Below are 144,179 nucleotides of genomic sequence, written 5' to 3' on the forward strand. Positions count from 1 at the left end.
TGGCATCTTGCCACCAGTGCAGCCAATCGAGAGAAGAGTCAACATATGGCTTTGCAATTTTGAGGTATAGATGAGTGGGATGCAGGCAGACCCAGAACATTGTTTTGTTTGTGACTGGAGTCATCATGCACACAGTGCTGTGTCATTGTGTCTGCCTCTGCTGCTGCCAGTCTGCTGATGCATCTTGAGGCCTTATGAATACTTGTTGTACACACTGGGTAAGGTGTCATTCCTGTCCTCAATAGTTTCATCTTGGCATAGCAAGTCAAGATGGAGCTATGTAGACAGGCAAATCTCTCATTTCAACTAGATCTGTGCTTGACCACTCCCAGGTGAGCACACTTCATCTGTGAGTTGACAAACAGGGGGTTTTGTACAAGTGAAAACTGTGCTGGTGTTTGGAGTTACAGAAACAGGGCCTGCTAGGTTTTGCTGTCAGGTCACTCTCTCTACTCCCCAATACTTGACAAATGTTCTCTTCCCAGGTGAGTAAACTTCATTTGTGAGTTCACTTACAGATGTATTTGGACAAGTGAACACTGGGCTGATAGTTGAAGTTAGACAAACAGAGCCTATAGGCCTTCACAGTCAGTCCCTGTACTTCCCAACACTTGATAAGTGGTATCCTCCGAGGTGAGTTAAAACCTTTTGGGAGTTGACAAAAAGGGGTATATGGGCAGGTGAACACTGGGTTGGTAGTTGAAGTTACAGGCACAAGGCCTCCTGGCCTTAACAGTCAGGTCACTCCCTCTACTACACACTCTATACAAATGGTATCCTCCCCAGTGAGTACACTTCAATTGAGAGTTAACAAACAAGGGTAATTGTGCAAGTGAACCCTGGGCTGGCATTTGGAGTTACAGACACACGGTCTCCTGGCATTTGCAGTCAGGTCACTCCCTCTACTTCAAACACTTGACAAATAGTATCCTTCCATGTGAGTAAACCTCAATTGGGAGTTCACAAACAGTAGAATTTAGCAAGAGAATACTGGGCTGGTGGTTGAAGTAACAGAAATAGGGCCTGCTGGGAGTTGCAGTCATGTCACTCTCTTTACTACACACACTGTACAAATGGATTCCTTTCAGATGCAAGTGAGTACACTTCAATTGAGGGTTAACAAACAGGGGTAATTGTACAAGTGAATCCTTAGCTGGTTTTTGGAGTTACAGATATAAGGTCTCCAGGGATTTGCAGTCAGGTCACTCCCTCTACTTCACACACTTGACAAATAGTATCCTCCCAGGTAAGTAAACTTCATTTGTGAGTTGACAAACAGGGATAATTGGACAAGTAAACACTGTACTAGTGGTTGGAGTAACAGAAACGGGCCTGCAGTGAGTTGCAGTGATGTCATTCACTCTACTACACCTACTACACAAATGATATCCTCCCATGTGAGTACACTTCAATTGAGAGTTAACAAACAAGGATAATTATGCAAGTGAACCCTGGCCTGGTGTTTGGAGTTGGAGACACAAGGCCTCCTGGGAGTTGTAGACAGGTCAATCTCTCTACTAAACACACTATTTAAATCTTGGTATTACATGTCTATAAGACCACAAAATAAAAGGAAATGAAATGATGGACGGGGTGTTGAAACTTTTCAAACACTCACTCCAAGTCACAGATCTGGGTTTAATCTATTGTTATTTTGCTCGCCATGTCACCCAGTTTCGACCCAGCCCCATGGAAACAGTCCTCCCTGAACTGCCAAGCTAGGTCCTCCCTGGACCAGAAACAAGCATCCTGGGGCCAGTTTTGGAGTATCACCCCTCATCAGCAAGGCTAGCTTCAATCCAGAAGCACAGGAGCAAGTGACCCACGTTTGACCATACCATTGCCACTTAGGGTGTACATCACAACATCACAAAATAAAATGATGGGTGAAGTGCTGAAACATGTGAGGCCTAAGTGGCTAGGGTATACAGCCCTTTGTGTGGGGACACAACATAGTTTATTCATGTGTGTGTCAGCTCCTCTCTCACATCCTGCCCAGGATCATCCATCAGGCTGTGGATGGCCCACCAGTCACACCAGAGCTCCCTTTGTGTGTGGCTGTCTAGAGGGAATGCACAAAGCCCAGCTGTTACCCAGCTCAGATATTCAGAGACAGGCAGCAAGCACCAAAAGGCAAAAGTAAGTAAATATCAAGTTTCTAATTTCGGAATTAGAATTTAAAATCTGACGTTTCCATAACCTGTAACTTTAAATTGTGATTCCAGAGACACCAACGACGGGGGCTTTAGAAATTGGGTTTCTGGTTGGCTATCCTGAACAAGGCTAGGTATATATTGCCAGTAAGGTTATGAAAAAGCACATGACTACCATATGTCATCATCAAACCATAATTACTGTGCATGTAATGCAGACTTCTCTAGAGGCAACCGCATAAAATCTACATGTAATCATAACAACATATGGCCCAGCGCATCTGAACTCCTACTAGCAGGATTACAGTAGATTTGTGGACCTCATTGAAAAAAAGTGTATTTATGACTAAGGTATAGGCCACAGGAGCACATGTTCACTTACTTGACATGATAAGATAATTCTCCACAACAATCCCTGACCGGCATTGTTAACCAGACTGTCCGGTTGTAGGAACTGTAGCGCAACTCCACTACAAGCCAGAGAGTCATGGTATATCCTGGGTTGGGGGAAGAACTTGTCAGCTACTGGGGAGGACATCCACTCCCAGACCTCTGTAGCTCCACACACACAAGATTCAGCTGCCTGCAAGAGCACAGTGCAGTTGCAATTCCCAAACAGGTCCTGGGGGATACAGTACCACTTTCCTGGTGAATTATGGGCACCCTTGATGGAGCTCATGACAAGGATGGGACCCTCACTTCTACTGTCTCCTTTCCTGCCGTCAACTTGGGAGGTGGGCATGTTGGTATCCTAGCAACGTGGGCAGCAGAAAGGCAGCAAGCAGGGATGGGTGCTCTGCAACCTGCCTGACCTCTGCCGTAAATAGTTCCCAGGGCACCAGTCCACTACCTGGGTATGAAGCACTCCTGTGAGGAACTGAGAAGTGTGGTGGCTGCACGAGGTACCCCCCAGGTCAGGGTGCAAACAATGTAGGCACATGCACACTTCCCTATGAATCCCAGGTACTCCCCTGGTGAGAGTGCTGTTCTGTATACACAAAGTGTGACGTTGGTGCAGAAGGAAGTACTGGGAACAGACTAGCCCTCCCAGAATAGGCTCTACCAGCAGAAGTAGTGGAAAGAAGTGGCCACAAGGTCTTCAATGACCCTGAGACCTCGATAGAACAGAAGGCAAGAAACATACCCTTTGGAAAGCACTGTTAGGGTACAAACGCAAGTAGGCAGGAAGCAGGGCAGTACATCAGGCAAGTTGAAAGTTGAGAGTCCCTTCTGCAGCCCAGGAATCAGTAGGTAGCTGACCAGCACAACAAAGAAGGTAGTCCAAATGACAGTTTCTCCTGGCAGCATAGCAGTCTTCCTGGCAATGTGCAGAGTATGGAGACAGCAGTGTCTGGTTACAAGTCCCACCCAGTGTCTAAAACATGGGGTCAGAGACCCAGTACGTATACTCAAAAATGTCTTTGATGAAGGAGTGATTTTGAAGGAACCATTAGAAGTGCACAACAATCCCTTTCAGCCCAGCACTGACTCCAGTAATCAACAGGGGGTAAATCAGCCTTTTGTGTGAGGGCAGGCCACAACCTATTGACATGTAAGTATTAACCACTCTCCCAGCCCAGGGAGACTAGAAGGAATGCAGATGTATTCCCTGTCACACCTAGCCCTCCTTGTGTTGTGGCTGTCTAGAGAGAATGTACAAAGTGTAGCTGTCAACTAGGCTAGATGTGTAATGGAGACAGGCTGCAAAGCACAAGAGGTATAAGCACAGAGAAATGCCTACTTTCAGAAAAGTGGCATATCTAAAATAGTAATATGAAATCCAACTTCACCAATAAGTAGAATTTCTCATTAACATTCTAAACATACCAAACATGAAAAAAACCTACTCCTTTCTGATCAGGAATAACCACTTAAAAGGGTATAAGGGAATTCCCAATTTTAACCTATGAGAGGAGCAGGTCTTACAGTAATGAAAGATGACTTTGGGAGTGTTTCATTACCAGGACATGTAAAAATGAAAAGTACATGTTTTGCCTTTTGCTTATATGACACCCTGCCAAATGGGCTACCAAGGGCCTACCTTAAGGGTGATATATGTAATGACAGGGGAGTTTAAGGCTTGGCAAGTAGTTTTAAATGCCAAGTCGAAGTGGAAGTAAACTGCACACACAGGCACTGCAGTAGCAGGCCTGAAACAGGATTGAAAGACTACTTCTGTGGGAGGCACAATCAGGGCTGCAGGCCCACTAGTAGCATTCAATTTACAGACCCGTGGGATATGGGGTACTACTTTACAAGGGACTTACAAGTAAATTAATTATGCCAAACAGGTGTAAACTAATTGTATCATCTTTAGAAGAAGAGAGAGCATGTACACTTTAGCACTAAATAGCATTGGTAAAGTGCCCAGAGTCCTAAAGCCATCAAGAAGAAGGTCAGAAAATAGGAGGAGAAAAGCAAAATGTTTGGGGTAATCCTGCATAAAAGGGCAGGTCCAACAGAGTCCTATCCCTTCATAATTAGAAATTGCATTTATAAAATGTAATAGGGTAATCCCAAAGTAATCCTATGGGAGAATTAGGCCTTACAGTAACGAACAACCAATATAAGAGTTTTTTAATACTAGGACATGTAAAACTTAAAAGTACAAGTCTTACTTTTTGAATACACTGTCCAAGCCTGCCTTAGGGGTGACTTATATCTACTAAAAAGGAAAGTTTGGGCCTGGCAAGATGCTTAACTGGATAGGTCAACATGGCAGTTTAAAACTGCACACACAGGCTCCGCAGTGCCAGACCTGAGACATGTTGAAGGGCTACTTAAGTGGGTGGCACAATCAGTGCTACAGACCCACTAGTAGTATTTAATTCACAGACCCTGGCAACAGGCAGTCTAGTTTACTAGGGATTTATATGCAAATTAAATATACCAATTGTGTATATGCCTCTGTTATCATCTTTTAAGCAGAGAGCACATGCATTTTAGCACTGGCTAGCAGTCACAAGGCACCCAGAATCCTAAAGTCAGCAAAAATTAGGTAAGCAAAACAGGAGTCTGAAGGCAAAAAGTGAGGTGAAACCATTCCAAGGATGCCAGGTCTAACATTTGTCCCACCCATCTGAAGCGGGGAGAGCTACCCAACCTCTTGGGAGTTATCTTCCTTAAAGCAAAAGAACCTGGAGAGACTATCATCATTGGTGTGGTCTGTTCCAGGCCAGTGGTTTACCATGAAGTCCATTCCCTGTAAGGATATGGATCACATAAACAGTGGGATTCTTGTCTCTCATCAGCATTAACCACCTGAGGTGTCCGTGGTCTGTCTTAACCCAGAAGTGAAAACCAAACAGGTACGGTCTTATCTCCTTCAGTGGCCAGACCACTGCTCCATCTCTCTTCCATGGGAAGTAGTTCATGGACACTAGTCTCCTACTGATGAGGATTACAGGCGGCTGATCCAGGCCCTCTTCATTTAGCTGTGAGAGCATGGCCTCTACATCATGCTCTGAGGCATCCTGTTTGTACAATACTTCTTGTGAGAGGTCAAGGTCCTCGAGCATGGGTGTTGCCCACATGGCATCCTCTATGGTGTCAAAAGCTGTGTGGGACACCTCTGTCCAGATCACCTGATGTGGCTGCTTCCTGGAAGCCAGCTCTGTCAAGGGGGAATCAATGGTGTTGTATCCCTTAACAAAACTCCTCTAGTAACCAATGAGGCAAAAGAAGACTCTCCCTTCTGTCTGGGCTTTAGGGGACTGGGCTGGACCGAGGGATGTTTGTGGGCTCCAAACTCACTAGCATCTTGGAGACCTCCTACTTAATGCTGACCCTCACCTTGTCAGACAACGTATAAACTTTGTTTTTCACAGGTGGGCTGTCCCCAGTATCAATATCATGGTTACACTATGTAGTAAGTCCTGGGGTATGTGAGAACAAACAGGCAAACTGCCCCACCACCTGACAGCAGTCTCTCTGTTGATCTAGGGTCAGAGTAGGGGAGAAGCTGACATCCTCCACTGACCCATCCTGCTCCTTGGAAGACAGGAGGTCACCCCATCATCAGTAACCAGAAGAAGGGTGAACTCAGACCCCTCAAAGTGGGTCTTGAAGTGATTGTCATGAAGGACCCTTAAAGGGTTCCAGGGAGTCTTGAGCTCTACCAAGTACACTTCACTCTTGCACTCTTTCACCTCAGAAGGCCCAGATATGAAGTCTTGCAGGGCCCTGGGCTCCACAGTCTCCATCACCAATATTTTTGTGCCAGTCTGAAACTCCACCAGGATGGCATTTTGGTCATACCAGCATTTCATATCCACCTGAATGGCTTCCACATTCTCCTGATCAAACTCCCCGAACAGCGTTTTCTGGTTGTGAAGAACCAACATGTACCACATCCTAAGTGGCTCTCTCTGGAGCTTGCTCCCAGCCCACCTTCACCAAACTGAGAGGCCCTCTCACAGGATGCTCATACAGAAGCTCAAAGGTGCTAAAGTACCTCCCTGTACACAAAGAAAATATGTGTCAGGAGGAAATCTCAAATGTGCCTCGTGGGTTCTGATGGGAACATAGTCATGCCCCCTATGGTCCTGTTGAACATTTCAACAAGCCCATTGGTTTGTGGATGGTACAAAGTGGAGAACTTGTAGGTTACCTCACACCCCTTCCACATGGCTTCATGTACCCTGACATGAAGTTGGTACCCTTGTCAGATACGTCCTCTTGCAGAAACCCATGTGGGTAAAGACCCCATCTGTACCCTGGCCACTGTGGGTGTAGTCAAATTCCTAAGAGGTATGGCCTCTGGGTACCAGGTGGCATGGTGCACCAAGCCAAGAACGAATCTGTTGCTCATGGCAGTCTTGGGGTCCAGGTGCCCAATGATGTTGATGGCTACCCTTTCAAAGGGGGTGCCACTGACAGGAAAATGTTGCAGGGGGCCTCGCACTTCCCCCCTGACTTGCTACTCACCTGGTTAGGTAGTACAGGACCTACAGGACACATTTGAACATTTCTTCATTTGAGGCCAGTAAAAGTGGGTGACAAGCCTGTCAAATGTCTTGTCCTGCCCCAAATGACCTGCCAGGAGTACATCAAGAGCTAGCCCCAGTAGAAAGGCACTGTAGCACTGAATGACTACCAACACATGGGTTGCACCAGCCCCAGGAGCTTTAGGCATAACATATAGGAGACCGTTTTCTTTCCTAGTAGATCAGGTGTTTGCCAGAGGCATCATCAGATGCCTGGGTATCAGCTTGCTGCCAAAGACCCACAAGAATAGGGCATTCTCTCTGCACCTTGCAGGACTCCTCCATGGTGGGACCTCCTTCCTTGTGCCAGTTGGTTAGCTCAGCAGGCTCCGCAGTTTTGCTACATCCTCCCTTGTAGGTTCTGTGGCATCCCCCTAATAGTCAGCGTCCTCCCGGACCACAGGAGTTTTAGGAGCAGGTTTCCCATGCCCCTTGACACTCCTCTTCTTGGCAGCTAGCTGGGCCATTTTGCCAGGCTCCAGGTCCCCTTTACTACCCTCTTGGGCTACCATGGACCATGTGTTCAGGAACATCTACTCAGGCAACACTAACATCTCCAAGTAGCACCTGAGCTCCACCTCCTTCCATGTGGTACGCTCAAGGTCATTGCCAATCAGACAATCTTCAGGCATGGACGGACTCACTGCTACCCTTAAAGAACCTGAGACCACCCCCCAATTCAAAGAGAACCAGAGCCACTCAGTAGTGCCTCTTACATTTGTTAACTGCAAAAATTTAGAGGAACACATTAGGAACAACCTGCTCTGAGGATGCCAGATTACACCTGATAGTTGTCATGCTGTCTTCAGTGTCTCTCAGAGACTCAGAGACCCCACCCTTTGACCATTAATGGTGACCCACTGCCTGCGTTTCCTAGTATTACTAACCATCATTTCTCCATCACCCAGGGTCACTATGGTAACCTTCAATCTGTCCCCCATACTATCTTGGACAATCTCCTCCCTAATACTATACTAATACTATACTAATACTATACTAGCTTACCCCAGTGACTGCCCACCAGCAGGGGGCTGTGCCCACTTGGAACACTTGGCATCTCCCTTGAAGTGCCCTTCTTGTTAGCACATAAATAACTTTGAGGTGCACTTAGGGGTGCCTTACCTGCAGACCTACTGTCAGGAAATAATCTATTTTTCTTAAAAGTAGGGAGATTGGAGTTTTGGCCCAAATAACTTTATAGGACCCATTAGAGAACCCCTAACTTTTGTTTACACCCTCCTCCTTCTTCCAGTTAGGATTGTGCCCAACCTTGTTGTGTTCCTCTCAGACACCTTCCTGTGGACCCTAGTGCTGACTGAGTGGTCTGCCTCCTTAGCAAGTTCCCAGGGGTCAGAGAGCTTACTGTCAATCAAATGTCGGCACAGATCTGGCAAACAAAGACTGAACATGTACTCTTTAGCAATCAAGTTATACAGCTCCCAATAAACTTTGACTTCACCGCCCTCCACCCAACCACCCAGTGCCTTGCAAAAAGAATCAATACAATCAATCCAGGTCTGTTGGGAAAGCTTCTATATTTTGACTGTCCCTAAACTTCTGCCCATACCTTTTTAGAGTCAAACAATATTTTCTGATCAGGGCTTCTTTCACGGGGGACACATCATCCTGTCACCTAATTTATAGCCAGCAGTGTGTCCCTACCTGCACTAGGGATATGCCTCAATAGACTAGCCCCCTAAGCCCTTCAGGCATCTTGTTCATCTGAAGGGCAATATCATAAGTTTCAAACTATCTCTCTATGTTATCTCCTACTACAAAGTCAGGCATCAGACCCCCGGGAATGTGGACCTTCATGTCTCCAGAGGGTAATGGCGTAATGCTGCCATCATTACTGATGGACTCAGCCTGCCTGGCCTTAAAGTCCAGCTCCTTCTGACTCAGTTCATGAGCCAGCATTAGTTTCCTTTTCTCTATAGGCAATTTCTTCTGCTCTGTTTCCATCTAAATTTATTTTGCTCTGTTTTCAATGGCCTGCCTTTTTTCCTCTAGAATGTTCTCCTTCTCCAGTTTCAACTTAGCCAGCTCCAACCTGAGCGGCTTCCTTTCCCGGTTGTTCTCCAGCTTCACTGGGGACAGGCCCCTGGAAGACACACTGCTCCCCACCCTGGAGTGATATCCAATCCTGGGAGTATGGTGTCCCCCTCCTCAACAGGGTGCAGTCTAAGACCCTCCTGTGAGCCTTAGTCCAATTTCTTCTCATCATCCAATTATTCCTCTTTATCTGCTGGGCCTCTGTCCAGGCTCTTAAGACTTTGTGGAGCTGTGTTTTTAATGCTACTCTTAGCAGGCCTCTGATTGTCCTGACAACACTCCTTGTGCTGGGCCACAGTGTAGTTCTCCAGGTTGACCAGCTCAAACTCCATCTTTACAAGTAGAGGTAAATGACTTTGGAAAAGACAAAAATGCCAATCAAGGAGAATTGACTTGAATTGGACTTAACTGTGTAAGAGTATTGCACACTAAGTCACTGCATGGCACTGCACAAATGCAAGTTTTATCTTCGCCACTGATTACCAATGATAGAAATTGCGTTTCTGGTTGGCAGAGGTATGCACCCTGTCTAAGCAGGAACCACAATACTCACTAGGGTAAGTCACAAAACACACCCTAAAATAACCTGTGCTAACCTCCTGGTACCTTGGTACAGAGCAGCCAGGCTGAAATTAAGTGGCAAAGTGTTAAATATTTGTGCAACACTTCAAACAGTAAAACAGTAAAGACATCAACACAGAAAGATATCACACCTGTTCAGAAACATAGAGCTTATTTTAATGAACAAAACAAGATGAAAATGACAAAAATCCTCCAAGTAGAACTTGAGACATGAATTTTTAAAGAACAAACTGAAATGTAGTGCTTAAAAGAATAAAGCACCAACTGGGGCTATCTGGTTACACTAGACTGGGTCAATCTGAAAGTTCAGGACAACCAAATTGGAGCATGGGTCAGATACAGGGACCAGCCTTGGCCTGCTGCAAAATGACCTTGTTTGCATCAACATTAAGGGAGGTACGTGGAACAGAGTAGGCTAATCTTCAGGGTCAACCTTTAGGATGTAGGCAATATGTTGGTTCTGAGGCACACAAAGTCAGATATGCATCAGAAATGAACAGTCAGTGATGCAATGTCCTTGATCCCTGCAGCAGCAGCGATGTGTCAGCTTCGATAGAGATGTGTTGATTCCAAGCAGTGCAATGTCATTTATGGATTGATTTTGACTAGTGGAGCATCTTATACCCACATCCAAGGGCCTAGCTCTAGATTGTCACCACGTGGCAGGGGAAGACTCACAGTTGGCAGAGTTCCGTGCTGTAGCAGGTGAGTTGAAAGTATTTTTTTGACCCAGAGCCAGCAAGTCCATGGAGTCAATTTGTTTCTGGGTTGGAGAGATGCAGGTCCATTACTTCCCACTCACAGGCAAGGAAGGCAGCATGGAGCAGGTCAGTACATCAGAGCAGGAGTCCAGCAGAGTAACACTATAGCAGAGAGATGGCCTGTTCAGTAGCACAGCAGTCCTTCCTCCTTCTGCCTGCGGCCTAGTACTTATATTCAATTGTGTCTTTGAAGTGGGGGAGACTTCAAAGTGGGGGAGACTTCAAAAAGATGCTTTTGAAGTACATGCACAAAGCCTCTGCCCTTTCAGCCCTGGCTCCAGACTCAGTACAGGGGAGTATGCTGCCCTTTGTGTGGGGACAGGACAGCCTATTCAGGTGTGCCAGCTTCTCCCTCATCTTGCCCAGATTGACCAGGGCCTATGTTAGGGGTGACATATGTAATAAAAAAGAAGGTTTGGGCCTGGCAATAGGGTTAATTTGCCAGGTGAGCATGGCAGTTAAAAACTGCACACACAGGCTCTGCAATTGCAGGCCTGAAACATGTTAAAGGGGGTACTTAAGTGGGTGGCACTATCAGTGCTGCAGGCCTCCTAATAGTATTTTACGGCCCTGGGCACAGGTAGTGCACTTCACTAGGGATTTATAAGTAAATTAAATATGCCAGTTGTGGATAAGCCAATGGTACCATGTTTTAAGCAGGGGGCACGTGCACCATAGCACTGGTTATCAGTGGTAAAGTGCCTAGAGTCCTAAAGCTAGCAACAACTAGGTCAGTAAAACAGAAGGTCTGAAGGCGAAACATTAGTGGAAACCATACCAAAGCCGCCAGGTCTAACATGGATGTATATTTGTTGTTGAACAGAGGATTATATTATTATAAAGTGCAATATGATTACAATTTGACTGGTCCTGCTAGCCCACTACTCTAGGATGTTGTGTGAAAATACTCGTGATTATTGAGCTAGTTACACACTTATTGTCAAAACAAAATTCGTATTCATGAATCTCCCACTAATTACTATATTTTATGCATTACATTTCTATTTTTGGTTAGGATGGAACTCATTTAAGTTTCCAAATTCTAAATTGATTGTCATTAAACTATTAGTATGGCATAGTGTTTTCAAGTGTCTTTTAACTTGACTGCGTTTTGTGTAGGTTTGACACCACAAAACTTTGTAGGGGTTCCTTAATGTGTTTTCTTATATGTTTTTCTCAGCTCTGAAGACGCCTCCCTGTTCAAGGGACAAGATACGTTGGTTATGTCTATGTTTTGTTCGTACTTGACAAGATAACAATAACGAACAATTTTTGAATCTCAGTAGCAGTTGCCCATGGAATTTTGATTAAAGAGTTGGAATCTTACACAAAATGTATTTGTTTTTTTACTTTTATTTCAGAAATGTTGGACTTTATATTGATACGTACGAGGTACTTCTCCCATATTTTCTGATAAACATCATCCATCCATGTTTAGAGACACAGCCCCCAGGGACGAGCCAGGACAACAAATCAATAACTACTTGTACCATAACAAAACGGGGTGGTGTTGATCACAGGGATCTGGGCTGCGTTTAAGGAAGTCACACATGGGCGCTTCATAGATGTCACAGCTGAACACATAGTACTCCGCACATTAGAAGTGCAACAAATAGAGCAAGAGATTACGGATTTGGAGGATGATCGAATCCAACATCCCTCATATCAAATCACTCGCACACTTAAAATAGCCAGGGGCCACTTACGGATGCACTATACTAGTAAGGCTGAATTCGCCCTGCTCTTGTTTCCGCAATGATCATACGTAGCAGGTGACAGAGTCGGCACCCTGTTGGGCAGATCCCAGAGGGGCAAAAGGGAGAAGGAGTACATAGAAAAGCTAGTAAATGACTCCATGTCTACATTGTTTGAGGTTGGGAAGTAGGTGGAGGATTTTTGCAACTTCTATGCAAATCTCTACAAAAGGCTTACATCACTATCAGATGAAAGGAAAGGCCTTCCTGGACAATATACTGATCCCACAACTAGCAAAGACACAAACGGAGTCCGTAGAGCACCAGATTCTTCAAAAAGTGGTCAGACCAGCCATCAAAACTCTCAAACTGAATATACCCCTGGCTCTGATGGCCTTCTGGCCCAGTTTCACAAAATATACTCCTCCCTACCGAATATCACATCCCTGTTCAACTTCTGTGCCATGGAGGGGATGGTGTCCCCAACCATAGGCGATGCGGTGGTCATATATTCATAAATCTACTTCAACCTAATAACGATATTAAGTGCTTCATCTCCCATTGTCCTATAGACTTGTTAAACATTGATGCCAAATTATATAAGAACATTCTGACCACTTAATGAAGTGCTTCGCAGCCTGGTATACCCAGACCAGAATAGGTTCACCCTGGGACAGCAATATCATGATAATATCTGGGAGGCAATACATCTATTTTAAAAAGGCATTCTTAAAAAAATCCCTGTGGTGCACCTGTCGCTGGAAGCAGAGAAGGTCTTTGACAGGGTCGACCAGCACTACTTTGCCTCACACTCCGGCCAGTGGCCAGTTCTTGGCTCTCACAGGTGACAGGACAAGGATGTGCCTTGCCACCACTTTTATTCATGCTTTTGATAGAACACTTGGTATGCAGGATCTGACAGACAGCAACAGTGACACGAAATGAATTTAGACTTAGACAATTTAAAATCTCTTCCTACTCCGATGATGTTCTCCTGGCATTGGGCACCCCTATTATCCAGGCTGTAGCAACACTGCTCTAAGCCTATGTCAGCGCTTCTGCTTATAAAGTTAACTGTGACAAATTGGAAATTCTCAACCTCACAGTAACAACAGAAAGACGCCAATAGACTGTTGACTTACTTCCTGTACAGATGGGCCAATTCTTCTAGCAGATATTTTGGAGTCAGACTCACGCAGACTGTTACAGAGCTCTTTAACCCCAACTACCCCCATCCCACCCCAGCCATTATGAAGAACCTCAATACATGAGAAAATCTTACACCTTCTTAGCTAGACAGAATTAATGCCATAAAGTTGAACATTACCCAGTGCATTCTTTATTTATTTCAAGCCATCCCCATATGGCTAGACTAACCCTACCTTTATAATAGTCAACAGCAATTGATGGATTTTATATGGAAAAGGAAGACCCGAGACTCTTAAGGAAAGTAATGACTCAGCCGAGGGAAGCAGGGGAGTACTTTCTGTCACTAGCATTCACCACTATCACACAGCAGCACAACTGAGGGTGGTTGTAGAATGATCCACGTTGGCCTCAACGAAAAACTGATGACTGAACATGATGACGTTACTGGACTCTGTTCCCTCCATGACTTTTGTGCACAAAATTCAGATGGGTGTGGCAGATGATGTGGGGTGGCACTGCACGTGCACCACAGTGCTAGTATTAAAAACCCAGGATCAGATTTATCATAGTGTTTTGCTGTCCGTGTGTCATGCAAGCTTACACAAGGATAATGCAACATTAAAGTCAGGTTTACCAAGCAACCCAAGGCCACCCTGCATGGCAAGTTGCTGCCTTGTCTTACTCTGCTCCATGTACGCATTCCATCCGTAGAGCATGGGTGTTCGCATGCACCCACTTATGAATTTTGGTGCATTCCCAGATTCACTGTTAGTGATTAACCTAGGAATGCATCAAAACGCTACATCTTCCCCAGGGCGGTGTAACAAGGAGAAATACATTTATTTCTCCTCATTCATTCCTCTTTCTACATGTGCTGCACACACATAGAAAGTAGAAAAAGCCTCAGAGGATTGATTTTGTGTCGGAAGGTGCCCCTTCTTGCACAAAAATAATTTGCACCCTTGCACCATAGTGCCTCTCAGGGCACAGTCAAGCAAAAAGGGTCTGGCGGACTGCTGTAACACTGGACAATGACTGGTCACTATGAGCATGAAAGCAAAGTGCAGCTTGCTCCTCCTATGAGGAGCCATTAGGCTGTGCTCAACTTTTGTTTCACTCATTCTTGTCGCTTCTGAATCGAGATGGCTGTCTGGGTTAGAGCACACTTTGGAAAAATCACTTTCCATATCAAGTAGTGAACTGCAAAAAATGAACTAGAGATTAGTGTCATAGAATCACCCAGCGAGTTCAAACACTTTTAGAGCAGAAACGCTTCACTCTTGTAGTATTCTTATTTTCACTTTCTCAAAGGTTTTAAGAGCCCTCCTCATTCTCCGCACTCACTAGTGTCAGGGGTTGACTTGTAGAATTAATAGAGCAAAAGAAAGGAGCAGTGCCTCCTGCTTGTACTTTCACTTCCATAAAGAAGAAGTAGATGTACTGGTGTCAATCAGCTTCGTCTTCATCCACTAATTGCTACGGTTATTAGCTCATATATAGTATACATCCTGTCAATATTATGACATTGCAGCATCTTTCAGTAGTTCAAGGTATGACTTTCCAAACGTTTCCATTGCAGACCTAAGCCTAATTTTGTTTTTGCCTTGCAGTGCTGTCTTGCATCAAAAGTTTTTAAATATAGCTCTTAGTTCACAACTAATGAACAGACTTGTGTGAGACCAGGATTCCAGCTTAAATTCTTATTGATTCATTCAAAATTGTAAACATTGAAGAAAGCAAAAAGTTATTAATTAGCCATTAGGAATTAGCACCAATCAAAATAGTCAAAACATTATTCTGCATGAGGATTAACATAAGGTCTTTCTCTGAAGTAAACCCACTGAAAGAACAAAGAATAAATCAGATAGACAGACTGATATAGAGTCTGTTGCAAAAGACGGCGAATAAAGAACTGGCTCATCTCCAAAACAGAATAATTGTTATGGTGTTTTAGAAGACAGAAGCCACAAGCTTGTTATGGCATGTTATGAAATATTTGCAATGTTTCCAAATTGTGAACAAGTCATTATTCTGGTAATACTTCCAGAAACATCTTTTTCCTAATGCATTCTGTTGGACAGGCTAGGCTTACCTAATTAAGGAAACAAACTGACATTTTATGTAACATAAAAATACAGTGACTTATTCAACTAATGAATTACATTTCTGAAGCATTGGAAGGAAACCTTAAGAAGCTACAAAATAAACCAACATCCTGGACACTGCTTCCTCGACAGAGCATAAATATTACATTTACAGACACCACAGAATGAGGCTTCTTTTCAATGATTTGCTTGAACTGGAAAAACACACCAGCACAAAGCAAAGAGAGAGAAAGTGAGACACAGAGAGAGAGAGAAACAGAGGGAGAGAGAGAGAGAGAGAGAAGCTGCTTGCTCTCATAAAGCAAACGTGCACCCTTATTCTGCAAACATGAATAGCTGTCAATGCAGGCTAACTAAGGCCTAGTCATGGTAACTAAGCCATGTCTAAATTAGACAATACTTCTACTTAATAGAACCTCACCTACAATACCTATGGGGTGTGGTGTGCTGGCTGGATACAAGAGGAATAAGGATGGCGACAGATGGCAAATATGTGCAGGCTGCACCAAGGAGTCAAAGGCCTAAAAAATTAGGCATGCGCAGGCTGCACCCAGTGGGGCTGAGTCTGTAGACAGCTGTAGGGAGTTGTAACATTTAACATCAGTATTGTTATTCCTTACTGTCATTTCTTATAATGGATTTTACGTTTCTGTATTTGTGTTTGTTTACTTTTAGTTTCGCTCGTGCCCTGTCTGTGTCAGCAAAACATTCTGAGTTCGAGGAGTCGAGCTCTTGGCAGTTGCCGACTGACTTTCGACTTGGATGCCTGTTTTGCTCATGCTGTCGTGGGTTCTTCTAAAACAATAAATTCTTCTGAAATCTCATCGTCGTATCGGACTGTTCCTCTTTATTCCCACACCCATATACACTCCTCTTTGTTCACGCAAAAGTGTACTCCAATAGGACCAGCACATTGGGTGGGCATTTAACTGAAAACACCTTCATTTTTTACTATTCTAGGGATCCTTCTCTGCGGTCAAGAGACAGAAAATGTACTGGATTGCATAGTTTATGCTGACTGTTTAATCAAATGGTGCTGCAATGAAAAGATGAACATGACAGGAAACTGATGAAGAGGTTTTTATTCACATTGCCTTTTGATTATGATACTAAGATACCATCACTCCTTACAATTGTTTAAAGTTATTCCATAGGATAGAAGCAGGACAGAACAAGTCCAGAACTCTTGAAATGGCACAGAAACGATTCATAGTATCCTCTCAAGGTAACTGTAGCCCAAAGTCTATGGGGGTCATTATGACCTCGGCAGTCAGTGATAAGGTGGCGGTAGTACCGCCAACAGGCTTGCAGTACATACCGCCACATTATGACATTGGTGGGTTGGCTGCAGCCAACCTGCCAATTTACCATACCGACCAACATGGCGGTAGCAGCCGCCGGGTGGATATAGGAATTTCTAGCCTGGCGGCCGCTATTGTACTGCCGGTGGCATCATGACTCTGCCTACCACGATGACGAACCCCACGAAAACCATGGCGGTAGGCCCTACCAGTGACAGGGAATTACTTCCCTGTCACTGGCAGGAGGCTCACCCCCCCCACAGTCCCCAGATGCCCCCCACCCCCTCCCATCTACGCCCCCTTCCAATCACCCACCCCCTTCACGCACACTTGCAGACACGCACCACGCATGCACATATTCAATCACACAGGCATGCACGCATTCATTCACGCATGCATCCATACATTCTCGCACACATCGGTACACACATTCACACTGACACGCAGACACGCATTCACATTTCCATTCATTCACGCATTCTCACACATGCATACACCCATGCAAACAACACTACACACACATTTGCATTGACACATACACTCACACATTCATGCACACACCCCCACACACAACACCCCTCACCCTGTCCCCTGTCGAAAACCCAACTTACCTGCATCCAGGGGTCTTCCGACAGGGGACACGATGGGGCGCTGCTACCGCCAGCAGCGCCCACCGGCAGAACACCACCAGGCCATATTATTTTTCATAATACGGCTGGCAGTGGTCTACTGGTGTGGCGCTGCTGGTGGTAGCAGCGCTGCCTTAACACCATCCGCCAGCATGGCCACAGCCGGATTTGCACGCTTATTGAGGCGGCAATCCGGCTGTGTACATAATTTTGGGGACAGATGTTAGCAGCATCGATGGTCTTTTAGCAGCCGTCGCCACGGCGTAAGGTGGCATTTGCGGCCAATGTCTTAATGAGGGCCTAAATGATTTTTTTTTTCCAGGACAGGGGTGAATGCTTCAGTGATAAAGATTGCTGTGATGTTTGTGTTCTGCAATAAGCCATATTTATCCACTTTGGCTCTACTTAGTTCCAAATGTTCTGGGCCAGGATTGCGACAGTTGACATCCAGCAGACGCTTCTCACTCTCCAATCAGAAGCTCTATACTCAGGTTTGCACCCACCCAGCAGAAGAAACATACTTAAACCTCTGCCTCATCTTTTCACATTTTGGGGGTCATTACGAGTGTGGTGGTCTATAGACCACCACACTCACAGTGGCGATCTGGACCTCCGCCAATGCGACGGTCCGACTGCCACATTACAACCCTGGCAGTCGAACCGCCAGCTCTGCCAGGAACTTGGATCATGGTGGTCTGGAGGTCACAGAGATCCTAATCTGTGAGGGCAGTGCTGCAAGCAGAGCTGCCCTGGGGATTACAACCCTGTTCTCCGCTATAGTTTTCATTTTGGTAACGCTGCCATGAAAAGGCTGGTGGAAAACAGGTGCATAGGGCCACAGGGGGGGGCATGCACTTGGCATGGGCAGTGCGGGGCCCCCTTGTCCAGCACCTCTGCAATGTTCACTGTCTGCTTTGCACCCTGCAGGCTACAGAATTCCTGCCGGCTCGATTACGGGTGGGAGACAATGCTGTAGCCTTTTTCCCGCTAGGCCAGCAGGTGGAAACTTAGGTTTTCGCCCACCAAACTAGCGGGAAACCCATAATAACTCCGGTGGAGAGGTTGCCGTATAATGACCCCTTTTGTATTTAAGCCTGCACATGCGTTTCTTCTGCCTCTGCCTGTCTCTCAGCTCCAGAGTCTGGGCCTTTCAAGTTGACGCCAATGACAAGCCATGCTATAGAAACGTAATAGTGAAAAATGATTTTCATGATTATCTTGATTTCCTTTCTTTAGAGTATTGAACAAGACCTGACAGTTTGTGTCTTCCATCAGGCAGTTCATTGGAAGGAAGGAAGAGTGAGTGTGCTGTTTTGTTACTGGAGGCTGGTTATGTAACATTGTTGCACACACTGCAGAGTTTCTTGTACATCTAGCAGTTTTCAAGCAACAATAAATGTGTTGAGATAACTGATGATGAATGTACCTGTTGGCAAAAGATGGGAGTTTTATTTAGTGCTGCAAAGAGCATGTATCATGCAGATCACAGAACAGTATTTTATGTGCATAGCTCAGAAGGTTACTGTTCTTGTCACAGAAATCCTTTTGTTACTGTGCAGTTTATAAGTTACAATCATAATCTAACACAGTGAGCTATGAACCGCCAGCATAGAGCTGCATGGACTGCCATGGTTTAAGTAAGAAGTTATGTTTTCCCTATGTTTCATTACCCTAATTTTGCTAAAAAGGGTTTGTTTCAGTAAAATAAATTCTTACTAGTAAAGCCAGTTCTAACCACTGTGTCCCATTCTGAATTCTGATTTTGTTCTTCTCCAGACCAAATGCCTACCAAAATAAATTACGTGAATCCTACACTTAGTAGCCCACTTTGTGACATGTAACACTCTCTTTACACCTATTTACACATGTATGATTCAATGTCTCCATATGTATGTGTGATGTACGGTGCTCCGACACCCTAAAGTGGTACAAATGAGAGAGGCTATGGAGAGATGACAGGCACTGTTGGATGATGATGATGAGGAAATCATTGAAAAGCTCTAACAAAGATTGTTGTATCCTGGTTGTTATGCTTTAAAAGTCAATACAATTTAATATATATTGAAAGGTGATGTATAATGCACCATTGTTGCCATTATTTCAAAAATTTGCTTTGGGGGGAACCCCCACCCAAACCTCTTTATAGTGGCCAGACTTCATCGCTGTGTTCACTCATTATGCACCCTGTGTGGGCTGGTGTGCCAGGGCTGCTTAGGGTTCCCACACTGGCATAAAAAAACATCATATTTTGTTGGTAAACATGTCACAATTCGCAAACATATGTCTGACTGAAAGTAATTTTAGCCTTCTTTCATTTGGCTAAACATGCAGAAATTGACAAAAGAATTGTAACAATGATTGAGTCATTGCCAAAAAATGGAAGAAATACAGATGCCAATAAAGCAAAACATCGGTCAATGTGCAGTGTGCTGCCCATATTTGACTAATTTGCAATTTCCTGAAGAGCTGTATATCAAGATGAATGTAGGATGTGGCTTTGATGAATGCAGCTTTGTATATTTTGTTGTGAATCTATGTTCTGGGGGATTCCAAAAGAGCCAGGTAAAGGCACAGTAATGTGGGGCTTTGAGATATGTTTTGTGTAATACACCTGTGACATCTTTTGAAAAACTGTACATTGAAAGTGGTGTGTGTGACGCTCAAAATGGCATCCAAGTGTGGACATACATTTCCTTACCTTCTAATCTTCTGTTCCCTCCCTAGCCCTTAGCATATACATCACAAATATAACTGATTCTTAATTGAAATCATATTGTCATCAGAGAAGATCTCATTGGTCAGAGTATTTTAGCCCCAAAATGGCAGTAGTGTAAAAAAAAAAGCTCTACTTGTTTTTCAATTAATATTGCAAATTTAATAAAAACATCATTACTAAAGGTGATTTCTTTGTGGTCTCTGTTGGACTTGGCCCTTTCTGCTGGATCATCCACAAATATTTAGCCTTCACTCCTCCTATTTTTGTTGAATTTGTTTTTGTTGGCCTCAGGACTCTGTGCACTCTACTACTGCTAGCTAGTGCTAAAGTGAATGTGCTCTCCCCTCTAAAAATAGTAACATTGGCTTAAATCCAATTGGCATATTTAATTTACTCATAAGTCCCTAGTAAAGTGGTACTACAAGTACCTTGGGCCTGTAAATTGAATACTAGTAGTGGGCCTGAAGCACTGATTGTGTCACTCACTTACGTAGCACTTTAAATTTGTCTCAGGCCAGCCATTGCAGCCTGCTTGCGCAGTTTTAAACTACCATGTCAGCTGGCCCAAACCTTCCTTTTTAATACATATGTTACCCCTAGGTTAGGTCCTGGACAGCCCAGAGGGCAGGGTGCAATGTTTTTAAAAGGCAGGACATGCAATTTCAGTTTTGCATGTCTAAGTATTGAAAAACTTTCAAATTTGTGTTTACCTCTTCAATAGGGTAACATTGGAGTTACCATATTAAATTTCTAAATAGGACCAGGTGATCTCTTTGTGTTTAAAATCAGATACTAAATTGTAATTTAGAAAATGCCACTTTTAGACAGTTAGTGTTTTCCTGCTTTAACAATTTGGTGACTGCAGCCTGTCTCTGAGTCATATGACTGGGTGTGGGTGACAGTTGGGCTTTGCGTATTCCTCCTAGACAGCCACACACAATAAGAAGCTTAGGTGCACCTGGCTGGGCCATCACTGGCAGGACTGGAGGGAGGAGCTGGCCACAGCCCCACTTACACTTTAATATGTTGTTCCCTGTCTCCACACAAAGGGGTTGTCCCTGGTTTCAGCTGTCCTTTATGGGAAGTGTTTGATATAGAGTATGTACTCCGAGTAGGCCTCAGCACATTAATCACTGAGTCTAGGCTACCTTATATCACATAGAGTTGTGCAAAGGACAAGGTGGAGAAGTGTGGCTCAATGGTTAGAGCGTCAGACCCTGATGCAGAGGTGTGGCCTGGGACCAGGGTTCAATTCCCACCTCGAGGGGTCTTGGGCTCAATTTCCTCAGACCTGATAACTCTTGCGGTGCCAATCTAATCATGGGGTCCCACTCTGGGCAATAGCTTTCTTAATCTCCACAATGGCCCCAACAGCGCTAGGGATGCCTGCCTTCACCTTGGGGGTGCCCAGCAGTGGGCACTTCACAGGGAAAGCCAGGAAGGGTTCCCCAGTGGTATGTGTAAAAGTGCCAAGATGCCCTCAGGGTAAAAGAGTGCTATACAAGTACAAAGTTTACAAAGGAGAAAAAAGCTAAACATATTCACAAAATTATTGTGTCTAGTTTTGGTCACTTGTCTCAGAATTAAAGATAACAAAAGCAAAATTAAATGCTCAGAAGGAGGACCATGGTTTAATTGCTACCTTAGGTATTGTGGAGTTGGGGAACATGATGGTCAGCTAGATAGCTGGCTCGAGTTCTTGCAATCGGAAGAACTAAACTGAAACTAAGCTATTTCAGGTTGCAGAAAACAAGGGGGGTGGCTTAAGAACAACTGCTGAATTCCCTCACTAATCACTGTTGTGGAACCTCACTTCCACTGGGACAATGTTGTGTTCCACCTCCAGGGCAGTAGGAATGGAATAGTAGGGACCCTTCTTGGCAGAGTGAGCACAAGCAAGAAGAGCCACGAGGCACCAGCAACAGAAGTTGAACAGGAGAGAGTTTCAAGTTGGGCTGTGTAGACCCACCCCCTCGCCACATGAAAGTAGAACATTGCTGTCAGTCAAATCCAAGTCAGTGGAGAGAAGATTGCAGCGACATGGACGAGGTACTGAGGAGTCTCATTAACTATACAACCTCTATGGCAAGTGTCAACAAGGGACAGGAATGCCATTTTGAGATAGACAGTTGGAGGGGCAGTTCTTTTAGATAGTCTCTGTGCTCACATCTTGCAGGGCACAGCCTGCTATTTTGAAGGTGCATGTAAAATACTAATGTTCACAATCCTAACATTGATTTTTAAATAAGGATAGGAAGAGCAGCTTCCATGTAAACACAAATCACCAATTTATTGGGCCAACACTCTGTTCCTGAAAAAAGAGGTGGTAACACAGCAAACATCTGGCTAGGAAAGGGACAAGAAAAGGTACTATTACATCTCCCTTACATCCCGTACATCCAAAAGCTACTCCTTCATTCTATTCCTTTTTCAAAATCATTGCTCAAAAGAACTCAAATCTCTCTAGACAGTTGGTGGCAACAGAAAATCAGGAAGAACTGCCCATGTGTAGCCTAGCAGCTAGGATAGCAATTCATTCTGGTAAAAAAATCCACAACCTCATTCAAGGAATGTAGAACAAATACTCTAGAATTAATTGAGGAGTTAGAAGGAGCCATTCAACTTAGTAAACCAGGATATATCTATTGCAAAATAAATTTGAGGTACTTTGTAGTATCTCGGATGACACACATGACATACAACCCAAGAAGCCAGCAGCAGTGCAGCATGACAATGTAAGTACAACTATTTAAAGGCACAAGGATACATTAAGAGCTGTGAAAGCAGATGCTAGAAGAAAATATCCTCCTTAAAGTTTATCTTTCTAGACCTTGAGAAGGACATGCAGAATAGGTTAGACATTTTTTAATTAAATCAAAATGATATGCAAATAATGTGTCAAACCTTAGAAAGAATAAGCTAGACAACATGACACAAAGGGTTAAAGCATTGGAATCTCAATTGGAAAAATTAACCAAGACTTTTCAAAGAACATTAGCAATATAAATCACCTGAAACCACAAAGTCAAGTCCAGAAGGACAATGTGGATAGGCTAGAAAACCCTTCCAGGTGGAACAATTTGATTTGAGAATACTCAATGTTCCTGAAGGAGTAGAAAGTGGAGATAGGATAGGATTTTATACTAACTTAATTCAAGGAGAGTGTACTTTAAGGGTATTTTAATACAAATCTACAAATTAAATTTCACAGAAAGCAAAACCTAAACCAGACGTATCCCAGGACAATTGTAATCAACACATTGACATGCATGACTGACGAACAAATCCTAGGGTTGGGGCCTAAAGCTCAAACTTTGACTACTAAATATTTTACCTATGTTATCAGGTCTGATATATGTAAGATGACAGAACAGCAGCAGTGGGAATTGAGAAGGAGGATGGGGGCACTTCAGAAGTTAGGGACGAAGAAGCAATTAAGGTTTCCCACAATGCTGTAAAAATGGGAAGTAATCAAATGCAGTCTAAGGAATAATCAAGATTACACAAAATCTAGACAAGAATCTAGAAACTAAAATCCAGAAAATACACAGGGATCAATTGAAGATGAATCCAAACCAGAAGAATCCCATAAGAAATGTAATGTATATGTTGACATATGTGACTTAGGAACACATCATAAGGTTGAGGTTGATAGCTAAACTTTTGACATTGAAAGATTTCCCCTATGTTAACAGGTCTGATGTATATAAGGTGACTGAACCGCAGCAGTGGGAGTTGTGAAGGGGGGGGTGGAAGAGCTTCAGAAGTTAGGGGCAAAAGTGCAGCTAAGATTTGCAACAATTTTGAAAATAAGGTAGAGGAATCAAATGCATAATCTAAGGAAAAGAGAAGATGTTGACAAATTAATCAAGATTATCCAAAATAGTCAGTGACATAAGTGAAGCTCCAAACAGCATTTTTTACAGATAAGGTGGAGGAGATTACAGGAGGGATACACATGCATTTATTCTTTTCTGTTTCATGATATTGGGTCACTTAAAAAGATAAGACCTCCAATAGGCCGATAAATATGCCTGAGAACAAAGGGAGTGTTCCCTGGGATGGTGCACAGGGAGAGAAACATTGGTGTAAAAAAAACAAAAAAACGTTACTTGGGTCAAACATCTTCACCACAATTAGGCCAAGTTTCAGTGCCTGTCTCAGCATTTCATGGCAATTACCTTATATGGAATAGGGAATGACAAGACAAGTCAAATTCATATCATGGAATGTAAATAGCCCCTGATTGGCATATTTATACTCTGTTTGTGCCAGATTTGTGTATTTTTTTTAAGCAAATTCAGCGCAAACTTAACTCCATATTTATATTTTGGCGCTAGACATGTCTAGCGCCAAAATATTCGAGTTAAAGTCATTTTTTGCCTGTGGAAAACTACCTTGCGTCAATGAAATGCAAGGTAGGCGTTTCCGGACAAAAAATGACTCTAAGGCCCTAGCGTCTTATTTATACTCCTGTGCAAAAATCATCACACAGGGGAGGGGTCAAAAAATGGTGCAAAGCCTGCTTCTAATGTTTGGGTCAGGGCAGGCATTAGGGGACCTGTGGACCTATTTCCTTGGTGGAACACAATGGAATAAGCCCACAGGTGCTCTCCCCAGGTCCCGGGGACACCCCCACCCACACCAGAGGGACAGCTGTATAAGTATAAGTAAGTACAGGTAAGTATTTTTTTTTTAAGTGCCATTCAGGGCCCTGAAATGGGCCCCCTACATGGCACTGTGTGCAGTGGCCATGCCCCGGGGACCCTGGTCACCTGTGCTGGCCATTGGGGTGGTGGGAATGACTCCTGTTTTTTCTAAGACAGTTGTGCATCAGAAAATGACTCTAGGGCGGTTAGAGTCATTTATTTACGCTAGCCAACCCTTTGCACCGGCTTGCACCATTCCATAAAAATGGTGCCCTGCTGGTGCTCAGAAATGGTGCAAGCCGGTGCTAAACTTTTTGGTGCAAAACTGAGTTGGTGCCAAAAAGTTTAAATCAGGGCCTGAGTGTGCAGAAAGCAGAGTTCTTTCTTGCATCATGTGGGAAGATTGTGAAGCACAAACTCATTTTTTGCAAGAAATCTAAATGAATCTTCAAAGTACAAAGCAATATTTAATAAAAAGTGCTGGCAATACAAATTTGCAACCACAGACCAGATGGGCATTTCAAAAACAGTCACCCTAATCATAAAACAGCATTCAAAGATGAAACTTATTGTTTGCAAAACCGATTACTCAGGAAGATGGACAATCTGTAATCTCAAATGCAATCAAGTACATTTCACATGTGCTGTTTTTAATGGCCTAAATTGTGACAATGTAATACCATTAAGCACTCCTGGTTAAATCTATTTCAGTTCATTCAACCCATTTTATTTGGGGCATGGATTTTATCACACATCTTAACAAGCAGCTTGACAGGTATACAAAGCTACATTTTCCAATACACTCCGAAAGTTAGCAATACATTAAGAACCTCTTGCAAGATTTTGGTTTATGTGATATTTGATGTAGGAAAATGGGAACCCAAAGAATATGTACATTCCACATCCATAAATAACGTTGCTATTCGAGATTAAGATTACCTCTTTCTGGACAACACTCTACCAAATAAAGTGAAAGTTGTAAGGTATATATTGATACATCTCATGGCAGTCCTTTTGTCCTCAGCTTCTTGATGAAAGAGGGTAGCATAGGTAGACTCTACATTGTACTTTGCTACTAGATCCACAAAATATCCAAGTGTTATCCAGAAAGAGCCAAATGTATTTTAAATTTATTGTAGGGATACCTCACTTTGGATCACCTGGTATGCTAATAACGCATTACTTTGAAGGGTCCTTCATAACCAATCAACAATTAAAGCCATACAAGCTCAATATTAAGAGAAGGCAAAAGAGCAGGGTATACATTAACTAGCGTTGGAACTATAAAAATCTCAAGGGTGCATGGCAGAGAAAAAAAACAGAGTGCTAACAACCTCATGCTTTTTGAGTGTGCCAAAAGACACGGAGCCCTTTTAACATGGAAAAGCAAAACAGATTCAACAAGAAATCACATTAGTGAATTCATGATAGATGATATAAGCAATACATTAAAAAAAGAATGTTTACTTAAAATGTTTGGTTCTTTATATAGAGAAACTATTTTTACCAATCTATTTGACATTTTGTAAGATGAGAACATGGTAGAAGATCAAATATCTTCCAGTTTTTTCAGAGTAGCAAAAACAACACTATCGGAAGAGATCACTGAAGAAGAAATCTCTGTACAAATAAGAAGAGCTAAAAATGGAAAAGTGGCTAGGCCAAATGTTTTACCAACAGAACTCTAAAGGAAGTTAAATAATATTATTGTCCCTTTATGAAAGGAAATGTGCCATTCATTTGATTTGGATAACTCTGAAATTCCTCCCACGTGTAAGGAACTATGATAGTTCTGATATTGAAACCTAGTAAAGACCCCAAGAGATCTGATTCACAAACATCCATATCATTATTAAACAGTGATTATAAGAACTTTCTGGCATTCATGCCAAAAGGCTTGATATAATTGCTCCCAAACGTATACACACAGATCAGAAAGGGTTTATTATAGATAGGTCGATGTATGACTGAACCCATTTACCCATTGGCTCTATAGATTTTGTGGCCACTCACTTGGATGTGACCAAGGCATTTGATGGAGTAAGTTGGGTATATATCTTTGGGAGACAATGATAGCTTTTGGTATAAGCCCAGTATTGATATAGGCCCTTAACAAGCCCATGAATTCTTCTCCACACAACGGTTGGTGAACAGAAATTTAACAGGGAGAATTGGTATCAGTAGAGGAACAAGGCAGATGTGTCCACTTTCCCCACTACTCTTTGACATGTACATTGGGCCCTGGCCCAGACTGCCAGAAGTGATAATCAGGTTATTCCACTGATGTACCAGGGTTTTTTTAAATGGACAATGTCATATTATGTAGTGCTGATCCCAGTATGACAATCCAGCATGGGGTGTTTTCAGTATATATTATAAACAAAACAAAAACTGAGATAATGTGTTGGGTCTTAAAATATATTAAAAGGGAAATTCGATCTGAGACTAGATATTTTGGAGCTATCATCGCACAAAATATGGAGGAAATAATAAACAAAAACCTGAGCAAAGTAACAAACAAAATTGACAACATACTTAATGAATGGAACAATCTGCCCCTAACAATATATGGCTGGAGCAACATTGTTATGATGAATATCCTTGTGAAAATAACTTGCTTATTTAACACAAGTACAGCTCACACTTGCTAAAGATAGTGGGCCTGATTCGTAGAGGTAAATTTACACTTTTAAGTCAGTTTACGATTCTTTGATATTCACTAAGGTATTTTACTAGTACTATCTTTACAACCGCAGAGCCCCTGCGAATGAAAAGATAGAACTGTCTTATCTTTTTATATGTGGAGTCTCTTGTAAATATACTACTTATAAAATAAATACCTTGATGGATAGCATGAATCGTAAACGCACACAGAGTGTAAGTTAACCTTTGTGAATCAAGCCCAGTATTATTTCTAAGCCTCTCAGTAAGGTAGGCAGCTTTATTTGGGCTTCTAAAGGAGCTGGTTCCCTTGGAAGAAACATGGGGGAAACCTGATAAATGTGGGCTAGAACTTCCACTTAATTTTACTGGTATGTATTTCAGTTTAAAAACTGTAGAATGCATCGACTAACCTAGGTAAATCAACTTGGGGTACTCTATATTGCATCATGCTCAGAAAAATATGCGAAGCTAATTTCCTTCATAAATTTAGAGTCCTGAAATGTTTTCAGAAGGTCTGTCAGGAAGTTCTAAAAGTTATAGTAAATTTGTAAAAAAATGGAAATCCCCCAGACACCTACTTTCATGAAGATAGATTAAGATTTTCCCTGATAGATGCAGAAATAAGTGTCTGGGTCAACTATGGGTAGGAAGCACCTTGATACTATGAGACACATTTGCCAAGATCACTGAGGGAATGCTTTCAAGAACTAAATACCTCCAAATGGCCTAATATTGGTCACCTCAGAATCAGAAAGTGAAAAGTGAAAGGGAATATGAGGACCTTATTCAAAGCACACAGCTGTAGGAGGCTGGACTGGCTTGTAGTGAGTACCAAGGGGTACTTGCACCTTGCACCAGGCCCAGTTATCCCTTATTAGTGTATAGGGTGTCTAGCAGCTTAGGCTGATAGATAATGGTAGCTTAGCAAAGCAGCTCAGGCTGAACTAGGAGACGTGTGAAGCTACTACAGTACCACTTAGTGTCATATGCACAATATCATAAGAAAACACAATACACAGTTATACTAAAAATAAAGGTACTTTATTTTTATGACAATATGCCAAAGTATCTTAGAGTGTACCCTCAGTGAGAGGATAGGAAATATACACAAGATATATATACACAATAGCAAAAATATGCAGTATAGTCTTAGAAAACAGTGCAAACAATGTATAGTTACAATAGGATGCAATGGGGAAACATAGGGATAGGGGCAACACAAACCATATACTCCAAAAGTGGAATGCGAACCACGAATGGACCCCAGACCTATGTGACCTTGTAGAGGGTCGCTGGGACTATTAGAAAATAGTGAGAGTTAGAAAAATAACCCTCCCCAAGACCCTGAAAAGTGAGTGCAAAGTGCACTAAAGTTCCCCTAAGGACAAAATAGTCGTGTTAGAGGGAAAATGCAAGGAAAACACAAATCAGCAATGCAACAACGATGGATTCCTGACTGAGGGTACCTGTGGAACAAGGGGACCAAGTCCAAAAGTCACAAGCAACTCGGAGATGGGCAGATGCCCAAGAAATGCCAGCGGTTGGTGCAAAGACGCTCTTACTAGGCTGAAGAACTGTGAATACTGCAGGAACGACAAGGGCTAGAGACTTCCCCTTTGGAGGATGGGTCCCCCACGCCTTGGAGAGTCGTGCAGAAGTGTTTTCCCGCCGGATGGACGCCAACAAGCCTTGCTACACGCAAATCGTGCGTTTGGCGTTTTTGGACGCTGCTGGGGCCCAGGAGGGACCAGGAGGTCGCAAATTGGACCTGCAGAGAGAGGGGACGTCGAGCAAGACAAAGAGCCCTCACTGAAGCAGGTAGCACCCGGAGAAGTGCCAGAAACGGGCACTACGAGGATGCGTGAAACGGTGCTCGCCGAAGTTGCACAAAGGAGTCCCACGTCGCCGGAGACCAACTTAGAAAGTCGTGCAATGCAGGTTAGAGTGCCGTGGACCCAGGCTTGGCTGTGCACGAAGGATTTCCGCCGGAAGTGCACAGGGGCCGGAGTAGCTTGCAAAGTCGCGGTTCCCAGCAATGCAGACCAGCGAGGTGAGGCAAGGACTTACCTCCACCAAACTTGGGCTGAAGAGTCACTGGACTGTGGGGGTCACTTGGACGGTGTCGCTGGATTCAAGGGACCTCGCTCGTCGTGCTGAGAGGAGACCCAAGGGACCGGTAATGCAGCTTTTTGGTGCCTGCGGTTGCAGGGGGAAGATTCCGTCGACCCACTGGAGATTTCTTCGGAGCTTCTGGTGCAGAGAGGAGGCAGACTACCCCCACAGCATGCACAAGCAGGAAAACAGTCGAGAAGGCGGCAGGATCAGCGTTACAGAGTTGCAGTAGTCGTCTTTGCTACTATGTTGCAGGTTTGCAGGCTTCCAGCGCGGTCAGCGGTCGATTCCTTATCAGAAGGTGAAGAGGGAGATGCAGAGGAACTCGGTTGAGCTCATGTATTCGTTATCTAAAGTTTCCCCAGAGACAGAGACCCTAAATAGCCAGAAAAGAGGGTTTGGCTACCTAGGAGAGAGGAAAGGCTACTAACACCTGAAGGAGCCTATCAGCAGGAGTCTCTGACGTCACCTGGTGGCACTGGCCACTCAGAGCAGTCCAGTGTGCCAGCAGCACCTCTGTTTCCAAGATGGCAGAGGTCTGGAGCACACTGGAGGAGCTCTGGACACCTCCCAGGGGAGGTGCAGGTCAGGGGAGTGGTCACTCCCCTTTCCTTTGTCCAGTTTCGCGCCAGAGCAGGGGCTAAGGGGTCCCTGAACCGGTGTAGACTGGCTTATGCAGAATTGGGCACCTCTGTGCCCAACAAAGCATTTCCAGAGGCTGGGGGAGGCTACTCCTCTCCTGCCTTCACACCATTTTCCAAAGGGAGAGGGTGTCACACCCTCTCTCAGAGGAAGTTCTTTGTTCTGCCATCCTGGGCCAGGCCTGGCTGGACCCCAGGAGGGCAGATGCCTGTCTGAGAGGTTGGCAGCAGCAGCAGCTGCAGTGAAACCCCAGGAAGGGCAGTTTGGCAGTACCAGGGTCTGTGCTACAGACCACTGGGATCATGGGATTGTGCCAACTATGCTAGGATGGCCTAGAGGGGGCAATTCCATGATCATAGACATGTTACATGGCCATATTCGGAGTTACCATTGTGAAGCTACATATAGGTAGTGACCTATATGTAGTGCACGCGTGTAATGGTCTCCCCGCACTCACAAAGTTCGGTGAATTGGCTCTGAACAATGTGGGGGCACCTTGGCTAGTGCCAGGGTGCCCTCACACTAAGTAACTTTGCACCTAACCTTTACCAGGTAAAGGTTAGACATATAGGTGACTTATAAGTTACTTAAGTGCAGTGTAAAATGGCTGTGAAATAACGTGGACGTTATTTCACTCAGGCTGCAGTGGCAGGCCTGTGTAAGAATTGTCAGAGCTCCCTATGGGTGGCAAAAGAAATGCTGCAGCCCATAGGGATCTCCTGGAACCCCAATACCCTGGGTACCTCAGTACCATATACTAGGGAATTATAAGGGTGTTCCAGTAAGCCAATGTAAATTGGTAAAAATGGTCACTAGCCTGTCAGTGACAATTTGGAAGTAATGAGAGAGCATAACCACTGAGGTTCTGGTTAGCAGAGCCTCAGTGAGACAGTTAGGCACCACACAGGGAACATATACATGCACACCTATGAGCACTGGGGCCCTGTGTGACAGGGTCCCAGTGACACATACATATAGGCCACAAACCTATGAGCACTGGGGTCCTGACCAGCAGGATCCCAGTGACACATAACAACCATACTGAAAACATAGTGTTTTCACTATGAGCACTGAGGCCTGGCTATCAGGATCCCAGTGAGACAGTGAAAACAGTGACAAACATCCTGACATACACTCACAAACAGGCCAAAAGTGGGGGTAACAAGGCTAGAAAGAGGCTACCTTCTCACACAACCCCCCCCCAAACGAAGGACAATAAGGCTAACCTTGGCCAGTTGAGACTTTATTGTCTAAGTGGTGATAAGTAGAGAGTAGCTCTGCAATAGACTGGTTACTCCCTTTATCATCCACTATATGGTTACTTCCCTGTGGGGATGTAAACCACCCTGTTTGAAGTTTTTTAGCTAACCAACAATGTGAAGATGTATTTTCAGAGTTTCTATCAGTAAGTTTTAGTTTAGAGCAGTGGGAATTATCCACTGAACCTATTTGTAATGATGGAAATGCCAGACAGGGATGCTGTCTCAGTAAAGCCATAGCTGGACAAAAACTTTGTCCATTTGGCTGGAAGAGAGAACAGGGATGCTGTTTCTCTTGAGTTGGAGCAGGGCAGGGATGCTGTCCTATGAGCTCCACACTAGGGCAGGGATGCTGTCCTAAGTGTTGTGAGGCAGTACAGGGTTTCTGCACTAATGTTTCTCTGGGAGGGTTGGAGGGATGCTCCATGTTAACTAAAATGGTGCTCTTTTTGTCACCAATGTTAGTTATCCCACAGAGAGGTACTTCTACCTCAGGGAGTCCAGCTATGCCAGCTGATGATTCCCTTGGAACAGGTGCCACCCCAGGAGAGGTTTCTCCCACCACAGGAATAGTATCCTGAATGGTAGGGTGGTTAGGGGATACTGTGATACCCTTTTTACCTGTTGATGGAGAGGGATCCTGAGTTTTCAGGCCTTCTCTCCTTTGCTTTTTCATTTCACTTGAAATGAGAGGGAACAATTCCTCAGGGATGCCCAGCATGGCTGCATGGGCATAAAACTCTACATCAGCCCAACCTGAGGCCTCTAGGTCATTACCTAAGAGACAGTCTACAGGTAAGCTAGGTGATACCACCACCTGCTTAGGGCCAGTAACTCCACCCCAACTAAACTGAATTATAGCTAAGGGAAGAAACTTAGTGGAGTTATGGACATCAATAATCTTATACTGTTGTCCAATGATGTGTTGATCAGGGTGCACTAGGTTGTCAGTCACCAAAGTGAAACTGGCACCTGTGTCCCTGTAGGCCAAGGCCTCAACACCATTTATTGAAACTGTCTGCCTGTACTTATCCATTGTAAGGGGACAAGCAGCCAGTGTGGCAAGGCCAGTGCCACTAGGTGTGACAGAAACTGTCTTGGGACTGATTACATCAGTTTCCACTATGGACCCATAAGTGAACCCAACTACACCCTTTGCTTGACTGTTGCCAGCAGTCCCACCACTAGTACCACTACTGCTAGGGGCACTAGAGCTTGATGTATTAGTGGTGGTAGGCTCAGGGGGTTTACCTGGACAGGACTTATCCCCTGGCCTATGGCCTCTGTTTTTACACACAAAGCACCAAGGCTTTTTAATGTGTGCAGGTTGGGAAGAAGAGGAAGAATTTGTTTTATCCCCACCCTCTGAAGAGTGTTTAAGATTTGAAGTGGGATCTTTGGTTTTACCCTTATCCCCATGCTTATCTTGAGATTTTTCACCATCTTTCTTCTTATTGCCATCTTTGTCACCCCCTGTATGAACTTTTCTGTTCACTCTTGTTCTGACCCATTTGTCTGCCTTCTTTCCCAATTCTTGGGGAGAGGTCAGATCAGAGTCCACCAAGTACTGGTGCAACAAATCAGACACACAATTATTAAGAATATGCTCTCTCAGGATCAAGTTATACAGGCTGTCATAATCAGTAACTTTACTGCCATGTAACCACCCCTCCAAGGCCTTCACTGCCTGGTCAATGAAATCAACCCAGTCTTGTGAAGACTCCTTTTTGGTATCTCTGAACTTTATCCTGTACTGTTCAGTGGTTAAGCCATAACCATCCAGGAGTGCATTCTTAAGAACTTGGAAATTGTTAGCATCATTTTCTTTTACAGTAAGGAGCCTATCCCTACCTTTTCCAGTAAATGATAGCCATAGGATAGCAGCCCACTGCTTTTGAGGGACATCCTGTACAGCACAGGCCCTCTCAAGTGCAGCAAACCACTTGTTAATGTCATCCCCCTCCTTGTAAGGGGGAACTATCTTATGCAGATTCCTGGAATCATGCTCTTTTGCAGGATGACTATGGGGAATACTGCTGCTGCCACCATGGGTATCTAAACCCATCTTCTGTCTTTCCCTCTCTATTTCTAAAGACTGTCTATCCAAATCCAGCTGTTGCTTCTTGAGCTTCAGTCTGGTTTGCTCCACTCTCAATCTATTGAGCTCCCTTTCTAACAATCTGTCATCAGGGTGGGTGGGAGGGACATTTCTAGATACAGAGGTATGATGGGAATGAACAGAAGGAGACCTGTCCCTTACCAAGGGCACCCTAACAGCTTGGCTACCAGCATAATGTGAGAGCACATCATCAGTATGATGTGATTCAACTTCTGTACCAACTATGCTAGACTGTCTAGTAATGGGCAGGCTGAGAAGTTTCTTTCCTGAACCTTTTCCTGGGGGAGTCCCTGGATCAGATTGAGAACCATTAGCTACTTTTTCTACAGATTGGGCACTTATGGCCTTATCCTGTACTCTAAGCATATTAATTAACAGTTCTAAGGAAGGATTCTTCCCTACACTCAAACCTCTCTCTATGCAGAGACTCCTTGCTCCTTTCCAGCTAAGGTGATCATATGCAAGTTTGGACAGTTCAACTTTTTTTCCTGTGCCAGACATTTTTTAGAGAGAGTTAAAGTGATAGCAAAAGAGAAAAAAGTTTTCAGAACTTTTTGGAAAGACAGAAAAAAACTTTTTAAACTTTTAAGAACTTTTTGAAAGTTTAGAAGTACTTTTCAGCACTTAGAAAAGAGTGAAAAGAGGAAATGCAAAACTTTTTGGCTATGTGTATATACACTGACCTTGTTTTGTATATTTTTCTCTTATGAAAAGTACAATGACAAGAGTGGTAAGTAGTCTCAAAGCACTTATCCCACCGCTGCACAACCAATGTAGGAGGCTGGACTGGCTTGTAGTGAGTACCAAGGGGTACTTGCACCTTGCACCAGGCCCAGTTATCCCTTATTAGTGTATAGGGTGTCTAGCAGCTTAGGCTGATAGATAATGGTAGCTTAGCAAAGCAGCTCAGGCTGAACTAGGAGACGTGTGAAGCTACTACAGTACCACTTAGTGTCATATGCACAATATCATAAGAAAACACAATACACAGTTATACTAAAAATAAAGGTACTTTATTTTTATGACAATATGCCAAAGTATCTTAGAGTGTACCCTCAGTGAGAGGATAGGAAATATACACAAGATATATATACACAATAGCAAAAATATGCAGTATAGTCTTAGAAAACAGTGCAAACAATGTATAGTTACAATAGGATGCAATGGGGAAACATAGGGATAGGGGCAACACAAACCATATACTCCAAAAGTGGAATGCGAACCACGAATGGACCCCAGACCTATGTGACCTTGTAGAGGGTCGCTGGGACTATTAGAAAATAGTGAGAGTTAGAAAAATAACCCTCCCCAAGACCCTGAAAAGTGAGTGCAAAGTGCACTAAAGTTCCCCTAAGGACAAAATAGTCGTGTTAGAGGGAAAATGCAAGGAAAACACAAATCAGCAATGCAACAACGATGGATTCCTGACTGAGGGTACCTGTGGAACAAGGGGACCAAGTCCAAAAGTCACAAGCAACTCGGAGATGGGCAGATGCCCAAGAAATGCCAGCGGTTGGTGCAAAGACGCTCTTACTAGGCTGAAGAACTGTGAATACTGCAGGAACGACAAGGGCTAGAGACTTCCCCTTTGGAGGATGGGTCCCCCACGCCTTGGAGAGTCGTGCAGAAGTGTTTTCCCGCCGGATGGACGCCAACAAGCCTTGCTACACGCAAATCGTGCGTTTGGCGTTTTTGGACGCTGCTGGGGCCCAGGAGGGACCAGGAGGTCGCAAATTGGACCTGCAGAGAGAGGGGACGTCGAGCAAGACAAAGAGCCCTCACTGAAGCAGGTAGCACCCGGAGAAGTGCCAGAAACGGGCACTACGAGGATGCGTGAAACGGTGCTCGCCGAAGTTGCACAAAGGAGTCCCACGTCGCCGGAGACCAACTTAGAAAGTCGTGCAATGCAGGTTAGAGTGCCGTGGACCCAGGCTTGGCTGTGCACGAAGGATTTCCGCCGGAAGTGCACAGGGGCCGGAGTAGCTTGCAAAGTCGCGGTTCCCAGCAATGCAGACCAGCGAGGTGAGGCAAGGACTTACCTCCACCAAACTTGGGCTGAAGAGTCACTGGACTGTGGGGGTCACTTGGACGGTGTCGCTGGATTCAAGGGACCTCGCTCGTCGTGCTGAGAGGAGACCCAAGGGACCGGTAATGCAGCTTTTTGGTGCCTGCGGTTGCAGGGGGAAGATTCCGTCGACCCACTGGAGATTTCTTCGGAGCTTCTGGTGCAGAGAGGAGGCAGACTACCCCCACAGCATGCACAAGCAGGAAAACAGTCGAGAAGGCGGCAGGATCAGCGTTACAGAGTTGCAGTAGTCGTCTTTGCTACTATGTTGCAGGTTTGCAGGCTTCCAGCGCGGTCAGCGGTCGATTCCTTATCAGAAGGTGAAGAGGGAGATGCAGAGGAACTCGGCTGAGCTCATGCATTCGTTATCTAAAGTTTCCCCAGAGACAGAGACCCTAAATAGCCAGAAAAGAGGGTTTGGCTACCTAGGAGAGAGGAAAGGCTACTAACACCTGAAGGAGCCTATCAGCAGGAGTCTCTGACGTCACCTGGTGGCACTGGCCACTCAGAGCAGTCCAGTGTGCCAGCAGCACCTCTGTTTCCAAGATGGCAGAGGTCTGGAGCACACTGGAGGAGCTCTGGACACCTCCCAGGGGAGGTGCAGGTCAGGGGAGTGGTCACTCCCCTTTCCTTTGTCCAGTTTCGCGCCAGAGCAGGGGCTAAGGGGTCCCTGAACCGGTGTAGACTGGCTTATGCAGAATTGGGCACCTCTGTGCCCAACAAAGCATTTCCAGAGGCTGGGGGAGGCTACTCCTCTCCTGCCTTCACACCATTTTCCAAAGGGAGAGGGTGTCACACCCTCTCTCAGAGGAAGTTCTTTGTTCTGCCATCCTGGGCCAGGCCTGGCTGGACCCCAGGAGGGCAGATGCCTGTCTGAGAGGTTGGCAGCAGCAGCAGCAGCAGCTGCAGTGAAACCCCAGGAAGGGCAGTTTGGCAGTACCAGGGTCTGTGCTACAGACCACTGGGATCATGGGATTGTGCCAACTATGCTAGGATGGCCTAGAGGGGGCAATTCCATGATCATAGACATGTTACATGGCCATATTCGGAGTTACCATTGTGAAGCTACATATAGGTAGTGACCTATATGTAGTGCACGCGTGTAATGGTGTCCCCGCACTCACAAAGTTCGGTGAATTGGCTCTGAACAATGTGGGGGCACCTTGGCTAGTGCCAGGGTGCCCTCACACTAAGTAACTTTGCACCTAACCTTTACCAGGTAAAGGTTAGACATATAGGTGACTTATAAGTTACTTAAGTGCAGTGTAAAATGGCTGTGAAATAACGTGGACGTTATTTCACTCAGGCTGCAGTGGCAGGCCTGTGTAAGAATTGTCAGAGCTCCCTATGGGTGGCAAAAGAAATGCTGCAGCCCATAGGGATCTCCTGGAACCCCAATACCCTGGGTACCTCAGTACCATATACTAGGGAATTATAAGGGTGTTCCAGTAAGCCAATGTAAATTGGTAAAAATGGTCACTAGCCTGTCAGTGACAATTTGGAAGTAATGAGAGAGCATAACCACTGAGGTTCTGGTTAGCAGAGCCTCAGTGAGACAGTTAGGCACCACACAGGGAACATATACATGCACACCTATGAGCACTGGGGCCCTGTGTGACAGGGTCCCAGTGACACATACATATAGGCCACAAACCTATGAGCACTGGGGTCCTGACCAGCAGGATCCCAGTGACACATAACAACCATACTGAAAACATAGTGTTTTCACTATGAGCACTGAGGCCTGGCTATCAGGATCCCAGTGAGACAGTGAAAACAGTGACAAACATCCTGACATACACTCACAAACAGGCCAAAAGTGGGGGTAACAAGGCTAGAAAGAGGCTACCTTCTCACAACAGCCACTCAGCAAGGAATTCTGAGTCTGATGTTGAGAATTAACTAAGGCAGAAAAAAAGAAGCAGCAGAACCCCTACCACCTATGGGAAGAAGACTTGCCTATGCTGAAATCAAAAAAGATAAGGCAAGTATCTTTTAGACTCCTTTTTTCTACAGTCACATCTACTGCCTTAAAGAAAAATAATGTTATCACTATACACAGGACATACTAGGCACCACAGAAATTAGCAAAATCTCTAAACGTCAAACACCTTTTTGTTCAATAAGTGGACAGCGGGAGGATGACAATGAACATATTTCGGTGAACTATACAGCCAAGAAATTCAAGAAATTCTGGAATACTGCACGTATAAAAACATCAGAAGTGCTCTAAACTGAGCTCAAGGTAAGCAATGTTTGATATTTATTTAAATGATTAGCTTGTTGAATGCTCCCATACAATTTTCAGACAGCACACTCTGTTTGACCTGCCAGCTTTAGGGTGTTCTTCCCCCAACTTTTTGCATACTTCCTCCACTTTTTTTGCAAAATTTGTGCTGACTTTAGAACTCTGTGCACTTTTTCATTGCTAACCAGTACTAAAGTTCTTGTGTTCTCGCCCCCTAAACATGGTAGTATTGGCTTATTCCCAATTGGCATATTTAACTGAAGTATAAGTCCCCAGTAAAGTGTACTACCTGTGGCCAGGGCCTGTAACTTAAATGCTACCTGTGGGCTTGCCGCACTGATTGTGCCACCCACTTAAGTAGACCTTCTTTAACCATGTCTCAGACCTGCTATTGCAGAGTCTGTGTGTGCAGTTGTATACTGCCATGCCAACCTGGCAAAATAAACCTTTTGCAAGGCCCAAGCCTTTCCTTTTTATGCTTATAAGTCACTCCTTAGGTAGGCCCTGGTCAACCGGGAAGGAAGGGTGCACTGTATGTAAAAGGCCGGGCATGTACATTTTCTAGTAGTGAAAAGCACTAAAGTCATTTTTCACTACTGCAAGGCCTACCTCTCCTGTAGGATACCATTGGGATTACCTTATTATATTTTATAAGTGTTATTCATAGTCTGGAAGAAATACGTTTTTGAAGTTTGGTGTCTCCTAAATCACAATTTAAAACCAAATCTCATGGTGAAATCAGATTTTAAAATGTAATTCTGAAAATGCCACATTTATAAAGTTGCCATTTGTTTACTTTAGCCACTCAGTGTCTGTTGCCTGTCTCTGATCATTTGACTGGGAGGCTGCCAGCTGAGCGTTTTATATTACCCTTAGACAGCCACACACAATAGGAGCTTAGGTGTGACTTGATAGGCCTTTATGGGGCATCCTGGTAGGATTGGTGGGAAGCTGACCACAGCATTGCTTACACCTGAATAGGCTGTGTCCTGTCCCCACACAAAAGGCTACATAACCCCCTGAAGTGCGTCAGGAGCCTGGGCAGGAAGGGCAGACACTTTGTACACTACAATGGCTTGTCGTTGAAGCCTCTCCTACTTCAAAGGCCAAACTGGGCATAAGTACTGGACCCCTGACATCACCAACTCAGCACACTTCTAGACCTGCAACTACTCTGTCAGGAAGAAGGGCAGCTGTGCTGATGAAAGACTGCCATTATGCTGGACTGCTGCTATGCTGGACTTCTGCCTTGCTGTGCTGCCCTGCTACCTGCTATTTCTCTTCCCGGGTGAGAAGGATTTGGCAAGCATCACTTAAACCCAGAGTTTCAGAAAGGGCCAGCTGACTTGCCTCCTGATGTGAAAAATCAGGAACATAAAGACTTCCGACCAACCTATTTCTGCACCTGGACTCTGCCCTGTAGGAAGCTGGCCTGGTTTGTAGTGGGTACCTTAGGTAATTACACCTTATACCAGTTATCCCTTATTAGTGAAATTTAGTCAGTATCTAGAAGCCAGGCTCTCTAGGGGTAGTGTGGCTGACCAGCCATGGCCTAACTAGGAGACATGCAAAGCTCATGCAATAATACTGTAGTCACACAGTACTCACACACATGAAAGAAAATACCCAGTGTTACAAAAATAAAGGTACTTTATTTTGGTGATACAAATGCCAAACATACCTTAGTGACTATACTCCCTTAGGAGGTAAGTAATATACACAGTATATACACTAGAATGCAAAATTAGCTGTAACAACAGTTAGAAAACAGTGCAAATAGTGAAAATCACAATGGTTAGAAATGGGCCTGGGGGAGCACAAACCATATACTAAAATAGTGGAATGCGAAAGTCGGTTTCTCACATAGGCAAGTGTAGTGTGTACAGGGGCACTGAGAGTATTAGAAAACACCAAAGGTAAGTAATAGAACCCTCCCGGAGCCCAGTAAAGTAGGAGTCAATCACAGTAACGTTCCTAGGACACACAAGAACACAAGAAAGAAGATTAGGCAAGAACCAGAAGAGACTGCAAGATGCCAACAATGGATTGTACACATACTTTAAACATTGCCTCTTAAGATAAGCTTGACTCTCTGTGTCAAGCTATCAGAGGGTGAGCAAAGGTTAATTTAGGGTGTGTTTGTGACTTACCTTGACTAGGACTGTGGTTCCTGCTTGATCAAAACAAAGACTCAGATGGGTGTGACCAGCTTCAAGCAATATCAACAAATGATTCATCTTAGCATAACATGAGGAGAAAAAAAAGTATTGCTCTTTGAAAGGTAAAGTGCAAATACTTGCAGGTAGGGGTTTGCAGAATGTACTGAAAAGGGCGATCCACACAGGAAAGCTTTGGTAAAATTGTGAACCTCAATTCTCCATTAGCTCTTTGAATGTAGACTCCATCTAGGATGGTATCAGTGAAGATTTTTTTGTAGAACTTAAACAAGATTTGACTGGCCACTATCAGCTAACAAAGGTCTTCTAATGTCTACTTGATGTGATTGCAATTTCAAAATTACTCACAAGTACTGCTGATGAAATTTAAATAATTAAAAGACTCCACTGGCAGTGTAATAGGAAGATGAGGGGCAATCAATTGACATGGTCAAGGCCAGAGCATTTCGGAACAATGATTGGTTCAACCAGATAATCAAAATTGATTCAATGTTATAAATGCTGTGGATGCACAAGTTTGAATCAATAGGGCAGCGCTAATCATCAGTTAGATGCCATTGTGATAGGCAGCCAGTACCATGGATTATGAGTTCTGCCTTGATTTTCATAATTTTTCAGTTGTTCCTGATCCTCCAGTCAATACCTGCATAAGCCACGGTTCATAGACTGTTCAAGTCTGAGAAAGTTGAGTAGTCACCAGTATAATAATTACATATATTGCAATAATACTAGATCCACAGTGGAAGGGTGCTCAGGCAAATGTTAGAGAGTAGAGTGTATTGAGATACATAAGTTTGGATGGAGGGTAGTGAGATGATGTAATATTCTCAGTAAATGCATACAAAATTATCCATGCAGCAGTTCAGTTGCATTCCAGTTGCATCTCGAAACCATTCCATGAAGTTATAAAGGAATAATCCATACCATTGCAATATCTGAAAAGTAGGTGTGTTAGACCCAATATATTTTTGTTCTAATTGTAGTAAGAGCTGTTGAAACACTGACCTTTCAGTTAGATTCATCAAAAGGTACAGTATAATAATTGGTCTGTGGTCTTCTGTTTTCCCAGATTAACAAAGTAAATGTAGATTTTCCGAGTATTTTATGATGGAAAGTCTTAATTTTATTAAAGACACAGAGGCGAGTATTATGCTTTCTCTTCCTGCTTTATTTCAAATAGAAGCCAAGAGAAAAGACCAATCCCATAGGTTTGCGAAACAGGCAACCAATGGGAGATAAGATCAATAACTTTAACCAATCAATACACTATACAACACAAGATATACCAATCCTGACTGCAGGCAGCCCTCTTTTAAGCTGCAAGACTGTCAAGAAAATGATTTGAATAATGGTACAATACAACAAATTAGGCATATTGCGAGAACCAGTGCAAAAAAGTCTTGAATTCTGTCCAGGTTGGGAGAGTAGGACGACTTGACAGGATGGTGAACGGAGAAATCCATCTTCGATGGAGATTGCGCTGGAGGAGTACTTTGATTAGAAACAGTATCAAATGAATTAGTTTGAAGAGGATGCTGGAGCGTTGGTAGTAACTAAAAGGGTGGGAAAAGAACAACATTAGTACACTAAGCGGTGGGATAATACTCGCCTCCGTGTCTTTCATAAAATTAAGACTTTCCATCATAAAATACTCGGAAAATCTACATTTTATGACAAGACCGGAGGCTCCTATTATGCTTGTTTAAAGCATGTTAATTACTACAGAAGTTGCTGTACTAACAGGTTTACAATAAAATGTGCGAAAAGTGAAATCATTTGACCAATCTGCCGATCTTAGAATATCTTCCAAACGGGAACCAGCCCAAAAGGCTTTTGACGCCATAGCCCCTCTAGCAGAATGGGCTCCAAACTTTGACGTATCAATGCCCGCAAAAGACATTACCCATTTGACCCAACGGGCTAAGGTAGGGGAAGATACAGGTTTATAAGGTTTCCTGAAGGAGATTAAGAGTTGGGAAGCAGAAGATGTTCTAAGATCGGCAGTCTTTTGTTCATAAACCTTCAAACAGTTTCCCATGCAAAGTTTTGGGTGATTAGGAAAGAAGGGGTAGAAAACAGAAGTAATGATGGTTTTTGTACGACGAGAGACATTGAACAGTACACCAGTTGGGGTGAAGTGACGAGCTGAAATATCCAAGGCTTTCACATCAGACAGACGTTTGATAGACACCAGACAAAGTAACATTGTTAGTTTAGCGGAAAGCATTTTCAAAGACAATAAGTTATTATCTTGCCAGGATACAAACATTTGTAAGACAAGATTAACATCCCATAAAGCAGTGTATTTGGGAAGTGGAGGATTGGAGAATTTTACTCCTTTCAAGAGACGACAAATTATCGGATGTTCTCCTACAGGTTTTCCGTTTATAAAAGGATGATGCAGGGATATAGCTGACCTATAAAGATTAATGGTCCTGTATGATTTGCCGGCGCTGGCTTGTGAAGCAAGAACATTAGCTATCAAAGTTAGATCTGCTGAAAAGGGATCACATGCTTTTCCCAGACACCAGCTAGACCAGATGGACCAAGCTGATTTGTAAGCCTAGGAAGTGCCTGTAGCCCAGGAATTGTTGATGTAGGTTGAAGCTTCGAGTGAAATTCCTGGATAAGATGAGGAAGACCTGAAACTTTCCAGGCGGATAGGAGAAGAGATTCGTTGAGAATGAGATCGTGAGGGAGACCTTGTGGATTGAGAAGGAGAGAAGGAAAGGAGGGCAGAAGTACAGGGAAGTCGATTGATAATTCAAAAAGGGTGGGATACCACACTTGAGCTTGCCACAGCAGAACCACTAAAACTACTGTGGCTTTTTGACGACGAAGATGAGTGAGAACTCTGTTTATCATGATGAAAGGAGGAAATGCGTAGTTTATTGAATGGGACCACTGTTGAAGGAATGCGTCGGTCGCTAAAGCTTGAGGATCTGGCCTCCAGCTGAAGAAACAAGGGAGTTGGGCATTCAGACGCGATGCGAAGAGGTCTATATGGAAAGGACCCCATTTGTGATGAATAGAGTTCAAAACCGAAGAATGAAGCTTCCAGTCGCTGAAGTTGGAAAGATGTTGTGAATACCAATCTGCAACTGAGTTGCGTGAACCTGCCAAGTATTCTGCTTGAACTGAAATTTTTCGGTGAAGGCAGAATTCCCAGAAATGTTTTGCTAATTCTGCTAGAGGTTTGGATTTGGTACCGCCGAGGTGATTGATGTATTTTACTGCCGCGAGGTTGTCCATACGCAGAAGTACGGAACAAGAGACTCTGTTTTTGGTGAAACTTTTGATTGCAAAGGAGCCTGCAAGCATCTCTAAATAGTTGATGTGCAATGAAGACTCCTGCAGAGACCATGTGCCTCCAGTCGATATTTGCCCACACCTTGCGCCCCAACCTGTTAAGCTTGCATCGGATTCTAAGACAAGATCTGGGGCTGAGGCAAAGATGGTCCTGCCATTCCAGGCTTTGAGATGGTCGAGCCACCATTGAAGTTCTGTACGGGATTCGAGGTTGAGGGGGATGAAATCTGAATAAGCAAGACCTTTGCGTAAATGTCGAATTTTCAATCTCTGAAGAGCCCGATAGTGAAGAGGGCCTGGAAAAATTGCCTGTATCGAGGAGGAAAGAAGACCTACAATCCTTGCAAGAGACCTTAGGGAGAGAGAAGTCTGCTATAAAGATAGGGTTATCTCTGATTTGATGCTTTTTATTTTTGAATCCAGAAGTTGTAGCAGGCCTTGAGAGGAGTTGACTAGGAAGCCTAGGAATTCCATTGTCTGAGACGGAGTAAAGATCGATTTCTCGTTGTTGACTAAAAAACCTAGATCTGAAAGGAGTGATATGGTGTAGGACAGATGAGACCGAAGGATAGAGATGTCTTGATGCATAAGAAGGATATCGTCTAGGTAAATTATCATTCTGAATCCTTGAGATCGGAGAAGAGCTACTATAGGTTTCACTAACTTGGTGAAACACCAAGGGGCTGAGGAAAGCCCGAACGGTAGGCAAGGAACTTTCTGTGAGAGTAGTGAATAGGAACTGTTAAGTATGCGTCTTGAAGGTCCAGACGGACCATCCAGTCGTTTAGGAGAAGCGAGTCTCTTAAATGAAGAATTGTTTCCATCTTGAAGTGTCGATAGACAACAAATTGATTGAAATCTCTGAGATTGATGACTGGTCTGATTTTTTTGTTATTTCTGATTACTAAAAACAGGGGGCTTATGAAACCGGATGGAAGAGGACGAGCTGGTTGGACAGCTCGTTTTCGAAGGAGATCTTGGATTTCGGCGGAAATGAGATTTGACATTTCTTCTGCAAAGCTGAGGGGAAGAAGGGGGGAAGGTTGGAAGGGACTCTCGTAAAATTCTATTAAATAACCTTTGACTGTGTTGAGAACCCAGGGGTCTGAGGGATGGCCAGAAGATTTGCTTACCTGAATTGTTATAGGACCTGCGTTGGTTCCTGCCTCTGAATCCTCTGGAGCGCTGGGGGTAGAATTGTGGCCCAAAATCTTGCTGTTGTTGATAATTGTAAGACCCTCTGAAGCCTTGATTCCTGAAGGACCGGCCAGTGGAGCGGCCTCTTCCTCTACCGGCCCTGGCAAAAACCTGTGAGTTAAATACCTTTTTAAGCGACTGTTGGGCTTTGTCCAATGAAGCAAAGGTGGTAACGTATTTGCTTAATTCTTTTATAAAATTATCTCCAAAGAGCAAGCCGTCAGCCTTAGCACCTGGATACATAGCTGCCAGATTCGCTAGCTTAGGATCTAGCTTGAGTAAGAGTCCTTTTCGACGCTCGTGTGTCATAGCCGAGTTTGCGTTACCAAGCAAACAGAAGGCTGTTTGAATCCAGAGGGACAGTTCTTCAGGATCAAAAGACTCTTCATTTATTCTTGCGGATTCTGCAGGGTCGAAAATGCGGGATAAGGGACTGACCAAATCAAGAACTTTATCCTGACAGAGGGCCCAGTCTCTGTCTACCCCTTTTCGGGGGTCTTTGCCGAATTTAGAGAAAAAAGATAGTAGGGACGGATCTATAGAAGGGATAGCAGTAATGTTCAAGGGAAGAGAGGGCCTGGGACACTCAGAACGCAGTTTGGCCCGTACTTGCTTATCTACGGGAAGACGTAGTTTTGCTAGAATGTAACTCGCAACATGGTCTGAAGGTAGACATTCAGTCGAATTGGAGTGATGAATTAAGCCAGTAAAACATTAAGCAATATGAGAAAATGTAAATAGAAAATTAAATGCTATCTAATATTACAAACTGTATGGAGCAACAAAAGATATACTTATCTTGACTGCGAGCAGCAAGAAAAGAGGGCTGCCTGCAGTCAGGATTGGTATATCTTGTGTTGTATAGTGTGTTAAAGTTATTGATCTTATCTCCCATTGGTTGCCTGTTTCGCAAACCTCTGGGATTGGTCTTTTCTCTTGGCTGCTATTTGAAATAAAGCAGGAAAAGAAAGCATAATAGGAGCCTCCGGTCTTGTCATAAAATTTATATTTAAGAGACACTCTCTCAAACGTCTATTAACAAACTAAATATTGAAGCAGTATTATAACTTAGAAATCATTTTACCCCAGAATGTATTTAATATGTAAAAGTGATACATATCAAAAAATTATTTCCATATATTATTCAATACAGGTGTTCGATTTCCGAAACTGTGGGCCATTTGTTTTATTTGATCCACTGTACGGAGTCCCAATATTTGTGTCTCATTTTGTGATTTAGATGAAGATTTCCACATTTTCAGTGGATATGTCTATAGACATTTTTTCTCTTACAACCTACATACTCTGAAATTAGTCTACGTTTTCCAGGTGAATTGTATCAGTAAACAAAATGTCATTTGCTGACAATAAAGCTATACAATTTGTCACAAATCACACCCTTTCTGCATTGTTCAACAGTCTAATAGATCAGGATTCTCTACTGCCACATGAGCCTGCTCAGCATGTGGTACAAGCCCACCCATGTTGAAACAGGCTTATCTTCTCCATCTCTTCAAATGCTTTCTTGAGTTAGGAATAGATTAAAACTCATGGGACCCATATGATATTGTGTACACATTTTGGGGGTGATTCTAACCCTGGCGGTCGGTGTTAAAGCGGCGGCCAACCCGCCAAAAGGCGGGCGGTAAAAAAAATGGGATTCTGAGCCTGGCGGGAACCGCCAACACAGACAGCCACCTTAACACTCCGACCGCCACGGCGGTACAAACAAACAGCGCGGCGGTCACCGCCAACAGACAGGCGGCAGACAATGTACCGCCCACACTATTCCAACTCACCAATACGCCACCTTTTCCGGGACGGGAGCACCGCCGATAAAAACACGGCGGAAACAGACTACGGACGGGAAAACGCTCACCACTACGCACTCCAGGAGGAAGGAGGACAGCATGGAACCCGAATTAAACATCCTACCTGCTCTCGTCTACCTTCTCATCTACCACGAGTACGAAGTCCGGCGCAGACGACAACGGTGAGTACTACACCTACGACACACGGGAGGGGGAGGACGAAAGGTTACGGGCACACACATATGCGACCCCCCCCCCCCCAACTATGTACTCACCAATGCAGAGCACCAAGTCACAGTGACACCACCCAAACACCCCTGAAAAATGCTAGGACATAATCATATTTGGAATAAATATTTATGTACCAAAAAGCTCCAGAAAATTATCGTACAACCATGAAAGATATTCACAACAAAAATAATGACATACACATCAGTGTATAACTGAAGTACCAAGTCCTGCACATCCTACGAATTCAGCATGTCCGTGGGCCAAAGTCTTGAGAAATAAGGGCAAAGCCCACACAGGAGACCTGAGTCCTTTGGAGAGAACACTGCAGGGGCATCAGATGTAAAAACTACAGGCACCTCAGGGGGAAGGGAAGGGGGGGGGCACCACAGCCACATGAGTCCACGACGCCAGATCCACAGCAAAGCCACAGTCTCTCAATGTCTCTACAGTGGGTGGGCTGCCCACTGGACCATCCTGGGGAGTGCAAAGCCACAGTCTCTCAATGTCTCTACAGTGGGTGGGCTGCCCACTGGACCATCCTGGGGAGTGCAAAGCCACAGTCTCTCAATGTCTCTACAGTGGGTGGGCTGCCCACTGGACCATCCTGGGGAGTGCAAAGCCACAGTCCATCAGGTGGATGACAGTCTCCACTGGTCAAGGAGGAGGCATGGTGGGCACAGTGAACCATAAACGGTGCTTGAGACGGCGGTGCCCAGCGGAGCGGTGCTTGAGAGGAAGGGCCCAGCGGAGCGGTGCTTGAGAGGAAGGGCCCAGCGGAGCGGTGCTTGAGACGCCGGTGCCCAGCGGAGCGGTGCTTGAGAGGAAGGGCCCAGCGGAGCGGTGCTTGAGACGCCGGTGCCCAGCGGAGCGGTGCTTGAGAGGAAGGGCCCAGCGGAGCGGTGCTTGAGACGGCGGTGCCCAGCGGAGCGGTGCTTGAGAGGAAGGGCCCAGCGGAGCGGTGCTTGAGAGGAAGGGCCCAGCGGAGCGGTGCTTCAGAGGAAGGGCCCAGCGGAGCGGTGCTTGAGACGCCGGTGCCCAGCGGAGCGGTGCTTGAGAGGAAGGGCCCAGCGGAGCGGTGCTTGAGACGGCGGTGCCCAGCGGAGCGGTGCTTGAGAGGAAGGGCCCAGCGGAGCGGTGCTTGAGAGGAAGGGCCCAGCGGAGCGGTGCTTCAGAGGAAGGGCCCAGCGGAGCGGTGCTTGAGACGCCGGTGCCCAGCGGAGCGGTGCTTGAGAGGAAGGGCCCAGCGGAGCGGTGCTTGAGACGGCAGTGCCCAGCGGAGCGGTGCTTGAGAGGAAGGGCCCAGCAGAGCGGTGCTTGAGAGGAAGGGCCCAGCGGAGCGGTGCTTGAGACGCCGGTGCCCAGCGGAGCGGTGCTTGAGAGGAAGGGCCCAGCGGAGCGGTGCTTGAGAGGAAGGGCCCAGCGGAGCGGTGCTTGAGAGGAAGGGCCCAGCGGAGCGGTGCTTGAGACGGCGGTGCCCAGCGGAGCGGTGCTTGAGAGGAAGGGCCCAGCGGAGCGGTGCTTGAGAGGAAGGGCCCAGCGGAGCGGTGCTTGAGACGGCGGTGCCCAGCGGAGCGGTGCTTGAGACGGCGGTGCCCAGCGGAGTGGTGCTTGAGACGGCGGTGCCCAGCGGAGCGGTGCTTGAGACGCCGGTGCCCAGCGGAGCGGTGATTGAGAGGAAGGGCCCAGCGGAGCGGTGCTTGAGAGGAAGGGCCCAGCGGAGCGGTGCTTGAGACGGCGGTGCCCAGCGGAGCGGTGCTTGAGACGGCGGGGCCCTGTTCAGCGGTGCTCTTCTGCACCGCGGGCCCTGTTCAGCGGTGCTCTTCTCCACGGCGGGCCCTGTTCAGCGGTGCCTATCTCCACGGCGGGCCCTGTTCAGCGGTGCTCTTCTGCACGGCGGGGCCCTGTTCAGCGGTGCCTATCTCCACGGCGGGCCCTGTTCAGCGGTGCTCTTCTGCACCGCGGGACCTGTTCAGCGGTGCTCTTCTCCACGGCGGGGCCCTGTTCAGCGGTGCTCTTCTGCACCGCGGGCCCTGTTCAGCGGTGCTCTTCTCCACGGCGGGGCCCTGTTCAGCGGTGCCTATCTCCACGGCGGGCCCTGTTCAGCGGTGCTCTTCTCCACGGCGGGGCCCTGTTCAGCGGTGCCTATCTCCACGGCGGGCCCTGTTCAGCGGTGCTCTTCTGCACCGCGGGCCCTGTTCAGCGGTGCTCTTCTGCACCGCGGGCCCTGTTCAGCGGTGCTCTCCTCCACGGCAGGGCCCTGTTCAGCGGTGCTCTTCTGCACCGCGGGCCCTGTTCAGCGGTGCTCATCCAGCAGGTCAAGGGAGCCAGACCTGGCCTGGACCCCCTGCTCAGTCGCCCTCGGACCGTGACGTTTCTGGACCCTTCGGGGACGGACTCCTGGCCTCCTTAGTGTCCTCCTTCCCAGCTGGGATGTGGCATGTGGGGTCCACCTTCTCCGCGCTCCTGCTGCCCTTCCGCTCCTTTGATGGGGCTCTCGGGCCCTTGCCTCCCCTACATGGTGTGGGTGGTGAAGTGGCCGCACATTGCTCCTTGGGGGCAGCCCTGTCGGTCCTCGCACGGCGGCCCTTGTTTTTGCGGGTCCTCTTGCCGGGGGGGGGGCTGGACGTGTCCTTGCTGCTGATCGATGTGTCACTGCTGGCAAAGGGTGGGCTCCAGAACCCAGGCACAACAGTGACACCCGAAGCTGGGCTGGTGGTGGCTGCGGTGCTCTTGGGACTCTTTGAAGATGGATGGGGGAGCTCATCGGGGGGAAAGAGGTTAAGGTTAGCCAGGAAAAGTTTTTTAGGGCCAAGGTAAAGGGTAGGAGAAGTGGAGATGGAAGTGGAGGTAGAGGAGGTGGTTGTAGGAGAGTCAGGTGTGCTGTCATTGGGTGAAGGTGCTGGTGCTGTAGGCTGTTGTGAGGTGGATGGCTGTTTGGTGGGTGTCTGTCTGCGTTTGTGTGTCTTGGAAGAGGGGGTGAAAGACACAGTGGGAGAGGACACAGGGGACGTGTAAATGGCAGTGGGGGTGGTGACTGCACGAATGTGGACTGTCCTGGAGGGTGAGGTGGTGATGGAAGCACTGGCTGATGTTGGGGTGCATGCAGGTGTGAGTGTAGACGTCACAGGGAGGGAGGAGGGAGACGAGGAGGAGGGGGACACAGGGGTGGCAGTGGCTGTTGGCATGTCTGCATCTGGGTGTTGCTTGGGTGAGTGTTTGTGGGATTTGTGGTGCTTGTGTTTGGATGAGCTGCTCTTGGGTGTTGAGGTGTGTGCAGGCTGGTCTGATGGTGTGGATGGGATAGGCTGAGGAACAGGAGACAGAGAAAGGCTGGAGGCAGTAAGAAGAGGGAGGCTGGAAACAGGGACAATGGCTGCCGTCAGTGCTGAGGCCAGAGCAGTGAACGCTCGTTGATGGGCAGCCTGACCCGAATGAATGCCCTCCAGGTACGCATTGCTCTGTTGCACCTCCCTTTGCACACCCTGGATGGCATTCAAAAGGGTCGTCTGCCCAACAATGAGCGTCCTTACCAGGTCAATGAGCTCCGCACTGAGGGCAGCAGGGGCAACAGGGGCAGGGGCTGAGGTGCCTGGGGTGAAGGAGACGCGCGCCTTCCTGGGCGAACCGGCACGGAGCGAAGATTGAGGGGCTGCTGGGAGGGCGGGGCTGGTGCGCTGGGTGGCGGCTGTACCTGTAGAGGCGGGGGGCACGGATGTTGCCGCCACCCCTAGGGAGCTCCCATCCGAGGACGTGTCGCTTTCGCTGCTCTCACCAGCGGTCCCCGTCGTGGTGCTCCCCTCGCCCTTCGGATCACTGGTGCCCTCGGTGTCTGTTCCTGGGCCCACCGGGGCCTTGTGTCCTGCAGCTCCCTCGTGCTCCGATGCCAAATCTCCTCCGCCTGATGATGATAATGCACACATGCACAAGAAGATGAAGAGAAAGGGTGGGGGGAGAAAAAAGAAGACCAGGTTGAGTGCATGCAATGTCAACACCGTTGGCGGAGAGGACAGACACAGGTGCCTAATGCACTAAGCCGCGCATTCGGGGTACACTACTCAGTACTACTGACTAAGACAACAGTCCAAGAGATGTCAAACGCGCACATGGGAGATGCTGGACCTTCAATGGCTGTACTTGTCACCCTACCGAGGTGGGGGCCGGGGGCACAGGGCCATGCCTAAGGGAGAGGACTACACTACAGAAAGCGCCCTGGCCTAATGTCACCCACAGCCCTCCTCCCCCACCCAGACGCCTCCACTGCGCAGAAAGATAGGAGAATGTGCTGATACTCACCCCCTTGTGTCTGCTGTGATGTCTTAAAGCGCCCATCCAATTCAGGGTAGGCCACCGCCAGGATCCGGGACATCAGGGGGGTCATGGTGCGACTGGCACCCCTCCTAGGTTGGGAGGCCATCCCCAGCAGTGTTTCTGCGGTCTTCCTTGTTCCGCGGCGGATGTCCTCCCACCTCTTGCAGCAGTGGGTGCCCCGTCTGTTGTGGACCCCCAAGTTCCGGACTTCCTTGGCGATGGCACGCCAAATCTCGATCTTCTGATGGGCGCTGACCTATTTGACATGTACAGGGTGGAAAGGAGGAAATCATCAATGACCTGCATGTTAGATGTAATTGGCCCCCCCCACCCACTTTGCCACATGGCACATGCTCTCATCTGTCGGGCGTTGCACTCCTCATTCGCCCTCCACCCCACAAACTTACATCCACCCCAATCCACACAGGCATAGCCCATTCCATGTGCACCCGGTGTACTCACTTGTTGGTCTGGAGGACCGTAGAGTAGCGCATACTGGGGGAGGACCCCATCCACGAGCTTCTCCAACTCTTCAGACGTGAAGGCAGGGGCCCTTTCCCCAGTCGCAGCAGCCATTGTATCTTCCAGACCGAGGTCACAGCAGCACTTGCAGTATACGTCCTCTCCTGTGGATGATCAGGTCTCGAGTGATTAATCAGATAGAAAATGGCGGTCACGCCCGCGGCGGTGTGTACCGCGGCGGTGCGTACCGCGACCGCCGGCGCACTTCGTCATTGGCTCCTGAAACCCATAGGCTTCAATGTTAACCAATGCGGCTTTGCGCCGCGGTCTTCGACCGCCTACCGCCACGGTGTGCCCCGCCAGCGCATTGACCTCACATCCCATTGTCCCACTTCACAGGTCAGGCAGCCGCCATTTCAAGGGCCTACATGGCTTAATTTTGACTGCGACACACAGGCCTAGGCCTTGCATTGCCACACATACACGCCTTTCAACCCATTGCCATTCTTTAACTGTGCAAGCTGTCTGTACGTACCTGTGGTTTGGCTGACTCTGTGCTCCATGTTGTCCTTCCTAGGCACCGTCCGCTGGGACTTGCGATGAGAAGGAGGAATCCTCGCGTGTACCGACCGCTGGTGGACCTGTCGACAATGGAAGAATGCCATATAATACTTCGATACAGACTTGACCGTGCCACTATCCATGAACTGTGTGCCCAGCTGGAGCCAGCCCTGATGTCCCCCATCCGCCAACCCACAGGGATTCCCCCTCTGGTGCAGGTTTTGTCAGTCCTCCATTTTTTGGCCAGTGGGTCATTCCAGACCACAGTGGCCATGTCATCTGGAATGTCTCAGCCTATGTTTTCTAAGATTTTGAGCAGAGTGTTGTCTGCCCTGATGAAACTCATGCGGAGCTACATCATTTTCCCCGAGGAGGGTGACTTGCCTACAGTGAAGGGTGATTTCTATGCCCTTGGACATATCCCCAACATCATTGGTGCCATTGATGGGACCCATGTGGCTTTGGTACCCCCAAAAGACGATGAGCAGGTGTACCGAAACAGAAAAAATTATCATTCGATGAATGTCCAGGTGGTCTGTTTGGCTGACCAGTACATCTCCCATGTAAATGCCAAGTTCCCAGGGTCAGTGCATGACGCGTATGTGATGCGAAATAGCAGCATCCCCTATGTGATGGAGCAGCTGGATCTCCGTGAACCTGGCCAGTACCGTCGCCATCGTCTCTTGGGAGTGGTGGTAGGCCCCCATGATGGTGGTGAGGGCCTCTTGGAGAGTGGGTTGCCTGGGCCTCTCCTCCCCCCCCTGTCGCACAGCAGCCCTCCGAGCTGCCCGGTTTCCCCCGGCCTCTGTCCCCTGGACGGTGTGCCCGCTACCACTGCCCCCAGGTCCCTGTTGTTGTTGGGGTGTTGGGTTAGCCTGGGTGCCCTGTAGTGGCAGACACACCGCTGATTGAGCTGTCCTAGAGACAGAGGCATGGGCCCGCTGGGTGGGAGCTGTGCTGGTGTTGGCAGAGGGGGTCGGGTCTGGTGTGGCCTGTGGCTGCCTGAGGGGAACCGACTGCCCAGAGGTCCCCGATGGTCCTGGTCATCAGGTTCACTGTCGACAGAGCTGCTATCCTCAGTGTGGGCCTGTTCCGGTGGTGGGATGGACACTTCTGGACCCTCCTGGCTGGTGTGTTGTCGTTCGGGTCCTGCATGGGGTAAGAGAGTTTGGTTATTGTTTCTGTGTGTGCAATAGCGTGCGTGTTATGGGTGCCCTTGTCCCCCAGTGCAGGCATTCCCTTGAGGGAGGTGTTGTGAGAGTAGTTAGTGGGGGGGGGGTTAGTGCAGTGGTCATGCTTAGGTTATGGGTGCCCATGATTTGTGTTGGCATGCAGGAGTTGGTGTTGGGATGGGTGGGTTGTGCTGGTGAGACATTGTCAGGGAGGATGTGTGCTGGGGGGTTGGGGGTGAGGGTGGGGGTGTGGGTTGGCATGCTGGTGGGGTGGGGGCGATATAGTAGTTGAGATGGGACTTACCAGAGTCCATTCCTCCGGCTACTCCAGCGAGGCCCTGAGGATACAGGATGTTCAAGACCTCTTGCTCCCACGATGTAAATTCGGGAGGGGTGGGTGGGTGTCCGCCGCCAGTCTTCTGGACTGCGATGTTGTGCCTGGAGACCATCGATCGGACCTTCCCCCGTAGGTCGTTCCATCTTTTGCGGATGTCCTCCCTATTCCTGGGATGCTGTCCCACCGCGTTGACCCTGTCCACGATCCGCTGCCATAGCTCCGCCTTCCTGGCTATACTGGTGTGCTGCACCTGCGAGCCGAAGAGCTGGGGTTCCACTCTTAGGATTTCCTCCACCATGACCCGGAGTTCTTGGTCCGAAAAGCGTGGGTGCCTTTGGGGTGCCATGGGGTGGTGTGGGTGAGGTGTGGGGTGGTGTATGTGATGAGGAGTATGTTGGTGAGTGGTGCTTTGTGCTACTATGTGGTGTGTGTGATGGTGTAGTGTGCCTCAGTGTGTCTTGCTATGGATTGTCTGCTGTGTCTCTCTCTCCTTCTCTCAGTAATTATGGTCGCAGGGGTTTGTGGGTGATGTGGGTGTGTGTTTTATAGTTGGTTGATTGTGTGGGAGTGGTGTGTGTATGTGTATCAGGTGTGTGTATTTAAAATTGTCCAATGTGGCTGTGTTTTGGTGATGTGTGTGTATTCTGACCGCGGCGGTGTGTAGCGCCAATGGAATACCGCGTTTGAATGACCGCCGTGTGGATTCGTGGGTCGTAATGGCATGGGCGTATTTCTGTTGGCGTGACGGTGGAGGTTTGGTCATCTCCAGTTTATCGCTGCCCGCAGATGTGGCGGGCTGCAGTGGAGGACGGATTTTTGGAGGTTTGGCCGTTGTGGGTCAGAATGACCGTGGCGGTTGACCGCGGCCGCGGCGGTGTTATGGCGGTCTTATGACCGGCGGTAAGGGCATTTTACCGCCGAGGTCAGAATGACCCCCTTTGTCTGTTAATACAGTTTTGACTTTCCTCTGTATCTTTCAGGGTTGACCAGATCCAGTCCTGATTTCAACAGCAGCGATTGCATGATGCAACCTTGGGCCCTTCAATTAAATGTATTACATTTGAAAGATACATTCAAGACCATCCTGTTCACTATGTGTAACTGCTTCTTAATAGGAATAATTAAAGTAATATTTCAAAGAGACCTCAGGGTTAGCTTGCCACTCTCAGAAACCTACTTAAAGTATAATGTATTTATTTTTTGTCCATTATCCTAATATAGATATTTTTTTGACAACCAATTCTATTAAGTTTATACAATTTAACACAACAAAGCATCATCAATTGAAATGTACATGGAGGAGGAAAAAGAATTTCAATCCACAATACTGAACACTCACAGAACTTAATCACCTTTACATGGCTTACAAAGACAAATTATGGTAGGCACACCATTTACCCCATATTTTCCTCATGTTTCTTGGGATTCATATATGTGCTGGTCCTGACATGCACAACAATTAACACCTCTCCACCCTGGCACCAGGGTGGAAGGCCTGGTAAATTTTCAATTACACGCTATGTTGTGATTAGCAACCAAGGAAACCACACTTATAAAAATGTGTTCAGAGCGGGATTCGCCGACACCTTCCAGTGGCCCAGGAGTGCCTCCCGGGGTCCTAACTCAGTCCAGTGACCCAAGCCCTCTGATTTGTCACAACTCACTCCATCCCAGAAGGATTGCAAAGCCAGGCAGGAGCAGAGAAGTGTGGACAGGCAGGTTGGACAGCATGGCTCATTCTCTGCAAGCACTGAACAGACAGGTATGTCATATGTGAATGATTAATCTTGACCACTCATAGGCATGATTAGATCGCTAACTCCCTTTATACTAGACGAGCCTCCTGAAAATCCTTATCATCCAAAACCCCCCACCCAGTTTTCTTATTGAAGCTGAAGAGGAAGGAGCAACTCTGGAGCATCAATCATCAAGGAGTGAAAAATCGTCGAAATCACACTTTTACCTACGCGCCCCATGATGGCTGTCTTTAAGGAATTTGCTCTGCCATTGGTAGATGGGCCAGGAGCACGTGACGCAGTTGAAGATGGTGAAAAGTTTGAGTGGAAGATATATTAGATTGTTCCTGCAGCTCTTGAAAGGACATACAGGACCCACCATGTTGAACAATGCCCAGACATGTAATACCTTTTCAGTTGCAGCAGTATAAGGCCTTTATTTGTGACACCTGTCTTAGCCAGGTACCTCGCCACAGTGGTGTCATATCTTTAAGGTGACAAGTCCATTGGATAAGGCACAAGGCTGCTCTCCAACAGAGCAGTGTCACTTGGGCACAGGAGAGCTCTGCAGAAGGTATGGGCTTGCCATAGAGTAAGCCCATGAGCCCCTCAAACCCCAAATAATGTGGTTCAAGTTTGTATGGTGGGTCCTCCCTTCCCCGGCAAACCACTTATTCAATGGGATCAGGTGCACCGCCAAACAGATCCAGGACACAGAAGCCTCCATCAAATGTCGATTTACAAGCTGAGACAAATACCACCCGGTGACGAAGGATGAAGGATGCTAAAAGATTAAAACCACTTAAGTGGAATGTGATAAGGATTCTTTGCCAGGATATATAGATACCGGGGAAGACACATCATTTTAAAAAACGGAATATGCCCCAGTGGGTTTAACGGTAGGTGGAGCCATGTGCTAAAGTCAGAATCTAGTAGTAAGGCAAGGGGATGGAAATTCAGGGTCTGGGCCAGGTCTGATAAGGCAGAGAAATGGATCCGTAGATACATGAAGGAGTTGCATCTGAACAGTACATCAGGGCACAAAAGGCGGTCTGATGCATCCCCAGTTACCTCTACTAGAAACAATTTATTGGTATTTATACATAAACCACTTCAGGGTAGAGTTGAATAATTTCGAGGCATCTGGGACCCGAAACCTGCGGATCTTTGAGGAAAAGCAGGACACTGTCCACAAAGAGAGCAATCTGGTCGTCCATGCTATTCCACCCTCGCCAATCACATATCTGTGTGTCACACCTTATCAGGTGCGCCAATGGTTCTAAAGCAAGGGCGAACAGTAGTGAGAATAACGGACAGCCCTGCTCCATCCATCTACAAATTGAGAAGGATGAGGAGAGAATGCCATTTACCCAAGCTTGTCTGGATGAGGCTTTGTATTGCAAGCACACTACTCCACGAAACGTGGGTCCAAAGCCTGCCCATTGGCACACCGCCTCTAGAAAGGACCACAGGACGGTGTCAAACACCTTGTGGAAGTCAATACAGAGGAGGCAACATTGCCTTGAAGGTGAGGTGCCTGACAGAGGGCCACCTGCACTCTCTAGATACAGTGGTGAGTGCTCCTACTGGGCATTAAGCCACATTGCTCCAGATGGATGAGATGGGTAAGAGTTCGGATCAGACTAGTTGCCAGTATCTTCACAAATATTTTAATATGTGCGTTGATAAGTGAAATTGGCCGATAGACAGAGCAATATTTGGTTGTTTGGCTTGATTTGGGTAGAACCACAAATGTAGTAGTGTCAAGGTCTGCTGGCAATGTACCATTTTGTAGCATCTTAATATAGAGGGCCAGTAGATGAGGCATTGGTATGTCCCGGTAGCGCTTAAAAAATTTGATAGGGAACCCATCAGGTCCTGGGGTCTTACCGGGCTAGAGATCTGTGATAGCTTGCTCCACCTCCTCCGCTGAAAGTGGCTGGTCTAGTTCTTGGACTAAAGAGGAAAGAATGGGCGGCTGAGGTATGTCCCTTAGAAGGGGGTATGCAAGCTCACCGTGGGGTATGGGGCACTCCGTGAATAGGTCTCAATAAAAGGCTGCAAATATTTGGCCTGTCGTGGGCAGTTCCTTGTGAAGAGTGGGGAAGGAGTCTTTAATGGCTGGGACCCTTCTATCAGAAACTCCTCTTTTCACTAACCAGTGCAACAACTTGCTCCATTTATCACCGGAGACGTATACCTGCTAGGTAGATGCCCTCCAGCATTGCCGGGCTTTCTCCAAGGAGATCTGGTGGAGCTAAATTTTTGCTTTCTCCAATTGGTGTAGCACCTCACTGGCTCCTGTGTTACCAGTGTGCTATTCCAAATCAAGGATCCGTGTCTTCAATTCGGTAACCTGCACCCGTTGTCACCAATCCATACCTCTCACAAAGCACTTAAGACCCCTGTAAGGTTGCTTTAAAGACTTCCCACAGGATCCCCGTGGAGGACACCAAGCCCTCATTATGTTAAAAAAAGGTGCAGAGCTCCCCTTACACAAAGTCTGCACACTCCTTGTTCATTAGGTACCATGCATTGAATCGCTACATAGGATGGAAGACACCTTCCAGAGTGCCCCATTGAGGAAGAAGGGGCGCATGATCTGATATGTCTCTTGGTAAGGGACAGATCCAGCGTAACCACAGGAGATCACATGCTGGCAGCTAAATGAGGTCGATTCTGGACTCCATTTTACGGGTAGTCGAGGTGTGAGTGTAAGCCTGCTGCACAGGGTTCCAAAAGTGCCAGGCATCACAAAGGCCCATGATGTCTGTCCATGTGTTGAGGGATTCAGAGCTTGCTATTCAACTGGGTTGTAGCATGTTGGAAATGTCCCTTACAGGGCAAGGGACCACATTAAAATCCCCATCTATCCCTGCTGGAAATGTCGCTATTAAAGATCAAATTGCAAGTAGAGTGGACTGCAAAAGGTGATTAGGAACATAGCAGGAGACAAGATTTTAACGGGGGTAGTTTTCAAATGGCCCTCCACACCAACATAATGCCCCTGAGGTGTGTATATTGGATACTGTCAGTGTAAAGGTTTTGTAAAGAATAAAGTTTCCTCCCCTGAGCCGCGATCGAGGCCTGCATGATATACATGGTCATACCCAAAGCAAGCCAACAAGGGACATTGATTAAGTAGGAGGTGTGCCTCCTGGAGGAAAATGACATCTGATTTATATCTTTTGATATATCTCAGAACTGCAGACCTCCTAATGGGGCCTAAGAGGCCATTTACATTCCAGGAGATGAGTCTAGCCATATGGAAGAGGGATTTTATGGTTGCATGGGATCTTTCCAGGCCCCCTATTGAGAACAAAAGTGGGGTGTGGTTGTACAGGATTATGTACTTATGATCAAAGCTCCTACCATGCAGAGCATATGTGGAGGTTTCCTGCAAAAAATCAAAGGAAGAATAACAACATTGGTTAAACAATATGCCTCCCCATACTTCCTCTAATAAAGCATCTGTTGCCTCTATAAAGAACATTTAGAAACAAATTTGGAGGGAAACAAAAACATCTATGCTTTGGAGCCTTATGCACTTTGTAGGGATATTGTGCCTGACGACAATATTGAACAAATAAGAGATGAGTCTTTTACACACCAGAAACAAATGAAAATTGTCTCACAGAAATTTAGCAGTTGATCTCCATACAGTTCAGTCACTCTTCAGTAAGAACACAGTGCTAACTTCACCCGGGTCTTACCCGATGTAGTGCTCCGAGTTAAGTCTGCATAGTACTCTTGGTAGAATTTCACCTGCAGTCAAAGTGAAGAATCTCCTTGGGTTAGAAGATCGCTGGAGTATCTGAGAGGGAGGCCTCTTCATCCACACATTGCAGGTCTTTATCAGTAGGATAGGGACTCGCTGAATGGTCACGCCCGCCCTGTGGCAACACAGTCTTCGTGAATCTGTTGTGCCTCTTGGGGGGCTCCCAGGGAGGATGTAATGAAGGGCATTTTCTTGCTTCATTGTCCATGGGATCCATAGTATCCAACCAATGAATAGGTCGCTGTTCCATTGCCCATTCCCAGGCTTGCTCAGGGGTGTCAAAAAATTATGTGGTGGAGGCAAAACTGACCTTGAGTCATGCGGGAAAAAGAAGCATGTTGTGGATATTGAACGCACTTAGTTTTTGTTTCACCTCCTTGAAGGAGTGGCGGCCCTGCTGAACAGCCTTGATATAGTCTAAAAAAATCAAGATTTTTACATTTGAGCATTGTAGGTCAGGTTGGGTCTGGGCCTCAAAGAATGGCAATGTGATCATGATGATTGAGGATGCGTGCTATAATAGGATGTGGAAGGACTCCTGAGGGGGCTTCTTCAGTAGGGTTTGGTGTGCTCATTCCACAATAAAGCAGTTGGATAATTTATCGGCTGGAACCCTTGAGGGAAACCAGTCCTCCAGGAAATCATCCATATTGGTTCCCTTCACCCCCTCTGGTAGGCCAGCAAGGCCCAGATTGATCCTGTGGGAGTGGTTTTCATCATTGTCTGCCTGATCATCCAGAATGGCCACCTTAGATTGTAGTTAGAAAACATGTCACTTCAGAGTTCCCCAGTAGCTCCTATGTTGTCATGTGTGGAAGTGGTATATTGATCCATCTATGTTTGAACAGTTTGCGACTGTGAGAGTTGATCACGCTCCATCAGCCAGATGAGAGGAGCAGAACACAAGATAAGAAGATTGCAGTGAGTGGGCCCGTTGAAAAATCGAACCGGTTACATATAACTATGAATCTCTATATCTCTACTTCTCCATGAATTTGACTGGTATGGATGTGTTATATGCCTGTGTTGGTAACCATATACAAAGAAGAGTACACTCCATAGGAAACTATGATATGCTTCCCTTTCAGGTTGTCTTTATCGTGGTCAATATTACTAGCTGCATGTAGAACCCTTCTGATGACCCAAAACCTCACATTCACTACCTTGCGGGACTGGAGAACTGTCTGACTCAATTAATTTTATTTAAGATATGGTGGCTTAGTTCACTCATCTCCCAACAGCAGTTAAACACATCTTTGAATGCAAAACCTCTGACTTCAAAGTTGTAGCACTTTATTCACATGCTGCTCCACACTTTCTGCAATGTAGGAAAAATAGGAAAGAGACTGAAAAAATGTTCTTTGCTCTGGATGGTCTGTGTTATGAATTTTTGAAGGCAGCACACAGTTTGATTGAGGCTTACCGCACAATGTTGCCCTCAGTTTTCTATAAAAATGACTTCCCAGAGCCAGTAGTTTTTAAATTGATCTTATCATTTAAGTAACAATCTGCAGCACCAGCTCAGATGAGGCATTGTACCAGGACCTGGTCTTCGAATTGCTATTCTGCCCAAGAAGGATGGAAGTTTTCATAGAAGGTCCAGCTTCTGTAACCTGATTGAAAGTACGGCTGCTGTGCTGGTCAGAGTGGAGCGGAGCACCTCTAATCCTGAGGACTAGATCAGACTTAAGTTATCAGTGATATTCACAGAGGACAACACTTACGGAAAGCATTCTCAGAAGACATGGGTACCGAAGCCTAGCTGATTTGGTCCGAACCCAAAGTTCTTTGCAAGATCTTCATTAGATAACATTTAAGAACATTCTGGAGACTATCAAGTGAGCCTGCACTCCTTCCTTCATTTGTTCCTGAGCATTCACCCTGCTAGACAACAGTGAGCCCTGTAAGTGTGACCCATGGGTGGATAGGAGTGTCACCTTAATTGCTACACCCTTTTAAGAATGACGAAGCCTGTGTCACCTTCCTCATAATATGAGAAAAAAATTACCTTAGATTCCTGAGATGTATTCCCTTGCCCAAAGCTGGTTACCCCGAACTCACAACTACTGGAACCATCATCCTGCAACAAATTTACATTATTTAATTAATTATAAACAGTTCTTATTGCATAGAAAGGGTGACATACCACTTCTCAAAACAATACTTTCATACTGAGAATAAATAGGATATTTAAAATGATCCAAAATCCATACCGGTATAAACCTAAAATTAAAGGGAATAAGTGAGTGTGGTAAAACATGTGATATATATCTGGGGCACCATCAAATAGATTAGATATTATTGATGGTTGGCCCCATTACACTATCTGTGAGGCAGGGCCAATACTGTGAATGCCAGTGAGTCATGTGAGGGACCAATCCCTAATAACAACCATGATTAGCCATTAACATGGTGCAAGCAAAGAAAGTTAAGACACTGCTAGAGCGTTTTTAAAATGTCAAGAAAATTCATGCAGCTTTAAAATAATGTGCAGAATTAACGTGTTGACTTAAGTGAACAATATGTTTTTAAATGCAAAAATTGTAGCAGGCAACCATGTTGACTTGTACAAGGCCTAAACAGCTTAAGCAGCATTTTCTGACAAGCTGACCTGACTAAAGAATGTTAGCCTAATGCTGTCTTAACATAAAATGTTTATTGCCTGACCTTGACTTGGACATATTTTTCATAATGAATAGTAGTTGCATAAAATGTGTTTGTTTAACTCTGCAAATGTTTTTACTTACACAAAGACCACTATTAACTAATGAATAGAAATGTGTCATTTTGTGAAGTAATGGAGAATTTCACATAGGAAGATGCAGCATTTCTAATGAGAATGAAGAATGTGAACATGTAATAGTATTAACTTTGTATTTCATAAGAAATATTTCATTTGACATTTCTATTTGTGGACTATTGTATTCCTGGTGAGATGATCCACTTCCCATGAAGAGATTGAAAGCTGATTAGCTGACTGAAGAAATAGGTATCAAAATGTTGCTAAAGCTTTAGATTCTGATGTTTATAATAGTAAATGTTCCTAGAGTAGGTTAGTTCTTTACCTCATTCCGTCATTTGCCCCTTTCATGTACAGAGCACGCTGCTCATTCTGAAACTCTACTGATTTTGTTTTATGGCTTTTTAAGGAAAGCTCTGCCTTAATCATCTATTAAATTACTGAGCCGATTTACTGATGCTAAAGCTTTATGCATATTGATCTCATCCTCTTTATTTGGAACTCTTTATGGGTTCTGTCAACTTTTCATTTTCATTCCTAAAATAGGGAATATTTATTTTATGGAACTCGATTAATGCAGTTTACTATGATTTACTGATTACTTATTTTTGATTATTGAGAAACTAATGAATGATATTGAGGAATTTATATGCTGACTCTAATATGCTAAAATATTTGATCAATAAAACCTTTATAACTTACATCAACTCTCATTAGTGACTGAAAATAAAGTTGACAGAAGGATAATTTAACGTGATATGCAGCTCATTGTTAATGTCAGCAAACAGCAAAGATCCATTAGCCACAATGAGAATAGCAAGGATCTATCTCAAATGAGAGATAAACCCATTTTGTAAATCAATAACTTAACTGAAAACCCCCCTTGGAACACACCATTGGCTACTAGATATCAATAATCCCAGTCAACCAGATACTACTGTGACCTGAGATTCGGTTATATTCGTGTTTTGACAAGAAGCAACTGCTTTCCATATTATTGAGACTAACCACTCTCAGAATATGACATGTGTGTTCTGGTACATTGAGGTTTTTGTTAGGCTGTGCTTTGGTACTGTGCCCTTGAGGGAATTCTGTGCCAGAACACATCAACTTCTTATCAGACACCAGAGCAAAAACATGTGACAAAGGCTCCAAGAGGTGGAGAGGTGGTAGCAGATTCATTTGTCCAACTGCTTTATTCATTGTGGCTCATTTATTACAGTCTTTCCACTGCACAATGGTGTGCTTTATCCCACTATTGTTAATTGAAAAGGAGCAACAATAGGAAAGCTCAACCCTATTCACTTTTTTCCAAGTAACTAAATAAATTGTGTGTTTAGCATATTGTAATTTTTTTCTCCAGTAAGTCAAAATAAACTTGCAATTTTTCAGTTCTGACGAACTGTCTTTACCAAGAAAGACAGAAGACTGATTGTCTGGGTGACATAATTAAGTGACAGGCCTGCTTTCAAACATCCGTGTAAGGCCCTCAGAATCCTCAATAGAATTCATAGCTACACAGCTATAATGTCGCTTCTGTGTCTCAGAAACCAGTTATTAATTACATCCCTGGTATAAGATTTCTGGAAGAGGAAACGCTTGAGATAGTTGTTATATTTAGGGTTGTTAATATTCTTGTCTGCCTGCTGTTAGCTATGGTAGAAGCAGTGTTAACATCCTTTCTGATGTCTGGGAATATCCTTAGATACTCAGGGAAGTAAATGCAAGCCAACTTATTTCCTATTGTATATACCAAAGCAGGGACATCTTAATGCGTGTGCCTCAGTTTCTTCTTAACTCGTGAATCATCTGGCCCTTGCATAAATAAAAGCGTACACTATATCTTACACATGTGATGCAAATGCAATAGGAAGTGGTGATAAGGGATCTGCATCAATATGCTCAAAAGTGATGTTGCAAATGTGAACTTAGAAACAATTGATTGTGTCGTATACTGGAGGAATCTGACTTTAATTTCTAGGTGACATTATATAAACTGAAAAAATCTTGTTATCAATGTTGTCAATTAAAGGAACTGTGTGGGGGAAGGGTACTCCACAATTGTACACATCACACAATTTACCTAAAACTTTATGCCCACATTTTGATGAAGGAGATTTTGTTAGACTGCACTTTCATGCCTGCACTAAGGCTCCTCTGAATGATTCAAAACTATCAGAAATGTAGTCAATTAAGTAAATGGACACCCTCAATAACTGAGTTCTAGATCAGCAGAATAGTTAAAGGGTTGATTACAAAATCCAAAAGTAAGGTGATATACAGTCAACGTCAAGAAGGCCCTCAATGAGTAGAGCAATTCAGAATACAAAATAAAAAACGAGACTAAGGCCCAAGTGATCAGTAAACCAGGAAAAAAATGGATAGTAGCCTTAGTAGAACAGGAAAGTCACTGGCTTACCCTTAAAATCAGAGAATGTGTATACTTTATTTTTGTATATGAAATTAACAGAACTGGAGAATCACAGTGGTGTGAGCAAAATGTAGAATTTTATTAGAAATAAGAGCTCAAACTTATAAAACGTCGTATTGCCTTAGCACATACGTACTACCCCACTACATGAATAATTATTCAGCATCTTCTTGCTAATGTCAATTAGAGATGCTAGAACAAACTTGATGCATACGAAACAGAATGTTATTTGAATAGATAGGGCACAGTGATCCAGGGAAAAGACCTTGAAGAAATAGTTTTGTTTTGTGGCTGAGCTGGGGAGAGTTCATTAAACACAGTGTGAAATAAAGAAATAATAACCTGTGTGACTATGTGCTTTAGAACCAACAGGCAGTGAGAAGTGCAAGGATGACAAGAGTGGCATCCATTTTTAACAATATGGTAATTAGCCCCATATTGAGGCATAAGTAACTAGGATAAAAGAACACATACTTCTGGACATCATAAGGAAATTGTTTCAAATACAACAGTATTACATCAGTGTTTAAGTGTGTATTTAAGTGGGGAATACATTCTACACTGTAACCCCTTTGCTGTTAGGCCTTTGATCCCCGTGCTGTCTTTTTTTTTGGCTGTTTGGGGCAGTTTGCACTTAAGTCTTTATAACTTTTTGTCAACATAAGCTATCAATGCCAAATTTGCATCCTTTTTTTCAAAAGTTCTGGGAATTTTGAAGGTGCCACGGGCATGTGGATTCATCTGGAGGGGACAAGAAAATCAGGCAAAAATAGCTACATTTTGTTGTATTTGGAAAAAAAAGTGTTGTAGAACAAAGGGGGCAATCATGACCCTTGCAGTCCTGCTCTGCCACGCCGGCGGTTGAGCCAGACCACCGACAGCGTGGTGGTGCAAGACCGCCAAATTGTAGCCTGTTCAACACCTGAACCACCAGGGTAGTAGGATGGCCTGGCCGAAGGTTGACCACCTTTTGCCCGGCGGTCCACCTAATACCACCTGCGGTATTTTGAGCATCTTTACCGCCAGGGATTCGTGGTGGCAGACCCGCCACGGAATCCCTGGTTGGAACAATATAGGTGACTGGAATGCTCATTCCTGTCACCTCTGCAGGACTCCCCAACCCCCCTTCCATGTAGGACCCGGTCCCCACCCTGACCTCATCAGAAGCCCCCCACTCCCCAAGCAGTGACACCCCGCACCCCATTCCGAACCGTCCCACACCCCGATCGCCATTCCGAACCCCTGCCCCATCCCCATGTCGAACCCACACCCGAGCCACATTCCAAACCCCCTCACCCCTGTGCATCCATGCAGGCACACATCACACATACATAAATACACGCACACATACATGCACACTCATTCACATACACATGCACACATGGTCATGACACCTCCCACCCCCAATACACGCATTCACATGAGCACACATACACTTGCATACACATGCACACAAACACAAACAACACCCCCTTCCATTCACACAAACCCCCCCCAATTCACACACACAACACTCAACAGCCCCCCTCCCCTGTCGTTCGATCACCTTACCTGGTGGTCGCGGTGGTCATCTGGGAGGGAACGGGGTCAATGGCGCTTGCTCCGCTGTCAGCGCCCCGTCACCACAACACCGCTACGCCTATTGCTAAGTTGTAATAGGCGTGGAGGTGTTGTGTTGACGTGGCAGTGCCAGGTGAGCAACCTCTACTGCACCGCCAACCGTCAGTATGGCTGCTGGCGGCTCTTCACCCAATTGATAGAGGAGAGCAGCCAGCAAGCATAATATGGTAGTCTGAAGACCGCCATCACTGGCAACCTTGTGGCTGGCAGGACTTCGGCGGTCTACGTTGTAGAGTGCCGAAGTTATTATGAGGGCCAAAGTGTCTGTTTTTTCCTGAAAATGGCAGCTATCTGGAACAGGCAGACTTGACTCAAAAGCAAATTTTTTCCCCTTAGTTTTGGCATTTTACTGGGAGATAGCTTATTTTTCCTATTTTTGCTGCTTTCAACCTCCTTCCAGTTCGTGGTGGAAACGGATGTGAAATTCATGGTGGATCCCAGAAAGTTATACGTTTCTGAAAACTAGAATTCTGAAATTATTAAGGGGTCATTTGTATAGATCTGTCAAGGTTTTCTCTAAGAAACTTAGGGCCTGATGTAGATTTTGGCAGACGGGTTACTCTATCACAACGGTGACAAATATTCTATCCGCTGAAACATAATTACCATTATTTCCAATGGGATTTATATTTCAGCAGACGGGGTATCACCACCGTTGTGAATGTAGAACCCGCATCACATTTTTTCAGTGGAAACTGATCCTTTTTTTGACAATATGCCCAGCTATGGATTTTGGGCCATAGCTCAGCTGGCACTGAGGGAAACCTAGCAAACCTGTATAATTTTTAAAACAAAACACCTAGAGGGCTCCAGGATGGGGTGACTTGCAGGCTCTCACCAGGTTGTGTAATCCAGAACCCCCTGCAAACCTCAAAACTGGACTACAAAACACATTTTATTCAATGTTCTCTGAAGGAAAATGTTGGAATCTGAAGGAAGCCACACACTTCCTTACACCCAGCATTTTGCCAGGTCTTGTGATTAAAATGGTACCTTACTTGTGTGGGTAGAGCAGTGACAGAACAAATCAAACCAAGGCCAATGACAGTCCTTTTGGAAGCACTCAAGTTAGTTTGATTCGTCATTTTCGTGGGCACCAGGCCCAGCCACCCAAGTGGGGAAACATTTTTATTGGGACAAGTGGGGAAACACTGGGTTGTAAGACTGTTGTGGTTTCCTTCTGATTCTGGAAGCATATGGCATAGAAATAGAAGGAAAATGTTTGACTTTAGTCAAAGTTTGAGGTTTGTAGGGCATTGTGCATAAAAAACTTGAATGTGTCTAGTTTACAAAAATATCTAAAGCTAGTAGATTTACCGTAGTGGCAAAGTACACCATGGCAGAGAAAGACAGAAAAGGCAAATATTACTGCACAACCATCTATTCCTCAAGCACACACACATATTGGTTGAATTTGGCACGATGGAGAGTGAAAGGTTCAAAATGTAAATGTTATTAACAAGAGGTTTCACAAAAACAAAATACACTGTTAATAACTGAAAGTTAATAAAACTGAACCAATGACTTACAAGTTATGAGCTGAAAAAACACTTTACAGGCCATTCAAGTTGAAGTCATCTTCAACAAAGCTGACACAGCCATCGCACTACACCTACGGAAAGCCATCAATATCTCCTTCAAAACTGCAAGATTCCCGGAAACCTGGAAACACGCCGAAATCAACGCCCTTCTCAAGAAACCAAAGGCAGACCCCAAATACCTGAAAAACGTCCGGCCCATCTCTCTGCTCCCTTTCCCGGTGAAGGTCATCAAAAAAATCGTCAACACTCAGCTCACTCGGTACCTCGAAGACAACAACATCCTCGACCCCTCTCAGTCCGGCTTCAGATGCAACCACAGCACCGAAACCGCCCTCCTCGCCACCACAGACAACATCAGAAGCCACCTCGACAATGGAGAGACATCAGCCCTCATCCTCCTAGACCTATCAGCCGCCTTTGACACCGTCTGTCACCACACCCTAAAATCCCACCTCCACGCAGCAGGAATCCAGGACCAAGCCCTCGAATGGACCGCATCCTTCCTCGCCGGCTGAACCCAAAGAGTCCGCCTCCCCCGTACCAATCCAAAGCCTTCAACATCATCTGCGGCGTACCCCAGGGCTCATCCCTCAGCCCGACGCTGTTTAACATCTACATGGCCTCCTTCGCACAAGTGCCCGCCAGCACAACCTCAACATCATCTCCTACTCCGACGACACTCAGCTCATCCTCTCCCTCACCAAGGACCCCGCCAAAACCAACCTCCACGATGGACTAAAAGCCATCACCGACTGGACGAGAGACAGCCGGCTAAAACTGAACTCGGACAAAACAGAGGTCCTCATCCTTGGGCGCACCCCCTCTGCCTGGGACAGCTCATAGTGGCCGTCCACACTGGGTCCCCCACCGACACCCACCAACAGCGCACAAAACCTCGGCTTCACCCTCGACTTCATGTCAAAGCAGGTCAGCGCCATCTCCTCCTCCTGCTACAACACCCTCTGCATGCTTCGCAGAGTCTACAAATGGATCCCAACAGAAACTAGAAAAACAGTAACCCAAGCCCTCGTCAGCAGCAGACTCGACTACGGCAACGCCCTCTACACCGGTATCTCATCCAAACTCCTCCAACGCCTCCAACGCATCCAAAACGCCTCCGCCCGACTCATCCACAACATCCCTCGCCACTGCCACATCACCCCCCACCTAGGAGACCTTCTCTGGCTCCCCGTCAACAAGAGGATCACCTTCAAGCTTCTCACCCACGCACACAAGGCACTCCACAACACCGGACCATCATACCTGAACAACAGACTCAGCTTCTACACCACCACCCGTCATCTCCGCTCCGCTAACCTCGCCCTCGCCTCCATCCCCCGCATCTGATGCAAATCCTTTGGCGGCAGATCTTTCTCGTACCTCGCGGCCAAGACCTGGAACACCCTCCCGCCGGATGTACGACAGACCCAGGACCTTCTTTCCTTCACAGAACTCCTCAAGACTTGGCACCTCGAGCAGTAGCAGCACCCTCACCCGCCCCCCCAGCACCTTGAAACCCTCATGGGTATGTAGCGCGCTTTACAAATTGATTGATTGATTTATTGATTGATTCACAAACCTTTTTTGTGTGACACACACAAAACCATTCACACCGCGAGTCACAGGCCCAGCACATTCCAACACTCACATCAACAGGCAGTGCCATTCAGGGCCCATCAATTCATACACCCACATAACTGACACAGCAATCACACAGGCTGGTGGCTGACTGAGTGTGTGGACTGCGTGTGTAGTAACCAGTAGCAAGTCACTACACACACAGCCAGCCAAGAGGCCGCTCGCACACACACATTGCCAGCCAAGTGCCTGTCCACGTACACCACCAGCCATGTGCCAGTCCACACACACTACCACGCAACCACAAATCCACACACACAGCCAGCCCACACCACCAGCCAAGCACCATTATACACACCACCAGCCAAGCACTAGCCCACACACACCGCTAGCCAAGCACTAATCTATGCACACCATTAGCCAAGTGCCAGTTTAAGCACACCTCCAGGCAGGCACCTGTCCGTGCACACCACAAGCCAAAAGCCAGTCCACGCACCCTGCCAGCCAAGTGATAGTCCACACACACCATAAGCCAAGTGCCAGTCCACACATACTACCAGCCAGGTACCTGTTCACATACACCACCACATTTTTAACAAAAGAAGCACAAACCAAATTAAAGGAGATGGAAACCCAACTATGACTCCATACACAACAGGTCTAACTAAATGCATCAAACTACTGCCAGCCGTGAAACTGAACATAAAATACAAAACTATGCAGATCAGGTAGTTCACTTTTAAGCTCACAGTTGCTCCCATTTCTCTGCTGTGTGTGGTACAATTTAAAACATGTGGGCACACATAGCTCAGGATTAGAAGGACACTCAGGGCAGAGCATATGACTCTCCTTCTGCACACCTCTTTGATACAGATTCTACATCTCCTACAAAGAACGTTTTTTTTTAGGTGTGGGACGAATGTAATCAGGAAAGTGGCAATCTTTCAATGTAGACATATCCTCCACATCAATACAAAGTGCACTGTTCCACGAAAGAAAGGAAAGCCAGAGAACCACTTCAGTTCTGAAGTGGCGCAACTATACTGAATGTTTCAGGAGGGCCCTCAAGCACCCAATTGGGTGACAGGTATCATCATCGGGCTAACTCCTCACCAGACTGGTGCTGCAATGCCTGGCGGGCCACCCAGCATTCTGGGTGGCACTCAACCATATTAAAAATGCTAACAACAAGGGTCTGGGAAAAGGAAGAAAAAAGAAGAACCGGAGAGTATGAGAAGAACAAAACTCTTAAAATTAGCTCTGAACCTAAATCATAATTTTAATGAGATAGAGAATGGGTACAGGCTAAGATTAAAAATGGAGATTTAAGAGTGTTTACTGGAAATAATGTACCGTTACACTCTATAATTAGGGAAGGTAATTTACCTAATCCTACATGGTCAACATGTTTCGCGTCTATAGTTGGTCACAAAGTGATCCTATGACGCTTCTTCAGGACCCACGAAAAAAGGTTTTTGTTATTAGACTACTTCTCCTATGTGTCAATGATTAAACAAGTGTAAGCAAAATCACTTACAAAACTGAGGACAAAGTATTCCTAAGTCTACAGGCGCGCGGCACGGGGCAGGTTCTCCGGTCACACTAAGGAGCACTCCAATTCGATCTCCTTGGTTGATGCTAGCGCAGACCTAGGGAGCCCATTCTCTAATATGGGTTGGGCGACTGTACTGACCAATTGACTTAGGAATACTTTGTCCTCAGTTTTGTAAGTGATTTTGCTTACACTTGTTTAATCATTGACACATAGGAGAAGTAGTCTAATAACAAAAACCTTTTTTCGTGGGTCCTGAAGAAGCGTCATAGGATCACTTTGTGACCAACTATAGACGCGAAACATGTTGACCATGTAGGATTAGGTAAATTACCTTCCCTAATTATAGAGTGTAACGGTACATTATTTCCAGTAAACACTCTTAAATCTCCATTTTTTACCTTAGCCTGTACCCATTCTCTATCTCATTAAAATTATGATTTAGGTTCAGAGCTAATTTTAAGAGTTTTGTTTTTCTCATACTCTCCGGTTCTTCTTTTTTCTTCCTTTTCCCAGACCCTTGTTGTTAGCATTTTTAATATGGTTGAGTGCCACCCAGAATGCTGGGTGGCCCGCCAGGCATTGCAGCACCAGTCTGGTGAGGAGTTAGCCCGATGATGATACCTGTCACCCAATTGGGTGCTTGAGGGCCCTCCTGAAACATTCAGTATAGTTGCGCCACTTCAGAACTGAAGTGGTTCTCTGGCTTTCCTTTCTTTCGTGGAACAGTGCACTTTGTATTGATATTACAGGTTTATTGTGGGAGACTGTGCACTGGACCAGCAACCTCCCAGTCCCCTTTCTTGTCTATAAGACATATCCTCCACTACTCTGACTCTAGGAACATTTGCCTGCTCTACTACAATATGGCTGCCTATCACAGACTGCTGAAACTTAACAAAGGCCATCTTTGAGTCTGGGGAACAATCCATGAATACAACAAAAGCATTAAAGGTTGCTAAATGAAACAAATTGATAGCCAACTTATTATACCAAATGTAAGCATTATGAACAGCACTGCAAGCCTCCAACCTCTGATCAACTCTATCTACACCCCCAACATGCTAGTCTAAAATTCACACAGGTTTGCACACTTCAGCAACCTGACCCCAAGCAATCACAGGTAAATTACTGTCAGCATGTGGACATCTCTACTGTTTTGAACTGCTCTGTCCCATATGAAGCGTTTTACATACAAGCTCTTTAAGGTAACCTTTAAGGGCAGATTGTGCACAAGAAACAGTGTCCACTTTGAACAATTTCTTGAACAACTGCCCACCAGTGTAGAAGTTATCCACGTATAAATAGTGACCTTTGTTAGACAATTTTCTCACTGACTCCAAAAGTAGATAACCAAACGGGGGGCTCAATAGAACAATTCCTACCAGTTTACACAGTGAAATTATAGACATATCCAGTACTACTCTCAGACAGCATATATATCCTAATTCCATAACCTACCCTCTTGCTATAAATGTACTGCCTAAACACCAAATGGCACTTGAACAGGACCAAAGTTGCATCCACAGCTTTTTCTTTCCCTGGAACATAAATCTTTACAAAGCGATCTGCAAAATGATCAAGGACAGGCTGAATCTTGAAGAGACAGTCACAATCAGTGTGCTCTCATGGCAATGCCGAAGCATTATCAACAAAATGCAGCATCCAAAGCAGTGGCAAATACTGATCACAACTCATGGTTGAAGGAAATATAGCTGCTGTCATCAAGGGCATAGTAGACCAATATGAAGACAGCGACAGCTTCCTCATCAAGCCCATCAAAAAAGTTAAACCCCAGAATCTCTTCAACTCACCTGGAATTGTGGGAATCCAACTGCTAGTTCTAGGATGGGGCTTAACTCTGGCACTGTTGTCCCTCAAATTCCTTTCAACATACAAATTAGTCTAGTCAACAATCTCATCCACAAATACATCATCCATAAACAACTGAAATAAATGTATAGGCAAAACACTTTCAGTATTCACTCTACACCCTGTGACACCAGTAAAGGCAGACAACACAGGTTACACCATGTTTGGGCCAACACAGAGTTCAGCACTTCCAATGAGAAGCCTTTAAGCCTCAGCCGGCTATCCAGATGCCTTTTGCTGTACTACTGGCATATTAATGTAATCCTCTGAAAGAGGCACTTCCTCCGCACAGAGTGTGGCTTCATCATCAGATGATTCCTCTTGAACCGAAAATTCACTGCCAGAATCTTGGACTTTCTCAGATGCAGAGTCAATCTCAAACCCATGATCAGAGGAAGATTGAAAAATCAAACTAACATCCTGCTGAGCAGTAATCCTGCGGCTAGACATAATTCTTACTAATAAAAGTAACACAATAAATAAGTCAACAAAAACCAACACTGAGTAAAATAAGTAATAAACAAAGTGTGGTTTTATCAAACAGAAAGTATAACTAATGGTATATAGTGATCTGTAAGGAAGGGTCAGCCAATACAAATGTCAAAAACAATACCACTCCCGTTGCTAGAGACAGCAAGACTGAGGATCAATGGCACCTACTCTGCACAGACAGAGCAAGCACCAAAGAAGTTCCACTGGAAAATAAAAAAACAAAAATAAATTACACAAGGCAACAAATAAATATGTTACTCTGAAAGACAATCATGCAAAAGCTAAAGATTCAAACCTTAGTACAACAGTCAAAAACAACTATACAGACAGGCAAAGTATACACATTAGATGAACAGGTTACAAATTGAGTTGCTTACCAACCACAACTCCACAAACTACAGATCTGCCAAAGCTAAACCCGCAAACAGGATTCACCAACAAGACAAATGAAACAATTATCTCTACAATAAGAATGAAAGGAAATTAGAACACTAATAACAAATGATATAAAAATCAATGAAAAGATGCTGATATCACCCTGAAAGGAAGCGAGACAAAGGCAAAAAAGACCCCACCAGATGGAAGTGAACCTTACTCCAGAAGCAGATCCCTCACCACATACTTAACCAGGTGACTCAGTTGTTACCACCCACTATGAGGCCCAACCATTCACAGAAAATGACAATATGGCCCCCAAGGGGAGCAACCCTTGCCTAAGGGGTCATTCCTCCTCCAAACATAATCCCTCGTGTCTAGTGGGCTTTAGTGGTGGAAAGAAAAAATATATGCCCCCCCAAAGAGGTAAATCCCCTTCAAAAATGAATCCCTGGTGTCTAGTGGTCTTTCCCTGCAGGAGGGATGATAGGCCTAAAAACAATGGATCTACCCAGGAGGGCAGAATTTAAAAAAGCATTATCCCCCAAGGAGAGAAATCTTTGCCTGAGGCATCCCTTCCTGCAACCTCACTACATAAAATCTCTGGGTCTAGTGGGTTTTGACACCCTCGGGGACAGATCATCCAAGAAAGGGCCAAAGTGGCCCCCAGAGGGGAGACGAAACACAGATACAAAATTTTGCCCCTCAGGGGAACGACCCTTGTCCAAATGGTCGCTCTCTAAACATTTATCACATAAACTCCCTGGTGTCCAATGGGTTGTGAACCCAAGGGAGGGAGGCAAATCACCAAACATGGCCAAACTAGCCCCCGGGGGGACCAAAATGCAAAAAAAAGTTACTCAGCAGAAGAACTATCATTGCTCAAGGGGTCGCTCCCCACAAATGTATCAAATAGAATCTCTGATGTTTAGTGGGTTCTGAACCCCTCAGGGGGCAGATAAGCCAAAAAGTAGCCAAACTAGCCCCCAGGTGGTAGAAACACAGAAAAAAATGTTTTGCTCCCCAGGGGAGCAACACTTGTCCATGGAGTTACTCCCTGCAAATTTATCAAATAAACTCCCTGTGTCTAGTGGGATTTGACCCCCCTGGGGACAGATAGCCAAAAAAAGGCCTGCTAGCACCCGGAGGGGCCAAAACACAGAAAAAATATGTTGCTCCCCATAGGAATGACCCTTGCCCAAGGGGAAGGTCCCTGCAAATTTAACACATAAAATCCCTAGGATCTAGAGGGTTTCAATCCCCCGGGGGCATATCAACTGAAGAAATGGGCAAACTAGCCCATGGGGGTGGTTAAACACAGTTATCATATGCCCCCAGGTGAGCAACCCTCGCCTAAGGAGTCAGTTCCCCAAAATACAAACAAATACACCTGTGATTGTGGAGCAGGAATCCATTCTAAACAGGCATCTTTTCTTTCTCCCTCTGTTTGTTTCCTGAAAAAGACCCCTTCCCCAGAGAAGGAATCATGCAAAAATCTCCTTGCTCCTGGGAGCAAGTAGCTTCCAGTGTGTCCCTGGCACCATCTGATGACGTCGGTGCCCCATACTTGCACTGACATCATCAGATAGCTAAGAAGGGGGATTGGCTTGCATTGGAAGCACCTCAGCTGCCATCCTTCGGGCCGGCATGTAGAGAGGGGCCACAGAGGGAGCACCAGTGCTTCCTCGATGGGTGGATGTGAGGACAGCTTAGAGCCATCCTCATTGCATGTCCACCGGTGCTGAGGACGACTCCAAGACGTCCTCAACACCGAAGGGGCTACTGATGCACTTAAATATAAACACACAAAAATCATATCTGCTATTGTCTTTTTTATACTTATGTGCTATGGTTTCCTTTTTCTTCTTTTTATAAAATTAAATTACCACTTTTATCAGAAAACAATATGAAGCTCACACACATTTGTTGAAGGCTTTGCACCAGACATACTGTGCTATTGCTCAGCATATAAAATAATTTGTGTGCAAAAGGTATACAATCAAATGATAGTTTAAAAATTAGAAGTGTGAATGCCAGTGAACACTTTTTCAATTAAATTGCCAGCTCATGGCCCAATTCATACAGGCTTTTATGAAAATGTGGTGTGGTTCTAGTATAGTACTACTATTCAAATTCATAAATGCAATGCACTAATTGAAAAATGGCTGAAAATGGGTAATATCTACTACAAAGTTGGATGAGTAAAACTCAAATTAGGGCGAGGCCATGCAAACACAAACTCATTTAGAGTTGACAAAAGTTACATCCACATCACCTCAAGCAGTACTAGAATGTAAACAGAATTAAATCTATCAAGCTACACCTTGGGGAATGAAATACCCCACTTGCGGAAATTCACAGGTACTGCAATGGAATCAAATAGAATTCTATGGAGCTAGGAAATAAGTCTACCAGTACAATGGAAAGCACAAAGCATGTTGAATACCTTTACACATTGCAGTCAGCAGTACCATCCTAGTCTACCTGAATGAAGAGCTTAAAATGTGTGAGGGGGTGCTTTTATTCATTTCAGGGTGGCTGAAATGGAATTTTACCAATCCAGATTTGTAATACTTTGCCTAGAATGGTAATAAGCTCAGCATGGATGGCACTTGGTAATCCTGTGCTTAAGGACTTTGCTTCTTAAATGGCACAAGGTTCATTCCCTGTCTAGTTCAGAGTGGATAGCACTGTACTAATCCTATGCTCAAAAACTTTGATAGAAAAACAGACATTGAGGTGACCAGATGAAGAACCACATGTGAAAAGCATTTTTTTTATTGCAAACAGGCCAATTCTGTGATTCGGCTGGTTTGCGACTAAAAAAATATTTTTGTGGATGTACAAAACCCAAATTGCGATTTGGTAACTTGTTACCGAATCGCAATTTGGGTTTTGCAATTCAGTATTAGGAAGGGGCATGTTCAGGGTGTCCCTTCCAAATAATATTTGACGGTATGCATAATTTTTTGGTGACCGTGAATGCAGTCGCAAAACAATTGCAGTTAACACCAATTTCAAATTGAAGCTAACCCATTCCCAAATGGGAAGGGGTCCCCTTTCTGAATGGTAGCAAAAATATGTTTGCCGAGCAGGCAGTGGTACCACAGACCACTGCCTTCTCAGAAAAAATGAAAAGAAAAGTTTACATTTTTTTTTTTTAAATACATCCCATTTTCCTTTAAGGAAAACTTGCTGAATTAAAAAAACAAAACTGCTTCATTTAAAAAACATTCACAGATATGGTGGTCTGCTGTCCCCAGCAGGCCACCATCCCTGTGGGTACAGCCATTCCTAATGGAGTCGCAAATTGTGACCTACCTGATGAACATTGGTGAGAATCTCAGTGTACTTAACACTGTTGTACATTTTGTTTTATGACTCACCTTTTGTGATTCTCAAACAGATGGCAAATTGTGAGCAGCAAAATGAAAGCTGATATATCTGTCTCTTAGGGTGTTGGTGGTATTGTAGAGTGTTCTCTATAAAGGAACTCTTTTCCTCCTAAAACCTGGAAACAACCCAGGGTTCCCTGCTCTTTTGGCATACGTTAAATAATTTATGCAGCACTTTAAGCCAGGCACTGCATTGTTTCGACGTATACAGGTGCTCTCTCTTGTCTGCACAAAGCTACAATTCTCTGACAAGCTCTAATAAGAGTCAAACATGTGTAAGGGCTTGTTTATGTTCATTTAAGGTTGGCTTGAATGGCAGTTTACAAATCCAAAGCTGTAAAGTGCCTGGAATGGTAAAAGACTTTTGCCATTTTATAGCTCAGCATTGATGGCACCGGTTAATCCCATTTTTAAGCACTTTGCTGTAAAAATACCGAAAAGCTTACTCAAGTTCTATCTCAGCATGTGCGTATTAATCCTATGCTTAAAAACAGTGATCAAAAAAGGCATTGGGGTGAGCAGCTTTCATTTACGAGGTCAGTGGTGCAGGGTGGTGAAGCAAATGCTCTGTACCATTAGGGAAGGGCAGAAATGTGTCACTTCTACAAGATACAGTGCATTTCTGCCCTCTTCCCCTGAGTTGGTGTTCAGGGATGATTGTATCCATGCAGAGAGGGACACCTTCTTAATGCAGAATCTCTATACAATTCTGGTGCAAGGCCCTCTCGCCCAGTCTCCTTTACCATCTCTGGGAGACAGAAAAATCATGGCCCAATTCGCCTGGTTCCTACTAACTGTTGGTTTCTACAAAATAGAAGGGTGCTACTAGTAACATAAAACTGGCACCTAGGGAGTCCCTTGATTCTCTAAATTTCCCTTGTCTCGGCAAGCTTGCTATCAAAGACCCGGAAAGGGCGACGTATCCTTTGGACACCCACGGCGCTTAATGGCATAATTTATATGAAGACTCCATTGTACATAATGTGTATGCTGTGGAACACACCTGCCATCTAGTGGCCAAACAATGGAAAGCTATTATTATTCTATTGCATAAGATGGTCCTCTCAATTTAATAAAAGAGGGCTTAAGCTACAGTTAAAACTACATGCACAGTGGCTGTATTAAAAGGGTCAGTGTTCTTTTATACCAATCAATGGTTCCCTAAAACTAGTGATCCACGATTTAAGCCACAGTTACGACTACATTCACGTTGGCTGTGTTAGAAAAGTCATTGTTGTGCAATTAAATCCATCTTCTAGAGCGCAAATTGACCTCCCTTATCCATCAACAGGGTACCATCTTCATGAAAAATTGATGCACTATTCCTTTATCTCATAAAATAAATACATAATATTACCTGCTAAGTTTATATCAAAAGCAAGCAGTATTAAAAATGATGTTAAAAGAAATAAATCACATGAATAAATGCTAGCATCATAAACAACCAACATGTAGTAATGGTGACCATGTTACAAATATTTTTTACAATGAAACAGATCATTTGGAGCTAATATAAGTCAACTTGAGGGACCTTTTACATCTTTTAACATTTTTTAATGAACACAGCAGGATACTCTCCTGACTGAAACCTAATGCAATGCTTCTTTGTCTTCATACATCAGTATAGTATCCCCTGCTTTGGATGTATAAAAAAACTATGTAATTTTAGCACTAATTCTATTGGCCACATTGGCCAACAATGGCCTCCTGCCTATTAAGGAGGTAATGTAATCTTTAAATATAGAGTTATTGGATGCAACAAAAATTAGTTCCCAATATCCTGACCTGGATGGGCCCTGACACCATAGATACCGGAAGTGCATAAATAGTTGCATCTTTAAAATCTCAAGTGTTTCAAATTTGTTTTCAAAACCAATCATTTAGAGCTTGTGTATACAAGTATGTTTTAGAAATAGCTACATATACATCAAAATGTATGATATTAAATAAAAACATCACTTGGAGCAAGCAGAACTCCTTTGATCTAAGTAAGTGATGTGGGGGCAGATGTACGACCCTAATTTATGAGTCGCAAAACCAAATGCACAACAGTGTAACTCATCACGTTTGCGAATCCCAATGGGGTCGCAAATGACCTACCTCATTGATATTCATGAGGTAGGTCGCTATTTGTGAACTCATTGGAGATCGCTGCACTCACAGGGATGGGGCCTGCAGGGGACAGCAGACCACCATGCCTGTGACTGTTTTTAAATAAAGCAGGTTTAGTTGTTTTCCTTAAAGGAAAACGGGATCCATTTCAAAACAAAAAAAGTAAAATATAGTTTTCATTTTTTCAGTGCAGACAGTGATCAGTGGCACCACTGCCTGCTCAGAAAAAATATTTTTGCATCCTTCCATGGGACCCTTTCCTGTTTCGAATGGGTTCCATCAGTTTGAAATTGGTGTTATCTCCGATTGATTTGCAACCTGGGACTCTCAATTAGGAAGGGACGGCCTTGGGATGCCCCTTTCTAATTGCGAGTCGCAAATCCCTTTTTTGCAAGTCGGTAACTGCTACTGACTTGCAAAATAGGGCTGGTTCATTGTATCTGCCCATTTTGCAGTCGCAAACAGAGATTTTTACTGTTTGTGACCTCGTAAGGCCTTCGTACTTTGGGCCCGTGGTCTTTTCTGCATAAGGAAATTACATCACAGCTGCCTGTCTCCAATCATTCAATGTGTTCCGGCCTCATGAAATCGTGTTGCATTTGTCCATCCAGAAGAGCTCCCTTCTTGATGAGAGAATGTCTACGTCCCCTCCTCTTGGTCCCATCTTGACATGTTCAATAACTTGCAATTTTAGGTCATCATTGTTGTGTTTCAATCTCTGGTAATGGTCACCGAGGGGTGCACCATTAGAACCAGATTTAATTCTACTCCTATGTTGATGAATCCTGCATTTTACTTTTTGTGTAGTCTTGCCTACATGTAACAGTTGGCCTGGTCACCAAATCGCATAGATGATATCATGTTTAATACAGTTACTGCACATAGTCAGATTTCTTACAACGTTAGCATGAATACAATCATTAGTGTTGAAACTGAACTTGCAAGCTAAACAATTCCACATTTGTAGTGTCCAACTACTTCCGGGAGTCCCCACAGATTATTAAGTGTCATTTTAGGTGGTTCAGGTAGACTCTCTCACCAAAGAATCCTTCAGATTCCTACCCCTATTGAAGGAAAATAAGGGTAATTCTTTACTGATGAGATGGTCCTCCAATAATGCCCAATGTCGCTCAATGATCTTTCTTATCTCTTTGCTGGCAGGGCTAAAAGAAGTTACATGCACCAATCTATCTATAGTATATTTTCTTTGGTTGGGTTTTAGCAGGAATTCCCTATAGTTCTTCCATGCTCTTTTTCTGACTCTTTTTACCAGTCTCTTTGGAAAACCTCTCTCTATGAACCTATTATTAGGTGTCTCTGATTCTCTGAAGTAATGCACTTTCCTAGTACAATTTCTGTGGATAAGTAAAAACTGACCAAATGGCAAGTTGTCCCTAAGACTTCTGGGGTGATTACTGTTATAATGTAACAAGGTGTTCCTCTCCATAGGCTTACTGTATAAAGGCATAAATATCTTGCATTCTTCAATACCAACCCTCAGATCCAAAAAAGGAAGTCTTGCTTTGCTGTGTTCCACTGTGAATTGGATGTCAACAGACCTCATATTAAACCATGTAAATAACGTTTTGTAACTCTGAAACCATACCCCTCCAAATCAAGAAAACATAATTGCTATAGAGTGACCATTTTCTTATATTTTTGCAAAAAGGATTGTCCAATGCAAAAATATGTTGTGTCTTAAAATCAGCCATGAAACTTTTCGCTAGAACTGGAGCAAAGCTTGACCCCATTGCTACTCCCTTGTTTTGAAAGTAAAAATAATTTCTGAATTGATTTTTTTTTTACTTGTGGTAATTTTCATGTCAATATGGATCAAGTGGGTACTTGCTCCGGTTGTGTTCGCAATAACAGTATCTTCGATACCACTCGTAGCACATCTACCTCTGAAATGCCTGTACATAAGGACTGAATGTCCATCGTGACCAATAGGTCTGTTGATTCATTGAATGTGATCCCCTCAGAACTTGTAATGAAGTGCATACTGTCTTGAATGCAGGATCATGTTGATGGCACAAATGGTTTGAGGAAAAAGTCCATGTATTGACATAGTGGTTCCAAAATAGAACCATATCCTGACACAATTGGATGGCCTTGTGGGTTATCTAGCCCCTTATGTACCTTTGGTTTGGTATAGATAACTGGCATCCTAGGTTGATTTTTGTTAAGGAACATATGTTCATTTTTACTTATAAAACCTTGGTCTAGACTTTTATCAGTGACTTCGACTATCTGTTTCTGGAGGTTTCCTGTAGGGTCTCCCTTTAATTTGATATAACACCTCTCATCATTCAATTGGTTGGGGATCTCTTAGAGGTAACTAGAGACATCTTGGATCACTGTACCGCTGCCCTTATTCGCTGCTTTTATTATGACCTCAGTGTTATTTTTAAGATCTTTGATGGTCATACTCTCATCATAGGTGGGATTGTATTTGATGTACTTCCTTTGTTTACCTAATATGTACATGTCCTTCAAAAACAATTTTTCAAAGGACAGGACTGCACTGGGAATCATGTGAGAAGGTGGTGTAAAGATAGAAGGTAACTTAAGACCCGTGTTGTCCTATTTACTTAACTGGGTGTCTCCTCCAAAGAAATGGTTCAGTCTTAACTTTCTAAAAATCCTTTGAATTTCAAGTCTTACTTCAAAAAAATTTGGACATGCAGTGGATACGAATGAGAGTCCCTTGCTAAGAACAGATATCTCTTCTGATGTAAGACTGTGTTGGGATAAATTAAATATGTGAGCTATCCCATTATTATCAAGGTCAAGGGTACTTACAGTTTGTGATGTCCTTGGGGAAGTAGGAATGTCTGAATTTATTTTGTCTATGGGGAGTACTGTTGTTGCCTGGTTTGTTATTCCCCGTGAGTCACCTGATTGTAGCCTTGACCTCTGTTCCTGCCTCAGCCCCCACCCCTCAGCATTTCAGTAGGCCTCCCTCTCCTTAGTCTCTAACTGAAAAAGCATCAGGATCTGTTGGAGCCTGTCCCCCCTGATTCTTGACCTGGTGCCTCATTGTCTGAATTATCAGAAGCAGAAGTATCAGAAAAGGTGGTGTATTTTCTGTATCCTCCTCTCCCCCTATCTACATACATTTCTGTATCATCCTGTTTGTAGTAATCTTCCTAAATATGAATATGTGAATGTTTTGTCTTATTTAGCTAAATCCTTTGTTAGCTTATCCAATTTGTTTTGTTGGGTAATATACAAGAACTCAGCCGAGGTTATTTCTAGGGTCTCCAAGCCTCCTAGGCATCTGAGAGTGGTGTCATCATGAATTTCACTTGTGAGTTCCTCAATCTCCTTCTCCAGTCTACTTATATGCTCTGGGGTACAGAAAATACACCACCTTTTCCGATATTTCTGCTTCTGATAATTCAGACAATGACTCTTTCTAACTGTGGCTCAAACCATTGATCACGAATTTTAGAGTACCGTTGTTTAGTATAGAAGAACACTGACTCTTCTAATACAGCCACGTGCACGTAGTTTTAACTGTATCTTAAACCGTCGATTATTAAATTGAGAGGACCACCTTTTGCAATTGAATAATGGGGCTCTATGGTTTGGCCACTAGATGGCAGGTGTGCTCCACCAGGTGCACGTTACGTGCAATGGCATCTTCGTATAAATGATGCCATTAGGTGCGGCGGGCATCCAAAGGGTACATCACTCCATCTGGGTCTTTGATAGTAAGTGTCCCATGACAAGGGAAATTAAGGGGATCAAGACAATCCCTTGGAGGTGGTTTTATGTTACTATTGGCACCCTTCTATTTTGTAGAAACCAACTGCCACTGGAAACCAGGTGAATTGGGCCAAGAGTTTTCTGGCCTCCAGAGATGGTAAAGGAGTCTAGGCATGAGGGCCTTGCACCAGCCTTGTATATAGATTCTTCACTAACCAACAGCCCCCTGTGGACAAGGGATAACTATATAATATTTCTGTGGTTGGCAATGGCTCCTTCTGAGACATGAGGGGGTCCTGTTCTTATCCAATAGGGGGTTATCTTAGATTCTTGCTATAAGCAATTACCCCATTGTTGTTTTTTAACAGAGGTTCTGCAGGAGTTAATAGCCACTTTAGGATAAAGGGTAGCTATGTAATGTTTCCATATTTGATAATAGCTCTTACTGAAACATAAATGACGGGGTCCTGTGTTACCTAATTGGGGAGATATTCAAAATTCGTGACATAAGCACTTACCACATTGTTTTTTGAGAAAGTTTTTTTTTTTCTATCAGGTCCTCTATCACAGAAGGAAGTATTTGTTAGCATACCAAATTGATGATTCATATTTGGATTGATCCTTACAAGAGAAGGTATTGATTAATGGCTACATTTTGATGAAAGAGTACCTCTTTGAAGAAAGGTGCTTTTTATATGTGAATGGACTAGATTTAATGTTGGGGACATATTTTATTGCTAACTTCCCTTTGTTGGTTTCTTCTTTTTAAGGGCATTGGTACAATTGGTGTAATGCTGTTAACCCAAGAAAGATGGACTACCTCATTTGTAGATAAGGGAGCTAGTTGTTTGAACATTGACTCTATGTAGAATGAGACATAAACATGATAAACATAGAATGTATTATTAGACTACTAGAACTGACACATGATTCTTTCATTCTAGGTGCTTCCAATAAGTATATTTTGTCCTGATGATGACCCTTTGGAATGACTTTCAGATTTGGGTTTGAAACATTGACATATAAATTTAAATGTGGACTGGATTTTGGACAAAGTCAGTAGGGTCTACACATCTACATTAGAGGTGTCTAAAAGGAGATTGCAAGAAATTTAGCCACATTTTGTTCTTATTGCCTTGTAAATAGCACTGATGCACTTTATTGACACCTTACTGACTTGCACTGCGCCGTCACTTTTTAGGAGCACCTTAAATAATTTTTGCTTCAATTGTTCAATTTAAGTAAGTTTTTGCTAATAAAATTGCTATAATACTAAATGAATCATATTTAGTCAGGGGGTTTTAGTGGTACAACCTCTGCCATGGAAGTTTATAGTTCCTCCAGGGAAACCACTAATTGCTGCCCATCTTGTATGATCTAGGCACAAAACAGGGGAGGTAGACTGATATAAATGCTAGTGTGCCATATGAAAGGGTCACAGTGTTCTCTTCAAGGCATATTCTGCTAAAACCCGACTTCTGTCTGTCAACATATAGGGATTAACATGTAACACGAATATTTTAAACAAATTTAAGTATGCATGTCTAATGGCTTTTAAAGTGTTACTTTTACACTTCATACATTACGCCTTGGCATCACAATAACATGGACATAATAATCCTGACATCATCAGAAGCAGACAAACTACAAGCATGAAAATGAATGATTAGTAACCCAGGGCATCTGGCTTGGCCCCATTTTTTGAAACATAGATCACACAAGATTCATGCCCATGCCTCAGTATGACAGGTTAAACACTGATCATATGCAATTTGCTAGCCATAGTCACCCACTGTACAATATGATAGCCTCTACCAATCGAGCATAGAAGGTGTTAATGGCAGTGTATCTTACAGTACCAAATGTAATATTGACAATGTGAAGACTGACACAAATAAACTAGTGAGCAAAGGCATTCATATGCTGTCCCTTCTCACCCCATTCCCTCTTAGAGTAGAAGTCAAGACACTGTCGGAGAGCAGCAGGACCTGGGATAGAAGAGATGCTTGCACCACACATCAGGCTCAAGACATCACCACTAGTGAGGAGGAGGGACAGTAAATGATTGATGAGGGGGCTGTGCACATCCAAAGATGGACATAGATTTCAGACAGAAAGACATCTGGTGGTGGCTGCAGAAACTGAGAGGGTGGTTATCATTAACACAACATGCCAGGAGGATGAAGAAGCTGTTCCTAGCAAGGAGGGTGAGGGGGCTCATTTTTGGAAGAACATGCCCCTCCAGCAATGGCATAAGCAACCAGCATGACAACCATTAATCCAATTCCGTCAACATCACCACAGAAAATGTTCATCAAGCAGACCCTCTGTGGCTGAGAGTACTTTTTTGCCCTGAAAACATCTGAGCTCCCATCTCTTTCCTTTATCACATAACAGAAATGTACATTTCAAGACATATTCCAGGAGAGAATCAGGCACATGGGGAATGGGTGCCAGACCTTTTGAAATGTACTTGATCTGGTAGGACAAAGAACTGTAAGTGTATTCAAAAGTATGAAATCTGACCAGATTACCCACCATCACAAGTTGCCATGCTTGTCGTCATATATATTGCACTGCTGCCTTTTCATCTCCCTGTCTATCCCTCTCAGAAACACCTGTTGTCATCACCAGCTCCTCCTCATCTTTTGTGACTGTTCTTGCAACTCACCCAATGTGTGAGCCTTCTCAGTTGTTATCAGGTCCTGTCCTACCAATAAACATGCCCACACCTAATAAGAATGTGAAGGCAATATCCACCTCTAATATGGAGGAGACTCATGAGCTCCTGTCCCCAACCCAGAGAGCTCAGAGGAGAACATATCTGAATTTAGTAGAGCGGTTTCCTCTCTTGTTTTGTTTTGTAGTTAATTTGCAATTTAATGTTTGCTTTACAACATTTTGACATTTGTTTGACCTTTTATGTTTATTTTAAACGTGGTATGGTGCCATAATGTCTTTGCCAGTGTCATCTGATATAAATATGAAGTCCTATTGTTTACAGAAATATCACCACATTGGAGGTATAATAGAAATTCTAAAACCAATGAGACAATATTTTTAAGAAAATATTTAGGACACAAGAATATGTTGGACAATATTTTTGTAAAGTATGTTCTGATATGCAAGCAGTAGGCTGTGCTTTTACTTCTGGACCCCTGGATGCAATATATCAACCTTTCCTATTACATGGCCATTTGTTGTATTTAAACACCTACACTCTGACAGTTCAATCCTTCATGGCACACCTCTTCTCCAGGGGTGTTGCTCCATGGGGAGTGTTTAGGGTGTGACAATCACAAGTAAATATATTTTTGGGTAGGTAGTCTGACTGCAGGCTATGGGTTTGGTTTGCTATGTCAGTGTTAGTTTTGTCATTGTTCTCATTTCACTTGGAGAAGAGGTTTAAACTTTTTCACTTTTTGAAGGAACTTAAAGATATATTTTTGCCATTTTGCAATAAAAGTAGTAAGTGTGCACCCACAGAAGTACTTCTCAAATGGGTACACATTTACTATTTTGGGCATTCATTAACATTGTCAGAAGAGGACTTGGAAAGATAAACTTGTCTCAGGTTTCTGGGCATACTGTTGGTAATGTCATGTGACATTTTTGGATCTTACTTTTCCCAAAATGCAGATTGTACAAACAGTATATTTTCTCATTGGGAACAATCTTTTTGCAGTTTTCTTTCTCCACAGAAAAAAATATTTTTCCACATGGAGGAATCCGTACCCCTGCACACCCAAAAAGTTTGGGGTGCTCCATTCTCCTGCCCATACTGGAAGGGGATTTACTCCAGCACTTTGGAACAAATCTCCAACAATTTCCAAGGTGGGAAAGGGTCAACAAGGAGTTTGTGAATGCCTACAAACTCACAGGTTGGTGATATTAACATAACTCTTAAGGTAGGTGATGGTTGATCCTCCAACTCTACGTGATGTTTACTACAGCAAAATTGTACAATGTTGTAGCATACAGTTACAATAGGAAATGTTAGGCATCCTTTGATGAATACTTGAAAGCCTGACATTTTCAGCTAAAAATCTGTTGTTGCTTGTCGGGTCTACAATGTTGATATATTTACACATCAGGTTCAGACATTGGTTAGTCTACTGTGGCAAATCCAAGATACCATATACATGCATAATAATTTCCAAAGTTTTAAGTGCAAAACATCAATGTTCATTGTAGGCATTCATTTGAGAGTACAGCACTTGGATACCTGACAATTTCACTGTCAAATTAAAAAGTGTAGATTATGTAATGAAGATGCAGACATCAGATGTATGTATGTTCACGCATGACATCTATGACTTCTATAGATCAGTGATTTACAGTTTTGCTGTTGATATATATGTGCAGAAGGAAACGTGCACAGCCGAATACAGGTTGACATCATTTTTAATTACTAGGCCATGCCATCTATCTTGCGTGAGTGGCTAGTCCGACAGAGCTATATCAGTGTAGTTGGTGGCAGGTGGCTGAGAGGCTGGCAACACAGCACCTTCAAAGTTGACAGTCAAAAGATGATAATGTACTTTCAGGCCCTGTCATTGTCACCTGTTCAATGTGGAAACATGGACATGGCACATGCAGGCTACATGCAATTTGTGCTTTGATGAACTAGGTGAATATACGATGCACATAACAGAGGTGTGTGGTTGCGACAGACATAGCATTGATTCTTACCTGGCTGGATAACAGGCACATGTGGAAGGGCTGGTTCTGTCTGAGGCTTTTCCACGGGTAGACATGCTGTTGCTGCAATTCAACACACATATGAACTGTAGGGAGACAAGGTAGAATATGCCAAGTATTTTTTGTCCAAACTACAAGAGTGGCAAGATATGTGGCACTGAAGTGTGAGATGTATGCACATGTGAGATGGTAGAGATGTCTGCTCATTGCGTACAGGATGAAATCAGTTGGAAATCAGGGGAAAGGTGAAATATAGATGCCTGTATTTCTCACTTGGCTTGACAATTGGTTTACCTGAAAAACACTAGCTTTATAGAAGGTGCACCTTTGGATATTCTATCACATGCTTCTCGCTTTAATAATGAAGCCATAAAATTGCTAAATGTGAAACTTCTTAAAACCAATGATGAGTTCTAATAACCATATTCTAAATTTGTTACATCACCAAGATGTAGGATTTGGTAGTTAGCTTTCATCAAGAACTTGACCACAATTCTGTAGGTATAAATAACGTTTTAAAATGGTGTCTATTTAGAATACCAAACCTTAACACATGGAAATTGAATAGCAGTTGGTATGACCTCTTTGCAAGATTGCGAACATCTTTCGAACAGTTGGTTTTCTTTGGTATTTTAGATTACAAAATAATGAAAATAATTTCTTGGGGATGTCTCTGATTGTTGGGCTTGTAAATCAATGTATATAGAGTAAACTACTTTGGAACGATGGTGGCTGACTAAATATACTAGGTCATTTAGTAGTGGAAATCTGATTATAAACATAAATCCGATGTGCTAATTGGCCGTGGTATGATTCTGAAGCTTGTAAGGTAATTATGAATATACCTTCTGTGATACCAGGCATCATTTAAAGACAACACTTGGGTCTTTTATGCAGATATGATTGAATTAACGTTATTTTGACAGGGGCGGCTGGTGTTCAAGGGCTAAGGGGCTGCGCCACTAGCCTTTTCTGGCCTCTCTAGTGAAGCATATATTTAATTACATGATGAAAGTAAAACATTTTCTGCACAACATTTTCCCAGTGAAAGTTGTGAACTTTGAAAAGCCCCACTGCACCTGCATCAGGTTGTGGCTGAAAGCTGCACAGTAGGGCTGACAGGGCTTGCCCACGCAAAGCCCTTATGTTTTCTCAGAACGCAGTGACGTCCCTGGCTTATCTCCTCCTCCACCAGAAGCCCTGATAGTAAATAGCCTGGAGCGTTTTTTGTTCTGCCCGGGTTTCTGAAAACTTCATGTCACTCCAATATTATTCTCCACCCTTTCCTATTTACTCAAATGGTGGGGTGTGATCAGAAGGGTCTACGTACCAGAGGTCACATTTTATTAAAAGAATGTGGCATTGCGCAAAGAAAATCCCCTTTTCCTGCATTACAAGCAGTCTGTGGCAGAGAAATGGAATAAATACAATAAATAACTCCATCCAGGGCTCTCTGGGAGACAGGAGTGGGACCTGAAGACCTCAAGTCATAAATATGCCAAAGACAACCCTGCACACAAGTAAGTTGGAGCTCTATCTTTTTTACAGACAATAACAAAAAAATCTGTTCTCTCAGCTCTCCTCTCCTTTCACTGCCTATGTAGGTGATTTTGTCTCTCAAAGGCAGTAATGGTTCCAGTAATTTATCATGGCTAGTTATTGTTTTATTTCTTCTGCAGACTAATGACGTGATATGTCATGTAACATGTAATCTGCAGCTCAAATAAACGTGTACCTTTTATCACTGAAACTGCTGGATACTGGATGGGTGAGGCAATGTGTGTTTGTTTGAATGTGTTTGCAGAGCTTGACAGAGTGGCTGAGAAAATGTGGGTGTCTGTGTATAAGAGTTGTGTGAATGGCAGTGGATGACAATGTGGATGAGTAAATGGGTAGGTGACCAAAGGCAGTGGGTGAGTAGGTGAATGGAAATACGTGGGTAGTGAGGCTCTCTCACAAGGTGCAATTCCGTCTTGTATTTGTGCCCCACCACTGCTTTCAGTCTGCTTTCAGTCACCAGCCACCACTGTATTTTAACTTAATGTATACAGATCATTATTAAAGATAACATTCATATTCAATTGTTTTTAATATATTTTGTGGATAATGTGAGCCGGGCTAGTTCCCAGACTATGGCTTTTTGATATTTCAGGAGGCAGAATTGATGAATATAAAACTCAATAAAGAAAGATGACGAGTCAGAATAACCACACTCCATAGTCACTACCACTCCCGGATGGCAGATTTGGTAGTTAGATCTTCCCATGTATCCAGAAACACCTGACTGTGAATCTGTAAACATAACTAATGCTTCAAGATGATGCATGTTTAGAATGTGAAGATGTAACACATGTAATGTGGCTTGAGCAAATTGCTTAAACACAATCAGTCCGCAAAAATGCTTGCATGTTAAAAACATGCACACATATGACAAATACTGGGAGCTCCTTAACACCGGGAAAGATAAACATTCGATTGAACACAAAGAATATCAGTACTTAAAGAATGATCACCTTGGTACTTCGCCAGTGTACTTTTGTTACCTAGGGTGCACAAAAGTTTAGATCATCCCCAAGGGAGGCCAATCGTTTCCTCTTGAAGAAGTCTCCTAGACAATACATCTCAGCACATTGACTACATTGGGAAGAAAACTTTGTAATTGTGACACTGGATGTACGAGCACAAGTATACAACATAAGGATCAGGTAATTGCATGTGAACACTTTCTCAGAGCAAGGCCCATTTGTTATTTTGCCCAAACTAAAATGTTGGTTAACATGATGATATTCTGCTTCAACAATAACATCTTTCTTTTCAATGGGACTTTGTACAGGCAGATTCAGGGGACTCAGATGAGCACCTGCTTCCCTCCCAGCAATGCAAATCAGTTGATGGACTGGTAGGAGGAGCAGGTATTCATGGCACCCCAATTTCTCAAATGCATGGAGAAAGTGAGCTTATGGACCATATTTATTGATGTCCTATCTAAATGTATGTGTAACTTGAACAGAGAAGGCGTTGTTTTCTTAGATGTGAATGTGGAGGTATCAGGCAAGAGATTGGAAACTAAAAGTCAGGAAACAAAGACATGGTAATAGCATACTCCATTCCCTTGAAATGAAGCATACCATATGGTAAGTTAATTCGAGCCAAACAGAATTTTAGCAATGAAGATGACTTGCTGAAAGACTAGGAGAACACGATAAAAAGGTTCCTGAAATGTGGATATCCAAAGTGGGTATTTAATAAAGTCATGCAAAGAGTGAGCGCCAAATCAAGGATCAAATTTTGTTTGGTCCTAGCAGGGAAAACAAGACCAGAGAAGAGGGTTGTCTCAGGCTGATCATCATGTACAAAAAGTAAGTTTGGTCTCAAACTGATTGTTATAAAAATGCAACAACTTGCCATTGTTTAATATAACTAGTTCAGGGAAAGATTTTAGAACTCTTCCTAAAAGTTATTAGTTTCAGCCTTGTAGTGCCCTTCTCTGATTGGCCAGCCTCTGACAGCCTGACCAGGCTGCCTTGATGATGTGTGAAGTGGCCTTGGCTTATCAAAAGAAGTACCTGGAGGAGAAGATCTGCCTCATCAGATGGTGAAACAGAATGGTGGGAGAGCAGCCAACCTGGTCTTCAAAGGAGGGAAGAACATTTGTAGCAGCTCAGGACCTACCCCATTTCCTGCACACCCAGGCAAGTAGGTGCCCTCTTGATTGGATTAGGAGAGGACGGGAGAGGGTTTGTTAAGGATTTTTAGCCACACCAGTAGGTGGGCTCAGCCAGATCTAACCACCAAAATTCAGTTTCTGCCATTTTGAATTTTTAAGGAACTTTGCTCCCTGGAATTAATTTTTGCTACACTTCCCTGGAAGTGGCCATCCATGGGGATAGAGGCCTGTTTGTGATTAGACAGTTGCCCCCCTCCCAGCTTTCCACCCCAGGAGCAAGAATAAATATGCCAGAGATGCACCCACACCTCAGATCCCTACAAGGAGCAAGACAAAAAAGACGAAAGACTGCCCTGCTGGACCCCTGACCTGCACCTGGACACTGCATTCTGAAGGACTGCACCAGCTGCACACTTGGGCTTTACCAGTTAAAGGACTTTGCCTGTCTTCAACTGCTTCAAGAAGAGATTCCCTTTAAGCGACAGGTACAAAGGAGCTGCCCAAATTCCCCTGCATCAAGTCCTGCAAGAAGAGCCCAGCTGAACAGCATCCAGTGGCCATTTGAGGATTCTGACCAGGTGCATTCTGGGAATTGTAGTCCCAACTACCCAGAGCTTCTGGAACCGTGGATCAAGTTGTGGACACTTCCAGGACCCAAAAAGGACCACTGGAAGAAGATCTAGAAGTTCTGAGGCATTTGGGGCAACTGTTGTAAACTGCTCCATAAGTTAAAGAGGTGCATTGTGGGAGTCGAAGTCCCAGACTCTAAGAGGCAAACCAGAGCCTCTGAACCCTTAGCTGGTGCTGTGGACCACTTTCCTGTATCAAGAAACACTTCTGAAGGTAAGTGTAACAGTGTTACATCATGGGTGGCCTGAACTCTGGACTTTGTCCCCGTCCAGCGTGACCTTTTTTAACCCTTTGTGTCCTATTTGCTTCTAAGCAGTAGAATTACTCTTAATCTTTAAAAATTAATATCTCGGGTTCCCTATATTGGATCTTTGTGGTTTTGGTATCATTTTAGAGACACAAATATAATAAATTTTTATAACGTGGTGTTGGATTTTTATTGTGTTTTATGTTTTACTTATTTACTGTTATGTTGATATTAAATGCTTTACACAACTGTCTCCTAAGTTAAGCCTTGTTGCTCGTTGCAAAGCTACTAAGGGTTGAGCAGGGATTATTTTAGTGAGTCCTGACTGGACCTAGTGGGAGTTGGGGCCTATTGCTAAGTGTAGGTACTAACCTTCCCTTACCAATATTCCACTTTCCAATAGCAGGCCTATGGGGGTATATAAAAAGCTAATTTCTGCAAGTTATTAAGAATTTTTTTTTGAAGTACCTCCTTTCTCTTCCACAGAGTAGCCCATTTTATGTATGCCATGCTGAACTAGGGGTCTCTTTTATCTTAGCTACGATCCAGCTGATTTTGATAGGGCACAAGGTATGGCCCTCCGAGCATACAAAATTGAATCAAGAGATTATTTGGATTGTCTCAGGTCCTCTTATGTAGGAAGAGTACAGTGGTTAGAATATGTTAAGAATTTTATGGCCGACCAGGGGCATCAAGATTATTTTTATAATACTTAAACTCTAAGGACTGTAGCAAGGAAATCCCTGAAGAATGAGAAGAATTAAGGCTATCTACAGAATTGCTTAAGTCAAGTGTTTTAAAAAATCAGTTGACCTTAACTTCATTTAGCATGCAATTGTACTTAATGGAGGTGAGCAAGACCAGCACAGATTTGTTTTAACTAGGTTTCAATAGGACATTTTTCACCACTTGGTGAGCTTTCCAACTATGAATGACTTGTCATGGCTTATGGAAAGATGCCCGTGTATCAAGGAGATGGACCAAAGCACCTTTCATACAATTCTATTCTGTAACTTCTATAAGATACAAAGAACATTAACGTTGCTACCATTGTTACCATTGTTGAGATCCATGGATTTGGCAAAATGTTGTCCAGCCTATGTGTTTTTACATTCTCTGCCCACCATAAATATTTTCAATGGTATGTCTAAATTTCTATGGGCTATCTTAAGGCATAAAAAGATTATAAATTTTCTGGAGAAAAGGAGTTAGCTTATATTCTAGTTATAAATGAATTGGTGTTTTTTAACTATTTATTACAGTTTTTTATTGTGTGCTTTCATGATTTTAACAAAAAATTGAATAAAGCTGATTTGACTTGATTTAGCTAGGAAATCAATTTTATTAAAAAAACTGAAAATCACTGAAAAAAATGAAGGTTATAGGGAAGTTATTGTTAAGTTAACACTTAAAACCTACAAAACCAGTGAAATTCAGTAGTTATAGTCAACCGAGCTAACAATAACTTGCGCCACCATAATGAAAGAGAGTTTTTTGATTTGCCTATATCTTTGGTACCGTTAGTCGAATCTTCACAAAACTTTCCAAAAAACGTGTCCCAGTGATTCTTGTTGCGCACAGGAAGTTTCGAGGTGATCTGTCAGGGGGTCTTAGAAAAAGGGGGGTTAAAAAAACATTGCTTTCCCATGTTAATTTCCATTGGACCTGTCAACACATCTACAGTATGAACCACTGGACAGAATTACACCAAATTTGGGAGAAAGCTAGCTGCTGGCACCCAGATTGTGCTTTTTGTTATTTGGTGTAAATTGGTTCAGTAGTTTTGGAGATATTAGGGGCAAATACATTTGTATATCTTTGGCCATTAATATTTTGCGATTATCTCGCAAATAATATGTGAAAATTCACAAATACGCATGCCAAAAGAAGCATTGCATTTGGCTGACCGTAACCTGACTAGAAAGTTGTGACCACCATTTTATTTCACGGGACATGGTCCCCGGGGGTGAAAATTCAAAATTAAAGTGATATAAGGGGTCAGGGTGATATAGGTGTGTTTTATGGGCAAATTATAGGGTTATTATTATGCACTGCTAATTACTCCACATATTATAATGTCATTGATGAGATTTTGTATGGCATTTTTTATAGCAATGCAATGTTTGTAATAACATTATTGATAAGAAAACTGTGCATGGCAAAGATGCAAGTTATAGTTACCTTAGGATGCAAGTTATAGTTACTTGAAAAACTCTAACTATAACTTTAGAATTTTTTATGGTTTTATACAAGTAAATTCAGAACCAAACTATAACGTCCCTATAACCTTTGTTTTTTTCAGTGTTTTTTTTAATCTATCTATATATAATAATTATATATATATATATATATTCACACTCATATATTTATATGTGTGTGTGTGTGTGTGTGTGTGTATATATATATATATATATATATATATATATATATATATATATGTATATACACCCACAGCAGTTTTTCCAGGTGAATATATATATATATATATATATATATATAAATATATATATATATATATTAATCTAAAAAACAAAGGTTACAGGGACGTTATAGTTAGGTTCCCAATTTAAATGTACAAAACCATACAAATTCACATTTTCTAGTTAGAATAAAGTAACTATAACTTGTGCCCTAAGGACCTATAACTTGCACCACCACAATGCAAATTTTTTTCATCAAAAATGTTACTACAAATATTACATTGATATTATTAATGATGTTATAAAAGATGTCAAGAGTGCTGTAATTTGTGGGGTAATTAGCAGTGCATGGCGAGGACGCTAGCTATTGTTACCTAAGGGCATGCATTATAGTTACTTTAGATAACTCTAACTATTACAGGTGAATTTCTATGGTTTTGTACATCTAAAATGGTTGCCTTACTGTAATGTCTTGTAAACTTTTGTTTTTTAAGTGAATTTCATAGTTTTTTTTTAATTCTATTTCCTAACTATAACATCACGGCAACCTTTGTTTTTTTCTGTGAATTTCTATGGAATCTTTAACGTATAGGAATCTTCATTATTATATGTTAATCCAACCACCACTGAGCTTAGCCCTTGGCTGTGCGTGGCTGGCCACAGGGCCTGCGGCTGACCGCTATAACCACCCAACCCCACACTGCGCACAGCTTTCAGCCATGCACAGTGGGTGTTGAACATGGCCAAAGCCTTTAACAACCCAAGCCCCCTCTTCAGGCTGATATCAGGACCAGGTACTCCATCCCCTTGGGCCCACTATATATATTTAATTTAAAGGGGGCTGCATGCTCCCCAGGCTGGTCTGAACCCCAGGGCTCCCAGTCACAATGTTGGGGACCGGAGGGGAAGCTTAAAGGCCCCCACAGTTGCTACTGGCTCTGTGCCTCCTGCGGGAGCCATCATAGCTTTCACAGAGAGAGAACTGGTTCGGCAGCTCCCTCTCTGTGAGTGCAGTTTTGTAAGAGCATACATTTTAGGTTTTATTTTTCACATAAATAATCATACTTGCATTTTGATAAATATTAATCATTATGTATTAATTTTATGCTAACTTGAGAATTTGTGATCGGCCACCATCAAAGGTAAGGCCTATATTTTGTTTTCCATGCTAACTTAAGCTGATTAAATGATTCTGTCTTTTCAAAAGATCGTGCTTCTTTGCTAAAATAAATATCAGAATTAAACTTGTATTTAGTGACCTCTACTGGACTGAAGCAGAAGCAGATGCAAGATCATTGTGCAATGTTATCTGTACAAAATGTTTCTAGTGTGTTCTGTTTCCTAGCTGCATTTCCGTGAAGTTTTTAAAAGCTTTAAAAAGTGCCCTTAGAGAAGATGAATATATTCGGCTAGGCAAGGAGAAATCTGTCTGCCAGAAGGTACTCCGGCATACATTGTAATTGAGGAAAAAGGTACCGGAGCATGCCTTTGGTGAAAACATTGGGTTACGATTACAAAGAAGGAAAGCTGTTTAGCCTTTCCTGAAAATGGTACATGTAATGTGATAATTTTGGAGAATTTGAAAAGGTGATGTATGGTCTAAGACCTCCACCAAGACCAGCTCAGTTTGAAGCATTAGCAATTTGGGAGCCAGTAGCTAGACAGCAACTTTGAAGTTTGAGAGAAAGATGAGAAGAGCAGAAAAGTCACTAGCTGAAGCCATGTAGAACAATGAGCAGAGACAGTGGAGACTCAATACCTTACAAGGTGTTAGATTGTTTCCTGCAATTTCTGAAAGCAGTGAGAAGGTTTCAAAGAAAACTAAAAAGAGTTCTTCAGCAGTCGAAGAGCAGACACCAAAAGTTAATGATGTGGAATCAGACGAAGATGAGTTTATTACACAGATTTTGAGAAATCATCCACCACAGTATCTGGTTGAAGAAGGTTCGAGTACTAGTGGTACAAATCCTACTGCACCAATACCAGGTTAATCCTTACGTGAATCAGAGTTTAACTCAGACTAGTCCTTTTGTGCAAATACCGATGCAGAGCAGCCTAAATGAGCCAGTTGACAATAGACAGTTGCCAGAGACTAATATTCCTGGGATTTATCCAGATGTTCCAATTGTGAACACTACTACTAATCTAGTAGTATCTTCGGGTCAGAATTTGCAGGAGCGGAGATTGATTCAGAGAGAGCCCACTCCAATGTTACTGCCCCGAATGGAGAATGAGTCGAGAATTCTCAAATTGCAGACACCAGGAGCTCAGATGCAATTTCAGAACCAATTACATTTGGTCTATTTGTACATTTATATGCTCAGGGTAAAAAGACCACAGAAAGTCAAGGAGTCCAAAATCAGAATGAAGACATTAGATTAATGTCACCTATAAGACAGACTTTAAATCGATCAAGGTCATTATTAGATTTAACTCAGATTAGAAATTCCGAACCAAGTGGATTAGGCAATGGTTCTGACTTAAAAATGTTAACACCTCAATGTGTGAGGCAAATGCAACAGCAGCTACCGAGTGTACAACCTGGTAATATTTCCTTACGAAATCTGACTGCACAGCAATTACCAAGGTGGTTAGAAGAATTCAGTGCTTCAAACAATTCAGAATCAGTCTAAAGGTGTTCCTGAGAGTCAGTTCAAGGAAAAGGAGTATATAAATAAAACAAGATTGTCAGTGGAAGTGGGTGAGCTTCGGGAAGGAACAATGGGGATAAATAGACTTGAATCTTATACTGAAACACAGTTGACATATTTATGTTCATTAATCACAGAGGGATCAGCAGAGGTACATCAGCAATTACAAGAATTAGCAGCCAAATATGAGATAGATCTTATGAAAACAAAATGCTTGAAGAGAAAATATAGATTAAATCTAGAAGCTGAATATTTTAAACAAATGAGGTCTGCAGGGATGCAGATACATCTTAGAGAGTTACTTGAGAGAGTACAAATTTGGAGAGCCTTAGAGAAATGGGAAGGCAGATGGGTCAAGAAAAGAGAAATGCTGAGAAAAGGTTCAGATACTCCTTCTGCAGATGTATCACAGATTTAAGAGACTGTAAAAGTTTTACCAATGAGAGAGATTCCTGTGGGAATTTTGTTCACATGCCTTGGAGCAGAAGTGATATTTTGTCATTTACAAATGACTAACCCAGGATGAGGGGGAAACCAGTGGAATGGTACCAGCAGACAGATAGGTTTGTCAAACTTGCGAAATGCTTCTGAGAGGATTTGAACATTCTTTTAGAGATCGTTGCTCTGGCAGATTTGTGGATTGAGTGCAAAAGGAGTGTAGATTGGCTAATAAGTGTGCCACAAAGAAATCTGAAAACAGGTGCCCCATCTCCTGAAGTAATGAAGTATTACTATAAGGTCAATGAATTTCTAAAAACGAGAATTTCTCAGAAAAACATTGATTGGTAATGCATAGATAGGGCAGTTCAAGAGGTAAAGGAATCAATTCATACATACTATGAGAGGTTGTTGAAAGCATTTAAACATTACAGTGGTACAGAAACAATCGAGCCAAAAGATATGATTCATTTTGTGTTCAGGTTTGTTGAAGGATTGAGGCCAGAAATTAGCCAGATAATTAAGAATCATTTGATTTGCTGGCAAAGCCGTTTGATGAAGTGCTGAAGTATGCAAAATACTGTAGTGATGAGATTGAATTGAAACAGAAAAAGTTTAAAGAAAAAGCGATGGTAATGCAGATCAAAGCTGCAAAGACAGGGATTCAGGGGAGTTTTCAGGCTTAACAGCAGCAGGGAAATGGCATGTTTCAGAATCATGAGATGTTTCAGAATGGAGGCAGAGGTAGAAGCATGTGGTGGAATGATACTTTTGATTGTTAATCGAGGTGTAGATTTAATTCTGTGATGATGCAAGGAGAGACGCAGGGAAAAATAATGTTACCTTGTCATGTTTGCAGAGGAATAGGGCATTGAAACAGTGTCCATTGTTGAATCAAGGAGGTGTTGTTCAACAAACAAATTGTGTCAATGCTTTTCAGAATATTAGAGGATCAAGAATGGGAGGGAAAATTCAAAATTTACAGAATAATGTAAATCCGATGCACAGTTTTTAACCTTTACAGCCCATGCAACAGGTAAAAGTGTACAGGCGCAGGTACAACAAGTACAATTGCCTCAGTTACAGCAGATGCAGCTACAAGTGCAGATGGTACCTGCACAACAAATTCAAATGCCTAAACAATTACAAATACCACAGAGTCCTATGGATCAGCAACAGGTGATGCTTTTTCAGGTAGTCACAGGTCAGAAAATAAATCAGAGTAATAGACCTAATGCAGTTCACAATTTCCCTTACATAGTGAGAATGGAATAAATGATGTATGGCTGTCAGATAGTTCAGATGAGGAGGAGTGTATGATCACTGCTTCATTAGAAGTGGATCAGAAGGGTCCTTATGTTGAGGGAAGAGTGCATGGTCACAAAGTTTATTTTCTGGTTGGCACAGGAGCTACACAATCAATGGTGAGATCTGCAGAGGTTCCAGATTTGCCTTTGTCAGGAAAGACAATTCAAATTGTGGATGTTGCAAATCAATATTTAACAAACCCCATTACAGAGCCAGTTTGGGTTAAAATTGGTAATTTTAAGGGTTTCCACAAGTTTGCGATTCCAGTCCAGTGTCACTACTGGGGAGAGATTTGTTGTGAAAAACAAGATGATCAATTATTTGTTCAGATGAGGGAACTGAAACTCAGACAAACAGTGATGATGAAGAGGACTTGACAGGTGCTGTCAGCAATGAGTCGGTGTCTGAGGAATTTCACTTTGATCAGTTTTGATAAACCAGAAATTGAAGAAGCTCCTTTGATTAGTTTCTTTCCAGTTTTTGAAGTTAAATATCTTCCTGTTGATTTGCAAAAGACTGTTGATTCTAAAATTTGGGATCTTTAAGGAAAGGACATTGGGTTGATTAAAAGAGTAGAACCAGTCAGCGTAGCAGTGAAGCCAAATGTAGCTTTCCCTCAGACTCCAAAGTACTCAACGACGATTGAGGCAATCAAAGGTGTAAAACCTTTGATAGAGCAGTTTGTGGCAAAAGGAATTCTGAAAGAAGTATTGAGTATCACATGTCATTCATCAATGATGGGTTTACAGAAACCATGTGGAAAAGTCCGTCTTGTACAGGATTTAAGGAAAATATATGACATTGTGATTACATTTTGTCCAGTTGTGCCAAATCCAGCTGTGATTATGTTTCAGATTCCATGCGATGCTAAATGGTTTACTGTGTTAGACCTACGCCAAGCGTTCTTTTCCATGCCTCTTCATGAGGACAGCAGATATCTATTTTGTTTTAAATATTTGAGCAAAGTCTACTGTTGGTGTAGAATTCCACAAGGGTTGTCAGAATCGCCATCCATTTTCAACCAGATCTTAAAACAGAATTTGAAGTAATTGGTAATGTCATATTAATCAATATTAGTGCAATGCATTGATGACTTATTGATCGCATCAAAGACAAAAGAAGGGTGCAAATATGATACGATTGCCTTGTTGAATTTCATTGGGAGACAATGGACATAAAGTGTCCCCTGGTAAATTGCAGTACTGTCAGAAAGAGAAAAAACATTTGGGTCATCTGATTGAGAAAGGAACTTGGAGAATTTCGAGAGAAAGAGTAGCTACAATTTTGCAGATGAAAATACCAAGTACACAGAAAAGTGTGAGGATGTTTTTGGGAATGGCTGGTTACAGTCGTCAGTGGATTCCAAATTTTTCATTTTTTTCAAAGCCATTACAGAAGCTGACTCATAAGGATGTTTCTGATCATATAATAGTGTACACCTTGTTTGAATGCATTTTCTGAGCTGAAAGAGAGTTTGTGTTAAGCTGCAGCTTTAGGTATGCCTGACTACACTAAGAATTTTCTGTTGTTTTGTCATGAACGTGATGCGTGTTCCTTGTCTGTTTTGACTCAGACACATGGTGGTGTCAATCGCCCAGTAGCATATTTTTCACCTACTTTGGATCCAGTTGCAGCAGCTTTACCTGGTTGATTGAGGTCCGTTGCAGCAGTTGAGCAGAGTGCTGCTTAAAGTGAGAATATAGTAATGGGATATCACCTAAACATAATAATTTCTCACTCGATAGAGATTTTACTCACACGTTCTAAGACACAGTAATCTACCAGTTCAAGATTGACTAGATATGAGACAGCAATCTTGGGATATCCATATGTATCAATAAGAGATGTACAGTGCTTAAGCCAGCAACCTTGCTCCCAATTAAAAACATTGGTTCTGACAAATTGGATGATACAGAACATGATTGTTTGGAAATTACAGAATTATGCACAAAACCCAGAGCAGACATTAGAGATACCTGCCTGGAAGAGAATGATCAAATTATTTTTGTTGATGTTACCTGCCTGAGACATAATGTGGGAACATTGAGAGCAAGATATGCGGTATGTACTATCACTGGCATGCTGGAAGCTTCATGGCTTTGAGGAGTGTTTTCTTCACAAATAACAGAACTGGTAGCTCTTAGTAGAGCTTGCCATATTTTGAATCAGATGAAAGTGACAATTTACATGGATAATTAATATGGATTCGGTATTGAGCGTGGCTTTGGCCAGATTTGGTCACAGAGAGGTTTTTTAACTACTTCTGGTTCACCAATAAGAAATGGTGAGATGATTCATGAGTTACTACAAGGAAAGCAAATGCCTGAGAATGTTGCTGTGGTGAAATGCAGTGCCATCAGAGGTCACAAGATTATGTACCATTGGGAAATGCATATGCAGATCAAGGCGCAAAGTTCTGTCCCTTGAATGGCATATCCTTCAAAGGAAATTGGGAATTGTTACCTGAAAATGATGAGATCTATGTAAATTTTACTTTGCAAATTATTGATACCTTGGAAGAGATAAAAGCTATTCAAGACAATGGGCCTGATTACAACTTTGGCGAAGGGGATTGCTCCATCCCAAATGTGACGGATATCCCGCCCGCTGAATTACGAGTCTATTATATGCTATGGAACATTTGGGATGGAGTTATCCCCCCGCCTAAGTCGTAATCAGGCCCAATGTCCCTAACGAGGAACACAAAGAATGGCTGAAATTAAAATGTGTTCAAAGGGATGATGACATCTGGATGACAGGTGAAGGGAAAGTAGCTCTGCCAAACAGTCTACTGACACAGATGGCTAGATACTACCCTGGACAAGCTCACATAGGGAGTGATGCGATGGTCCACACTTTCAAACAGCATTGATTCAATCCAAAATTTAGACAGGTTGTCAAAGCAATTTGCCACAGATACACCATTTGTCAACAGATGAACATTGGCAAGGGACAGTGGACAATATGGGATACATTGGCATGGCAGGGGGACCATTTATTAGAATGCAAAAGGATTTTATTGAGATGCCTGCGTGTGCTGGTCTGAAGTACTTGTTGGTGATTGTGTGCATTTTCAGTCACTGGATTGAGGCTTACCTTACAGGGAGAACTGATAGCTTTACAGTAGCAAAGTTACTGCTTAGAGAGTTAATACCGCCTTTCGGTTTCCCGGTCTCTTTGGAATCAGATAGAGGAAGCTACTTCAGCAATGAAGTAATAAAATTGCTATGTTCAGCTTCAAACATTGAGCAGCAACTCCATTGTAGTTATTGCCCAGCAGGTTCAGGATTTATAGAACAGATGAATGCCACTCTAAAATCGAGATTGGTGAAAATGTGTGTGTCACCAAATTTGAAATGGCCAGATGCATTACCATTGGTTTTACTGTCAATGAGAAGCACTCCTGACAAAAAAACAGGACTGTCGCCCCATGAAATCCCCATGCGTTGAACTATGAAATTACCAGCAGTACCTAAAAATGTATTTGTGAACTTTACAAATGATATGGAGTTAGACTACTGCATGGGTCTAGCTGATGTGGTAGGATCTTTCTCTCATCAGGTGGAAGCTACCACACTTCAATCATCTCAAGGTCAAGGACACAACTTGAAAGCTGGTGATTGAGTCATTATTCATAAGCGCATGAGGACGTCGTGCTTGGAGCCAAGGTGGAAAGGACACTGCCAGATGATATTAATCATGAATACAGCTGTGAAGTGTGCTGGACTTGCAAACTGGATACATGCAAGCCATATTCAGAAAGTGAACAATCCAACAGAGCAAGAAGAAGAGCTGTTGCAAATGCATGCACCTAAGTATATTCCAGGTGAAGAAAAAGAAAGAGAAGAGCTGGAGGCTGCACTTGGAATTGCTCCGGTCAAATTACTCACTCATGTGTCAGACGAAGTGGAAGGTATCCTGGAAGAAGAGGGTGAACCATCCTCAACCAAAATAATAAAAGTACCGGTTCAAAGAGAACAAGAGAGAATAATGGTCGAGAGAAGACCTGCTCAGAGGAGGGTATCCTCAGAAGCAGATGGTCTGATAAAAGAGACCGAACAAGTGACTGACCCCAGTGGATAAGGAGTTGAGACACATCAAAGCCAAAACGGTTTGACTCCTCCTGAACCAGTTGCAGGAACGTCAAAGGAGAAAAGTTCAAGTTCTATTTTGAAAAGTGTATTAAAGAAAAAGCCACTAAACAGTGATAACTGGCCACAGAAAAGCTCAGCAGCAGGGAAGATCAACATAGTACCACCAATTTGGGAAGAAAACGAGCTGAACGGAGAAGAAGACTTCAGTGAAGGAGAGGTTTATGGTGGTCAAAGATTGAAAAGAAAAAGAGTTGCCAACAAGAAATATTCTGGTCCTGAATGGACATAGCCAACTACAAATGAATGGCAAGAATAATTTTTATACTTTTGTTTTGACAGACACATTCCAGGTTTATATTTTGGTACATGAAGAAAACTGATAAACATTTGTTGGGAAAGTTGAATTTTGAAAGAAAGAGAAGGATGAAGGTGGAAAGACCTTGTTGAAATAGTACTCGGAAAAGACTTTGATAACCTAACTTGACAAGCTGCTAAACTGAATTTGACAATTTCTACCGAACTTTGACAAAGGGTCCTGATAGTGTGAATGAACATTTGAAAAAAAAATAGAAAAAAAGAGAAACAATTAGGAGGGATTAAATTTGAAGATTGCAAGTTGAAGATTTGTCTTTTGTTTTTTATTTTTGTTTTTTATTTTTGCTGCACAGCCATAATTTTTTTCGCTTTTACTTTTTGGTTCTTTGTAGACCATGGAAAACTTCAGTAATCAATACACTAAGAATAATCGCTGTAAATGTACAGGTATTGGTTTGGCAATTGTTTGTGCAATAGTATGTTTGTTATTGATTCTGAGTGTGATTGTTTTTTAATTGAATGGAGCCAAACATACCATAGCTATACCTACAGCTGTTACCCCTTCAAAATCAACTACTGATCTTTCAGATATGGATAGGTTCAAAATAGATGAGAAATGCTTACACAAAGAGAAATAACTTTCTTTTAATGTCTTCGCTTATTGCGTGAGTATGTTGATGTAATGGATGCAAAACATTGTTATGTCTGCACACAGATTCCAGGCTCTGTTGAGGAGGGAATTTCTTATAATTTACTGCTTACTTATGCTATAAGTTGTAGTCTCTTACTAACACGGTTCTATATTCAAGAATATATTCAATATTTTTATTCAAACTTAGATATTATATTTTCTTTTGTGCCGGTTATTAAAGATCTTTGTAACATAGCTAGAGATCACAAAATAGCGATAGTAAAGGGTTTCTTTGAACTTACATTAACCTTTGGGACTACGTTCACTCATCCCAAAAATCTCAACTGTGTACTTACACCTATAGAGAAGAAATGTCTAGATAACATAGAGGATAGGAGAAGAGCAATTAAAGCTAAAATGGATAAGGGTCCTGGAAGTGAATATGCATATACTGACATAACTAACAAGGGAAGATGACATTAGATTCATTAAATGTAGGCGAGCTTTGTATATACAGGCCACAGTCTTATGTAGATAGAATACATGTGGGAACGAGTGACTGTAGATATGTTTTTGTTTGGGAGTAAATGGAGCTTTAAGTTGAATGGTCAGGATCCACCAGTGCCTGGTGTCTACTATGTTTTGGGAAAAATGCTTATTAGCATCTTCCTAGAGGATGGTATGGCACATGCTAATTGGGAAAAGTCTTTCTGAAAATGTACCAACTGGAAGACTGAAAGACTTAAGTAAGTTTCCTAAATTTTCAGAAATTCAAGACACAAGCAGGAATCAACTTCTAGCATTGTGGGAGACATAATTGGAGCAATAATTCCTTCAGTGGAAGTTGTTCTGAATTCAATAAAAATACAGAAGTTGTCTACAGTTGTGAATAACATGTTAACCGATAACTCAGGAACTTTTTTACTCCTGAATATTGAAATGGCTGCATCAAGAGCTATGACTCTTCAGAACTGCCTTGCGTTAGACATTCTCTTAGCAAAAGAGGGCGGAGTTTGTAAATTATTTGGTCCGTTTCACTGCTGTTCGTACATACCTGACAATACTAAGTTAGTTAGAGGCTTATAGATAAAACAGAATTAAAGAATTAACTGAAACTACTATTTGGGAAAAGGCTGGCAAGGGAATTGCTTCAGTGGGAAATTGGATTGACAGCCTTGTAGAAGGTATTATATTAAAATTAGTAAAATGGATTTCAATTTCTGTGTTTTGTCTAATTGGGATTTGGGAAATATATAAATGATTTCAAATGATCAAAAGAATAGGGTGGTAATTACAACCCTGGCGGACGGTGTTAAAGCTGCGGTAATACCGCAAAAAGGCCGGCGGTCAAAAAAAGGGAATTATGACCGTGGCGGAAACCGCCAACATAGACAGCCACTTTAACACTCCGACCGCCATGGCAGTACAGGCAAGCAGTGCGGCAGTCACCGCCAACAAACAGGTGGAAGACAATGTACCGCCCACAGTATCACAACCCGCCAATCCGCCACCTTGTCCGGGGCGGATTCACCGTGGATAAAAACACGGCGGAAACAGCTCTTACAATGCGAAAACGCTCACCTCAACACACTCCACGAGGAAGGAGGCCACCATGGAGCCGGAACTACAAATACTCCCTGCGCTTGTCTTCCTGCTCCTCTACGAACACCAGCAACGTAGCCGCCGAAGACAACGGTGAGTACTGCACCTACGACATAGGGGAGGCAAAAGTCAGGGACACACACACGCAACACCCCCACCCCCAACCCGACCCTCACCCACTACAACACACACACCAATGCATTTCCAAACAGCCCAGTAAAAAACCCCAAACCCCCCGGAAGAATGCAAAGACAAAAGGAAATGAGTGCAACCATTGCATTGTATCAAAATACAGTAACCAAATATATACATATATATATATATATATATATATATATATATTTATATATATATATATATATATATATAAACATTTGAAAAATCATACATCACGATTAGTACTGCAGGTATGCACATATCAATGTCCGTGGACCACTGGGCCCACAATGCATGGGCGAGGCCCACACTAGATACCTGTCCACAAACGGAGAGAACACTGCAGGGGCATCAGATAGAAATACAACAGGCACCTCAGGGGGAAGGAAAGGGGGGGGCACCTCAGCCGGATTACAGCACCACGCCAGATCCACGACGGGGCTCCATGCCCATTGATGTATCCTGGGGAGTGCAAAGCCACAGTCTCTCAAGTCACTCCAATGGGTGGGTTGCCCACTGCTTTATCCTGGAGAGTGCAAAACCACAGTCTCTCAAGTCACTCCAGTGGGTGGTTTGCCCACTGTACCACCCTGGGGAGTGCAAAGCCACAGTCTCTCAAGTCACTCCAGTGGGTGGGTTGCCCACTGCTTTATCCTGGGGAGTGCAAAGCCACAGTCTCTCAAGTCACTCCAGTGGGTGGGTTGCCCACTGCTTTATCCTGGGGAGTCCAAAGCCACAGTCTCTCAAGTCACTCCAGTGGGTGGGTTGCCCACTGTACCATCCTGGGGAGTGCAAAGCCACAGTCTCTCAAGTGAATAACAGTCTCCACTGGTTCTGGAGGGGGAATGGTGCCCAGAGTGCATCACGCTCCCCGTGACGGTCCCAGTTCCGTCACTGTCCCAGCTGCACATGGGCTAACGATGCTTGATTTGGCGGTCTTTGCCCTGTTCAGCGGTGCTTGCCTTTGCTGTCTCTGACCTGTGCAGCGGTGCTTTGCCATGGCGGTCTTTGCCCTGCTCAGCGGTGCTTGCCTTTGCTATCTCTGACCTGTGCAGCGGTGCTTTGCCATGGCGGTCTTTGCCCTGTTCAGCGGGGCTTTGCCCTGTTCAGCGGTCTTCACCATGGCGGTCCTTGCCCTGTTCAGCGGTGCTTGCCTTTGCTGTCTCTGACCTGTGCAGTGTTGCTTTGCCATGGCGGTCTTTGCCCTGTTCAGCGGTGCTTTGCCCTGTTCAGCGGTCTTCACCATGGCGGTCCTTGCCCTGTTCAGCGGTGCTTGCCTTTGCTGTCTCTGACCTGTTCAGCGGTGCTTTGCCCTGTTCAGCGGTCTTCACCAAGGCGGTCCTTGCCCTGTTCAGCGGTGCTTGCCTTTGCTGTCTCTGACCTGTTCAGCGGTGCTTTACCCTGTTCAGCGGTCTTCACCATGGCGGTCTTTGCCCTGTTCAGCAGTGCTTGCCTTTGCTGTCTCTGACCTGTGCAGCGGTGTGTGGCATGACGGTCCCTCAGTGCCCAGCGGGGCTGTGGCTGCCGGGGCCCTCCAGGGCACTGACGCTGGCAGTGGTCTCCGGACCAGTGACGATACTGCTGCCCTCCAGGGCACTGACTCTGGCGGTGGTCTCTGGACCAGTGACGACACTGCTGCCCTCCAGGGCACTGACTCTGGCGGTGGTCTCCGGACCAGTGACGATACTACTGCCCTCCAGGGCACTGACTCTGGCGGTGGTCTCCGGACCAGTGACGATACTGCTGGTGGTGGCGTCCCGGCCGGCGGGGAGTATGGCGCCCTTCTCCGCAGTGCTGCTCTTACCAGACTTTGGAGACTTCTTCTGCCCCTTCACCACCTTGGGAGGAGTCACAGCTGACTCGGCACTCCCCCTGGGACCCTTGTGAGCTGTTTTGCCAGCAGGAGTCTTCACCCTCTCCCGTCGGGCACTTTCCAACTTAAGGTGCTTTACACGGGGTGGACTGGCACTGCTTTGGCTCCGTGTCACACTGGCTGCCATGGAGGCTGGTGCACTCCACAGACCTTTAACACGCACCACTGGTACCGGACTTTTTTTGGCTGAGGTGCTACTACGGGACCTATGAATTGGAGGGGTGGGGGAAGTGGGAAAGAGGTCAACGTTGCTGAGGAAGAGTTTCTGACGAACACTGGCATGGGTAGCTGGAGGGGGTCTGGGAGTGGAGGAAGAGGAGGTGGTTGTAGGAGGTGTAACTTTAGGTGATTTGGGTGCAGGTACTGGAGGCTGTTGTGAGGTGGATGGATGTTGGGTGTGTGGGTGCCCACGTTTGTGTACTTTGGGAGGGGGCGTCACAGACACACTGGGAGTGGACACAGGGGAGGTGTAAATGGTAGTGGGGGTGGTGAGTGCAGGTGAGCGGGGTGTGGTGCTGGGTGTTCTGGTGCGAGTCCTAGTGGCTGTAGATATAGTGCATGCAGGTGAGAGTCTAGACGACACTGGGAGGGAGGAGGGAGACGACGAGGAGGGGGACACAGTGGAGGCAGTGGATGTTTCTGTGTCTGTATGTGGGTGATGCTTGTGTGAGTGCCTGTGGGATGTGTGGTGCCTATGTTTGCCTGATGCTACTTTTGTGTGTTGAGGTGTGTGCATGCTTGTCTGATGGTGTGGTTGGGATAGGCTGGGGTACAGGGGATTGGGTCTGGGTGGAGGAAGTTGGAGGGGGGAGGCTAGACACAGGGACAATGGCTGCCATCAGTGCTGAGGCCAGAGATTGCAGGGTTCGATGATGGGCAGCCTGACCAGAATGAATGCCGTCCAGGAATGCATTAGTGTGTTGCAACTCCCTTTCTACACCCTGGATGGCATTAACAATGGTAGACTGTTCAACAGTGAGTGACCTGAGGAGGTCAATGGCCTCCTCACTGAGGGCAGCAGGGGTGACAGGGGCAGGGGCTGAGGTGCCTGGGGTGAAGGTGATGCCCACCCTCCTGGATGAGCGGGCACGGAGCGAAGGCTGAGGGGCTGCTGGGAGGGCGGTGCTGGTAGGGGGGGTGGCGGCTGTACCTGTAGAAGTGGGGGGCAGAGATGGTGCCGCCACCACAAGGGAGCCCCCATCGGCGGACGAGTCTGTGTCGCTGTTTGCTGATCTGGTGACCGACGTGAAGCTCCCCTCGCCCTCTGTCCCACTGGTGTATTCAGAGTCTGTGGTGTGGCCCTCCATGGCCATGTGGGATGCAGCTCCCTCGTGCTCCGGTGCCACTGTACCTCCGCCTGATGATGCTGATGCAAAAAAGAAAAGGGAGAGCACAAAAAGGGGGGGGGGCGGGACGACAGAAGAAAGACAGGTTGAGTGCATGGCTTACCGCTACCGTTGGCGGACAATACAGACACAGCAGCCCCCTGCACTACGCCGTGCTCTTGGCCTCTACAGATGCAATTCCTGGGATATGGCCTACATAGCTATGAGTGTCATCTGTCCACATAGATGACACAGGGGCATGTATACCTGTACTTGGTACTCTACAGAGGTGGGGTGGGGGGCCACAGGGCCATGCCTTACGAAGGGGCCTAGCCTACGTAACTCGCCCTTGCCTAGGGAAACCCACAGCCCTCCTCCCCACCCAGACACCTCCACTGCGCACAAAGTCCGCAGAATGAGAGTGTACTCACCCCCTTGTGTCTGCTGTGATGCCCTCAAGCGCCCATCCAACTCAGGGTAGGCCACCGCCAGGATCCGGAACATCAGGGGGGTCATGGTGCAACAGGCACCCCTCCCACATTGGGAGGCCATCCCCAGCTGAGCTTCCGCCGTCTTCTTGCTCCAGCGGCAAATGTCCTCCCATCTTTTCCGGCAGTGGGTGCCCCGTCTCTGGTGGACCCCCAGAATCCGGACGTCCTTGGCGATGGCACGCCAAATGTCCTTGTTCTGGTGGGCGCTGACCTACATGACATGTACAGGGGAAGAAGAGAAGTCATTACCAACTGCTCCGTCGAAGTGAGTGGCCCCCATCCCTACCCTTGCCATGTGGCACATGCATTCACACTCCTTCATGGTGGCAGACCTGTGCCCCCTTCCTACTGACATCCAGCCCTCTCCACCCTGCATAGCCCATACAACGTGCTCCCTGTGTACTTACCTGTTGGTCTGGAGGACCGTAGAGTAGCGTGTACTGGGGGAGGACCCCGTCCACGAGCTTCTCCAACTCCTGAGCAGTGAAGGCAGGGGCCCTTTCCCCAGACGCAGCAGCCATTGTCTCTTCCAGACCGATGTCACAGCAGCACTTGCAGTGTAGGTCCTCTCCTGTCGAAGATCAGGTATCGAGTGATTGAACAGATAGAAAATGGCGGTCACATCCGCGGCGATGACGTCCGCGGCGGTGTGTATCATCACCGCCGGCGCACTTCATCATTGGCTCCTGGGACCCATAGGGTCCAATGTTAACCAATGCAGCATTGCGCTGCGGTCTACGACCGCCTACCGCGACGGTGTACAACGCCAGCGCAGATACCTCACATCCCATTGTCCCAGTTTAGAGGTCAGGCAGCTGCCATTTCAGGGGCCCAAATGGCTTAATTTACTACTGTGTCACACATACCTAGGCCTACACTCAACACACATACAGGAAGAGTTTTGTATTTGGTGTCGTGTTTTGTGTAGCTGTGGGTACATACCTGAGAATTTGTTGACTCTGTGGTCGCTGTTGTCCTTCTTAGGCACCGTCAGCTGGGACATTTGAGGAGACAGCGGAATCCTCTGGTTTACCGACCGCTGGTGGACCTGTTAACAATGGAGGAGCGACATTTGATCATCACCTACAGGTTTGACCGTGCCACAATCCAGGAACTGTGTACCCAGTTGGAGCCAGACCTGATCTCACCAATCCGCCATCCCACAGGAATCCCCCTGAAGTGCAGGTGCTATCAGTGCTCCATTTCCTTGCACGTGGATCATTTCAAACAACAGTGGCCATGGCATCAGGGATGTCCCAGCCTATGTTTTCCAACGTGTTGTCCAGAGTGTTGTCTGTCCTGCTGAAACACGTGAGGAGCTACATCGTTTTCCCTCAGGTGGAGGATTTGGCTACAGTAAAAGGTGACTTCTATGCCCTGGGACATATCCCCAACATCATAGGTGCTATTGATGGCACCCATGTAGCTCTGGTCCCCCCCGCAGGAGTGAACAGGTGTACAGGAACCGGAAGAGTTATCATTCGATGAATGTACAGATGGTATGTTTGGCAGACCAGTACATCTCCCAGGTAAATGCTATGTTCCCTGGCTCTGTGCATGACGCCTACATCCTGCGGAATAGCAGCATCCCGTATGTGATGGGTCAACTCCAGAGGCACCGTGTGTGGCTATTAGGGGACTCTGGTTACCCCAACCTGTCATGGCTACTGACCCCAGTGAGGAATCCCAGGACCATGTCTATCACCATGAGGGGGACCATCCAAACACAGCTGCAGGATTGCGTCGGAGACAACATATTGTCCAAACTTTCTTTTAACTCTACTCATCCATCACCACTGTCTTACCATATGTCAATAAACACCTATACTATTCACTATATCATGGTCTGGGTAATCTTCTTTGCATAACATTATCCCTAACAATCAGAATCAGAGTGTAGCTCCATGGAGCATTACAGAAATACAGAATAGGATACAGAAAAATTCACATCATATTTGATGGGTATGAATGTACACCCAACTTCACACACACTGTAAATGACATAAATCCTGTCCATTTCACATTTGAAGGGCAATATCAGAGGAGCACAGCTATTTGACACATACATGTTGGCAACATGGTTCATTTCACCATACGGCACACAACTAAGACACCATCAGTCAATAAGGTAACAAAATGCCTCATACATGAGGCAGTGGATGTGCTATAGCATTGGTAACAAGAAGGTATGACCAGACCCTTGACATCAGTAAGTGTTACATCTGCTATCTTTGCAAGGAGTATATGTGACAAGAATTCCATATGAGCAGCAAATGGATAGCACGAGTGCCCCAGGTATGACTAGCATTGCTCACAAGACATCCCATGCACATGCCAGCTCAGGTCTTAAGTCTTTCCACTGCCATATTCCCTGTCTCACCCCACCCTTCTTCAGAGTGCCCAGGAAATAGAATATGTGTACCCAGATAATCCCCCAACTACACACACCCAGACTAACATTCTGAATCCAGTTTGCTTCCCTCTTTAGTATGGTGTGCCATAGTCATTTTTCTTCTGTCTGCATGGACTTCTGGTTGCATAATGCACTGCCTTGTAGTCTGTAAGACCTGTAATCACCTGTACATTGCTTCCCATGTGAAAGGTACTGTTGGCCCTTTGAACTTGATTCTCACCTACAGGACTTGTGAGAGACTGAAGCTGCACACACCTGTGAGCACCTCCATGCAGACCCGCCATTTGAACATGCATTGCCCTTGAAACTGCCTGGAACAGCATAGAAGCTGCCATTTTATGTATAACACTGTTATGCATTGCTGTATAAATCACTTGTGTAACAAAGGCCTTGGGTTATTGTGTTACATTCCAACAAACAGGACAAACACAGTTTTCATTTTCTACAGTGTTGTTCCAGCTTTGACCAGTCTCAGTCTGCTCACTGTGTATTTGCCTTATTAAATTTTTGTTCCTGATTGACCCTGCATCCTGTTAGCCTGACTGGTTCCTTTCTTTGGGTTACCATAATGGTTCCCTTTGGCTACATTTGTCTCATAGTTGCTTTCCAAGCCCTCACTTTCCTCCTGGGGTATTGTGTCAGGTAGGTCTGCAATGAATACTCAAATACATTGTATAGCATAAGCAGTTTACTTATTGTATCATGGGGTGGAACTTGTCTTCAAATAGCCTAATCATGTCCCATCCCTTGTCTGGCTTTCATGTATGCATAAGCAAAAAATAGTGACAGTGTACCATGGCTGTATTCATGGGTTGGGTATGGTGCCTCCAGCACAACAAACAACGTCAGATAATGTGCATGAAATGTCAACACATGTTAGGACCCTGACTGTCCACATGCTGATTCACATTGCCTCCAACATATTGATGGGGCTTGCGTGGTGAATAGCTGTGAGATTAATCATCATAGAGGCACTGATGTTCCCAGCTGCAATAGGAATTTTAGAGGTCACCCTGTGTACAAATGTTGTGAGTAAACCTTCCGGTTTAAAATTCCTGATCCATTTACTTTGTCAGCACACCAAGGTTGCCCTGTTGTCAGTCTCATAACACGTCTGCAGTGCCATAGCTGGACTATCCCCATTTGTGTTCTCAATTCCTCTTCGGCTTTCCTTTAATTCAGCTGTGAAGGATACCTTGTAAATGCAGGAAATGGCTCCACAGACTCATGACTAGACCTGCACGTAACTGTGACCACATTGACCCCAATAATGACTCAGGCTACACATGGTCCCACACACTTGAACCGGACACCTTTGTGCAATTAACCACTGGAAATATGTGCACATGTGCTGCTTGGTCTCCTGGTCCTGCACTGCCACAGGAGAAACATGGCTCATTTAAATGACTCCAACTGTGGTGTGACATGACATTTATTGACTGTATTTGGGACTCGGTGTCACAAACACCGTACCCACATAGCATTATCCAATGCCTGACTCATGGGTAGTATACAAACAAGTGCCTAGGAAGTAGTATCCAACATTCCAGGACATGTGATGGCTTAGTCTTGGAACATTGTCATGATCAACCGTCTTCTATCTATCCTGTGCATGGTTTGTCATTGGTGATGCTTATGTCCCAAAAAACCTAGGAAGTTCACACAGCATTTGTTGCTACGTGTATGACAAACACATTTCCTTTCTCATTTTCACACTGAATAGCATCTGAAGGTTGGACACATTGACTCCACATGCATACAAGCAGATTTGAGAAAACATGTCTTGTGATGTTCACACAGTGGGACAACTACATTAGTAAGAGCCAATTCACACACATTGACACATAGGCATTGAATTACTGTATTGAGTTGCGTACCCTTGCTATCCTCTATTGATGCAAAACATGTCCAAACTGGGTAATACCTATTTGTATTCCACACGTTTGGCCATATATTCTGTCAGACAAGAGTGCAAATCCGGTACAACAACTAGAGGATCATGGTGGGCAGTATGATCTGTCTCGATATTTTCACACCTATCATGTACTATTACAAATGAGAAATGACCCAAACTCAGTCAAAGACAGACATTTTGATGCATACATGGAAAAAAAGATGCACATGCGTCAAAAAATTATGCATATGCGTCGAAAAATTACTCTCATTGCCATGACACATCCATTGGCCCTGAGCGGTAATTCCCACACTGTACCCCATGAAATTGGTTAAGCATGAAACATCTTTGAAAATATGGATGCAGGTTTATTTCTAAGCATCTGTGTAAAAAAAATGATGCACAGACTGTAAGCCATATAATATTTTGTTGCATAAGAATAAAAACACCCCGCATTTGAGGCAGGAAGTGATGTAATAGGATATCCTGTTTACAGAATTGGTACAGTGGGTGTAATTTTATTTTCACTTTGCAGTCTGTGATATTTCCTGACTGTGTGGCTGTGTTTTGACTTGTCTCTCTGTGCATTTTGTGATTTTGTCTCCTGTGTGGTCTTTAAATTGTCTTTTTGTGTTTCCTAAGTGTCTGTGGTATCCTGAGTAACTGTATTTTTTGTCATTTCTGGTGTATAATTTGTCTTTTTACTGTTGGGAGTCTGTTGTGGGTAGTTTTAATTTGGGGATTCCCTCTTCTACTTTCCCTTCATTCTCCTCTGTACCTCTTTATTTCCTTTTTTTTTTTTGCAAGCATGTTGGGTAGGCCTCGTCTTGGCAGGATGGGAGAGGAGGAGCTGGGTGGATTTATTTGGCTGGTGTGGCACTTCCTACCCTTAATAATAGAAGCAGGTAGGCGTGTGATACAGGGGTATCACACAGAGGCAAGGAGGCTCCGGTGGGCAAAGGTCCTGTACCATCTGAAGCGAATCTACAACACACTGCGCAACGACCACCACCTGAAATACCGTTGGGCTGACCTGGTTGCCAGGGAGCAAGACCTGCTGGACCACCTGGGGGTTGTGATTAGTGGCCCTGTTGGTGAGTCCAATTCAGAGTAATGTGCACATTTAAATGCTCTGTAGTAACAGTAGCAGATTAGTTCACAAGCTGCAGGCAATGTTTTTGGACATGTGGAATGCAAGTTAAACATACAGTTGTCATGAGTTATACAATAATTCCTACACATTACCGTCATTTGTTGACGCAACAGCTGCACTAACTTACAGAGCACAACAGGAGCCTGTAAATCAGTGCTGCCTTCACGTCAATAGATGATGCAAATGTGGCTCTAACATAAGTTTTATGCATGGTCTGTGGTGTACCAGGAAAGACATGTTTTTAATCCAGATATTTTCAATAAATAATGTGTCCCTCAATTTCTTCGGAGACATATCTGAACTGGATTCTGACACATATGTAACAAGTTATAGCTGACCTCTGGTAACATCTTAGACTGATATTTGGACTTTGTTGTGCCACAATTAAATTAGGGCTGGATGCCAAAAGTAATGTACACGGGTTCATATCTCAATGTTTGGTGCAACTTACCATAGCTGTGGCACATAAAATGAAGCAAATGATACAAATTGAGGGGTAACATTGGTCTTAGTCACAATAGCTGGGTGACTGGTATTGCAGTCCTCCAGGAAAGTGGCTTTACATGTCTCTCATGGATACACATGGTGAGAGGAACACACTCCATAAATGAGTCTGCAAACAAATGATGGAGCATGTTTGCCACCACATGATAGTTAGGGCCACTGCATGTGTGCAGATATGTGTGTATCACTCACTGGAGTGCCCAGGTCTGTGCATGTTTGCAGTGGTATGTCGGATGCAGTATCATCATGTCTGAGAGGCTTGACTTTCTGATTTAATCTTACACATAGTATTTGTATTTGAAAGTATTGTACAGTGCACAGACGTTGAGCACATTTCTCCCTTCCATACTTTACAGGTGGACCTACCCCCTACACTATCAGAGAGGTGGCTCGATTTGCGGACTCAGACATCTCCAGTAAGTGTTGATATTTCTGTTCTATGTTGTGTTTGCTGCTGTTGTGTGATTGACTCCTGTGTGTTGGAGACATAGCAAGGTGTAATGCGCTGGTCAATAATCGGATATGTTCCTTGAGAAGAGTATAATTTTTTCCCATTTTTAACTTGGGCAATCATTAGTGTATAGTCATAATTTGGGATTGTAGGGCAGTCCTGTAGGCACGGCCATGTGAATAGGGATGACTTCTGTGGATAAAAGTTAAATTCAGAAAATGTAGCAGAGGACCATATTTGTGATTTAGTCAGCAAGTCAGACCCTGATTCTCACAGAATAGGGATGCCAAAGTCTTACCTACAGACCTCAGCTTCCCTTTTCACTAATGAACATGTTTCACTGTATGTTTGACTTCCTAGCAGCATGTAGCTCCACATGTTCTGCTACATGTATGAGGCACTTCAGTACAATGGCCTAGATGTGCAAGCAGCTCATGGCCAGATATGTGCTTGCAACTATCTGCTTGTTGCAAGTCATGTGTTACTGGTAGGAAATTATGTTGACAATTGTCTGCATTTCCAAACATAAGTGTGGATGGGATTGTCCAAGGTTTGAGTGTATCCTAGTTGGACATCCTCCTTCTCTTTGGTGGACTGCCCAAACCCATGTACAGCTGTCCAAAGCTTCCTGGATGTCCTTGATGTTTGAAAGTATTTGTTGCTTGTCCACCCCACTCCCCCAGGCACAGGCGTAGGGTTGTGAAAAGTGTACTTAGGACTGATGATCCAAGTTTAATACACAGACATATAAATCTGTAAGTCAATTGTCCAAACCTAGGATACCCACTCATGATTAGCAACTGCATTCTATCCTGGCAATTTCATTTACAACTCACAGATCTTGTGGCCCTTCATTGTCATCCAGAAGATAGTCATTAGTTGGCCTGTCACTGGTGGAGGACTTGCAGCATTTTTTTACGTGACAAATGGCTGGCCAATGATGCATAGGTCATTCAAGTTGTCACCCATATTTTAGAGTATTGCTGTGCTGTTTGATAGGGCATGAGTAGGCTGCATTGGCATGTACTTCCTCAGGGACAATCAGTGATCTGTACGATGATATGGGCTGTTTCTGGTACATTGGATGTATTGTCTGATTTACTTCTGGAGCTATATCACACAATGAAGTACCTAATGTTTGGTTTTATATTTGTTTTAACAGCTGCCAATATGAATCCCACCCAGATTCGGGAGTTTCAGCGCAGGGCGATACGTTACCGCCACATTCTGGATGTGGAGTCTGGGTTCCGCAACATGGCAAGGCGTTATCGCCATGAAAGAGCCTCCGTAGTGTGAAGGGCATTTGCCCAAAGAGGCCCTTCTGAATCCACCACAGCCACCACCACCAGCACCACCACTACCACCCAGGTGGCACCAACCTTAGCAGGCACCTTTGCTGGACCGTCAACCTCCACTGCTCCAGGACCTGCCACAGCACCACCTGCACCTCCTCCTACAAGCATGGCACCGACAAGGGGACATACTTCTTCAACTGGCACCCAGACCACCCCTGCTGTCGTCATTGACCTAGCAGATTTTCAGCGGATGCAAAGGAACTTGGACCGTATGTTGAGGAAAATGACCAGCCTGCAGCAGGAGGTGGCATGAGTGAATAGGAGGGTACGTGCCATAAAAAAGACCCTGCGGAGGGCGAACTTGTAAACAATATACCCTCAGCCATGATTCCCTCCCCTCTCTCCTCTTTCCTGGTTCTTTTCATTAGTGGGTTTAGGGGGCTTAGTGTTGGGTTAAAATAGGCTGTTATTTAGTTAGTAGTAGTGGGTGGGGGTATGATACTTTTAATATCTGTTTTTTTATTATGTGTGTGGGTGGGTGTGTGTTGGATGATGTTGAGGTTTTGGTGTTTTAATTTTTTTTAATAAAATATAAAAATACAAAAAAATATATATTTGTTTAGTATAAGATAGTAAGTGTTTAGGTTAGTATATGTTGTCCTCCATGTGACCCGTCTTATAAAGGTGGGGGGGGTTGATCTTTAGATCGTTTCGTTAAATGTGATAAGTGAGTTTAGCTTAGGTTAGTTAGGGCCAGTTGTGGGTAATGTGTAGTTAGGATAGGTTAGGTTATGTAAGGTGTTTCCCCTGCTTTTAGCTTCTGTTTTTAATGTTTAATAAATATTTAGGTAATCCTTTACAGTATGTGTCACATGCTTGGGGATCAGGGCCTTGGCATGAGTGAACAGTGTCTCTTCAGTATTAGCTTTTCTGTCCCATCCTGCAACCAAATCCCAACTGAGCTGTTACATTGGAAGCTACACCAAAGCTACTTTGCTAAGATTCTCCCATCCATTGCACCCACCACTCAAAATTACTATGGATCCCAAAGTGTTGACAATTTTGATGTATGTTTTCAATGTCACATACTTTGCTACCAGAATTGGTATTAAGGACACTGTATTAAGTCTGCCTGCAGCCTGATGTCCAAGTGAATCCTTGTAAGGTGAGTGGTAGTATGCTCTCATGTAGTATGGTATACATAACTCACACCTATCATTTGTTACAATGTTCAGCCTGGGTACATATTTATATGTAAACTCATACACATCCATTCATGCAGTATGGTGTGTGTTAGGTAAAATTTGGGTCAAATGTCACATACGTAAGTTTTGGCTTGAACAAAAAAATTGAAGGCAATAATTTGTGGCTTAGACATCCCTTGAGGAATTGTTACTCTGTCCAACACAGCATTATGGTGTATAGTTTCTATTTTCCTCAGAATTAACCCTCAGGAAGGGAAGATGATGGTACAATCCAGACCACTGTGCATAGTTATCAGCCAACATTCTTTCAGGTCAGGTGTATCGACAATCTATAATCATTGACCTGAGGTAAACATCACTGATCTCCCTCAGGGTTGATGTGTCACATTACACAGAGACAAAGTTGTTGTGTAAGTGCTATTTATTTGAAAGTGCTGTAGTGCAATATATACATTGTCCATGATTGTGAGTCCATAAGTGTGACACCTTCCATTGTGATCCTACACAAGTGCAAAAAGACATGTCATTGGACATGCTGGGGTGAAGTTTCAGACAGTGCAGAGGGACAGGATTTGCCAATGAGTTAGTGAGAGACAATCACAGGGCAGGGTGACAAGATAAACAGTGGGCTGAAAAATAGTGCTTGAGTACAGTTGTTGCAAGACTGGCATGTTACAAAGCACAAGACCTTGGCTATAGGTGGTCATGTGGCAGGGACTCGTGCTACCAGGTACTCTTACAGGTGAAGGTGATCTGTTCCACATCTTCATCTTCTGATGTGTGTGTTGTCTCCTCTGCCCTGGGTGGTGGTGGTTGTGAAGGGGAAACACACACCTCAGTGTTTGAAGACGTAGAGTCAGACATCCTGGTAGCTGCCAACTGTGGGGCTATGAAGGGCAGTACTGCAGCAAGGAGGAGCTGCTGGTTCTTAAGTATAGCAACCACATCACTGTGGCAGGCAGCCAGTTCGGCCCTGAGGTGTTCAATATTGCATTCGTGCATGCGTTGACAGGATTGTTGTTGTAGGTGTTGTGTCAACTCTCTTACAGCTTTGCTGATTTCCTTCAACCTTTTTTCAAGTTCCTGCAAGATTGATGTTCGCCGTTTCATGGCTGCTGCCTGTTCTGCAGTTGACATCGTGCACGAATGCACCCCCTCTAGGCTGGCTGCCATATTTTCCATCCCCACCTGCACCTCCTTAGCCAGCTCCCGCTGTACTCCAAACTACAGTTCTCTCAAAGCTGGTGCCAGTGTCGTCAGAGTCCTCAGCTGGGTTGGAGCTGGCAGGTCGTACAATTGGGGTGGTGGGTGGTTCCTCTGTGATGGCTGCTAGTTCTGGGCTCCTCCTTGTGACAGAAGGTGGGGTCTAGAGGCTTCCAAGGATATCTTGAAGGGTCTGCTGGCTGAAGTTTGTCAGCTCGTCATCCATGCCATCAGGGTAGTCCTGGACAGGCATATCAGCAGGAGAGCCACCATCCTCTGCAATGAGATACGGTACAATTAGTGTGCTTGTGTTGTGGGATTTGTAATGTGACGTTCCTGCCTTCCTATTAGTTTCACATTGGATCTTGGTTCCTGTTCATTGTTCCTGTCTTTCATATTAGCATTCTCCAAGGCCTATGCCGGACCTGCATGTCACAAATATTGTGGCATGGGTATGACATTAGTGCTGTGTACCTCATAATGTTTATGACAATGGCTGATATTTGTAGCAACTATGGACAATCACATTTGACAGGATTGGAAATTTGTATTGATTTCAGTGGATTGATAACGTTGTCATCCTGAGCCCTCTAATTTGGGTGTATTTGATCCATGGGGACATTACTGCCATTAGCTACTTGACCTGCACACACAGCAGAGGTGGTAGTGGCAACTGTTGTCAGTGTTAAATTCCACTTGCAGAAATGGCCTGAGATTGTTAATTGGGCCCTAGTTCATGTAGAGAGAATACTGGCTGACGTATGACAGCATGCCAGTTTAATGTTATACCCTACCCTCCTGGCCTGGCTTTACCTTTCCAACATCCTTGGCATGGCAGCATACCCCCATGCAGAGGTTGTTGGTGTAGTGTAGTACTGTGCCCCAGTTTCCTCTGAACGGGCCATGCCCCCGTACCATGCCCCGAAACCCACGTTACTCCCTGAATATCATGACTTACATGCATTGTGTAGTAGGTATGTCCCCACCGGTTGCAGTTAACAATTAGACATTTTAGTTCCCCATGCAACTTACCCTGTATCTGTATTGTATGCTGGTAGTCTGCGCTGTCCTGTCCTTGAATCCCTGTGACGATCTCCTCAGGGATGACGGCTGTCACAATCTCCTCCATGTGGTCCAGGACCTCCTGCGGTGCTGGACTCCCACCTCCAGTCTGCAGTGCTGCCTTCCTGTTTCTGGCCATGTTTTCCTTGGTCCTGCGCTTGCAGTCATGCAGTGTTTCTTGCACTCGATGACTGTACTCCGTACTTCTGCCACACTGTTGATCTTGTCAACAATTTGTTGCCATATTGCCTCTCTCCTACTAATTGGCAACTTTGAGGTGACAAACAGTTGGTGCTGGTGTTCCGTCACCTCTTTCACCAGAATTTCCTGCTCCTCTGCACTGAAGCGACACTTTATTTTCTTCTTCTCCCTGTCCTGGGTCTTGTGTGGGTCCTCCTGGCTGGTTCCTGGTCTGTTGTCATCTTCCTGGGGGCTGTGCAAGCATCTGGGATCCATTTTGGCTCTCCTTAGCACATTTTGCTGTGTTTGCACCGCCTTTTGATGCAATTGCGTCTAAAAATGTTGCGTTTCCAGTTTGCAACGTCGTAAACCGGCTCACAGTCATTTTCGCCGCATTAACGTCGTTTTTCTTTCTTTCTTTTCTTTTTCTTCCAACAACTCCCCAACTTCAGGGGCAAAACACATAAGCAAACAAAACTAATGCACGAGCTATATAAAGACATACCTTTTTGTACCACTCTATGCCGCTCCTCTCCAATTTCAAAGCACTGTAAATTACAGTGACTATTAACAAATTTATCAACCTTGGAGAGATGGAAATTTGAGTCTGCCCTGCCATCATGTGAATTTATGAGCTGCAAATCAATGTGAATGTCAAAAGTAAGCATGACTCTTTCACCATTTTCTCTGGCACAATGTTTATTATCTATCTATTAACCCCTTCGCTGCCAGGCCTTTTCCTCCTCCTGTGCCAGGACTTTTTTTGGCTATTTGGGGCAGTTCGTGCTTAGGCCCTCATAACTTTTTGTTCACATAAGCTAGCCAAGCCAAATTTGCGTCCTTTTTTCCCAACATCCTAGGGATTCTAGAGGTACCCAGACTTTGTGGGTTCCCCTGAAGGAGGCCAAGAAATTAGCCAAAATACAGTGAAAATTTTGTGTTTTTCAAAAAAAATTAAAAAAGTGGCTGCAGAAGAAGGCTTGTGGTTTTTCCCTGAAAATGGCATCAACAAAGGGTTTGCGGTGCTAAAATCACCAGCTTCCCAGCTTTCAGGAACAGACAGATTTGAATCAGAAAACCCAATTTTTCAACACAAATTTGGAAATTTACTGGGACATGCCCCATTTTTACGATTTTTTATGCTTTCAGCCTCCTTCCAGTCAGTGACAGAAATGGACGTGAATCCAATACTGGATCCCAGAAACCTAAACATTTCTGAAAATTAGACAAAATTCAGAATTCAGCAAGGGGTAATTTGTGTAGATCCTACAAGGGTTTCCTACAGAAAATAACAACTGAAAAATAAAAATATTGAAATTGAGGTGAAACATTTTTCTCTACGTTTTACTCTGTAACTTTTTCCTCCAATGTCAGGCTTTTGAAAGCAATATACCATTATGTCTGGTTGCGGGGATAAATAGGGCTTGTAGGTTCATCAAGAACCCTAGGTACCCAGAGCTAATAAATTAGCTGCACCCTGCAGTGCATTTTCATTCTATACCGGGTATACAGCAATTCATTTGCTGAAATATAAAGAGTGAAAAATAGCTCTCAAGAAAACCTTTCTATATCCAAAATGGCCATAAGATAAGGTGTTGAGGAGCAGTGGTTATTTGAACATCTCTGAATACCGGGGTGACCATACTAGCATGTCAATTACAGGGCATTTCTCAAATAGACGTCTTTTTTACAAACTCTCTTATATTTGGAAGGAAAAAATGTAGGGAAAGACAAGGGGCAATAACACTTGTTTTGCTATTCTATGTTCCCCCAAGTCTCCCGATAAAAATAATACCTCACTTGTGTGGGTAGGCCTAGCGCCCGCGACAGGAAATACCCCAAAACGCAACGTGGACACATCACAATTTTTGACAGAAAACAGAGGTGTTTTTTGCAAAGTGCCTACCTGTAGGTTTTGGCCTCTAGCTCAGCCGGCACCTAGGGAAACCTACCAAACCTGTGCACTTTTTTAAACTAGAGACCTAGGGGAATCCAAGATGGGGTGACTTGTGGGGCTCTGACCAGGTTCTGTTACCCAGAATCCTTTGCAAACCTCAAGAGTTTTCTAAAAAAACACATTTTCCTCATATTTCGGTGACAGAAAGTTCTGGAATCTGGGAGGAGCTACAAATTTCCTTCCACCCAGTGTTCCCCCGAGTCTCCCGATAAAAATGGTACCTCACTTGTGTGGGTAGGCCCAGCGCTCACGAAAGGAAATGGCCCAAAACACAACGTGGACACATCAAATTTTTTCACGGAAAACAGAGGTGTTTTTTGCTAAGTGCCTACCTGTGGATTTTGGCCTCTAGCTCAGCCGGCCCCAGGGGGGGGGCAGAAATGGCCTAAAATAAATTCCCCCCCGGGAGCGACCCTTGCCTACGGGGTCGCTCCCCTTGCGTGACATTGGTGCAAAAAAACAAATCCCCGGTGCCTAGTGGTTTCTGCCCCCTTGGGGGCAGATTGACCTAAAATTGGCCAATCTGCCCCCAAGAGGGGCAGAAATGGTCTAAATACAATTTGCCCCCCAGGGGAGCGACCCTTGCCTAATGGGTCGCTCCCCATCTCTAAAAAAACAAACGAACAAAAAAAATAAGACAAAAAAAAAATTCCCCTGGCGCCTAGAGAGGGGGGGTCAGAAATGGCCTAAAATAAACATGCTCCCCCAACCCCCCCGCCCCGGGAGCGACCCTTGCCTACGGGGTCGCTCCCCCTGTGTGACATTGGCGCAAAAAAAAATCCCTGGTGCCTAGTGGTTTCTGCACCCCTTGGTGGCAGATTGCCATAGCAAAAATCGGCCGATCTGCCCCCAGGGGGGGCAGAAATGGCCTAAAATAAATTTACCTCCCCCGGGAGCGACCCTTGCCTACAGGGTCGCTCCCCCTGCGTGACATTGGTGCCCAAAAAAAAATCCCTGGTGCCTAGTGGTTTCTGCCCCCTTGGGGGCAGATTGACCTAAAATCGGCCAATCTGCCCCCAAGGGGGACAGAAATGGTCTAAATACAATTTGCCCTCCAGGGGAGCAACCCTTGCCTAATGGGTCGCTCCCCATCTCTAAAACAAACAAACAAACAAAAAAAATAAGAAAAAAAAAAGATTTGCCCTGGCGCCTAGGGGGGGGGGGGGGCAGGTCAGAAATGGCCTAAAATAAACATGCTCCCCCAACCCCCCCCCCCGGAGCGACCCTTGCCTACGGGGTCGCTCCCCCTGCGTGACATTGGTGCAAAAAAACAATCCCTGGTGCCTAGTGGTTTCTGCACCCCTTGGTGGCAGATTGCCATAGCAAAAATCGGCCCAAAGGGGGCAGAAATGGCCTAAATAAATTTTTTCCCTCCAGGGGAGCGACCCTTGTCCAAGGGGTTGCTCCCCATCTGTAAAACAAAAAAAATAGGCTGATCTGCCGCCCCAGGGGGGCAGAAATGGCCTAAAATAAATGTTCCCCCCAGGGGAGCGACCCTTGCCTAAGGGGTCGCTCCCCTTGCGTAAAATTCACGTTAAAAAAAAAACTCCCTGGTGTCTAGTGGTTTTTGTCCCCCTTGGGGGCAGATTGGCCTGATAAAAATAGGCCAATCTGTCCCCAAGGGGGGGCAGAAATGGCCTAAATATAATTTGCCCCCTAAGGGAGCGACCCTTGCCTAAGGGGTTGCTCAACACCTCCAAAAAAAAAAAAAAATGATCCCTGGTGCCTAGAGGTTTCTGCCCCCCCCTGGGAGCAGATCGGCCTAATAATAGGCCGATCTGCCCCCGGAGGGCAGAAAAGGCCTTCCAAAAAAATGCCCCCCGGGAGCGACCCTTGCCCAAGGGGTCGCTCCCTTATGTCAGTTTCATAAAAAAAAGAAAATCCCTGGTGTCTAGTGGGCGTTTCAAAAGCCGTATTGCAAGCAATCCGGCTTTTGAAACACTCAGAGACACTTCAAAGAGAAGGAAATTCCTTTCCTTCCCTTTGAAGCCTCTCTGGGCCTCCCCCACGTGATCAAAACAGAAATGCTTTGCATTTCTCTTTCGATCGCACTGGAAGCTGAGCTTCCAGCGCGATGGGAGGAGGCCCTCTGTGATTGTCAGCGTGCGATGCACGCTGATGTCACAGGGGGTGTGGGGGGGTCTGGGGGTGGAAGGGGAAGGGCTTCCCCTTCCATCCCTGCCTTGGGGGGGTGGGTGGGTTCAGCACATGGGGGGAGCGCTAGCACATAAACGCCCTGGTATTTGCCCAAATTGTCTTTTCTGGTGCAACAATAGAACCAATGACAACACATGATATAATTACTGCACGCTATGAGTCCATTAAAGGCCCAGTTATCCAGAGCAGAAACGCAAACTCACACATGCACACTTGCAAATATATATATATATATGCAGACTTCCATGACAGGTACACAGACACAGTCTCCTGCAGGCTGTGTCCCCCACCCACTGCAGTCTGTCCCTCTTTCCCACACCATTTCACTAGGAGAGAGGGTGGTGTTGGAGTACATTGGACTGAATTGGTCCTAGGCTCTACTGGCTTTGAATCTGAGAGTGTATGCTGGATGTAGCAATACCCTTAATAGAGAGAAACTTGGGCCTGGATGAGAGTATGCCATACTATCAGGTCTCTGAACAAATCAAACTAGATGCGCTTCTCAAACCTACTCAAAACTAGTAGAAATCTCTTCTTTTAAATATGTAGGATTTATTATAAATCTCTAAGCACATTTACTTAATAATACATTTTTATTGTTCCACATAAATGAGTGTCACAGCCTCAAAGAATAAAATAAACGTCACTCTGTCTTAGGGCAACTTAGCAGCCTCCACCTGATGTCAGTTGTTGTGGACAAATGTGTATTTATTTTTGTACTGAATTTTGGTACTTGTATAGTTTCAGTATTTTAACACAAAACTACATGCCCCTGAATGGTCAAAATGTCAGGCATGAAATGTACATTAGGGACGTACTAACAAAGTAGAAATGTCACAGTATTACATACAGAAATCTTGATGGATAAGGACCCATGGTTGGCAAGTTCACCTGCAGTTCACCAGCTGTACAGTGCACATTCAATGTACAAGAACATCCGCCATGCTATAGGGAAGAGACAGGCATACCACGCAACAGAGTATTCTCTGCACAGTGGTGATTCATACATTGCAGGCTTTTACAGTTGCACTGCTTACACACTGGCAATGCATGTGTATTTGTCAGTGCTTCCTTTCTCATCCAGCCGACTGAAATTGTTGGACTGATACATCTTTTCTCTGAACGTAGCAGTAATATGACCCCATGACAGTTTGTCTGGACTCACTCTGCACCTGCTTACCACAGATAGCCCCTATCCTGCTGACTCCTTTCCACATTATCTACCCACTCAAAGGGAAGCAGTGCTGCAGCCTCTGAGAACACAGAGCTAGGCTCTGGTCTAAAACTGGCAGGAAGAAAAGATCACCATTATTGAAGAGAAAGAAAAGCTTAACAAACCTGAGCCCAGTGTTTTAGGTGGGGGGGGGGGCAGATATAACGATAAGATGGTCAGGTTGTGCTCGCACTCCCCCTCGTGGCTATGGCCCTGGGCAGAATATTGAAATGGAGCAAATTATATTGCCCCCTATCATTTTAAGCTGTTCCTAGCTCCCTAAGTGGAAGCCAGGAAGACGTTTTGCAACACAAGTGGATGAGGAGCATCCCCATGTTTTTCCCCTCGCACACATGCAGCAAGAACTTTTTGGGTAGCAGAGAATTAGGAAATTAAACTCCTGCTTTTGTGAAGGTCTCATTAGAAGACAATGGGCTGCTGCAACTTTGGGCCCAAATGATAGAGACACTTTTTTTATTTTTTTTTATTTTACATGTTTATAATCTTTAATGCCTCTTCAACTGTGAACATCTGGGAAAACCTGGAGAAAATGTGGTTTCAAACGACATGGTGTTGCAATATTACTTGGAGTGGCTTGAACAAAAAAAGCAATTATAAAATATAGAATGAATGCAAATGACTTACCATTGCCATCTGCTACTAATAATCTTGCTGCAGGATCCTTGTGTCCTTCATCGGAGAGCTGTGATTGTCCTACAAGGATGACAAAAGGACATGTTTAGTAGAACGGACTACAGTAAGAACATAGAAAATACTGTTGTACAAATCTGCTGCTTTAATACCTGTACTCATCCTGCTACCCCCTCCTTCACCATTGTAATACAATCAGTAGTTACTCACTACTCCTCGCACCCATCACACATACTTACTTTCATTCACTCCCACTCACTCAGTTACAACCACTCACTCTCACTCGCAATACACTCACATATACACTCACTCTCACTCTTGCACTGATTCTCAATCACAAAAAAAAAACAAAGACCATATGTACAAAGCATTTTTGAGGAAGTTTCCAAACGTAAATATGCCTTTACATATGTTCAAAGCACAAATTTAAATTTGGTAATATGTTACTGAATCTCAATCTGTGTTTGCCATTCAGGGCTTGAAAGTGGCATGTTTAGGTCATTCCTTCCAATACCGCATCTGAATGGGATGTATGAATGCTTTAATATTTTGCCGCCTCCTTGAAGGAGGTGGTAATCCATTTGGAAATGGGAAGGGGTACTCAAGGGATCCCTTCCCTTTTGAGAATGGAAAACAAATATTTTTTAAGAACAGGCAGGTGTCTCACTGCACAGTGCCTAGTCATAAAAAATGAAACTTAAAAGTTTCATTTTTTTCTTTTTCAACTCATCCTGTTTCCCCTTAAGGAAAGCAGGCTATGTTTATGAAAAAAAGTTTGCTTAATATAAAAGCAATCACAGAATCACAGACATGGTGGTCAGCTAACCACAGCCGGCCACCATCCCTGTGATTCCTGCGATTCCTAATGGGTTGCATATTGCAACCTACCGCATTAACATTCATGAGATAGTTCTATTTGCAACCTACTAGAAATTGCAAATAAAACTCAAAAGCATTTCATACATTAGACATAGCAATTCCCTAATTCGGAAGGTGCGTCAAAACGTTCCCTGCACAATGATCTGTGCATGGATTTTCAGTCTTGGTCTGCCAGCTTCACCTTTCAAGGCCCCAGGAACTGGATAGGGCACCACCTGGCAGGGCGGGGGTCTCAGCACAGAGTCCACGTGCTGGCAGGGGAAGTCTTTGATGGTCCTGAGACTTCAACAACAGGAGGCAAGCTCAGGACAAGCCCTTGGAGATTTCTTCACAAGCAGGAATCCACAACAAAGTCTAGTCTTTGTCCCCTTGCACAGGTAGAAGCAGCAACTGCAGGATAGCTTCACAAAGCACAGTCACGGGCAGGGCAGCACTTCTCCTCAGCTCTTCAGCTCTTCTGCAGGCAGAGGTTCCTCTTGATTTCCAGAAGTGATCTAATTTCCAGGGGTTTAGGTGCTCTTCTCATACCCATTTTGACCTTTGAAGTAGGCCTACTTAAAAGGAAAGTCTCTCTTGTTTGTGAGATCCTGCCTTGCCCAGGCCAGGCCCCAGACACACACCAGGGGGTTGGAGACTGCATTGTGTGAAGGCAGGTACAGCCCTTTCAGGAGAAGTGTGGCACAATGGTTAGAGCGGCAGACCCTGATGCAGAGATCTGGCCCAGGACCAGGGTTCAATTCCCGCCTTGGGGGGTCTTGGGCTCAGTTCCCTTGGACCAGATAATTCTCGCCTCGGTGCCTCATCTAGTTAATGGGTCCCACTCTGTAACTCCGGGCAATAGCTTGCTTAATCTCCACAGCAGCCCGCACAGTGCTTGGATGCCTGCCTTCAGTATGGGGATGTCCAGGAGTGGGTGCCTCACAGGGAAAAGCCAGGAGGGGTTCCACAGCGGTATGTGTAGAGCGCCTTGAGACCCTAACAGTTGAGTAGTGCGCTATTCAAGTTAAAAGTTTACAGTTTTCAAGTGTAAGTGACCACTCCTCCCTGCCCTCCTAGCACAGATGGCTCATCAGGATATGCAGGCTACACACCAGCTCCCGTGTGTCACTGTGTAGAGAGAGGTGCAAACAGCCCATCTGTCAAACTAACCCAGACAGGGGATCCACAAACAGGCAGAGTCAAAGAATGGTTTAAGCAAGAAAATGCCTACTTTCTAAAAGTGGCATTTTCAAACACACAATCTCAAAAACAACTTTATTAAAAGATGTATTTTTAAATTGTGAGTTCAGAGACCCCAAACTCCACATGTTCTTGCAATAGTGAAAAACGAATTTGGCAGTATTTCACTGCCAGAACAAATAATACACATTAGTATATGTCCTGCCTTAAACATACACTGCAACCTGCCCATGGGGCTACCTAGGGCCTACCTTAGGGTTTTTTTCATGTAAGAAAAGGGAAGGTTTAAGCCTTGCGAGTGGGTTCACTTGCCAAGTCGAATTGGCAGTTTAAAACTGCACACACAGACACTGCAGTGGCAGGTCTGAGACATGATTACAGGGCTACTATTAGAAATGGGGTCTTTGGTTGTTAGTCAGGTTACCCCATATTCAAGTGAGGACCCTCACTCTAGTCAGGGTAAAAGGGAATCAGCCTCAGCTAACCCCTGCTTACCCCCTTGGTAGCTTGGCAGAGCAGTAGGCTTAACTTCAGAGTGCTAGGTGTAAAGTATTTGTACCAACACACACAGTAACGTATTGAAAACACTACAAAATGACACAACACCGCTTTAGAAAATATAGAAAATATTTATCTAAACAAAACAAGACCACAATACACAAGTCAAGTTATCAATTAAAAAGCAAGAGTCTTTATATAGTTTAAAACACACACTAACACTGTTAGCGTGAAAATGTACCTTGGGTGTGTTAAAAATAACAGTGCACGGGCAAGAATGCGTCAAAAAGGGCTTGTGATGCATCGATTCCACTCAAGACCGGGACCTTGCGTTGTTTCTCCTTTCATCGGGTTGGGCGAGTCGTTTCTTCTCTCCGCAGGAGAGCGATGCGTCGATACGGTCAGCACTCTCGGGTCCAGGCAGGCCTTGCGTTTTTTTTGCACGCCCAGCGGTACTTGCGTCGGAAATCCTGCTGTACGATTATTTAAAAAAAACACGCAGCACGAGTTTCAATCTCCTAGTCTCCGTCAGCGATCCTGCTCATCATTTCTCCAGCTCCGTGCATCGATTCTTCGGTCACGTTTCAGTCGAGCATCGATTTTCAGCCACAGAGCCGGCAGCGTGTCGTTTCTTCAGCAGCAGATCAGAGTTGTGCCGATCTTTCCCCCGCACGCGCTCTGTGCGTGGATTTCTCACTCTTGGGCTTCCAGCTTCTCCTTTCAGGGTCCCATGAACTGGATGGGCACCACAGGGCAGAGTAGGAGTCTCTCCAGAGACTCCAGGTGCTGGCAGAGTGAAGTCTTTGCTATCCCTGAGACTTCAAACAACAAGAGGCAAGCTCTAAATCAAGCCCTTGGAGATCTTCACAAGATGGAAGTCACACAAAATCCAGTCTTTGCCCTCTTACTCTGGCAGAAGCAGCAACTGCAGGATAGCTCCACAAAGCAGTCACAGGCAGGGCAGCTTTTCTTTCTCAGCTCTTCTCCAGGCAGAGGTTCCTCTTGGTTTCCAGAAGTGTTCTAAAGTCTGTGGTTTTGGTGCCCTTCTGATACCCAATTTCTCCTTTGAAGTAGGCCTACTTCAAAGCAAAGTCTCTATTGAATGTGAAATCCTGCCTTGGCCAGGCCCCAGACACTCACCATGGTGTTGGAGACTGCATTGTGCGAGGGCAGACACAGCCCTTTCAGGTGTGAGTGACCACTCCTCTCCTCCCTCCTAGCACAGATGGCTCATCAGGAAATGCAGACTACGCCCAGCTCCCTTTGTATCACTGTCTAGTGTGAGGTGCAACCAGCCCAACTGTCAAACTGACCCAGACAGGGAATCCACAAACAGACAGAGTCACAGAAATGGTAGAAGCAAGAAAATACTCACTTTCTAAAAGTGGCATTTTCAAACACACAATCTGAAAATCAACATTACTAAAATATGTATTTTTAAATTGTTAGCTCAGAGACCCCAAACTCCACATGTCTATCCGCTCCCAAAGGGAATCTACACTTTAATCAGATTTAAAGATAGTCCCCATGTTAACCTATGAGAGGGTCAGGCCTTGCAACAGTGAAAAACAAATTTAGCAATATTTCACTGTCAGGACATATAAAACACATTTCTATATGTTCTATCTTAACCATACACTGCACCCTGCCCTTGGGGCTACCTAGGGCCTACCTTCAGGGTGCCTTACATGTAAGAAAAGGGATGGTTTAGGCCTGGCAAGTGGGTACACTTGACAAGTCGAATTTACAGTTAAACCTGCACACACCGACACTGCAGTGGCAGGTCTGAGACATGTTTACATAGTTACTTATTTGGGTGGCACAACCAGTGCTGCAGGCCCACTAGTAGCATTTGATTTACTGGCCCTGGGCACCTCTATTGTACTGTACTAGGGACTTAGGTTGTCATTATGATCGTGGCAGTGTGGGCCGCCATGCCGGCGGTGGCGGGAAAACCCGCAAGCCGGCATGGCGGCCTACACCGCCACATAATGAACCCTTTGAGGGACGCCTATGGTGGCCATCACTCACCGCCAGGCTGCCTCCATCAGGCAGCCTGGCGGTGGACGGCATCATTATCCGACAGGGCAGCAGTGCTGCCCCTCGGATAATGATCCCGCAGCCCGTAGCCTTTCCATGGTGGGTTTCCCCACCAGGGAAAGGCTGACGGAAGGGGTACACCGGGGCACCCCTGGGGGCCCGCACTGCCCATGCACTTGGCATGGGCAGTGCAGGGGACCCTGTTCAGTGCCCCATTGCTCAGGTCACTGCCCAATTTATGGATCCATGTGGAGCCACCGTAAATGTCCCGGCCAGGCATTCCAGGGCCATAGTTATAAATCAAATATGTCAATCATGGATAACTAATCACATACACATTTTGTAAAGGAGCACTTGCACTTTAGCACTGGTTAGCAGTGGTAAAGTGCCCAGAGTAACAGAAACAGCAAAATCAGAGTCCAGAACACATCAACAACCTGGGAAGCAGAGGCAAAAAGTTAAGGGAGACCACGCCAAGGCTGAAAAGTCTAACAGCTACTAATGTGGGTGGCACAACCAGTGCTGCAGGCCCACTAGTAGCATCTGATGTACAGGCCCTGGGTACCTCTAGTGCACTTTACTAGGGACTTACTAGTAAATCAAATATGCCAATTGTGGGTAAACCAATCAACAATACCATTTACACAGAGAGCATATGCACTTTAGCACTGGTTAGCAGTGGTAAAATGCTCAGAGTTCAAAAGCCAACAAAAACAGGTCAGAAAAAATAGGAGCCAGGAGGCAAAAAGATTGGAGATGACCCTATAGAAGGAAAAATTTCCAACACCCAGATTCCCATTAGACAAAATAGAACAATTGACACCCATTTTGCTACTGCCAAAATAACACCTCTTCCCAAATTACTAAACCAGTTTCCCACAGCTGCAGTTCCCTTGCAAGCATTTTCCCAAACTGTAGTTTCTGTTAGTTCTTTTAAATCTTCTTTGTTAATTGTTACATTTTTAATCAATTCTCTAACTTTTCTTGAATTATCAGGAATGTATGCACAACAATGATTCAAACCAAGTAATTTTCAAACTCTACCCTTCTTTGGTAAAAGAATATCTAAAGCAAGGCATTTCTGACGTGCCATAGCTCTTGTCGCCGCCAACTTAGTATCTAGAAGAATGATAGCTCCAGAATAACTTGTCAACATGTTATCCACTATTGTAGAAAACTTCTGTATCTTGATAGAATTCAGAACTACTCCCACTGAAGAAATTATAGCCCCAAAAAAGTCTCCCACAATGCTAGAAATTGATTCTCGCCTGTGTCTCGTTTGAAATTTCATCATTTCAGGTATTTTACTCAAATCTTCCAACTGATAGATTGTCTGAAAAACTATTCCCAAATAACATGTTACATTCTATCCTGTAGGAAGACGGTAATATGCATTTCTTCCATAAATATAGTAAACACCTTGCACTGGTGGATCCTGTCCATTCATCATAAAATCCCATTTACTTCTAAACATAAAAACATGTCTACACTCACTCTTTCCACAAACACTATCATTCTTACTCCAAGGCCTATATATACACTTCTTCCCACATGTTCAGCATCCAGTGTTAGTTTTCCTTGTTTAGTAATATCAGTATAAACTTAATCAATCCCAGAACTTATACTAATTATTCCCTTATATATCTTTGTCTTTATTTCTCTTCTTCTATCTTCTGTGTTATCTAAAAAATTATTCTCTACAGGTGTTAGATTGTTTTGATGGGTGAATGCAGTGCCAAAGGTTAAAGTAGGCTCAAGGAAATCTCTCATAATAACTATGTTATTATCTTTGGCTGTTCTATTCAAATAACATATGACAGGTACAAACAAAAATACCATGTCATAATTTGAATAGAAATATTGAATATATTCTTGACTATAGAAGCGCTTTAGTAAAAGACTGAAACTTATAGCATAAGTTACAGGCAAGCTATGGTAAGTAGTTTCTTCTTCCACCGAAGTTGGAATCTGTGTACATACATAACAATCTTTTACGTCCATCACTTCAACATACTCATGCGGTAAGCGATAGAAAACATTAGAAGATAGCTCTTTCTCTTCATACAAGTATTTGACATCTATTCCAAACTTATCTTTAGTTAGTGATGTACCAGTTGTATACAAAGAATTATCAGTCTTTGCAGTACGGTTGGCTCCATTTGTCTCATTAACAGTCACACCTACAAACAACAATAAACACATTAACACATTCGCTACCACCAATCCAATTCTTAGAACTTTACAACAACTAATTCTACTATTTTAGTTATGCAAGTTTCTCATGGTCTCCATAGTCTAATCTAAAAAAAAAAAAAAACTTTAAACAATCAAAAATCCCTCCTAAGTTTTATTTGTTTTTTAAAAATTAATTCACTCAGGACAGGCTCTCTTTGTCACTTTTCGGTATAGCTGCTTGTCAAATTCCGTTATTCACTTGTCAATTCCTGTCATTAATGTCTCTCTTAAGCATGGCTTTCAAATCATTTTTTACTTCTTTTTCCCAAATTCTTTTCTCATAATCTTCATGTGCCAGAATAAAAAATGTCAGTATCTCTAACAAAAAATAGCGAAAAAATTCTTCTTGCCAGTCATTTGTAGTTATATATGCCCATTCTGGTCCAGCATTTCTCTTGCTTGCAACTCTCTTTCTTCTCGGTCTTTTGATGCTTTTACCTTCTTCTTCACTAGGATTTTCTCCTTCATTCAACTCTTTTTCCTCCTGAATTGATGGTACTACATTAATTCTTCCACTCTCTGAACTTTTCTCTGGCCAATTGTCTGCTTTCAATGTCTTTTTCGTCAACAATTTTCTCAAGATTGAGTCTTCACTTGCCTTTGAACCTTTTTCTTCCAATGTTATCGCAACTGGTTCAGGAAGAGTATAATCCACTTGTGTGGGACTACCCTAAATTCCTTTCCCAATTGGGTCAGTCCTTTGTTCAGTTTGGTATGTCAAACCACCTGCTATTGAGGACGCCCTCCTCGGAGCAGATCCAACTCTTTCTCATTACTCTCATTCGAGGACATCCTCTTCTGATCAGAATCAGCCAGAATTTCTCTTTATTCATGAACTGACTCTTCTTCTACTCCTTCTGCAGATCGTTCAGCTCCTTCTGCATTTTGTTCCTTTTCATCTGTTATAGAAGTAGGCACATCCCTCTCATTCTCAATGTTCGGCTCACTTTCCTGTTCCTTGCTCCCAATGTTTCCAATTGTCTGTAATCTCAACAGTTCTTCTCATTCCATTGGGTCATTCACTTTTCTTGTGTGGCTGGCATGTACCCAGTTTGGCAAGCCTGCACATTTCACAGCTGTCGTTTTAAGTACAATCTGGTAAGGACCCTTCCACCGTGGTTCCAGGCAAGACTTCCTCACATGCTTCCGTATGAGCACCCAATCACCACCTCTCAAGTTGTGACCTTGACCTTGCGTTTATTGTACTGTTGTTGCTTCCACCTAATGAGAAAAAACAGATCAGCTAGGCTTTTGCAATAATCTAGCACCATGTCATCTGTAATATTCACAACTACATTTGTAGATTTTGCTGGTAATCTCATTGCTCTCCCCATTAGAATTTTGTGAGGAAACAACTCAGTCTTCTTATCAGGAGTGCTTCTCGTAGACATTAGCACTAGTGGTAAAGCATCTGGCCACTTTAAATTTGTTGATGCACATACTTTTGCCAATCATGACTTTAAAGTTCCATTCATCTGCTCTACAAGTCCTGAGGCTTCTGGGCGATAACTACAATGCAGTTTCTGCTGAATGTTTAATGCTGAGAAAAGCAATTTTATCACTTCGTTATTGAAGTGGCTTCCCCTATCTGATCCTATAGAGCACGGGAAACCAAAATGTGGAATTAGTTCTCTCAGAAGTAATTTAGCTACTGTAAGGCTATCATTTCTCCTTCTTGGATATGCCTCAATCCAGTGACTAAAAATACACCCAATTACCAACACATATTTCAGACCAGCACACGCAGGCATCTCAATAAAATCCATTTGCATTCTGCTGAATGGACCTCCTGCCATGCCTATATGTCCCATGTTTCAACTGTTCCTTTGCCCGCATTTATTTGCTGGCAGACCACACACCTATGGCAAACCAGTTCAGCAACTTGTCTACATTTTGGGTTTTACCAGAACTGTTTAAAACACCTGATCATTGCGTCTCTGCCTATGTGTGCCTGACCATGATAATATCTGGCCATTTGTGTCAACAGACTGTTTGGTAAAACCACTTTTCCCTCTAGTTTAATCAAAATATTGTCCTCTCTTTGAATGCAATGATGTTTTAACCATTCCCTTCACTCTTCTTCTAGAACATTGTTCTGTATGGCCTTTATCTAGTGTCTCAACAATTTGCATCGTAAAATTTGTATACACTTTATCATTTTCATACATTAATTCCCAATTTCCTTTGAATGAAATTCCATTTAGAGCACAAAATTTTGCAACCTGGTCATCATAAGCATTTCCCAATGTTACATAATCTTGTCCTCTCTGATGTGCCCTGCATTTAACCATGGCAATATTATCAGATTTCTGTACAGCTTGTAGCGAACCATGTATCCTTTCACCATTTCTCACAGGTGAACCTGACAATGTTAGAAGTCCCCTCTGTGACCAAATTTGCCCAAAATCGTGTACAGTACCAGATCCATACTGACTATCAGTGTAGATCTTTACTTTCAATAATAATAGGCACGCTCTAGTAAGAGCCACGAATTCTGCAACTTAAGCAGAAATTACTCCTTTAAGCCATGAAGCTTCCAGTATGCCAGTAACTGTGCACACTGCGTAACCTGCTCTCAATGCACCTCTGTTGTCTCTTAGACGGGAACCATCAACAAAGAGAATTTGATGATTGTCTTCCAAACAAGTGTCTTTAATGTCACCTCTTGGTTGTGTGCATAATTCTGTCACTTCCAAACAATCATGCTCAATGTCATCTATTCTGTTTGGATCTTCTCCCTAATTTGGTAATAATGTTGCCGGGTTAAGCCCTGTGCACCTTTTGATTGTTACATTTGGTGCTCCAAGAATCACTGTCAAACTTGCATTTGTCAGGTATTATGTTTTTGATCTGGTCAATAGAATTTCTATTGAATGAGGTACCATCACTGTCAGAGATTATCCCATTACAATATTTTCACTTTGAGTTATACTCTGCTCAACTGCTGAAACTACTCCCAAGCATCCTGGTAAGGCTGCTGCAACATTATCCAGAGTAGCTGAAAATATGCTACTGGACAATTGACAACACCATGGGCCTGATTCTAACTTTGGAGGACGGTGTTAAACCGTCCCAAAAGTGGCGGATATACCACCTACCATATTACGAGTCCATTATATCCTATGGAACTCGTAATACGGTAGGTGGTATATCCGCCACTTTTGGGACGGTTTAACACCGTCCTCCAAAGTTAGAATCAGGCCCCATGTGTTTGTGTCAAGACAGATAAGGAACATCCATCACGCTCATGACAAAACAACAAGAAAGGTTTTGTGTACTCAGTCATACCTAAAGCTGGAGCTTGACACAAACTTTCCCTCAGATCAGTAAATGTTCTCATGCATTCTTAATCATGGGATCTGAAACATCCTTATGTGTCAGCCTTTGCAGTGGTTTAGAAATAGCTGAAAAATTTGAAATCCACTAGTGACAATATCCTACCATTCCCAGGAAACATTCTCAACTCTTTCTGTGAACTTGGTATTTTCATTTTCATTATTGCAGCTACTCTTTCTCTCAAAATTCTCCTTGATCCTTTTTCAATCAAATGACTCAAATATTTTACCTCTTGCTGACAATACTGCAACTTAGTAGGAGATACCTTGTGACCATTGTCTCCAAAAAGTTCAACAATGCAATTGAATCCTCTCTACAACCTTCCTTTGTTTTTGATGCAATCAACAAATCATCAATGTACTGGACCAGTGTTGATTGGTAAGGCATTACCAATGACTCCAGGTTATTTTTCAAAATCTGTTTGAAAAATGACGGTGATTCTGAAAACCCTTGAGGACAAATCACTTAAAGAACCATTCTGCATCACACGGAATCTGAAACATTATCACTGCTGAATTTGGTACAATTGGATAACATTTCACCACAATATCACTTATTTATTTTCAAATCCTGGTCAAGACACATTTTTCCATTTGGCTTTTTTAAACCCATTATTGGTGAATTACACAGGCTACTCATCACTTCTTTCAAAACTCCCTGATCCAAATATTGTACTATCATAGGTCTCATCCCTTCAATTGCCTCATTTGTCATTGGATATCGTGCCGTTTGTGGAAACACTACATTCTCTTTGACTGTTACTCTGACTCCTTCAACTCCTTTAATCAAACCAATGTCTTTTCCTGATACGTCCCAAACCTTTGACTTAACTCTTTCTTGTAAATCGATTGGCAGATTTTTTATTTCAAAGACTGGAAATAAATGAAGTTAAATCTACTGAATCATTATCCTAACTTGTCTGCTCATTTCCATCTGTTCGATCATCGAGATCAATCAAAGGAAATTCTTGAGACACCATCCCTCTTTTGCCAACAATTGCAAAGTCCTCTCCATCACTGTTTGTCTGAATCTCAATCCCCTTGTTTGAAAATGAAATTGAACAATTTATTTTACACAGCAAGTCTCTTCCCAATAATGACACCGGACTAGAATCCCAAACAACAAAACTGTGAAAATCTCTAAAATTGCCAACCTTCGCAAGAACTGGTTCTGTAAGAGTATTAGTTAAATGTGTATTTGCAACTCCTATGATCTGCACTGTCCTTTCCGAAATCGGTATGTCTGGAACGTCTACAGTTCTCACTGTTGAGCGTGTTGCTCCTGTATTGACCAGAAAATTAACCTCATGACCATGTACTTCACCCTTCACATAAGGACCCCTCTGATCCACTTCTAATGATGCAGCCATCACATACTCCTCCTCATCTGAACTGTTCAATGGCCATTCATCTTTTATTTCATCCTCACTGTGTAAAGGAAACTCTTCAGCTGTTTTTACACTTTAGTTCATTTTCTGACTCATGACCACTTGCAAAAGCATTACCTGTTGTTGATCCATAAGACTCTGTATGATCTGAAACTGTCTAGGCATGTGCATTTGCTGTACAGGCATCATCTGCACCTGTGACTACATTTGTTATATTTGTGGCATTTGTACCTGATGTACCTGTGGTTGTACATTCTGTACCTGTTGTATTGGCTGTAAAGGCTGAAAACCTTGCATGTTATTCACATTGTTCTGGAAATTTTGATTTTGACCCCCCATCCTAGGTCCTCTTATGCTCTGATATGGATTGACACCATTTGTCTGTTGCACAACTCCACCTTGATTTAACATCGTGCACTGTCTCTTCCAATGTCCAATTGCTCTGCAATTATGACAAGGTAACACCTTTCGCCTTTGTTGCTCATCCTGCATCACCACTGAACTCAAATTCACATTTCTATTGACTACCGGAGGCATCATTCCACCTCGACCTCTGCCTCGACCTTGACTCAGAGGCAAACCATTTCCCTGTGGAAGTTGCTGGAAATTTCCCTGTAGTCCTGCCTGTGCAGCCTTAATCTGCATCACCATCCCTTTTTCTTTCAATTTTTTCAGCTTCAACTCAATTTCATCACTACAGTATTTAACATACTGCAATACTCATTAATCGGCATTGCTAGCCAGCAAATTAACCGCCTTGGTGCCTTGAAGAGCTGGTCTCGTCCAGGCACAGGGTGCTGTGTGCCCTGGATGAGACCAGCTTGTCCTGCACCCGGCCCTAGGCAGCAGGGATTTATTTTCATGTTTATTTTTGGATGAGATCCCTTAGGCAAGGGTCGCTCCCATAGGGGGCTATCATTTATCCTATTTCGGCCCCACATGGGGGCAGATCGGCCGTTTTTTCGGCCGATCTGCCCCCAGGGGGGTCGAAAACCACTAGACACCAGGGATTTTATTTTCCTTATGCTTTTTGGGGAGCGACCCCTTGGGCAAGGTTCGCTCCCCTTGGGGGCCATAAATAATCCTATTTTGGCCCCCCTGGGGGCAGATCGGCCATTTTTCAGGCCGATCTGCCCCCAGGGGGGGTCAAAAACCACTAGACCACAAGGGATTTTATTTCACTTATGTTTGTGGGGAAGGACCGCTTGTGCAAGGGTTGCTCCCCTGGGGGGACCATAAATAATCCTATTTTGGCCCCCCTGGGGGCAGATCGGCTGTTTTTTGAGCCAATCTGCCACCAGGGGGGTCAAAAACCACTAGACCACCAGGGATTATGTGTACCTTATGTTTTTGGGCAGCAACCCCCTAGGCAAGGGCCGCTGCCCCGGGGGCAATAATTTTTTACATGTTTCGGCCTCGGGGGGGTCGAAACCCACTAGGCACCAGTGATTGTGTGGTGTGTGTGTGTTTTGTGTGTTTGGGGGCACCCCTTGGGCAAGGGTCGCCCCCCCAAAGGGGGGAAAATTAGTATTGGCCATTTATGCCCCCCTTGGAGGAGATAGGCCTATTTTTTTAGGCCTATCTGCCTCCAAGGAGGGCAGAAACCACCAATACGCCAGGGATTTTTTTTTGTTACCCTTTTTTTTGTTTTGTGTTGGGCGTGCTCCCTTTGGCAAGGGTCGCCCCTAAAGGGGGCACAGAGTTGTTGGCCATTTCTGCTCCCCTTGGGGGCAGATTCACCTATTTATTGGGCCCATATGCCCCCCAAGGGGGAAATAATCCACTTACACACCAGAAATATTGTGTGTGTGTGTGTTTTGTGTGGGTGGGGTGGTGACCCCTTTGGCAAGCGTCGCTCCCCAAAGGGGGGGCACAGTACTGATGACCATTTCTGCTCCCCTTGGGGGCAGATCACACTATTTGTTTTAGGCCTATCTGCCCCCAAGGGGGCAGAAGCCACCAAGACATGAGGGGATTTTTTTTTTTGCTCCCCTTAGTTTTTTTTGTGCTAGAGGCACCCCTTTTGCCCCCTTTGGCAAGGGTCGCCCCCCCCCAAACAGGATACAGAGCTGTTGGCCATTTTGGCCTATTTTTTGATTTAGGCCCATCTGCCACTTAGGCACCAGGGACAATTTCTAAGTTCTTGGTGGCGGGGTGTTTGTCAACTGGCGAAGTATTTGTATTTGTGATTATAACAGTTTATTCCTTCTTTTTGTTCTAGTTCAAAGCTTTTGCTTCCTTTGTTGTGGATCCTTGCGGTTTTGCCACTAGTTGTCCTGGGGTTTGCATAGTTGCATGTTTTAGGTAAGTGAAAGCAATTTACTCCAAAGGAGTATTGTTGACATGCATGAATGACATGTTTGTAGGTGGTGTACTAAATGCAGTATTGTGTGTGAAATTGTCCTTAGGTTTGAGCACAATGATATTTGTGTTGTCATATGTCTAATTTGCTTTTTTCTTTTTTCTTTTTAGTGAGATATTATTGGTGATTGATGTGTCTGTGCAGAGTAGTTGCGGGTGAGTAGCTTTTTCAGGCAAGTGAGTGGTATAGTTTTTTAATACATAACTCTTTGTGATAAAGCTACACTTTGTTTATTACTTATTTTAGTGCTAGTTGTTGGCAATCCATTTGTTGTTAGTGAGGATCATGGCTAGCCGCAGAGTGACCACTCAGCAGGTTGTTGGCATGCTCTTTGAGTCGTCTTCAGACCATGATTACGAGACTGACTGCATCTGAGGCAGAGGAGGAAGTGAGAGATTCTGGCAGTGAGTTTTCTGTCCGAGAGGATTCTTCTGATGAGGAAGCCACTCTCAGTGCAGATGAAGGGCCTGTTTTAGAGGAGGACATTGATGTGCCAAGAGTGCAGCAGCCTGGGGCTGAAGGGTTTTCCATTAGAAGACTTGACACCTGGATTGCCCCAAACATGGAGCAGCCACAGTTACCTGCATTTACTGGTCTCCCAGGGTGTAGGGTCAATACGGAAAACCTTTTGCCTGTCACTTTCTTTCACTTGTTTATGAACAATGTATTTTTGGAAGAGATTGCGGAGCAGACTTATTTCTTTGCGGAGCAATATTTGAGGCACAACGCTGCCAGACTTAGGCCTCAGTCTAGAGCTACTCAGTGGGTTCCCACATATCTGGAAGAGATGAAAAAGTTTTTAGGTTTGACTTTTTTGATGGGTTTGATAAGGAAGCCATCACTGGCTTCTTATTGGTCTATTAGTCCTTTGATGGCAATGGCTATATTTCATGCAACTATGACACGTAATCGATATTTGCTTCTTCTTCGTATGCTACATTTTGTAGACAATGCTTTAGCCTTGCCACAAGATCACCCTGATTGTGACCGTCTTTTTAAGATTAGGCCTGTCCTTGATCATTTTGTAGATCGGTTTTCAGAGGTCTATGTTCCAGGCAAGGAGATAAGTGTGGACGAGTCTTTGGTCCTTTTCAAGGGGTGTTTAGTTTTTAAGCAGTACATTCCTAGTAAGAGGGCACGGTATGGGATTAAATTGTATATGCTGTCAGAAAGCAGTACAGGATACATGTATAATGTCTGGGTCTGCACTGGTAGGGATTCCAGTATTGACCCTCCTGGTTGTCCGGCCACTTTTGGAGTTAGCGAAATAATTGTGTGGGAACTTGGTAGACGACTGTTTAACAAAGGTCACCATTTGTATGTAGATCATTTCTACACTGGAGTGCAGTTGTTCAAGGAGTTGTTTAGAGTGGACACTGTTGCTTGTGGCACAATCCGTTCAAACCGGAAAGGCTATCCAAGGGAGCTTGTCTGTAAAAAAACTTGAGAGGGGACAGTGCAGTTCCTTGCAGAATAATGACCTGCTAGCTCTGAAATTTTCAGACAGGAGGGATCTTTACATGATATCTACCATCCATGATGAGAGTACTTCCCCTGTGACTGTTTGGAGTCAGGTTGCTGAAGTGCACAAACCTGCGTTCATTTTGGACTACAATAGGCACATGGGTGGTGTTGATAGAGTAGATCAAAGGTTGGAACCTTACACTGCTCTTCATAAGTCTTATATGTGGTATAAAAAGTTGGCCCTACATTTATTTCATTTGGCAACTTTTAATGCTTTTATAGTGTTCAAGGATTGTTCACCTGAGTCAAGGATGAAATTTGTTAAATTTCAAGAGTCGGTGATAGAGAACCTTATTGTGGTGGAACAGGCAAGAGTTCCTAGAGTAGCAGTGGTGGAGGATGTGGCTAGATTGAAAGATCGCCACTTTCCAGATCACATTCCTCCCAATCCCAAAAAAGACTTGCCCACTAAGAAATGTAGAGTATGTGCCCGAAGAGGTATCCGGAGGGAGAGCCGGATGTTCTGTCCCGATTGCCCTTCAAAGCCCGGGCTTTGTGTGGCCGGCTGTTTTAGAAGTTACCACACAAAAAAAGATTTGGGGGCAATAACGTGAGCGTAAACTGCCTATTTTATATTTTCATATGTTCAGTTTCATGGTTGGCATTACTGTCATGTACTTAGAGCTTTTGTGTTTGTAGTTTTGTACTTATTTTATAATTAGTTAGTGGTTTCTTTGTTGTTTATAAACAAAAAAAAAGTGATGGTGGTGTGCATGGGGCGGCGCTTTGCTGGCGGTGTGGGTGGGGTGGCGCTTGGCTGGCGGTGCGTTTAGGGTGGCGCTTGGCTGGTGGTGTGCTTGGGGTGGCGCTTGGCTGGCAGTGTGCTTGGGGTGGCGCTTGGCTGGCAGTGTGCTTGAGGTGGCACTCGGCTGGTGGTGTACGTGGGGTGGCGCTTGGCTGGTGGTGTGCTTGGGGTGGCCTTTGGCTGGCGGTGTGCGTGGTGTGGTGTTTGGCTAGCGGTGTGGGTGGGGTGGTGCTTAGCTGACGGTTTGGTTGGGGTGGCGCTTGGCTGGCGGTGTGCTTGGGGTGGCGCTTAGCTGGCGGTGTGCGTGGGGTGGTGCTTGGCTGGCGGTATGGATGGGGTGGCGCTTGGCTGGCGGTGTACTTGGGGTGACACTTGGGTGGCAGTGCCAGCTAAACATCAGTCCACACACTCCTATCAGCTAGTGTGACTGCTGTATCAGGCATGTAGGCGTACATAAGTGATGGGCCCTTGAGTGGCGCTGTCTGTCGATGCAAGTGTTGTAATGTGCTGGGCCCGTGGCTGGCAACGTGAATGGTCTTGTGCATGTCATGTATGAAAGGTGTGTGAATGGACTGTAAAACGGTCAGTGCCTTGACACGGCTTTACAGCTCACGAGCTGTGAGTCAGTGGTTCAGTTTTTTGGCATTTCAGTTATTAACAGTGCATTTCAATGTTCTGAAATTTCTTGTTAATAAAATTTTATCTACTGAACCATCACTCACCCTCGTGCCAAATCCAACTAGTATGCGTGGTACAAATGACAAAACCTGCTCCGCTGTAATAGGGAGTCGCAGCACACTTGTGACATGCTAGGTTCTCAGGTGGGACCCCGATGATGAAGCATGCCACCAACTTGGTTGTTGGATGGGGGTCTTTTTCACATAACCTAAGTGTGTTTCTTTTCACAATTTTAGTGTTTGGCACATCACGGACGTATGTGGACACATCAAAATGATATATTGCAAAACAACCTGTGTTTGGGGGGGAGAGGGCACCTATGTTTTTGGTCCTGGGTGTGGCCTTCATCTAGGGAAACCTACCAAACCCAGACATTTTTTAAAACTATACACCCCAAGGAGTCCAGGAAGGTGTGGCTTGCATAGATCCCCCAACATTTTCTTACCCAGACTCCTCTGCAAACCTCGAAATTTGAATAAAAAGCATATTTTCCTGACTTTTCTTAGTAGGATCAAGGCTCCAGCACCAAAGTCCTACTCCCCAGCGTTCCCCTCAGTCTTCCAAGTAAAATGACATCTCACTTGTGTGGGTCCCCAAAGCAGAGTCAGCCTAAAGATGTATAAAAGAAGAATATGTGCTTATCAATTTGCTGTGCTATCCCCTCAATCTCTACAAGTTTTTGGCCTTTTCCTGTCGCAGGCACTAGGCCTACCCACACAAGTGAGGTATCATTCTTATCGGGAGACTTGGGGCAACGCTGGGTGGAAGGAAACTTGTGGCTCCTCTCAGATTCCAGAACTTTTTTTCACCGAAATATGAGGAAAAAGTGTTTTTATAGCCAAATTCGGAGGTTTGCAAAGGATTCGGGGTAACAGAACCTGGTGAGAGCCCCACAAGTCACCCCATCATGGATTCCCCTAGGTCTCTAGTTTTAAAAAAATGCACAGGTTTGGTAGGTTTCCCTGGTGCCGGTTAAGCTAGAGGCCAAAATCTACAGGTAGGCACTTTGCACAAAACACCGCTGTTTTCTATGGAAAAATGTGATG

The sequence above is a fragment of the Pleurodeles waltl genome, chromosome 5, assembly GCF_031143425.1.
Source record: "Pleurodeles waltl isolate 20211129_DDA chromosome 5, aPleWal1.hap1.20221129, whole genome shotgun sequence".
NCBI lineage: Eukaryota > Metazoa > Chordata > Amphibia > Caudata > Salamandridae > Pleurodeles > Pleurodeles waltl.